Below are 114,511 nucleotides of genomic sequence, written 5' to 3'. Positions count from 1 at the left end.
CAAGGGGATACAGTGCTCCTGCCACCCTGATAAGTCAGCAATGGCCATCATGAGCAATGGCTCATCATTACATCAAATGTGAGTTAATGTTACGCCATCTTCTGGCATAACAGCATTTTAAGAGTTTTGTATAACAAAAGCATTTTAAAATACGAACCTTTGGCATGAAGAAGCATGAAAGGTGACAAAAACATTTCAGGAGAAAGATATGGGAGACATGGGATGATCGCACAGAGCCAATAAGCACCTTACAGAGGGAAGAGAGGGGAAGAGGGACTTGTGAGGCACACAGAAATCTTGCCTTGAGATAGTGAGATAGGGGAGGCATTGAGCATTTGTAAAGTAAAGCACAGCTCACAGTGGAGATGGAGTGGAGATAGAGGAATTCAAGAAATCCTTCACAAGTTCACTGAAGTTGTTTGTAGATGTCAGGAATGGACAGATCAGTATTAGAGCATTTTAGTGCTAAATTTTGGAAGATGGTCAACTTTTGCAAATGTTCACCTGACACCACAAGGTCCTTCTACATTAGCTGTTACGCAGAGAATGTTGTATTCTGCTATGGAATCACATAAAACATTTGACATATCAGCTGTCAAAGATGCAGAATCCTCTTCAAATTAGGCAGTCTTGACATCATTCAGCCTTTTACATAACATATGGGAGATGTTTCTATTTATTAAAAGAGAGCATCTTACTATAAATCAAGGACAACCAAAATGAAAACTGTAATAAAATAAAGAAAAAAATTTGAGACTATTTCAATAATATATACCAGATCTTCCCAATGAAAGAGACAACACAATTTGGCATTCCACAGCCAGAAAGCTGACAGTTAAGAAAAATATAATTTATTTTAATAATTGTGGTGGGAGAATTGATGCAGCAATTTTGTGCTGTTTGTATTCACCTTTTGAAAAGTCACTTGTCTACAAAGGTAGTGAAAGTTAAACTGGCAAGTTTATTACTTTCTTCAGTACTGTTTGGAATTCCTTCAGGAACATTTTGACTTTTAGAGGGCTTTCAGTGTCTGTATTTGCTTGTGGAAAAATAAAAGCAATTTCGTGATCCTTCCTGGAGGAGTCAAAACATTGTGAAATAACTGTAAACATCATAGAGGCCAAGAAATAAACTCTGAGTTACTGTACGTATACACATTTATAAATAGTGAGTGATTTTTCATCTGTAATGAACTGCTGAATGTTTTAGCATATGCATTATTGAGTTTATGGCTACTGTTCCTTTATTTATTCTTCTCAACTTAGGATTTAGAGGGAAAAGCACTGTGGCAGAAATTCTAAGTAGAACAATGCCAAAATGTGAGAATTTCATGCGTGTAGGCAAATTTGTTGATACTTGTATGTGAAACATACAGTTGACATAATTAAAAAATATACCTCCTCCTAGTACAGTAATACAAAAGAGTCCTCACCAAGACTCCAGTTTGCTGGGCAGGGAGAGAAAAAAAAATATCCTGAATCTGGAAAGTTTATAGTTTTATGGTAAGACACAACTATAGAAATCTGAGAAAGAGTAAAACCATTAGACAGCCTCAGCTGTTGTGACAAGCCCTTGTCTCCATGTGGTTTTAAGAGGGGGCAGACATAAACAAGACATTCATAGGTTTATGGGATGCTAAAATAAGATTAGCATTCTTCCATTACCTACTACATTGCTAAATACAGAATTCAGATTATACAAAATTGGATCTATAAACCTCAAAAAGCAAAGTGACAAATTTGTGTCTTTGTAGTATCTGGTAAATAAACTGTCTAATTGAAATAGAAATGAAAGTTGTCGTGATTTCTAACTTAATGGAATAGCCTAACAAGTACAGATGTTTTCAAACTGTAGAACTGCAAATAATATCACAGCCTTGATCCAAGGTACAGAATTGCAGAGAACGGGCATTACAAGGCTGTTTTGGAACCCGGGTCAAATCAGGCTGAGAATTGTCTTGTGAAACAGCTTCAGGGGAGCAATAATAATAATAAAAGTCTGAACTCAGATTACCCAAACTAATTTCAGCATATTTACTTCTCTCTCTAGCAAACAGCAACCTTCATAGAGCAATCAGTGCAGAATCCAGGTAGTGTGACTCTTAGCTGCATTGATTCTTTACAGAGTGATAGGTTCAAAAAGTCGTAATATTTTATTCTGAGCATAAAGAGATGCAGGTCCATGTATGAAGAAGAATCAGCAGTCTCTGCACACTTCCAGCCTACAACTGGATGCCTGGTGAGGGACAGAAGCACCCACCAGTCATGGGGGGGGGCGGGGGGGGGGAGGGGGGGTGAGGCTTCCCTGACCCTATCTCCTTTCTCCTTGAACTCGTACAAAACTTACAGTATTGGTAAAGTCCAGGAGAATTTAGCTTTTTATTTTACCTTGAATGAGTAACCAGTGCTTCTTGTTGCTTTTGAATCTGGCTCCTTGATGTCACCTAGTTCTTTTACTGGATGAGTCACTGAATAATCACAATTTTCTATGCCACTAGGTTTATTTCTAATGTTGAATCATCATTTTACAATCCTTTTTCTAAGCTGACACAGACAACCCACCTGCTGTCACTGGCACAAAAGCCCTTCTCTGCCTTCCTCTGTCCTTATAATCCTTCTCCAAAACTTCTTCAGTTCTACCACATCCTCTTCAAAGAGAAGGGATGAGACCTACGAGACCTACAGATAATATTAATACAGGAGCACCATAGATTTATTCGATCACACAGGGATCCTCTTTCCATCCCCTAAAATTTTATTTTTAAATGCTTTTACCCTAATGTTAAAGTAGAAGACTTTCTGTTTTAACTGGGCAGAGCCTGTGCTTCAGCATGAATGGATGTCATTAAACAACCAAACCATACCAACATTAAACGATAATGGAATTTAAAATGACAGCATGTACAATGGGACATTATCACAGGCATGTGAATCAGAATGGATTGCTTGAGTAGACTGTACAACCTCACCACTTTGGGAAAATGAGAGCACACCACATACCTAAACTGCTCAACAATTTCTGTCATAAGTTCTGCTGTTTTCCCATGTTTTCAAGTCTCTGCTATTTAGGATAGAACCACCCGGAGCCACACACAGACTTTATCTGCTGGAGTTCTAACTAGATATGGCTAATGTTATAAGTGAGTTACAGGAATAACTTACAGGAATAACTTATGACAGCTAGGATAAGGAGAATTTGAATGCTAAGATTTGACACTTCCCATTTCATGTGATTTCCATGAGGAACTTAATTTCCTCAGAAAATTTCTGGTAGTGTGATAAACAAACAAACAAACAAACAAACAAATCCCTGAAATCCAAACCACTGTGTGCTTTGCAAGGCCAAAGTACAAAGGAAAAAACAAACAAAACATGATTTGCCTGCCTACTGAACCCTGGACACACCTTGAGAACTAAGACGATTCAAGGAACCAGTTCAGAAATGCACCACTAAAAAAAAACCAACCAAACAAAATACAAATAAAGATGGCCCTATTTTCCTAAGAAATGAAGTCACATTATTTCTCCATTACAATTATAGCAAATGGTAAAATTAATCCTGCCCAGGCAGGCTAAGTTTATACCCTAGGGCAACTGTAGCAGTTTGTGATTATTCTGTGATTAATTCCAAACAAAAAAAAGTTATAAAAATTTATTCCTTCTGCAGCCTCTCCTGTAAACACTTCTTATTTAATTCCTCTTTCCTTGAAAGGTCTCTGTCACCTTAGCCTAGAAAGGTAATGCTGATAATGTTTTGGCTTAAAATCTGTTTTATGTCACTTTATAGAACCTCTATTAGTTCTAGTGGTTTTTGATCTTTTGCATGAACTACTGAATATTCTTTGGCATACAACACCAATATCTAGTAAAATGGCAAATAAGGATTGTAATTCACTAAGAAATCATGCAGCTATCAAAAGTGGAGCTCTAATTAAATCTTCACTTATAAAGTTGAGACAGCTTTCTTTTCTTGCAAATGACAGACATGCCAGAAAATGAAAGAGGAAAGCAATTAAATAAATAAATATTCTTTCACTGTTGGAGTCTGCTACATGCTATACCAGCTGACCCAAACAAAAGCATGAAAGTTAAACAGAATCAATATAGCAAAAATAAAGATGGCATAAGTAAAACATTAAACATATGAGGTTTCATATGTATAGAGAAAGAACTTCTTCCTAGCAATTACATTTTAATATGTTTTGTTCAGTGTTTTTAACCATGTGAGTATGCTTAGACTATTTCTAATGAGAAAACCCAACAGCAACAATGAAATATAAACATAACTGAGGCTTAAGTAATCTTGGAATGGTTTCTTGAACTAAGTTCTCAACTATGCAAAGCTTGACACTATTAAAGGTGATGCAGTTCAGTTTGCTGTGGATTGTGGGTACTGACAAACCTCTGCCTACATGAGGAGCATCAAATACCAAGCTCCAGGAGGAAAAGGGGGCTGTGGGAGAGCAGCACCGTCGGTTTAGAGGAGGTGGGAGCCAAGGATCCGGAACAGCAGCACTGACCCAGGGAGAAGGGAGTAGCAGCGAGCCCCACCTTACCAGGGATCGGGTTCCTCGGAACAAGCGGATCACAGAGTTGTTTGCTGAACTGGCTGTCATCTAGTGGAGTCACAGCATATTGCAACACACTTCTTAAACATCTCTTAACTTTCCCCCTGAAGAACAATCTGACATCCAAATTTGGTATTGGTCTCAAGGGTGAGAATTTTGTAGATTGTTTTTTCCCCAAAGTCAACTATTTCTGAGGACTTGCGGAAAAAAAGCCTTCCAGCCTCTATCATGTCTCAAGATATTTCTTGATACTTTTTTTACTTTCTAGGATTCAATTTTTATGTACTAGACTATCATAGAGCAGGCTGGCCTTTTTTTTTTTTTTTTTGTTTAAACTAATGATTTTTTTTGAGACTGAGTAATATAAACCAATGAAATAATTTAACCTGAAGGGCTTTACTGGTGAATATGAGTCTTTGTTAAACTTTCCACAGCAAAAATTATAATGGACCAAAAAAAATAGGGCAATCTTCTTTCCTCTTGGGCACTGAGATGTCATTTCAGATTCATAAATAATCAAGGCCAGACAGTGACAGAAATGGAAATAGAGCTAATGAGATGAAAAGTATTTGATGACTAAGTATCATGCTTGCATGGTTATTTATGAAAAAGAAACACATGGAGTACAAAAGGGAGACAGTAATTAAGTAACAGGCCCAGATTTCATTATTTTTTGTGTTGCAATCTTGCTAAGAAAATGCAGCTTTCTGTGCATTTTTCTCCCTCATTATTAGCAGTAAACGACAACTGTTAAAAGAATTCAGCCCCTGACTGTACATCATCTATTGCCCACATGCCCCACCTCATTTTTAAAAATTGTTATACCATGATAATGTGGGCTATAAAGTCTAGAAGAGTCTTTTAAACTGAAGTGGTTCCCTGCTTGTTTGTAAACCCTGTAGGGACAATTGTCTCATGGGGTATTTGTGCAGAACTCAGAAAAACATTTATTTGCTTGGCTTCAAAACTATTAAAAAGCAATACAACACATAACATATTGACCAAATCTTACGGACAGAGAGCACTTCCGGTGCTTTGTGTTTCACTTCAAAAGACCAACAACAAATAACTGGTTTTCCAACACATCTGCAAAATTGCTTCTACACCGGCTGACCGAGGACATTTCAATACGCGCAGGTTCGCCGCAGGTTTAAGAGCAGCGAGGGACAGACTGCCCCTGGGTACCTCGTCTCCTCACGAGTACACGGCACCGCTCTGGGCCCCGCTCGGGGGTCGCACTCCCGCCCCTCAGGGACTCCTCGGACAAGAATGTGGCAGCGCCGCTTGACTTGCTTCCCGCCTCGACGTCGGAGCCGCGGCTCTGCCTCTCTTGGCCCCGGCCCCGACCTCGGCCCCGGTCCCTCGAGCCCCCCCGGCCGCCGCAGAGCCCGGCCCGGCCGAGCGGCGTCCCCGTCGCTATGGCGACCCTCGCACCGCCTTCCGCCCGCCGCAGCCGCCCCCGCTCCTGATTGGCTCCGACGACCAGCCCCGCTGCCCAATAGCAGCAGACTCTCGGCATTGCCCCGCCCTCCCCGCTCTCCGATAGGCCCGTGGGCGCAGCTGTAGCACCTTCCGCGTGCTGCGGAACTACCGTTCCCAGGAGGCTCCGCGGCGGAGCCACCGCCTGTTTACCGCCGTGCCGGTGCCGCTCCCCGCGTGCAGCCGCTCCACGTGATCGCCCGGGGGTCACGGCCGTCCGTCCGTCCGTCCCGGCCGCTCCTGACACGGTTCCCGCGGCTCCCGCCCCGCCGGCGGCAATGAGGGCGCTGCCCCCGCGCTGGGCGGCCCTGGCTGTGCGAGCGGCGGGAGGGCGGTGGGCGCCGCCCGTCCCCCGCCGCGGTCGCAGCGGCCCCGGTCCGCCCCCGCCGCGGGAGTGGGCGCTGTCGGTGAGCCCGCGGGGGCGGCTGCGGGTGCGGCTGCCATGCCAGGTGAGCATCCGCCCGCTGGATCCGCAGCGCTACCCGGGCGCGGACCGGCTCCTGGTGGCCGTGAGCGGCGGGAGCCCCGGGCGCCGCGGGCGGGAGCGGGACCCGGACCCGGTCCCGGTGCGGGTGGAGCACGACGAGGCGCTGGGGCAGGTGGCGATCGTGGCGGACGGCGTGGACAGCAAGGCCGCCGTGGACGTCCGGACGCCGGCGAAGTTCGGTGAGTGCGGGGGAGGCGGACGGGCCGGGGGGATCCCGGCGGGGCTGGGCTGGGCTGGCGCTGCTGCTTCGGGAAGTTGGGAAACCGCATCGCGCCCTCGCTAATTCGGAACGTCCCGTTTTGTTTCCTGTGTTCCTGGGCTACCTGGGTGTTTGGATGCGTGATTTGTTGCTGATTCTTTTGGCAGCAGTAGCTGGTGCTAACCCTTGAGCTGGTGGCACTTGGAGCGCGCTGTCATTTGTGCTTTGGCTGCTGCCGCTGCCCCAAGGACTGGGCTCCGAAACAGCATCCTCGGCATGAGCCGGGCGCGCCTGCTCTCCAGAGGCTGCTCAGGGGGGCTGCGGCATCCACCAGCTCCATTAGCGTTTGTTATGCTGAGTGGCTGTCCCTAGGATCATAAAAAGCCCGGAAGGAAACGGTACAGCTGAAATACCAAGAGGGGCTCTCTTGTGCTGTACAAATGTTGTATTATCTGTTTGGGTGTAGGGCTATAATCTGTGCAGGGCTTCTTGTATGGAACACAGTCTGGGAGAGCAGCTCTAGTGGCTGAAACCAAGAAGGGTTTCTGCTGAGCTCACAGTGAAGTTCTGATAGTGGCCCTAAGTTTAGGGAGTGCAAACTCAGAGATTTGCATTCAGTCATTAATGCGTTTCTGTTTTTTCCCTATGGATTTGGGCAACTTCCCATACAGTGCAGAATGTTTCGCCATGCTGAAAAAACTTTATGATGTATGATGCACCTGGTCTCTTGTTTTGCTTAGTTATTGAAGACTACTGCATTATTTCATTTTATGCCGTGCTGCAGTTGTGATATGAGAAAGGAACAATCCCACCCTCCTTGCTCTTTGTACATCTAATCTATTACATTTGTAGAATATGATGTTACACACAGCAAAGAGATTCTGCACCTTTCATCTTAATTTACCTTTTTTGTCCTACCCTGTGTCTTTGGGAAAAATCTGCAACGTGCTTTCTTTTTTTCTTGTTTTCTTTTAGAAAGACCTGAATTGTATATAATTCAAAATTGAGAAGTCCTATGGGTTTGACATAACATCATTCTCACATTTTCCAGTCTTACTCATCACTATAATTTACTTGGTTTTTTTTTAAACACTGCTTATAATTGAAGGGGTGTTTCTCAAATATGTTTATCACAGTTTAGGGTCTGTTTTGTTTCCTAGCAACTAATATATGCACGGATATCTTGTAAGTAAATACAGAATATTTGTGCACATAATCTCACCCTTCCTTGCCCTCAGTGATTTTTACTGTCAGAATATCTGTACTGATTCCTACTGTGACTTCAGCAGCCTACTGCCCTGTCCCTGGTCATAAACAGATCCCCAGAGAAGAGTAAGAACAGAACAAATATAAATCATATTTTGTCTAAGCATTCTCTTAGGTGTCAACTGTTTTCATCACAGGAATTTCAGAGCCTGAAATCCCTCAGTGGATCTCTGTGCTGAGTGTCCCTTTACACATGGAAGCAGTTTCAGGGTGAAAGCTTCCTGGTAAACTCTTGGCAAGAGTCCCACAGTTTAATTTCCTGCTATTTTATCATTTGAGTATGTGGTATTCCAAGGTCCTCCTGCAATTTTTCAGCGAGCTTTTTAATTAGTCTGAATAATTTGGTGTTGTTGATAAAAGTTTTCTACCTTGCAATTTGTACTGATTTCCAACTTCTTGTACTGCTGAAGGTGGTGCATAACTTATAGCTGAAAGGCAATATGGAACTAAGGATATTGTTAAAGACCTTTGAAAATCCAAGTTTGTTCTCTTAAACAGATCAGCTGTAACCTCTATATTCATTGGCTTTGTCACTGAGCTGTAGCCAGGCTGTCTTCTCCAAGAGTCCTGTAACCTTGACTCTTAACTGAGAATTTTCAGTTGCTGTCTTACAGCTCTTCTTATTTTTTCCCCCTCCCTTGCTTGGCAAGCACAAAGATTACCTTGGCTTGTCTGTAGCACATTCACAGAGTCCATCCCATAATTACTGATAATCAGAGAAATGCAGTGTCCCATTTATTACCCTTCAGTTCTCTGGTACCAGGTGTGTCTGATACTGTAGTCCTTTACTATTTCAGTTTCTCCAGGATCTCTGAGTGACTATGACAAGTCACTCCAGAGCTGGTTATTCTCGAGGTGCAGAATTCATTGTGTTAAGATGTGAAGAATTTCAGCCTTCATAAAGGATTTCAATGTGGAGAACTTGCCTAAAAGTGTTAATGATGAATCCTGATTGATGAAAAACAATCATCTGGCTTTTGTCCTGTCTTTGAGATTCTTACTATATTCTGAATGTCAGCCAACACTGCAGACAGTCTTAGGGGCTTTCTTTTTTCAACAGCTTTTCTTTTTTTCTAGATTTCAAAGCTGTTCCACTTAGGTTTGTGGTAAGTTCGTGCAATTCAGGTTCCCTGGACAATCTGTGGATTATAATGTCCTTCCACAAGTTGCTCTTTGTCACCCCATAATTAGCATGATACTAGTGTTGTTCGTGCTGTTGTCCAGGTACATCTAAAGATATATTTACAAAAATGTAAGGCTGTGGGCTTTGGCTGTTTTAAGTTTTTGCTCAGTGAAATAGAATTTTTGCTTGCCACTGAGGTTCTACTTTTAAGTGTTGTTTCAGCTCTAGTTTGTTTTCTTGATCTTCTGAGTATTAGTTTGTGCTCGAGTTGCACTGTTTATTTATTTAGAAAGGAATTATCCATTAAATATAATTGCGTAAGCAAAAGATCTTACCCCTTGTAAAAACATATCTCAAACCAGAGGAACTGTTGTTGTTCTGCAAACATTTTGGCTTTTCTCTGGCTTTCCTTGGATGCATGAAGAAAATGTTAACTCTGTTCTGATTAGATGGTTTTGCCTGAGCTCTGTCAGTCACTTAGCTGTAAGAAGTTGAGAGGTTGAAGACTCTTTCAGTCTTCTTGGTTTTTTTTTTTTTTTTTTTTTTTTTTTACTTTGGAAGTTAAGGCATGTCATAACAGCTTTCACAATTTAGATTGGAGCTTATCCAGGAAGCTGCAAGTTATCTAAAACTCCTTAGAGCCTGAATGAAGAGCATCTGTGGAAGATGCTGAGCTTAAGTATGCATTTTAAACTAAAGGCAACCTCTAGGCAGCTTAGTAGGGCAAGTACCAAAAGATCTTATGTTTGTCTTAGTATCTAGTTTTGAGCTATGTGTGGATTTCAATATCATACATGATCTGATAATCCTCTCTGATATATTTGACCTTCATCAATGGCAGATGTCAAGGAATTTCTGTTTAATCAAGCTTATTTGTTTTTGCATGTGTTAATTAAACGTGAAACCAGCTCTTTGATTTCTGGTTACTGTACATTGACTGCATGAGTATGCAGAAGTACTTGCATAACCACAATTTGAGATAATTCTAGTAGTCTAGAGCTGCTGAGTCATCTCAAAAAATAAATAATTATCCAGTCTATTTCAAGTGTTATAGCTTAAGGCAGCTTAATAACTGGGGTGCTTAAGTACCCTGTCTACATTCTGATACCATAGTGTTTCTTTTTTTCCTATATACCTTTATTTCTGATACAAGTCTTTTTCACCATGAAGGTCTTTGTGCATTCTTTGTGGTTTATGTGGCTAAAGTTGGCTTCAACACTTGTCTTTGCTAGGGAGGAATCAAACTGGCTATTTTTGGAGTTTTGGCACTGAAAAAGATTCTATCTTGTTCCTCCTTGTTAAAATTTCACTGGCATTATTATTCAGCTTTTAGTCTGCTTCTTTATGGAGTTATTTATCCTCGGTTCAGGAACTTGTAGGGAAAGAGACAGAGGGACTCAATTCCTTGTCCACTAATTTGTTACAGCAAGGATAGCAAAGTAGTGTGACTACAGAGGATGAAGGCACAAAGTGTATTTCCAGAAGTCCTTGGTGTTTCTTAATGACATGTTTATGGATTTCCAGACTTCTGGAAATTTAGCACCCATCTTTGATGGCTAGAATTCCACTACTAACCCACCTTTCAAATGATGGCAAGAATATGTTCTGCAGGATCAGAAGTTTTTTGTTTTTTTTTTAATTAACCTTATTCTTGTAAGAGTCATAGAGTTTGTATCATGGCTGAACTGAGCACTCTCAAGACTTTTCCTTGTCCCTTTTGACACAAGCAATAAGAGCAGGAGCGTTTCAAGCTGGTTGAATTCAAAGATTTTTACAAGCACACTGGCTTTTGGAACTCCCTTCTCAGAAAGCAAAATAGCAAAAGTCTTGGTTGCAGACCTTCCCAAGCACTGTGAAGTTGTCCCGTGAGTAAATTGAGCAGTCTGGGCAAGACAGCTTCTTCAAAAACAACATTGCTTTCCAGTCTACCTCTTGTAGCCTGTTTTTCTTAAGGAACTGTTACCTTTGAACACCCTACATCCTTCACTAAATTATCCTCTTGGCTTACTGCAGCCATAAGGTAGCATGCATGCTGCAAAGATGTTGTGTTTTAGCTCTGTCTCTTGGATTCACCTAGTCTGTCGGATGACAGAACTTTGATTTGTTGTTGTTTGGAGTTTTCAGTCTCACCTCTTCATGGTCTGTGAGCTTACTGTTGTCATGGCTCCAGGAAGCACCTGTTCTAGGCAGCAGGGTGACAGTATTGATCTGCAGGCTCTGCTGGGTCATGGGTCTGACTTGGGAATCTCCTTGGGGCAAAACTTCTTTTGCGCATTCTGATTATTCTTTTCATCTTTCTGATAACCTTAGCAGGCAGCAGCACTGAAGGAAAGACTTTCATATTTGCTTAAATGAGGGTTTCTTTACCAAATAATCTCCTTTCCTTTAGGGAGTAATGGGGCTCACTGTCTCTTAGTCCTTCAGGTGTGTCTTGCAGCAAACACTTCTGATTGCTGTTCAGTTTTTTCTTTTTCTTCTTTTTGCCTTTTATCCTTAGAAGAACAAAATCACTTTTTTTCCTCTCCTGCCTTTACCTTTTGCCAGTCACTATGGTGGCCATTTGTACAAATAATTTATAGAAATTATTATTAATATAGACAGAATCCCCAGACTGTACATTCTCAAACTTTTTCCCATTCCTTAAACCCAAGAGTGAGACAAGTAGCCAAAAAAATACTTTTCATGCCTCTGCATCTTATCTACAAGACCTAGTGATTTTTATTTTGTAGGAGTCTATGGACAGTAGCAAGGGGAGTTGGCTCAGACTAGAGGCAAACATGCTTCTTCATGCCAGGGGAATGTCAGGCTTCCCAGAAAGCTGGGACAATGACACACACCAATGCTTTGGTGCCTGGTTTTGGGTTGTGGTGCTGGCTAGTGGAGCAGCAAGGCCTGTGTAATTGTGCTGGTGAACCTTATTACTCCACATGTGGCCTCAGACACACACCAACCTTCTACCCTAAAATGTGTGCCAGGGTACACAAGTGAACTTCTAATGGAATTGGTGACTAGGGTAGATAGGAGATGGAGGTAGAGTTAAAAAAAAAAAAAAAGAGACTTCACTAAAGGTTCACACCCTGCTGATTCCTTGCCACAGGTTACAGTCATTCTTCTGCTTCTTAATGCTCTCTCTTGGAGCTGGATGGCTCAAACACTGGCTTAATAAACTTTGTGTCCATGTGCCTGGGCATACACAGCAAGCAGGTTCTTAAATAACAAAGAAGCTACTCTTTTTCCTTTCTGCATATGGTTACTGTATAACATGATCAAATACTATGTTAAAGACATTGGACTTGTTTTGTTCTGTTGCTAATAAAACTCTTTTAATTCTAGATTTGGATATCAAAACATCTGGGACTGGCTGCGTGAAGATTCAGAAAATAGAATGTGATAACTGCAAAATAGAAACAGAGAAGGGGACTAGTGTCTTGCAGTCAATAAAGGTACAAAGAACCCTCCCCCAGTGTTTGAAAAGGGACTGTGTTGTGTGATATTGTGTCAGAACTTAAATACCAGCTCTGGAGATGAGAAGCACTCTGGTGGTTCTCTTTGGAACACTCATATTGCTCTGTCTGTAGCACCTCACCTTTAATTGTTGCATACAATTGAGGCACAAAGTCAATAACAGCAAATAATGTGGAGTCAGAAGTCCGTGTATCTGTGGTAGCCAAAGCCAGCAGAAACAGTGGCAGCAGTTAGCCTGATCCCTGTCTTACCTGACCCTCAAAGGAAAAAAAAAAAACAGACTGGGATTTCTTGTCAAGTAGGTTGATAGTTATGCCGGCTCAATCTAGACTTTGTAGCATGCTGCTGATATTTTTTGTTTGTGGGTGCTTTTTTTTTTTTTTTAATTGCTATATCAGAGCTTTTGATGATCCCTTTAAGTTAATTTTCAATCATAAGTTACACATTACCTGTCCAAAATACCTGACTTAAATGTATCTGATATGTATACTGTGTATATCATAGGCATGACCTTGTTCTTTCAGTCTTAATGCTTCAAGTTTGATGACATAAGCTGTTGTAAAATTAATCACAGTTTATCTGAATTAGGCTATATTTGGAATCAAATTCACTTGATTGTTTGGGATTGCACCTGCAGGAATTGCTATAAATTCAAAAAAGGACCACATTTTTGATATAATTAAAAATTTGTCAACATTTGTATTATGGTAAGAGTCATGGGGAAAAGTGAGCTTAGAGAGAGGTATAATGTACAATGGAGGTAGGTTTACTCTACATCTAGGGAGCTATAGACAACTTGAACCTTCCAGATTTTGTCTAATTGACCATTTTACTCTTTAAAAGAAGTTAATAGTACTATGTGATACCCATCTATACTCTTAATTAGAAATTATTCTGTTATGTAATGAGAATAACAGTGCATGAGAAGTTGCATAATATGAGAAAACAAGATGGTTTTGGCCAGCAATGATGACAGTAATCATGGCATGCCATGTCATCAAGAATTTTTTGTGGTGTCATGGAAAAAGATGGTTTTGAGGAAAGACTACTAACTTATCTGCTGGAAATCCTGTTTCAAATACAATCCAGGATGTGAAATACCCTTAATTTTACAAATTAAGAGCTGGGTTTTAGTCTAATCTTTATTTAAAGTACTATAGTTCTAGTAAGGTGACTGAACTAATTTTTTGCTAATAAACCTTCAGGAATTACATTATGTATTATCAGAGAAGCAGAATTATGTGGGAGAAACAGAAGTATTAGCCTTCAGGGTTTTTCCAAAAACTACTAAAAACATTATGGACCAGATGCTATAGTGAAGCATAAGAGCTGATTCCCTTTCAGGGAATTTACTTTACTGAGCAAACTGAAGTGATAGTGCCCTCCCCTGGATGGATTAAAGCTGTTTTAATGTTGGTTTCCTGTTATTAACAAACCTCATTAACTAACAAAGCAAGAAACCCTTTCTTTACAGGAGAGATATAAAGATCATTGATAAGTGACTTCAAGTGAAAAATATCTGGTCATATAGGGATTATTCAAGAGCATCAGCAAACAGTGTCACAACTGCTAATTTTCTTAACTTGCAAGGAGTTTTTTGTACAAATTGTAGTTTTAAAAATATGCTATTTTTTTATATGATCTGTAGTCTTTGTAAAAGACTTAGAGATTTGACATCTACATTGCTTAATCATGCATACTAGTAATTGTACAGAAAGGAGGAGTCTCTGAGGTTTATTCATGGATTTTGTCTGGCAGTTTTGGTGTGGTAGACATTATCCAGCCAGTGACATTTGTTGAGGGTGATTTCATTGTGTTTTTTTTTTTTAATAGGTGGTTGTTTTTTAACTGGCTGAAGTCCAGTTCATCCTATCCCTTCCAAGTCTCTAGGTCAACTAATAGCAACGATAATATCAAAACACAGTTATGGCATTTGGGTCTTCTTCAGAGTATGAATTATTCACAAATTCTTTATTGAGCAAGTAGTGCTTCTTTTTAATTTTTTTCATGCTTTTTTATTATGACAGTGCCACCAGGGAGACCCTTTAATTATGTTTTCATGTTCCTCAATTACTCCTGACTCCTGGACTGAGCTGATAATAACAAGGATTTCCAGGCATTTCACTCACACTGGAGGAAGAGCTGCCATGCATCCTCACCACATCTGAGCCTGATTCATCCTGCACCTGTGCCCTTCTCTTCTCCTGAACTAATTTTTTCTGGTTTTCCTTTGACATCTGTTAAGATCTTGACAACCTTTTGCCTCTTCCTTATTCAAACTTTTCTCCCTTGCTCAGACAAGCCCTATGAAAAGTTAGTGCTTTTCTTCTTTTTTGTTCTTTTGTTTTTTTTTTCTTTCCAGGAATATTTCCTCCTACTGACAAAGCAACTTGACCATTGTAACTTCCTTCTCTCAGCAAGTCTTTCTGTCTGTTAGGTATCTCTAGAGACACCTACCTCTGAAAGCTTGCTTGGTTGGTTTATTTTTTTGGGAAGATATTCTAATAATTTGATATGAGGGGAATTAGTGTGTATGTTGTGGTTTTATTTTACTGAACTCTCAGTGGCCACACTGGTGAGCCCTTGCTATACACTACTTTTTCCAATGATGCAAGTTCCCATATTCTCCTCAGGTTACATATTTGGAGGATTTGCTGTTTAACCATTATTCTGATAACAAGCATGATGTACCTGCCTCAAAGGAACTGCAATGCCACATTGAAACATTTAATTCATCATGTTTCTGTATAAGGAGAGAACATTCTAGTTAATTAAATCTGATTTTTAATTTTTTTTTTTTGCTTTTATAAATGGTTACATTTTGTTCTCAAGACCTGGTGGGGCTTTTTTGGCTTTTTGAGATTGGTCTGTGTATTTTTGTACTTCTTTCTCTTGTTTGTTGTACGCACTAACAGCTGAAAGGTAAAAGGGCTATAGAGCAATTTTTACTTGAAGCCTGGCTTATTTGTTAAAAAACTTGAAATTTGCCTTATGCATAACAATTTTAATTAGAATTTCTGTGCAGTGAAACACTGTAGAATCTGGTTCTGCTTGCAGGACTAAGACTTCTAGTGATTCATGTGGTACAGCTTGAAGAACAAGATAAGCATAACTAGAGAACAAGTTATCCTAACTGTATGAGTTTTGAATTTTTTTCAGAGCCATAAAATTGATATACGAACAAATGGTGGCAAAGTAATTGGTCTTGGAACACTTTATGGAAATACAGACATTTGTGCAACAGAAAAGGGGGTAAGTAGAAAGTAAAACTTCCTCTTCAATGGCTTATTCTCATTTGTTGTAAAAGGACTATATTCAAAGGATGTGCTAAAGAATATGTAAGTAACCCTCATTAGTTGTTTGTAATTTCACTGTTTCATATTATCTTATGCTTGATTTGGATTGATAAACAGGTTCTGCAGAAAGCAGGACTAAGTATGTGATCATTCCATCAGTACAGAGGTTATTCTACTGATACAACCCATCAGCTTTAATTATGTAGACCCCTCATAACATTCTTTAACTCTCTCCTTGGCTAATGTAGGCACTTGGATTCTGCAGAGGGCTCAGGATTTTAATTTAGTGTCTGGTGGAGAGTGGCTTGATATTTGGAGATGCTGTCCACTTCTAGTGTTACATAGTTGTAAGAATGGAAGAGGAGAAGGCTTTGCAGACTTCTTTGCAGCTGAGAAAATGTGATCACTTGTGATCTTGCTATGAGATGCAGTGGGAAAAATCACAAACAGAACAGTTTTGTAGAGAACTAACTTGTTTATTTTCAGTAGATGGCAGTATGAGACTAACCACAAACTACTGTGGTTTGTTTCTTGGCATAAGTAAGCAATTGTCCTTTATTTAAAATAATGTAGAGCTAAACTCCCTAGAGTTTTCACCCCCACACTTGTTTTTAGGTATGGTGATATCCTGGCTGCATTAGGGCTCATTAGAACTGAGGCATTGCTGTATGAACATGTGGAGCCAAGCCAAGGAAGTAGCTTGGATGTGTGCTCTGTCAGAATCCATAGGCACCTTTAAACATCAGCACTGGAACAGTCAGAGAGGGGGGAACTCTCCCTTGCCAAGGATAGATTTGAGACCAAACTATGACGTTCCAGGGATCCAAAGTCACCTCTGTGCTGTTGGGCACTGTTGTGCATCTTGTAGGCTGAGTTCCCAGATCATTTTACTTACCTAGAGTCAGCTGTGAGCTGTTCTTATTGTCCTGCTGTAAACCAAGCAACTTGCCACTGGATTTTCCAAAAACTGTCAGCATTAATTTGTCTGTGCTTCTTTGTAAGTGGATGTGAGACTGCCTTTTATGTAATAAATATAATAACTTCATCTGTATGGAATACTATAGTTCAAAAAATTGTCTTACTTTGAGCCTTTAAATGGTTTCTAGCATTTAAAATTTTTTTCAGAAACATTGTCCTTCTGAAACAATAAAACAAATGTCGTACAGATTAAGTTGAAATGCTTCATTGTGATCATAAATATTTGTATATAGTGTGTAATATTACAAGAAGTCAATCTTAGAGTTGTAAAGCTGTAGTAACTTAAGTGAAGTGAATCATTTTAGGAAGAGTTCACAGCTACAGAACAATATTTTGGCTTATGTTACTGAACTTCTCACTAACAAACTTTTGTAGTGCAGTTAGGAAGGACAGATTTCTTTCCTCAGTTGGTCACTTCTGTTAATAATGAGTCAGACTTATGTCTCCTCTGTGTGTTTGTATGAGATGTTTCTTCCATCAGTTGCAGTCATCATTGTGTAATTATGGCTCTGTCAGCATTTCCAGCCCCCTCCTGGAGGTGGGGAGGGAGGGGATGTGGTAAAAGGCACTAAGCACTTGAGAAATGAAGAATATTTTTTAAGGAGGGAAGCGGGAGAAGACACTACTAAAACATTTGAACAATGATAGGACAGAAAGGAAGGCCAAGAGCAGGAGAAGGAGCTGTATGTGTTTTATTTAAATGTAGCAAGATGTTAGTTTTTATCTGGAAAATGTGTTCAGGTGTCAAGCCTTCTCATCTGACTTATGCAGATGAAACCAATGGAACTTGAGCATGTGCTCAGTTTCAGTAACTGCAATCCCCAAGGTTCTATGCCCAAGAGAAGGAAGTACTTCCGGAAGATCTGGTGGTTTAATGGACAAAAATAATGATTTTTTTTTTTCTGGGGAGTTATTAGCTAATCTATGTCATAGGGACTTTTCTATAACACTTGCTTGGTAGAGCCAGACATCTATGTTCTGCCAGAAATCCACAAGAGCTAAAGAATTTGGGATTTAATTTACTTATTTTCATTGAAAAGCAATCCTGTTTTTCCATGGTTTCCCCATCTGAAATACTTTATCCTTATATTTGAGCAGTCTGACTTCCCCCTCCTCCATGCCCCTACCCTGATTTGGGTTGTCCTGAAACATTCTCTGTATTGTTAGTTTTTGTTTATAATAACTTCTTTTGAGCTGGAGCTGAGACAACTCTTTTTATTACTGTGCAATTTTAAGAAAGGTAGTTGAGGTTGGTAAATGAGTTGCTATGTTAGATTGTTTACAATAAAGCACTTAATTTTTAAATAAAATTAAGAGTTAAAACTTGCATTCCATAGTATAAGAGTAGCTTTTTGAACTTCCCTCTGCCTAGTTAGGAGTGCCACAGGGCAGCCAGTTTCTATCCAAACTACACAGATATTTTTATTTTATTCCTCCTCTTTAAAGTGTGCTTTGCTCTGTTTTTCATTGTGCTGATATCAGTGATGGCCCTGCTCAAACTGGAAATGTTCTTTGCAAGACACTTAACTCTTAGAACAGGTTAGATCATAGATCCAAAAACGAGAGTGGCTTTCCCTTTACTTGTTGCTGTGGCCACATGTCACAGCAGGTTTTGCATTTTACCATGCAGGATGGGGGAGTGGGGGAGACTTTGTGGAAGCATTCCTAGGACAGATGCAATGTAAATTAACATGTAAGATCTCTGGTTATTAGGGTTTTGTTGCAAGCAGTTTTTTTGCAATTGTACCTTTTATTACTGGATTTTGTTTATATCTGCAGCATAGCTCTAAGCAGCAACACCTGCAGTGATTGTAGACATTGACTGTCACGTATTTCTAATTCTACCGTGGATTATGCATAGCATTTTGATTTTCTTAAACTTTTATGTATCCTGCTAAATTATTTGAGATCTAATCTCTATTGTAGCATCATGGGAAAAATTCTCAAGCTAGTAGTCCATTCTGTGATCTTATAATTTAGTAGTTCAGTATGAATGGATGGGTAAGGCCACAGTATAATTTGGATGTCATATAGTCCATACTAAATCAGCCTCTTCAGCTCAGTTTTTGGGGTACAGTGCAGCTCTGAGTTTGTGCAACACCAGTGGCTATTTGTCAGAATACATCTTGCTTCATCCATAGCTTATTCTTTCTGTAGTATTAGACTGGAGGGGTTGACAGAGTTGGTTTTTTATATCAACTATTTTTGCACAAGATGGCAGTGCTAAAATGACAATGAGAATTTAAAAATAATTTGAGTGAGGCACAGTTTGATCTAGAAAGCCACGTATTGTTTCATGTAATGAATAGGGATTTTGTGCAATTCACTGAAAGTCTGCATAAGCAAAATAAAAACAAATTGAGTGGGGTTTCAAGTATGAACTACTGCATGCTTCCATCATAAATCAAATTTAACTGAGAATAGAATTCAGTTTCATATGGTTGTTGCACAAGCATGTGAATTGTTCTGTTTTGTTCAAATAGATTGATGTTACATCACGTGACTCATCACTTTTACAGAAATAATCTCATCTGTCACTTCTACTTCCCAAATCCATCAATTGTAGCCTCTCTGTTTCTGTTGAAAAGTAGAAATGGAGATCTTATTGCTGGTTTTTCAAGGTTTTGTATGTTTTGAAGCTTAAGTCCAAGAATAGAAGCCTGAGTAACCAAGGTAATAGGAAAACTATACTGAGAAAAAGGGCAGCTGGGTGGGGCTTTTTTTGCAAACCTTCACCAAAGATGTATCCACAAAGTAAGCCAGTTAAAAATCTTTAAGTAGCTTGTAACAAAGACAGTGGATGTTTCAGTTTGTGCTGGCAGACAGTTGATCACTAATGCTCCAAGTGTCATAATGCTGTATGAAGATTCAGTCTTCATAATTACAGTTAATCCTTCGTTTGCTTTTGGAAATGAAGTGTTTAATTTTTGAAAATTAAATCAAGGTTTTCTTTCATCTGTTTGTGACTATTTGGGTTCTTCACCTGAATGATGGATGTAATAACTCATAGGAATGTAATAAATGATAATTAGTTCTTAACTCAGAGCTCTTGGATCAATAGTTTTTTGTTTTTTTGTTTTGTCCTGTGTAGCTTTTAAGTAAGAACCCAATTCCATTTCTCCTGCACTAACAACTGCTTTCCATTTGTTTTGTGTCTTAATACTGTTATTTCCCAGTGCTTTTTCAAGCTGTGATGACAAATTTTCAATTATGTTTCTTTCCTAGAGTGTAAATATAGAGAAGCTGCAGGGGACAACCATCAATATATCTACTGAAGATGGGCTGCTGAAAACCAAGTATCTCTATGCAGAATCAGCATCTCTGTCTTCAGAATCTGGTGATATTATGCTGGGAAGTGTTCATGGTAAGAAGGAAGTCTGTCACAAATGAAGCTGTTTTGAAGGTGTTCAGTAGTGCTGACAGTAACAAGTGGACTAATGCAGTAGACTATCACTAAATCAGCTGTGCACAGTATATGAGCAAAGCAGTTCTGTCTCTCTTAGAGACTTCATTGATTTTTTTTGCCACCTAGCAGACTGTATTTTTGAAAACATTAATAAGTGTGCTTATGAAACTAGCAAAAAGTGTGTATTATAGGAAAGAAATGTCACACATCCATCTAAGAATATCAAAATATTCTAAAGTTCAGCAATGAAAATGATACTCAAAGTTGTCAAGAGGCTTCTCTTCTCCTCTCCCCATCTCTTTTCTTTATAGGTGAAGCAAATCTTAGATCATCTAGAAGAACTATTGTAGGAGAGACTCATTAGAATCAAAAGTTTTTATTGGAAATGGCCTGTGTTTGCTGGCACCTTATATTAAGAGTGGTGACAGTTTTTGTTTTTAGAAGTTCTTAGAACTTCTTAGCAGTCTCTAATCCATCCACCCTTTGGTGTCCTTCCCCTAGATCTAAACCTAATAAACTACAGAGTCTTTTATTTAAGCAGCAGTTGAGGTTCAAATCTGGTGTGGTTTTCTAGTTTAACAAAACTCCCACTGAATTCAGACTGTGCTGTAATGCATTTGTGGTGATTTAACATTGAGTAAAACAAGCTGGAGGATGTACAAAGAAAATTACTCAGCTCTGTCAGAGGTCCAGATTTTCAGCTATATCCCTTCAAAAGAATTTGCTATAATTTCTAAGCAATTTTATGTTGTCATGTTGCTTGATAAATGACTTTTCTTCCTTGAAGGAGCAGCTCCTCTGTCCATTTATATTAAATGTGAATGTGGTTTCTAAACCTCTTAGGTAAAGTGAAGTTTAGCATGCACTGACAGAAATAAGCTGCTTATTCTCTTGCTTTTGTATTTTTCTAACATGTAGACTTGTATTATTTCTGGAACTTCTGTCTGATAAGTTGTGCTGGTTTGGCTTTTTCTAACTTTGTACAGTGTAATGATATTGTGGAGTGATCAGTTTGTGAGCAGGTTCGTGTCTTTGTGCACATCCAAGAGTTTGGTTTTATTTTCTCTTTACAAAAATGAAATCATAACTGCTGTAGTTATTAACTTACTTCCTCCAGTAATGCCTGTTGCCATTAAGGTGAAGAACAGTGTGGAAACAAATAGAATTGTATCAAAATTATGCAGACATTTCTTATGTTGCTTCAGGATGATTTTTATGACCTCTTTACTAAATGGGTTTGGAACACTTAATGTTGTTTTAGCTGTTTGTTTAAAAAAAATTGCACATTAACATTTGCTTGGTAATTTTACCCTATTTTTTGAGGAAAAAACTTTTTCTGTAAAATATCATGTTCCCCAATCATGGATTAATAGTAAGAGCAAAGGCTTTTAAAGTACATGTACAAGCATGTATTAACAGACAAGATAACTCCTACTATATATTTCTGCTAGAAAAAAAAATGTTTATTTTCACTTCTGATTTTTGCTCATGAGGTAGCTCAATTGCAAAAGTTTTGTCTGTAAACACCTGGGCAGATTGTGTCTGTCTAAAGTCACCATTTCCCTACAGCTGACACTACAGATGGCATCAAATCAGCACATCCTGCACAAAACTAAGCTAGATTTCATTGGTTTTGCACTGGGAAAATTGAAGTTAGGGCAGCACAGACTCTAAAAACCTGAGACACATTTTGTGGTTGAAACTTAGGCTGTACAGTCACAACACTGGTATGGCTCAAACTTTCACAACTGCTCATTTGCATGCTTCATGCTCCAGTGGCAAATGACTAATGCCTTGTTTTGAAAGGAGTTAGTTTTGGGTAATTTTCATCAGCTTCTGTAACAGGCATTAGAGATATCAGGTGCTATTAAACTTTTGAATTGACGCCTGAAAAAGAAATTTGATCGTGAGAAATTTCTTTATCTAAGAGATCGTAACATTAGAGTGAGCCTTCTCTACCAAGGGGCAGATGGGAAGAGCAGGAAACCCCTCTTTGCAGTGGTCCTAAAGTCTTGGGTTGAGTTGCATTAACTATTAATTTATTTTATAAATGTAGATTATATTTGGGCTAGATATAGAATTCCTTCCCAGCTATGTGTCTAAAAGGAATTAGATTTCTACATGTTGAATATTTTTCAAGGATCTACTTATCAGAACAGCAAAGAAAACCCCCAGCAAAACAAAGAACAGACCCAAGTCATACACTGACAGAGTATATAATCTACCTTCAGCTTCTCCATGGGAGCTGCCAGCTAACAAAACCCTAGGTCTTTTGGTAGGTGGTACCAAACTGTGCCTGTTGTCATAAAATGAGGAAAAGAGTGGGATAATTACAGCATGCCTTTTAAAAAGAGCAAAGAGTCAAGCCAAACATCTTTCAAGGTCATTGAAAAATGCTTTTGTTTCTGCTCTGACTTTCAGAGCTCCAAAGTATTTTGTATAGTATGTGCTTGAAGAGATGAATTTAAGACTGTTGATGATAGGCTCCTTTTCTAGCTTTCAGCCCATAAACCACTAAGAAAAATACAGATTGTATACAGTGGAATGCACTCTGCCTAATGGTTGTTTACTACTGTGTAATTACACAAGATAGGGTAGACCTTAATCCATTTGCAATTTTTAAAACTTCTTCTGAAAGATCTGAAAATTATGATTACTGTGTATTACTAAACTGTTGTCTGTTTCTGTGATCAGCCTTTTTCTTCATTCTGTCTTTCTTGGGAGGATGAGAGAATGGCAGGGATGACATGGTGAGGTTTAGTTTTTAATTTGAAGCATTTTCTGTGACACATTTATACATGGAACTGTGCAAGTTCCTACCATTTAGTTAACTGTTAGAAGTGTAGATGTCTCTTCTGTTATGAGGTACATCTGTCATCCTTCTAGATTCTCTTGATGTTATAGGTGGAAGGGCAGAATAAGTATTCTGAAATATTTTGAAACACCTGTGGCTGTTTAAAGTGATGCAAGTTCAGTAGAAGACCATTCTACATTTTGTGCCTTACCCACTTTTCTTGATTTTCTTCACTTTGCCCAACATACTCTGACTGAAGCCAATGCAAATGTTGACCAGGGGTTGTTGTGCATGTAAGAATTAGTTTGGAGGGAGGAGGAAATGTTCAGTGGGTCCAGGAAGTTGCCTTTGCAGATGATACACAAGATTCCTTCCAGCAGAGATGGGGTATAGGTATAGAAAAGAGGAAAATAGTAATTGTTTGTTATTCATGCAATTGAACTTAAATAATCCCTAGTTGCAGGCATCAGAGCAATTAACAAAAAATTGCCTGAAATAAAATAAGACAGTATTGTGCATTAGCCTTGCACATGCCTCTCTACATTTTTTTTCTCCCTCAAATCCAGGTGGTGTCTTTGACTTTACTCAATGTTCTCCTTGTCTGGAATCACTTAATTGTTACCCACGTGTGTTGAGACTTTTGCTTGTAAAGTAGCAATATAAAAAAAAAAGTTTCAATAATATGTTTCTAATGTTGTTTTCCCTTTTCATTATAGGTAATACCAACCTACAGACCAAAACAGGGAGCATCACAGTAGGTAGGTTCTGCCTTCTCTCTGTCTCTCTTACTCTCTCCTTCTCCTTTCTAAAAGCTAAATATTTACAGGGAAAATAAAAAGGAGGTGAGTTCGCACTGATGTTTTTGCCTCTTTTTCAGGGGTAGCACTTACAAGTGTGCCTGAGTAAGACCTTTTCCAAACTCAGCTTTTGTGACTGGGCAAGGCACACAATCTCACTTGATACCCAGTAGCTGCTGGACTTTGCACAAGTCAGACTGAGTCTAGGTGTCATCTTGGAGATAAAGATGGGATAAAAGGACAAGAGAAAATTCTTAAATCTACATCAACTGCACTTTTGTCCTTAATGTAGCTATCTTACATTTTTTGCTATCAATGATTAGCTATGTTTAATTTTTATACCAGGAAGCTAATAATTGATGTTACTTATTTGGGGAGGTGATGGGAAGGCTTGTGATAATTTCAGTGTTTGCAAACTATTATGCTAATAGTTTTCCCTTCAAAAATGAAAATAGCTCATAAACATTTTTTTAGGAACCTGGGCATTTGTATGACAGGATAACTCAGAGCTAACAGTTGTGGTATACCTCTTATCAGTGCATTTTTTAGCACACAAACCTCAAAGTGAGAAACTCAGATTCTAATTATTGCTATGGGAGAAAATTGAAGTAACAGAATCATAGACAAGGGTCAGTGTATTTTTTTTGAATGTGGAAAGATTTCCTCAGGCCCAAATCTTGAAGACTTCTGCTGATGGTGTTAACTGTAGTCACTCACTAAGCATATTTCAGAATCCCTAAGAATTGTTCAGGGACTGTTAACAGCTCTTCTTATGTTTCTAAGAGCTCTATATTAACTTTCCTGGAAAATAAATGCAAGACACATTCTCATGAGTTAGTCATTAAACCACAGAATTAAATTCAACTTGCTAGGCTGTTTTTCCTTCTCTTAAATAAACTCATAGGATATGAAGAGTGGTTAAATAAAGGTTTTTTTAAGTAGCTTTTTCCATCAACAGATGATGATTATTTTCCTTAATTAACTAGATTCAGCTTAAGCATTAAGACACATCTTAGAGTTGAAGAAACTTTTTTTCTTTTTTCAGATTTCAATTCTGACAGCACTAGTTAGACTTCATCTGACCTACAGTGATCATCCAGTCCAACTGCTGCCTAAGGACTGAAGTGCCTTCTTTAGGGGCTCTTAAACACTGACATGCTTGGGACACAAGAACCTCTCTGGGAACCCTGTTTGACCACTCTCTCTGTAAAAAAAAAAAAAGGCAAAAAAAAAAACTTCCTTAAAAAGAACCATGCCCATATAACCTTTTGCTGGACACCAGGGAGAAAAGCTCAGCACCTCCTGGTGCCCTTCCCCTCCTCAGGAAGCTGCAGAGAGCCATGAGGTCACTCCCAGCTTCCTTTTTGCAAAATACACAAGCCAGGTGGTTTGGTTGTTTGGACTTTTTTGGAGCAAAGTAATTTATTCAAAAGAGCTTTTACAGCCAATGCATACAACTTAAAATTGTGGTGGAAAATAGATCATTAAGAGGTAAAAGGATAGCCTGGATAATTTAGTTAGGAAAGGAATTGTTTTCATGAGAGATGGCTTTGCTTTGTGTGTTGCATCATTTGTTCTGCCAGGTCCCCATGGTCAGGACTGCTAGGGATTTTTCAGTGGTATGTGCAATTTAGTGATTAATAAGTAATAGTGAAGTCTATTTAGTGAATACATTTCAGTTTCTTATGCTTTTCATATGACAGTTTTAGAACAATTAACTAAACCAAGAATATTTGCCAGTTTTCTATCAATAAGAAATACTAGACAGCTAGCTAAGCAAGAATTAAATCTTCATCACACTTCACATATGTTGGAATTTTATTCCTCCAGTCTAAGCAAATAATAATAAATAATTTGTGTTCCTATAGAGATTGATTTTTTTTTTTTTTTTTTTTTTTTTTTTGTCACTGAATTTGCCATGAACAAGGTCAGTCTTTAGGTGCTATTAGGAAAAGTAAGTTTTTGCTTAGATTTAAGGAAAGATCACTTGTGTTTAATCCTTTCTTTAGTGCTTGCCTGATAAAGTGAAGGGAGAAGTGATGCTAAATGTTACCTTTGTAGGCCTTTCACTTATCTTATTCTGCAGTCTTTCTCAAGTTATGTGACTTAGGTTTTATTCTTCAAGTTCTATGTAATTTTCATAAAACTTAAAAAGACTTTTGTCCTTGCCAAGGATATCTTGCTTCACTGTGCTGGTTTTTTTCCATCTTTTTTTTTTCCTCTAGTACCAGTAAATTCTTAAACAGCAAAAGCTGCTCAAGAGTGACCATCTGTTCCATTTCTAGTAAAAGGCTTTGTCCTTGTTCTCCCCCTTGAAAAACCCAGAGAAAAGCTTTTCCTTCTCAGTACTTAGCAAACTGAATTCAAATTATACATTTTTTTCCTTATTTTTACCTTCAGCTATTCACATTCATATCAGCTAGCACTGGGTATGTGTTTGAAAATAAATTGCCTTAGGTTTGATGTGTCATAACTATTTTATTGTCTCCATTACTACTTGTGTATTTTATCCAATCAGCCTATGCTTATTAGCATAGGGTAATTTTTCATAATTGAAATATGTATTTATTTAGATTTAGGCATTTTTTGTTCCTCATCTTTGGGGTTTTTTACATCCATTTTCCTTTTATTCCCCTTTATTTGTTGAGAGTTAGAGATACAAACATAAAACATCTTTATGGACTTTGCAGAAGTGATGAACAATTCCATCTTTCTAGGTACCTTCTTAATTGTATCTTAGTCTCTGTCAAGATTATGTGGAGAGTTGGCAATTGGATGTTACTCAGTTTGATGGGGAATATCTGCAAAAACAGTTGTTGCATGAAAACTTCTGGTGATCACTACTTATAATGTGCATTAAAAAGGTTGATGCATGTCAAATTTTCCAGTTCTAACGACTTCAACTATTATGAGCAACCTTTTAAAAAGTCATTGGTTAAAATCAATGTTTCATTTTCACTTAGACAAGCAAAACTTTTCATTATTAATTTTTTTTCAGATTTCGAACAGATCTTTAATACAAAGTCTTGAGATGGCAGGAGCATTCACATCCAATTCTAGTTATTAATGTTTTCTTTTTGGCCAAAGCCCTTCTCAGATTCTCAACTGACTAAGTATGGATGAGCTGCTTTTTTTTTATATTACTTTTCTCTCCAAAGAAATCAGCTTTAGCTGTGGGATGAAGATCCTTTTCTGTGTTTTTGCTGTTGTAAGCAATGCACTGATCTTTGGCATCTGTGCTTGAAACCTGGGATCAGAAAAGCTCCAGATGAGCTTACTTAGAGCTAAAAGTGTATGGCAAGCATAAAATGTTAATATGAGACATCCTTATTATGATTAATCAAGTTAATACTCTCATTAATGCTTTTACTTTTTAAAATGGAAAGTTAAATTCAGGTTTTATTTTATTTTAGCTACTTCTAACAGTTTGTTGGGTTTTTTCAATGCATATTCAGAAACCAGTCTCTATCAGTATCTCAGGATTTCTTGCCAATACTTTAATTTTTAGCACTGTCTCTAAAAATATCTCTCAGTAACTGCCTTTTGCTCATGTACAAATATAATTTCTTTATGCTTCTCTAGAGTTTCTTTGCAATTTTTATTAGGTGTAAGCCTGTTCAGTAGTTTTAAAGTAAGCTCTTTGGGATTTCACTTGTTACTGTGGAAGTCTATGTATTTAAAATTGGAATACATTGCAAATAAAGACTTCTCAAGTGTACAATTAAAGTTTCTTAAAGACTTTCTATTTGTAAAAGTGCTTCTTCACAAAGCTTTATGATCATAAATTTCTGCTAATAAGGGATAAAAGAAAATTTAGGCCTCCCTATTCTAGAGCGTAGAGCAAATGCTGTTTTCTTGCACATATTAAACATTTGCTGATAATTCCAAAGCCTGTATTCAGTTATTCTGTGCAACATGATGTTGCAGTGAACAGCTGCTTGGTTTTTGCATGGGGTAGCTTTCCTGGGTGAAGTTCTTCCTGCACAGAGTCTGAGCAAGTGAACTCTTTCGGAAACTAAGAGAAATCTTAGTATTCAAGCTTTGTGCTTGATTTTCACAGAAAAATACAGACATTCCTGTAGAAAGATGTGCTCTGCAGTTGGGCCCTTGTAGATGGAGAAGAACTGCAGAGCTACAGCCTGAGGACCTGAGTGTGCCCCAGTTCTGACTGGGGAGATACCTTGGGGTTTTTTTTTTCCAGAAACCTGTTATTCTAAATGAAGGTTGACATTCTGTAAATTACTATGATACTTCTCAAACACAGAAGAATTGATAAAAATCAGTTTGATGTATAAAGAAACATTCTGGCAAATGCTTACTTAAAAAAGAGTGAATGATAGACAAGTTCTTTTGTTTTGCAGATTCATCAGATGGAAGTTTAAAAGCTTCTACGCATCATGGGACAATAGATGTTTATGTCAGTCAATTAAGAAAAGTGGATCTGAAATCCCAGAAAGGTTAGCAAACTAAATCAAATAATTTTTGTGGCAGATTTTGATGAAAAAGAAAAGGAGATTAGGGGGTGTCTTTATTTGTCTGTAAAAAATACTTTGTTATTGTTGGTTATTTACTTTTAATAAAAAGTGTTTGTGGTTTTCCATGTTTTTCTTTTTTTTTCCTGGCAATATACCCAGCAGAATTCTGCAGAGTTTTAGGGTTACAGTGTTCCTTTGCCTTGAGCAGTTTTCTCCATGATCCTGTATATTCAGTAATGACTGACACATACATCTTTTTCTTGTCTTCTGACTGAAATGTCCTCCTATGAAAACTTCAAGGCAGAAAAACAAAGATGGGAAAGCCTTACATTACCATTTTTCTTCTGCTTACTCACTAAAATTTCTGTTAGTTATAAGTTCACACCTAAAGTTGAATTCATAGTTTTGCCATTCTGAAGATATGATACTGTGAAGTACAGAGCCCTGAATACATCTTGTTAATCCTAGCTTGGAAAAAAACCTAAAACATAAAAAAAAATACAAACAAAAACCCCCAAAAAAATCCAAAACAAGCCAAAACACACTACAGCATTCTTGTACTTGACTCTAATGTCATGTTGGGCACTTCAAGTGGTTTAAATGAGCATTTCTGTCTCCTGAGACAATGCCTGTGCCTTGTTAAAACCTAGCAGTTACTCAGAATGGAACTGATGGTATCAATGAATTAAAATAATTTGTGCATCTTTCTGTACAATCTATTCTGTTTTCATTAGTGCAAAGAAATTTATTTTTATATTATTTCTTGTTTACCTTTTGTATCACTTGTTTTGTTAAGTTAATGTCTCTTTGAGCTAGAAGAAAAGAGCAATGTATTTAATAAAAGCTAATTAATGTTATATTCAAAATATTTTCTGACATCTCTTCTGGCAGCACAGTTTAGTAAAGGCAAAGTTGAAGTTCTGTTTGTTTACCCTGTAAATTCAGAATAACTGCCGACAGCTGCAGTGTAGAAAAAAGTCCCTTTTGTGATAAATGAGCTGCATGTGTGTTGGTTTTTATGAGTCATCACTGAGCAACTCTCCAAAGAAGACCCGAAGATGAAGATCTTTTCCCTTTCTTATTCTAAGGCTTTTGTGTATCCAGCAAAATGCAGGCCTAAATTATACTGGAAGTTATTTGTTCATCAGAACTGTCACAGGCAAGTGATTCTGCTGAGTCTAAATTGCTTAGCTAAGGTTGCTTTCTGGTGCTACTTAGCTGTTATTCATACAATGTTCTGCTTAATCTTCTGGGATGTGTGTCAAGAAACTGTTTTGTGTTTTTTCTAGAGTGGTTGTTGAAATTGAGCAAAAACTAAGGAGCACATAAAAAGGAAGCGTATTTTAAATTTTTCAGGTTTTTCATCTAATGTGTAAGAGAGAGCTTTCAAACTTTGACTGAGTTATTCCAGAGATGACTAATGTGGGCAGGTTGGGGGCCCAGTGTCTGATCTGAGGCATAGATGCACATATTGAAGGGAAGCAGAAGTCAGCATTTCTGGTTTTGATGTCAAAGTAGAATTATTCAGGCCACCAATGCTGTGAGTTTACTACTAGTTTACATTTTAGTGATGCATAGTCTAAAGTGGTTAGTCTGTTTTAGGACTGTGTTTGTTGGAGGATGTGAACAGCTGGCCCTAGGCAGTAAAGCAAAGACAATCAGCAGTAAGTGAGCAGAATCTCATCCTGCCAGAGGAGCAGTTCTTTCATCAAGTGCCACACAGTGACTGGGTCATTTGTCAAGTCTGATGCCTTGTCCTTGCTCAGCAATGTCAATATGCAACTAGAAGATGAACTTAAAGTCCTAATACTTGTGAGATCTATTATACTTGCTTCCCTTGATCATTCCTGTAATAAGATTCTCTACCAAAAGACAGGGCTAGAAGTGTGTGTCACTATTTATTTTCATGTCTGTGAGGGAAATACTGTGATTTCATTTTGTGTATGTGACATACTTTGTTTATGATAAAAGAAGATACCTTCATTTATCCTTTCAGTGACCAAAAAAAAGAGCTTACTCTTTCTGAAGCATTTTTTAAAAACCCAACCAAGCACAACCAAATGATGATTTGATTCAAGTTAGTGAAATAATGGACTATTTCATGCTCTGATCTCAGGGTTAAACTAACTAGCTTTCATTTAAATTCATACCAGGTTCAATTACAGTCAAGGTACCTGCATCTCTCCAAGCCTATTTAGAGCTTTCTGGAAGAAAAGTGGATGTGAGCTCAGAGATCCAGTTAAAAGACACACAGAGTGCCTCCAAAGATGATCATGTAACTATAAGAGGTAAGGCTTACTAATCTTGGCTTCCAATAAATGTCTGTCTGGCCTAAGTCAAAGACATCCACATTTCTTCATGGGTTTATTGTCCTTGGCAGCTGCTTGTTTAATCTGCTTCACGTTCAGATGTTTGCTTGTGCTCTTGTACTCCCCATGTTACTGGATGACTTAAAAATTTTATTTGGTAAATGACTTGTGAATGTAATCAACTTCTTCTAACAAAAGGCTTAGAGCCAAATTCCTCCCTAGCCTTAGTCCAGTGAATTTGTGGGAGATAATCCAGAGCTGAATTTGACCCATTGCTTTGTTGGCTTAGAAAGTCATGTAGGCTTTCCTAGGCAATCTATTATATTTAAAATATAATTATAGAAATCTGTTTCTGAGTCAAAGGGGAAAAATAAAAGGGGTATATGGCATATTTATAAGTGTACAGTAGTGCAGGATAGGCTGAGAAATGATGGGTGGGAGGTGAGGAAAGCAGAAGAAGCTGAAGGACTAGAGAGAGAGTACATGGGAAGGTACCTGCAATTACTGGAAGTATCCTTGTAAGGAATTTAAAATTGAACTCAGAATCCCAGGTCTTGCTGTTTCCTGCTTTAGAAAACAGTCATACAATTCACTGTCAGGGTGTGCATGTCTCTCCCCCACTCCAGATGTGGCTATCTAGAAGTTAAGGCTGTTGCTTTTACCAATTAAGCAGTTTGCTCTAGAGAAAACATTAACTTAATGTGTCTGAGGGCTCCAGCTTTGTTTGAACGTGTTATGTCAGTGTGACCTGATGTGATAGCAGATTGGGTAAGGCTTTGAGTTTTGCTCTGGTTTTAAGCCTAAGAAAATATGCACAAAAGCTTTCTTTTTTTCCCCCATGTAAGATGGTAATCTCAAAGGTAGGAAACAGTAGAAGTGTAATTACATCATTTTAGTATGTAGCCTGCTTATATATCTGTTCCATTTAGTAGTGGTTATTAAATATAGTTTCCTTAAAGTCTATAATTAGAAGTTCTCAGGCTAGATAACTGTGGAAGGACCCTAGATTCTAGCAAGACTCTGGAATGAATCACCTCAGCAGTAAAACAAGACTACTTCTCAGTGAATGAGGACCACTGGCCAGTCAATTATTTTGCTACTTTGGCAACATTAAAGATAAGAGTGGTGTTTCAAATATACACAGCTGAATGACCTCTCTGGTTTCACAGCCCAGTCAGTGTTTATATAGGACAGTCATCACTGCAGCAGATGCAATTTTTCAACCCACTGTTCTGTATGGAAATTATCTTGGTACTTGAGGCCAAAAGTGACTCTGATTAGTTAACTCTCAAAGTTAACATGTCCCAAAGGCACAGAAATAATCAAGAATTATGCAAAGGCAACAGCATTAGGCCAATGATTATCAGACGTTAAGGCATTACATAAAAAGGGAGATACTTTTCGCTTCTATTTTTCTTTACCTTATGGGGTATTCTTTCAGTGGGCAAAGCACTTGCCCCCTCACTATCAATAATTGCTTCTTCCAAAAGGTGATATTAGCTAATTTTCTTGTATAATTAGATTCTCAAATAATTGAAAATCATTTAATACAACTTTTGTATCCTGAGAACATTATTCACTGATGAAGTTGCAGGTACAAGGTCTGTAGCTGTCCTGTGACTGAAGAAGTGTAAAATAGAGAGTGAAGAAAGGTTTTGCCAAGTGGTTAAAAACCTGTATCATAAGAGCATGGCAGTTTGGGAGTTTTATGCTTTTGAGTTCAAAGAGAAGTTTAAAACCAGATGACTTTTCAGAAAATCCGGTTCTCATGTGAATAGCACAGGAACTGTGACCTTTTAGGAAGCTTTACTTGCCTCTGGGAATATTTGAAGGCGTTAGAGAGAAGGCTGTGTAGTGGGAAGAGAGGGCAGAGTTCTGTGACTTGGGTAAGCATGCACTTTGTCCTGCACTTTACTGCTCTAGGAAAGCCTTCCCTACTGCTTTGGAGCAGTTGCCATGTTCATCATCACCCCCCACTTCCACACTGAGGGGGGGGTCAGTACACTGCAGTCCCACAGGCACTCACATCCAAGGTTTTTTCAGATAGCTAAGGAATAGAGTGGGATTTAGTGAAAGCAAGATGATGGAAGTGTGGAGTGAGAGCTCTAGACACAGAGGGATGAGGGTGTGAAAATGTGTTTTGCTCTTTTAGGAAAAGAAGGGACTTTCCTACAGAATTGAGAGACTTGCTGAGAAAGGCAGGGAACCAGAGAGTAGTGACAAGGAGTTTTTTTGAAGTAATTTGAAAGGGCAAGGCATCAGTTTCCATTGGCATCAGTAGGTAGTCTTAGAAGTAGTATGTATGGTAAGCTGAAATGTTACAAAAACAGAGTTCATGCTAAGCACTGGTCCAGCTTCCCTCAGTGGAAGTGTTTGGCTGTCTGCCTTTAGAATGCTTGAGTAATTACAGTAATTTCTAATTGCAATTGTGTCAAGGTGTTCTTTCTTTTCCCTGGCAAGAAGGAAGCCTTTACTGCTCAATTTCTCCCTTCTCCCTGTCTCCAGGTCTGCCTGTGTTCTTAAATCTTGTGCCTGTGGGTAATTAGCTATAGGTGCTACATGTGGTAAGAGAAAGAGTAGAAGGCTGAAATATGTTAAATACTTAAGCAGAAAATGTACTTAGGAGACAGTTATGTCAAAGGGGTTGCAAACATGTTGAAGGTTAAAGTTCAAATAATTTTGATTTACTTTTTAGACCATTTTCCAGTAAGTTAAGTTCAAAGTATGGCAGTAGGAACAATTACCTGTGTAGTCCCAAGGCAAGCAATATTTAAGTAATATCAGGAAACAGTAGTGTTGCGCCATTGAAAACAAACAGCATATTAACGTGGTTGTTGTGTAAAACTCAAAATAATCCTTTGGCTTTACATGGAATTAGTAATACTTTGCTGGAATGTATCCAGTTTTGAGTACTGTGCTTCAAAACTGTGGAGTCTCTAAAGGAGAACAAGTGATCAGAGTCCTAAAATGGTTAACAAGAGAAGACTGAAAAGCTCCGGTATTGTCTCAAAGGAGAAGACAAAGGGAAGAGAAGATGCAGTTTTCAAGTACATAAGAAGTTGCTAGAAAGAAATGAAGAAATAAATTGTTCTGCCCCCTGGCAATAGGACTGGAAATTATAACTTGACCTTATGGTAAAGGAAACTGGCCTAAATAGTAAGGTAAACTTCCTTGTAGAACTTGTCTGGGGAGGTAGTAGGACTGTTAGGACTGCAGATCGTGAAGACCAGGTGGTGTGAGCATCTCAGAACAAATTCACTGCTTCCTCAGGAGAGGCTTTCAGCCCTGTTTTCTCTTGTCTCAGGTTGATGTGACCATCTGCTCCCACCCACTCCACACTAACTAAGGAAGGTTATCAGGCATGTGGGTGGATGGGGACTAAATTAATTGCAGCCACTGGACATACTTCAGCCACTTTGGTTGTCAACTTGTGTGTTGACCACTGTAAACTCACTGGAAAAAGTCTTGCAGTCATTCAGAGACTTTGAGTCCTTGTAGCCAATGGTGTCAATTTCCAAACCTAATTGTCTGGGAAAAAAAAAACAAACATGTACATCTCATCTCTGAGTGGTGCCGGGGACTCATCTGATTTTGGATGTTTCTCCATCCCTGTCCCAGTTCTAGTGCCAAGTTTATATCCAGTGGCAACTTTTCTCCTGATGCCATTTGCTTAGTGCTGAGTAGTCTTTTAACTGCAGTCACTTCATCTGGTTTGCAGCAGCTGTGTGAGTTTCCATGGTAAAAGACCCACCATGTCCCAGCTGCTCCTTGGAGGCTGTGGATATTTGTTGTTGTTGTTATTGTGTCTCCCTGTTCTTACCTTCTCAACTGGCAAAGCTCTCTGTATTTTTCTGTCCTTATTAAAAGAGTATATGCTTTGGGAGTTGCTGTTTTCTCCCAAGTCAAGACATACTTGCTCCCAGTTGCTGTCAGCATGACAACAATTGCAGCAGTTAACAGGACTTTGAGGATTTGGTACTCATCCCATCCTGACTACAGCACAAGAGCTTTGCTAAGTCACCTGAGAGCAGTGTTTCTCTGAGTCATGTCTCTGGTGACCATGCAGGTAATAGGACTCTCCCATGTTAATTTAGACTTCCCTCAGATGTGCGTACAGGACTTGGAGAGGAAACCCCCATTGACTTCTCTAACTCCTGTGAAAATTTTCAGGTACACATAGCCTCTGTCTTAAGGGTTTATCAAGTATCCAGTTGTTCTTTTAATACTGCAGAACTTCTTAGCTAGCCACCCTCTTCCTGTGCCTCTGGAGAGTCAGCCCATAATTATCAAATTCCTTTGAAAAAATGGGCATTGACACTACTGTCCTTTCTCTGACTTTTCAGGTTTCTTTTACATGCTTCAGGTCTTATCCTGCCTGGTTCTCCCCATAGATTGTGGTGAGAAGCACCTTTCTCCTTACAACAATCACTCACTCAGGCATGCACTGAAATATTGTAACTTTCACGTCTGCCCGATGTTCCCTGCTGGAGAAAAGGGGATCTAGACAGATGTTTCCTTCCATCAGGAATAATTACTTCTCACTGTTCCCTCAGTGGTCTCTCTACAGTAGTACTGGGAGAGCAGCCTATGGAATGCTGTGGCCTGCCCTTGGGGATTTCTTTAAGGCCAGTGTGCCAGAGGGGCCTGACTGCCTGAGTCTCTTATATCAAGCACAAAGCCCTATGGATGGGTCTGTTTATGAGTCTTCATTATGAGAAATTCTCTATTGTTTACTCCAAGGTAATGTCTGTGTTTTTAGCTGCCTGGAGTTCAAGGGTTGAATGCAAACACAGCTGAAGGGGCAGTGAATAACATGAGACAAGCAACTTGCCTTTAAAAGGGAAATAACTGAAAGCTTGTATTATGTCAGTCTGCTGAAACTTCAGGTTTTATCTGAAGCTTACCAGCTGCTCCAGTGTAGAGTTCCTTCTTCCACTGTGCAGCTGTCTTGGGTTTGTTGCAGTCAGCATTGCAGTTCTGATCCCAGAAGTAACACTATCTGCTGTCATGCCCCCCCTTCTTTTGTCTGTTCTCAAGGCACTTCAGAACTTTCCTTCTTTCTTAGAAGCAGTTTTTATTGACTCTTGGCCACTAGAATTGAGTGGGAAGAGCTTTGTTTTATAATGTCCCTCTACGCACTGCACTCTGTGAAGCCTTCATCCTTAAGCAGTATCTTTAAAAAAATAAGCAAAGACCCAGTTTGTATCTGGAAAAGATTACATTCCTTTGAGTCAAATAGAAAGTTCATCCAACTTTTATTAAACACATTAGATGAGATGGTATCCTACAGGTTTTTATTGCTTGCATTCAACTCGTGCTGTTCACAGCCTTTTGATATATAGCACCGTACTAACACTACCCATGAATGACACTTAAAATATGATCCTCTTCTTGTCTTTTGTGGTATGAAAATAGAGCTCTCAACTTCTCCAAACTCCAGGAAGGCAAATAAATAAACACTCAGTACTGGACTATAAAGTTTTGCAAAGGTGTTACTTTCCTTTAAACACCAGAAGGAGTTTAAAGTGGGGGGGGGAACCCAACCTTTTCCCTGGGCATTAAATTGAAAAGGTGGCCACACAGCATAATGGTGTATCTGTCTTCTCCTGAGCTCATGCTGCTGTCTTAACTGGTGGGTTTTGAAATTAATTTCCCCCTCTCATTCTCAATCCAGGAGGCTGTTTGCTTTTGTGATTTAATCAAGCTAGCAAAGCCTTCCTCAAAATCCACTTATGTTCTCATGGTGTTCACAGTACAAGCAGCAAGTACAGTTAAGACGCAAGCGGTCATCAAAAGGTCTCCAACTAAACCTTGTTGCTGATTAGTGCCTCATACACAGAGCTATTTAAATACTGGAAATAACATTGAACCTCCTACTAGCAATGGGCTTAATAACCTTAATATTTGCCTCACAGGCAAATTTCCAGAAGAAGTATAAGGAACAAAACTTTTTTCTCTGTTCACATAGCAAAAACAAAATGAGAAACAGAGCTCACACAACAATTTAGCTTTAAAATGGCTCTTGGAAATTTTTTTTCCTATGTTCCCTAAACTCTAACTTTTTTGCCAAGGTGTAAGCAGTGCATGAAACCATTTACAGCACTGATTCTGTGCTTCAGTGTTTGTTTCTTGTACAGAAATACAAGCCATAGTCACAAAACCATGAGAGAGAGGAACTGAGACCAAGCATTCCAATATGCATTTTCTGGAAGTATATATCTGCCCTACACTTACTGTGGCCTTTCTCCCTAGGAGAAAAAGCTGTTTTTTTAGTGTTCTACAGCTCTGTTAAAGGATCAGCTGAAATTTTCCTTTATACTTTTGTTGGTTCAATTTCTTGTCACCTGGAGGCTGTTTCCTTTTTAAAAAACAGACTAATTGTTTTAAGGGCTATCTATGCTTGAAAGACAGATTCTGTTTTAATTTTCATTCTGTAATCTCTGATACAATACTGTTGAAAATCTGTGATTCAATTTTAATGGATTCCATAACCAACACACATGTCCAACTTGGTGATTCATCACAGATTTAAGTCTGCAATTAGATGGTGAGTAGGTCTGTGGATTCTGCTCTGTTGTAGGAATGATACTGAGTGTGATTGAGACTGCTGCTGTCTGGAGCAATGAGAAATTGTACTAGGACATCCCCATGGAGACATCTGAAAGCACGTTGTAGTCTGATAACAGGGGACACTGAAGTGACTCTGACATTGTTGGACTCCTCTGAGAACTCTGTACTTCCAAATCATACCTCAGCCTATTGTGAACTGCTGTGGGTTTGGCCCATAAACTGAAATGAATCCCACTTAAAACTGCTAAAGCACTGAAACACTATTGAAAAGTTCTGGCACGTAGGTCTGAGTTGTGGAAACCAATGTAGTGATGTCAGTTGGAGTTTTGCCACTGTTTTTGCTGTGGCCAAAATTTAATTTCAGCTGTGTTACAGGTCAGAGCAGAGCATGTTTGCAAAGCTGGTTCAGAAACTGCCTCCCTGCCATCCCTCTTGCTATTCCAGGCTCAAATTAGTTCTAAACTTAGAATTCACACAGTTAAATGAACACTAGAGTAATAATAAATGATTTTATAAAGATAAACCAAAGTGAAGGTTGATCTTGTGATAAAGGCACTGATTTGGGACTTGAAAGATCCCAGTTTAATTCCCAATATGGACACAAATCTCTTGGATAAATTGGAAGGTCACTTATTCTCTCTTGGCCTCAGTTTCTTAATTGTAAAACAAGACTGAGTTGAACTCTCTTCTTTGTTATACAGTGAGCTTTTCAGAGCATGGCTGTGAATACAAAGTTTATGTGAAACACCTAAGAAGACAGATACCTCAGGGTTATGGTTTTTTTTTTTTAGGCCATTATCATAAGGAAACAGTAATAGTAGCAAAATGTCAGGTCATCTGGACAATCAGGTCTTATTATGTCTCTTTTCAGTCTTTACAACAGCAACTAAACTCTTTGAAATTACTTAGCCAAATTAGTATCCATATAGAGTTGTGGTTTAACCAGAACTGGTTATTGAGTGCCAGGCACTCACTCATTCCCCCCCACCCCCCCCCACCCCTGGGATGTGGGAGAGAACCAGGAAAGTAAAAGTGAGAAAATTCATGGATTGGGATAAAGAGACTTTGAGATTAAGGTAGAGGGGTGGATAAAGCAAAGCTGTGCATGCAAGCCAAGCAAAATAAGGGATCCTTTCACTAGTTCCCAGAGTAGGCAGGTGTTCAGCCATCCACAGGAAAGCAGGGATCTCATGTAACAGGCACTGGGTCAGACAAATGCCATCACTCTGAATGTCCCCTGCTCCTCCTTCTGCCAGCTCTAATACAGACCATGACACCATACAGTTCAGATTGTCCCTATGGTCATGTGGAGTCAGCTGTCCTTCCTCTGTCCCCTCCCAGCTTATTGTGTGTCCCCAGGCTCCTGGCTGGCAGGGCAGTGTTAGAAGCAGAAAAGGCCCTGATGCTGTGAAAGGGCCACTCAGAAATAGCAAATCTTATATATTGTCAATACTGTTTTCAGTAGAAATCTAAAACATCCTAGCTACTATTAAAAAAAACCAAAAAACCAAAAAACAACCTATCCCAGAAAAAAACAGTGCATGTAGGGTTTGTGGGGCAAGGTTTTAGTAGTGGGGGGCTCTGGAGGTGGCTTCTGTGAGAGGCTGCCAGAAGCTTCCTGTGTGTCCTACAGAGCCAGTGTCAGCTTGCTCTGAGGTGGACCCACCACTGGCCAAGGCTGAACCCATCAGTGATGGTGAATAACACAATTAAAGGGGAAAAAGCCCTACTGCACAGCAGCAGCTGGAGAGAGGAGTGGAAATGTGTGATGGAAACAGCCCTGGTGATAGGCAGGCCAGTGCAGAGGCAGGGGCAGGAGGTGCTCCAGACACCAGAGCGGAGATTCCCCTGCGGCCCCTGGAGGGGTGCAGAGATTCCCCTGCAGCGTGTGGAGGACTCCATGTCAGAGCAGGGGAAGAGCATGAGTAGCTCTCCTCCTGCAGAGGAAGGAGTGGCAGAGATAATGGGTGAACTGACTGAAACCCTCGTTCTCCATTCCCCTGTGCCGCTGGTGGGGAGGAAGTAGAGAAATCAGCAGTGAAATTTAAGCCTGGAACAAAGGGAGGGGTGAGTGGGATATGTTTTTAAGATTTGGCTTTATTTCTTATTACCCTTTTCTGATTTAATTAGGAATAATTGAATTTTTTCCCCAAGTTGAGTCTGTTTTCCCTGTGACGGTAACTGGTGGTTGAGTTCTCCCTGTCCTGACCCATGAGCTTCTTGTTATATTTTCTCTGGCCAATTCATTTGAGAAAGTGATGGGGAGAGTGGCTTTGGGTACCTGACACCATAACATATAACCATAACACATTTCTGAGTTTAGAATAAAAAGTGCAGTACTATATAATAAAAACCACTACTGTATTGTAAAGCTGTATTATGGGAAATTAGATTAATGCAAGAAAACTGTATCAAGAAGGAAATATCAGAAGTCTTTGCTAAAAGTACACAGATTCTAACAAATCGAATAAATGCTATAAATGCTTCCAGGGAGCTTGGAAAAAATGACAATGTGAAGATGATATATTTACTGTGTGTCAAATTAAACTAAGACAACTCTCTTTTCCAGGTCACATGAATCAAAGGGATGAAACAGACAAATGGATTAAGGCTGCCACACAAAATGGCAAAGTGTATCTTAAAAGCCAAAGCTGGATCCAGTCTGTCAAGCTGAAGAGTTCTTAAAGGTGAAGGAGGCCAAAGAGATTAGATCAAGAAAGTACAAAGGAACATTTCTGTAAAATTATGAAACTTTTTGGATGAATATTCTTAATATAAAAGAGAAACTATTAAAAATGAGAGCATTTTAACCCAAGATTTGCCTGTGACAGTGCTGGTGCTAAACAGTCTGGTTTACTATTAGTGCCTTTTAGGAACAAGATGATCTTACATATTCAGGATGTATATAACTTGACCCACTTACTATATCAGTTTAAAAGCTGGTGCCTTTCAAACAAAACTTTGGAGTTGTCATTTAAGAAATAAAAACAACAAAAAAAATTCAACACTTCCACGATGACATGCTTTGCAAGCTATTATACTTTTAAATTAAATGTTTCAATACTGTAGGAATTCTGCTGTTTATGCAAAATGAAGAGGATTTTATTCAACCAAATTGTATCATGGACAGGAAAAGATCACTTTTAGTGTAGCTCTTACGTGGTCTTCTTATTTGGTGTCTGAACCCTGAGCAGTTTCTGCCTGGGTGATGGGTGTACTCTCTGTGTAAAAATACTTCTGTGAAATGGCAGAACTTGGGCTGTGTCATCCTGAATCTCTGGTTTGTGGATAGAAATAAGAACTCCAGCTGTGTCTACCACTGCTCAGCTGCAAGGAAAAGCTTTTAAAATAAATAAAAGTGCAATGGATCTGGCTGATTTCAAAGAGGAACATTCCTCCATCTGGACTTGAGGGGAGAGTCCACATGAACATTCATTCCCCAGAAGGAAAAGCTGCCATAGAAAGGAAGTGTTGCCCTAGTACCTGAGAACTGGAATCTCTTTATTTGCAGTGACTTAGAGCCCTGTCCTGCAAAGCTGCCAGGCAGCTCTGGGAGGCAGGAAGGCACAGGGAGGGAGGTGAGGGGAGCAGGTAGACCCTGCGCAAGGACAGGCCCCATTTTTGTGGGGGAGTCTGTATTACTGAAATCCAAGCACACAGTAAAGTAAATTGAGCTTTTTAAAGTCTTTCCATGCCTCTCTGTGGCACCTTATAAAAGCAGTAATGAAATTTGTGTTTTAAGCTGAAATGTAAGAATCCCTGCCATGTGAGGGGATGGTGAGGAGCAGGAGAGAATTAAGACTTTAAGTTTTGTGTGTATATATATATATATATATATGTACTTTAGGTCATAATAGTAAATTATGAAATTAGCTTTTTTGCCACAGGATTCTGCAGGAGGTATAATTGCCCCCAGCTAATGCAATTCAAGAGTCAAGGACAGCATATCTACTGTAATTCAGGGTGGTTGAGAACTCCACTTCCTGTTTACTGTTGTGTGTACTGTTTGTTGGGGTGAGGTGGGCACTGATGCATACGACAAATTATATGTATTTTTAATATAAACACTAATATACAAAACATTTCTAATAGTGTTACTGAAGGCATTACATTATTATTGGATATCAGTTATTATTATTATTATTATTATTATTATTAACTTTTAAAAGTTACACAATTAATAAATTATAATGGTTTTGGATATCCAGAAAACTATTTGAAACTAATGATTTCTATGCCCTGCTACAGCCAAAGTGAAAAAAGCACCTCAGAATTCATACCACATGAAAATATAAAAACAGTCTAATAAGTACTTGACAAGATCAAATCCCTTAAATGGTCCCATTATTCACCTGAAATAAAAAACCCGCCAGCTTCTGAGATGAAGGTTGTGTTAAGGGAGAACATAGTAAGAAAACATGCTATTTGTTCCATATTCAAAAGAAAGCAAACTCAGGCTTTGAATTCATTAATTTTCTAAATCTAGCAAGAATTGAACATCAGTATTGTTAGTTACTTGCTTAAAGTTTAAATCAACCAGCAGAAAAATTGTGCTGTCACTAAAGTTACTGCTTCACTCCAAGTAAATACATGTTGAGACCAGCTAGAATGTTAATATAAAGGTCAAGAATGAGTTGAAGGAGGACAAATCCTTGGGAGTTTCCCAAAGGCATTGGACAGGGTCTTGTTCTGCTATAATGAGGTGAAACTGTTTTTTTCTCTGTACAAGGAAAGATTAGTAGGTTATCAGCAATTAGAATTTGAATGGTGAATCCCTTGTGTGCTCATATATCTTTTTTGTCCATTTGATGAGAAGACATTCTTGTAACTGGAGCAAATTTATACTTTTAACACTTTTTTTTCATCTGTGCTCCCTTTAATTTGGTTCTCCTGTTCTTGCAGCTGCCAGCCAGCCCACAGTTCAGACCTGCAGACATAAACATCAGCTTGTTTAGAGAGCTGGACTCAGCCCGAGAGGCTTTTATGAGCAAAAGGGCTCTGGGAGCACAAGTGACTGTTGAGAAGTGGAGAACATGTGCATAAATGTATGGGTGTAGTTGTTTATTAAAGAATCTGTAGCCAGTACCTACTCACTGCTCTCAATTCCTCAAGAAGGCTGTACTTGGTGAGTACCAGCCACATCAAGTGTGAAGTTCTCTGGGGAGTCAGAGTGTTTATGTCCTGGAGAGGACCTTCATGGCAAACAAGAACCTCAAACACATGCAAATTTATTCATTGCTTACTCTGCACGGGACTACAAAACTTTCATTATTGAAAGATGAAGACAGCTTGAATCAACATCTGAGAGAGACCAGTGCTGTCTGAGTGCAGCTGTCTTGCTTGAAGGCATTCATACTCTGTGAAAAAGATTTGCTAAGCTTCCTTACTAATGCAACAAATGGCCTTTTATTAAAGAGTTTATTAAGAAAGATTAGTTTTAATAAAAAATAACACAGTGGTCTTTTCATGCTTTAGAGAAAACCCCTTGAACTGTGGAGATGTGCACAATTTCTTCATTTTTTCATTTTGAAGAATGTTTTTTCAGGCTCTGATCTGTGTTTTTTGGTGAAGGTGGTTATGTTACCATCCCAGTCATATCCAAGCCAGGAAGGAGGGTCAGCATCAGGATGTTCCTGTTTCTCCAGTTCAGCTGTGGATTTCAAGACAGCTTGTCTACAACAAGAGTTTGAAAATAACAATGATAAATTTTTTCAGAGGATGTTTTTACAAAGAACACTAAAAGCAGTTAAATGAGGAACAGTTCCTTGTTTTAACTAAAGTTATCAATATTATAAGGGTGTTGTGGAAAGTAAGTCTGAGGATAATTGGTTAGGTCATAGGGTCACAGGATGAATTAGGTTGGAAGAGGCCTCTGGAGAGCATTTCAACCTAATGTTGCTTTAAATGTATCCAACTAGACCAGGTGAGTCATGGCTTTGCAAGATGAGTTCTGAATATCTTTAGGGATGTAGGCTGCACACTCTCTGGGATCCTCTTCAAGAGTTTGACCAGCTTCCTGCTTAAAAAATTAGTTTCCTTGTAATCAGAATGTAATCAGCATTTTACATATGCCACTTGTCCTATCAGTGCACGTTTGACAATGGCCTCTCCTCTCCTCTCCTCTCCTCTCGTCTCAGAATTAGATTAGAGACAGCAATGTCTCCTCCATCTCAAGCCTTCTCCTGGGACTTAGCAAAACAATTCTCTAATGGTTCTTCGCATATCACATGGTCCAGCATTTTAATGGTCTTGGTGGGCTTCCTCCACACTTGCTCTAGTGTGTCAGCATCTGCCTGAACACAGATCTGAGTAGGTGATGCCACTGGAATAGCAACATTCTCTTTGGAAGGAAATATTAAACCAAACAAGATCAATAAACCATCTACATCCAAAGGTATTACAGCATCTCCAGGGTCTTTTCTCATGGCTCTGATGGAAGGCTATAATAACTGTGCATGTCCCTCTCTCTGTTTCTCTATTTGAGCCACTGTCTGTGGCATCTCCAAGTATTTTTACCCTTTCCTCATTCACCTTCTGCTCGCTTTTCAGCCAGCCTCTCTACTGTAGTTATCTTCTGTCACCCACCTCTTTAAACGTGTATTGTTTCAGAAATGGAACTGAGTACACAACAGGCAGTGCTACAAGAGCCTTATGATCACTTGCATTTACTGGCACTAGCCCTGGACCTGCCCCAAGGCTGTGTTTTGCAGCTTCTGTGACAGCTAAACCAGAAGACAGTTGTCTGTGATGCCCAAACCCACCCATGACCCCTCAGATCTCCCTCAACATTTTGTGACCACTACCCTTTTGCAGCATTGGAACACAAAACTAATAAAGTAGATCAAAATTTGAGAAAATATGGCCTCCTGAGTGAGACATTCTAAAAAGAAGACTCCTTCAACTCCCTTCTTTTTCAGTAGCATCAATCCAGCAATCTTCGTTACCTTCCCAAGCTGAAGAAACTGAACCCACCACTATCAGTCTTGTGAATGTCTTTTTCTTTCCATGCCTTGTGTGACCTGGCTGCCAGCCTGGTCCTGCTGAGCAGAGCACCCTCCTGTCCATCCTTCCCCAGCCAGCTCTGTGCTCCAGAAACCCCCCTGTGCTGAGCCTATTCCAGTGCTCCTGGGGAAGAGCCAACTCTGCATCTCCCATCCTCTCCAGGAGATTCAACCTGATCTGGTGTGTCACAGCCACAGCAAGGCAGTCTTTCACCTTGCTGGCCAACTCCTAAGCTCTGGTAAAATATAGAGCATCCAGACAATACTAGAAAAAATACAAACTGAAGTGCTCTGTTATCTGTCAGTAATGCTGCCACAGTGTTTTTTGTGTTTGTTTCCCAAAGTGGAAATACTGGAGATGGTTACAAGAGGCAGATGTGCCCAGCTGTAATGCTTGCACCACTACAGCAGGAAAGGGGAAGTGGGCAGGAGTGGAAAAGAGACAGAATTAGTGGAGCAAGAAGGGCTTGTTTTCAACCCCTGCAGGATATTTTTTTAATGAAAAGTCCAACACTGACACACTCTATGAACCACATGAACACAAGGCTGCATCTGTTTTTATATTAGGGAGGCCTGTGCCATTGAGGAATGTGTGCACAATTTATATGAGCTATAAGCTCTGACCTATAAAAATTCAACACATCCAAGTCCAAACTCCTGTTTTTCATGGAAACTACGATGTATAGCGGCTGTCTGAAGCATGTATAAGGGGAGCTGTTACTGTTTTTTTGGAAACTTATGATGTCCCATGCCTGGAGCTACAGTTGAGTGGTTTGCCAGAAGCAGCCATTCATTAATCATCAACACATGGTAAAAAGATTGTTTATTTAAGATATAGTGTGCTATGACAGAGCCTTTTTATTTTATTTATTTATTCATTTACTGTCTTAAATGAGCACATTGATGAATAAAAGTATCTCAGCCAATAATTACAGTTACCTTTGGCAAAACAACTATCACTTGGTATAAGTCAGACAAAAGTACTGGCCCAAACACAGGGCTTGAGCAGCACTGGAATACTTAATTGAATCCTTACCCAAAGTTTGAATCCATTTCACTGAGAGGGTAACTGAGAAATACAGTTCTGCAACATGGTCTGAATCCTGAGCCATTCCAAAATTCTACATTTTTTCAGAATCACAGAACGTGCAGAGTTGGAAGAGACCCACCAGCATCAAGTCCAGCTCCCAACTCTGCATAGCACCATCCCCAAGAGTCACACCATGTGTCTGAGAGCATTGTCCAAACACTTCTTGAACTCTGTCAGGCTGGTGCTGTGACCATTGCCCTGGGGACCCTGTTCCTGTTTGACTGGGTCCATCATAATAAAAAGCAGAGGTTTTAAAAAAAACTTTTTGAGATGAGATTACAGCAACCAATCAACAGTAAAAAGTAATGGAAAACAAAAACTCAAACATGGGAGAAATGTTTATAGTGCAAGTACAGGAGAAATTAAGCAAGTGGAGGCAGGGAGCTAATGGGAAAAGCAGGAAGCATCCTACAGGCATTCTCCAGGTTACAAAATGTGGTAAGACTACATAGGATCTGAATTGTTCTTAGGTGTATGTCAGCTGCAGTAGTTTTATCATTTTATGGTATCCAGTTCCTGTGCACTCCGTGGCTGAAACATGGCACACCAGGAGCCTCTGTGTCACTTCACAAAAGAGATTTACAGCCAGTGAGTAGACAGCACTGTATTTTTGTTGCTTATTAAACAGAAGACTTAGGACTAACTGTTGTTGGTCTTTTATCAAATCATGTGTGGGAGATCTTCATTTCTGATTTCATGTTTATTGGATCTTTCCTGCCTGGAGACCTGAATACTGGGATAACACTTAAGAAATTCTGCTTTTTCTTTTTTTCTTGCAATCTCCTTTCTAACCAACAACATCCATCAGAAAACACAATGACAAAACCAAACAAAAATGAGAGTCTTCTCCAAATGTCAAATGTATTGTAACTATTATGATCTAATATAATTTTTGTTTAAAAGGCAAAAATTGTAAGATAAATTTTTGAGGAGTTACTTGTTAATAATGTAGTCATGAGTTTAGGAGAAATGTAACCAGTTTTATGTTAGTGCACACAAAAAAGAAGGAAGCACCTAATTTTGCTCTCAAAGAATATCTTTTGGGGAAACCAAACTTTTACAGATGAGATGTAGTTTGGGGAAAGCACAAGACTGGCTGGCTTCTCTGTCAAAGACACATTTCCTTTTTCATCTTGCATCTAGAAATGTTAACACAATGTTTTACAGGGATCAGAAGTGTTTCTCTAAAGATGCCAGCATGTTATTTCCTGTAGGTGTAGTCTTAAGCAAATCAAATTGACACAACCTTCTCCTACATTTTAGAAAGCAGTGAGTTAGGCTTCTTTTCCTCTAGCAGAAGAAATCAATTGTACCAGTACTGTGTACTTCCAGATTAGATTATCCATTATTTTTTCTGCCATTTTGAAACTGGATTAACTGAAAGGTCATTAGCCTCTGGATACAGAAATATGCAGCAAGATACCAGGCCACAGACCTTTTCTTTCTTCTAACATTTATTAAACCTGGAAGCAGGCAATATGTTGGCAAATATAATCTCAAAATCTACCTGATACTGGAAAGAATTAACAAGTGAAAGTCCCTAACTCTTTCCTATGAAGCTGCATTGAAACTTGAAGAACTTTGTGGCTCCACATGCTTTCTATTTTAATCTATCAAAACAGTAAAAAATAAAAAAAAATGAAAGATAACATGGCACAATACAAGAGATATGACTCAATACTTGCAAGGTTTAGTCTATTAAGAAATGTCTGCTAGGACTGGTTTGTGTTTAACAGTAAATAATGGGGAATTCCTTTGGAACAATGAGTTAGTATTTTATGCCATAGATATTTTAGGGCAACTTTAAACTAAAAACATTTTTCTTCTATTGCTTATTTAGAACCTAAGCCTCAAGCATATTTAATTCTCCAGATGAATGTGATGTTTGCATAGATTACATCTTCCATCTCCTTAAACAAGGAATGAAATGCCTCTGCAACGTAGCTTTCACACCCGAAGAACATAAATTACATCTTAAATCAGCCTTTACCTTCTATGAAAATCTAAGAACCTAAGTGTGGCTTTAAGAGGTAGTGTGAAAACACAGGATGAGGGCCCATTGTTTGTCTTTCTGACAATCTGTTGCTTGTCATTAATTACTAAAAACAGGTTGTGAAAGAAACACATAGTTTTATAGAAATATGTGACAGCAACAATACTGTCCTTGCTTTTGATGTTGTTGAAAAGCTACTGCTTTTCAAAGAAAACTAACTACAGAGCCATGCCATATTTTACTGTGCTTTTGAGGTAGTTATTGGCAGAAGATAATTTTTATCATCTTTTCCCTATTGGCCTTGAACTGCAATTAAAAAAAAAAAGATTTTCCTTAACTGGGAAACATACTGGATGTGGAACATATCTGCATCTAGCTGTGAACCTTTGTCTTCTGAATATCATTCCATCTGGATGCAGCCAGTATATTCTGTGGCCTGGCAAAGTCTAGGGTGGGGTGTCTTTGGATCTGTTGGAAGGAACAAGCAAAAAATGTTTGGAACTACATTATTCTGCATAATCAATTCACCTAATAGGCGTTGTCCCAAAGTCAGATGGTGCAGGATAGGAGTCTCCTATCACTGAATATATGGTGTAAAGGGTTAGAGATTGAGGCAAGGAAAAGAACCATGCACTGTCCAGAAAATGAGACTCAAGAAAATAAAATTGGCCAAGTTTACCTAGTTTTAATCAGAACAAAAAGGGCAAAGTTAACACTGGGTGGACACATGTGTCTCATGGTTGCTTTTTTGTTTTGCAGAGATTTGTAAATCTCCAGGGTTATCTTTAGAGTAAAAATAACTTATTGGGAAATTCCTTGGCTGAGTTAGAAGAGTTTAATCAAGATCTTTGGAGAACCCCTTGCACATGGGACTCTGAGGCAGAAGCATAATCCTGGGTCATCCCAGGCCACAATAATGCAAATGGGTTTCTGAGAAGTTGTGTCAGCTACCTGATGGTGGCTCACCCAACACAAATTTTAATTTGCACAAATTTCTGTTCCCATTACACCTCACTTCTACAGGAAGATGGATCAGCAAGCAGAATCAGAAAGGTCTGACACACTGTTGCCACTCTAAACAGAGATATGAAGTCACAGAATAAGCAAGTCAACTACAGTAAACTGAGGATAAAAGAAAATCCCTTGAGGCTTAATATGAGAAAAACCATAAATCAGAAAATTATGAAGCGATTAAATGAATCCGTATTCGTTCAATTCTTTTTTTCAATTACTACTGTTGCATACCAATCCTTCAAAGCACTTTCTGTATCTAACAAGTGTTTAATTAGAAGTAGAAATTGTAAGGAGAAAGTTCTGAGATGACATTGAGAAAACTACGTCTGAGAGAAGTGAAGAAAATAAGACCAATGACAGCAGAATTGTTTGTGGTAAGACAGGGAAATAGTAGAGGAGGGTTTGGAAAGTGTGAAGCACACTGGAAATACCTTTTGAGTTATGAAGAATATGTATTGGTCTTGTGGTCTCTAAAGTGACTTTTACACCCTGGAATGGTTTAGCAGGAAGTACTGTACTTACAGAGGACTTCAAGTACAGTTAGACCTCTCCTAGTATAGGCTGTCTATACAGGATGGTATTATATATTTCTTGCTCTCATAAAGTTTTATTATGTTATTTACTCAGATATCTCAACCATGTCTAAACTTCAATTCCTTTCCAGTCTGGCCACTGTGCTGTTCTAGGTGTACAGGCCTGGCCTGTAATACTCTTAACCCTCATAGAAGGGTGAATATCAAACCCACATCTTCTGAGACTCACAGGTGAAAAATAACTCTCAGCTCAGTTCTCCCAGTTTTTAAGAAGGGTAAGAAGGAAGGCTCCGACAATTACAGGCCCTCTAGTCCCACTTCAGTGCCTGGTAAAATTGTAGATTAGGTTATTCTGAGAGTAACTGAAAAACATCTGGGAGACAATGCAGTCACTGGGCACAGCCAGCATAGGTTCACAAAGGGCAAGTCCTGCTCAGCCAACTTTATTTCCTTTTATGACAAGGTCATCCACCCAGCTGATCAAAGGAAGACAGTAGATGTGGTGGGTTTGGATTTTAGCAGAGCTTTTGATACTGTCTCCAAAAGTATCCTGGATAAACTGTCCAGCACTCAGCTGAGCATGTCCATAATACACTGAGTGAAAAACGGCCTCACAGGTTGGACTCAAAGGGTTACAGTAAATGAGGTTATATCAGGTTAGTGGCCAGACACCAGTGCTCAATTTGTAATGTTTTTATAAATGATGTGGATGCAGGAATTAAATGTATGTGCCAACGATATTAAACAAGACTCTGCAGGGTAGAAAGGCACTACAGAGAGATCAGGATAGACTGAAGAGCTGGGCAATTGCCAGCTGCATGAAACTGAACAAGAGCAATTACTCAATTCTCCACCTGGGATGGGTTAAACCTGGTTATACGAATGTGCAGGGGGATGAAGGGCTGGGGAAAAACCCTGCAGACAGAGATCTGGGAGTCTGGGTCGATGGCAAGTTGAACATGGGTCAGCAGTGCCCTGGCAGCCAGGAGGGCCATGCGTGTCCTGGGGGATTCAGGCACAGCATCACCAGCTGGGCAAGGGAGGGCATTGTCCCCTCCCCTCTGCTCTGAACTGGGGCAGCCTCACCTCGAGTGCTGGGGGCAGTTTTGGGCACCACAATATAAAAAAGACATTGAACTATTAGAGACCATTCAGAGAAAGGTGACCACGGGAATTTGAGCACAGGAATTGCAAGGAGTGGTTTATGTCACTTGTCCCTCAGAGAAAGGAAGGCTGAGGGGGAAGTGCTGACCAGTGATAACACACAAGCTGTGTTAGGGGAAGTTCAGAATGAACTTTAAGAAAAGGTTCTTTACTGAGAAGTTGGTCAGTAAAAACCAGCCTGGGAAAGTGGTCACAGCAGCAGAGCTTGACTCGTTCATTGTAACCGTGCTGTGTTTTGATCACAGGCACACATCTGTGCCATATACTGACATTCAGTCTTTGGGAAACAGGCCTCCACAAACCCTTGGCATGAGCTCTAGGACACAGTGCGATGGCTGAGAGCATTAAGCCAAGCTTAGTTTTCTCATTCATGTTCCCATGTGCCCTTGAGGTAGCATCCTTTGCAGAAACTTCCCTAAGAGGACATTGTCTGCCATGAAGAGAGATGGAGTCTGTATTTCTCTTCACTTCTGGCTGACACTAGAACATGTAGATAATCCTGCCAGACCACAGGAATCCTAAGGCACCAGTGTGGACACCCCCTAGATAAAGAAGCTAGACAGCTCAAGACAGACACCTAGCATGGCACCATGATGCCAGTGGAGAAAAGAACCTCATGTTTTGGGGTTTACAACCACCTCTGAATTAAGATTAGGAAATACTTTCTTGGTAATTTTTCTACAGTACAGTGTTGTGAGACTCTGGAGTTGCTCACAGCCTTTCCAAAGATATTTCAGGTATTGTCAGTAAAATTAATACAATCTGAGATGTCCAAGAAGGAGAGATAATGGCAGACTGCAGCCAAGTACTGGATACATGTATCAATCATCTGTAAATGAAGCAACAAGACATGAAGAAGTTGGATTATTAAATAGTTGAAAAAAAAAACCAAACCACAGAGCACAGCATTAGTGCCTGATTAGTAGGAAAATTACATTTTAAAATTGAAGTAAGGTTTCTGGCACAACAGAATTCTGAATCTCTGCAAGAGGCTCCACAGAAACTGTCACTTTCTAATATTAGATATTAGTTAACTGTGATTTCAGTCTAGTTTAAATATTGTGGGGTTTTTTTTCACCTAATGAGAGTGGTTTAACTTTCCCACCCATATATGTGCATACAGCACATAGAAGTCTTTAGTGTTCATGCTATTGCATTGCTCTCTCTAAATTATTAGGATGCACTTGTATCACTTTCTAAACTCACTTCTCTATTACAAACGAGTGTCTCAGACCAAGACTTTGTGAGTATGTGGCTGGTTTTTTTAGCTCTGAAGCACAGCTGCTTAGTTTCACCTAACAAGTCCATTTTTCAGGAACTGATACTCATTGCCATTAATGCTGGAAGCTGCATTTGAGAAAAACATGACACACAGTCTTCAAGGTACATAAGCAGCCATGCAAGCTACTAATTGCTCCACTGATCTCAACAGGAACAGTCAAGAATACATTATGTACATACTTTAATTACCTTGTTCCTTCAGGACCAAAAATCAAGAGGGAACATAGTAAAAACCTGTTAAAGACATTTGATTAAAATCACTGGAGCAGGGTGGTAGAAAAAGAGATGAGGATTTCACTCGTACTAAATAGTCAATCTCATGAGAATCTATAAGGGACAAGGAGACAAGATAAAGCTGGGGCCTGGGGTTGTGGAACAAAAGTTAGCACACTATCTCATTATAGTCCTTTTGGCACATAGAGGAATGTACACGTGCTTTGCATATTCCAGATCAATTTATATGCTCAGTATTTAGATCTGCAATAGATTAATAAATAGATAAAAATATTATTAAATAGATTGTAGATAAATATTCTTAGTTTTAAAAAAGAAGTTGCTGATTCTGAAGTCAGTAACTGGTATCAGATGCATTTAGAAAAACCTACATTTGTCATACACTGGATCCCATTCCCTTTAGAGGACTGAATAACAGAATTCATTGTTCATTCTACTGTATCTCCAGAACTTAGCTATTTTAAGGGTGAATTCATTTAACAAGTGATTTATTTTCAGTTCTTGGTGCATTTTTTTATGTGTAGAATATTTCCCACAGCAACTTAATTTTTTTTTCTGATTAAATAAGAATTAACCCTTGAATCAGGTTCATTCACTGAATAAGGCTCAGAACAGAACTGCTGAATATTTTATACAATCAGCATTTGTAAAATTACTTGAACCTGCCTAAGTATGCAGAACCATGACATGGAGACTCACAGCACCTCCATTTGTGTCACTGTAGTTTGTTGAAAGACAATTGATTTGACTCAGAATATAGGATTAAAGTGGTAAACTCTTCTATTTTTAGAGTAACCTGCATAACACAATGAAAATATTTTTAGTATACATATATTTCTATTTTAACTCAATATTTTAATATTATATATGAATTTTAAAAGTTATTTTTCTTAAAAATAAGATACCTCATGTTGCAGGACACATTAGCATATATCCTTTGGAACAGGTTCGTTCTGACTTTAATCTCCTGACCATTTTAAAACAGTTTCTGAGTGGAAAATATTTCCTTACTTAGCAGCTGGATACCCTCAATTTACACTACAGATTGCCAAAGGATTTGTAAGACCCATTAGCTTTAACATCCACAGGTGTACCCGTCTCATTTTATGGAGCTGCAAGCTGGATTCAAGTCAAAGACTTGTAAACTTATGGGTAGGTTTGTGTGGAAGAGTCTCAATGTTCTTTTCTGAAAATAGTAGGGTATTAGCATTTAAGAGATTGGCTTTATAACTGTTTAAAGAAAAGATACCATCTAGGAACAAAGTGTTGGAAGGGGATTACTAGGTCAGTGAGTTGACTCATTTTTCCCATTTGCAGGAACTGCAAAATACAACCCAGACCATTCCCTTACCAAGGGCCATACTAACACTCCATAACAGTTTGCCCCATGTCCCCTCCCAGAAAGCTGTTTCATAATTCACTGCTGTGATAACCAAAAAACCTCCCAGTTGTGAGCCTAAATGTATTTACAGACATTTTATGGTGCTTGTTTTGTTTTGTTTTCCTGTGTTGGTATGTCATGTGTTGGGAAAGCGTGCAGACAGGACTGATGGCAGCACTACATAAATTCAACTACTTCAGGAAGACCTCTGTGCACAACTCCTACCACCACTGTCATTGTGGAAAAATAGCTGAATATCTATCTAAACCCAAAGGATACAGGAGATTAGGACCCATGTATATAATAATTATTGGTGTACAGTAGGTATCTGTAAGAAATAAACCAATGGCTAGTGTAAGATGGAGAGTGGCCTCCCAGATCTGAAACACAAACAAGTGAGTTTCGGTCTGTAGGCTGAGAAACTTAAATACAATTGGAAGGCAAACAACTTGATCAGAGGATATCTGATAATTTAGGGCTGGCTAATTAGTCAGCCAAATAATCTCAAAGTAGTTGTTCAGGAGGCTGTGTTCAACCACTGCAGTGAACAAGGGGATGTGTGGAGGACTGAAAGAATAGTCAAGGGTTATGGAGATGAGTGTTGGTGAGGAGGAAGGCAGGGACAAGCGATGGCTGCAGACTTATTGTGGAACAAAACAGGACACGGGCATTTATTTCAGTGGGGAAAAAAAAGGAGAAAAACTGGTTCAATGAATGGCAAAATTTTAAAGTGTAGTTCAAGATGAACATTTCCAAAAGTAGCATTGCCATGTTCATTGCCATGTGATAGTGTCAGAAGCAACATCATAACTTTTCCCATGAAATTTAAACAGAAGATGAAATCAGCATTTTAAAAATTGCTTTGCATGCTTATTTTCAAAATGAAGCAAGCATTTTGTTTTGCTGTTAAAAAATTAAAACCACATAAGTAATTAGATGCACAAAAGCCAGAGCTATTAAGTCAGAAAGTATGGAGAAGGGATATAGGCTTTCATAACAGCAATAATTTCAAAAGGGAGCACACATTTAGATACAGCAAAACGTTAACTGACATGCAAGGCTTTAGTCAAAAGAAATTATACAGAAAATACAAGAAGGAAAAATGCTGTAATAGAAGTGTGTGGTGAAGAGAAACTAAGTTTCACTACAGATGAATTTAATCTAAATAACTTAATTTCAACCCTGAGTGCTTCAGCTTTAAGGCAACTCTTTTGTTTCAAAGTAGCCACTGCCTTGCCATGTAAAGACACAGGTATCAAATTCTAATGCCCTAGTTTATGCTTTACTTGGATTCCGAAAAAGCACTGGGAAAAAAAACATGGAAGTATCAAGAGCAATTAAAACAAAGCCACAATCCTTTCAAAGCACCCAAAACACCAGGAGCTGGGAGAGTATTTGCAGGAAGTGGTACATAATGTGAAAGCTCTTCTCTCTTCAGTCTTCTTTAGATATCAACCCCTGGAGAGGAAAACTTTGACCTGATACAGCAAGGAAACCTTTATATACTGTAACTGCAATTGGAAGAATGCCAAATACTCCCAAGAGCCAAGTCTCAAATCTTAAAACTCACGGAAAAGCTGCTGAATGATGCCAGCAGGTCAAATTTCTGGATGAAATAGTAAGTAATTTCTTTGCAATAGCAATCCCAGAACTATCACTCTGTTTCTTATACATACCTTTGGGCAACCACTATGTTGACTGATGGCAGTCTGTGGCAGTGGAATGCCATTGTTGTCACAGCTTCATCTGTCAGCTCAGGGCAATAAGAGACATGGCAGTGCTCCAGGTATTCTGTGCCTTGCAGAACTCCATTACAATACAATACATCAATCCTTTGACCCACGTCAGACACTTCAGTTCTCTAGGTACCCTTCATTAGCAGTGAAGTCATTCTGCTCTTGACTGGGAATGTCACTAGAAAAAGAAGAGATGCATTAAGGGGCTATTTTCAATTGCTTATATATTATACAGTGGGTTCATTAGACTAACATTTATGTAAGTTCCACTATATATATTAAAACATATCGAATTTGGTTTTTTAAATTGAGCACAACCCAGAATGCAAAATGTTGTGCTTAGAGAATCAGGCCCAAATATATTCAGGCTACTGCTCTCTGCAAATGCCTGTTTTTGTGCATAATAACTTTTCTGGTTTTTTCTTTTTCTTTTTCTTTTTCTTTTTCTTTTTCTTTTTCTTTTTCTTTTTCTTTTTCTTTTTCATGAACAGAAAACTGTATCCGTATAAATCACCTTTTTTTTTGGAAGGGAATGGGTAAGAACCTCAGGACTGTCACTTAAGAGTTCTGGGCTTTGATTTCCTCTGTGGAATTCAGGCCAGTTAACTGTGATACAGGTTGACTACAATTTCTATCCTCGTTTTTAGAGTGAAGAAACATTTTCAGAGCCTACTGACTCCAATTTCAACACTTTTAGAACTCAAATACTAGCTTTTTCATATATTCTGTAGAGCAGATAGTCTTGGAAAATAACAATGGAACTCCTGTGAAAGGTCACATGGATTCTTAAAATACACTTTTCTCCTTTGTACTCTGAAACTTTTTTTACCTTTCAGCCTTAATCTTTTTCAAGCCTGAAAACCATCACCTCTAGGCTTACAAAGAGAAGCTGGACTTTCTAGTGAAACCTTCTCTGGCAACCTCTTGAAAAGGGATGCCTAAAATCCCATTTCTTCATCTGACAGCTCCATGACATGAGGATCACAGGACAGCCTGCAGCTCTACCAGAGGTTTAGCTTCAATCAGAATCTCTCCTCTTCTGTCATGCTCAGCCTAAAACCGTGGTGAGATGCCTTAAATGTGTCACTGAGCTAGCTTCCAGGCCTGCTAATCTTGGCCCAAGGCCAGAGTAATTTGTCATTTACTGGAATAGCAATTCTACCTCTACAGGAAAAACAAGGAATTTTACATAGTAGATTGAATAAAAACCACTGGTTGCATGAAGCTTTTCAAAGCTTTCAAGAATTAGTCCTGAAGTCCATAAGCACCACATGGATAAATAAAATAAGTACACAAACACAGACACAAAAATTCACGTATTTATTGTGCACAAATATTATATATTTATTATTCTGAGAAAATCACCTCTGCAGTAATCAGACAACTGCCACTAACACACAGCTAATTTTTCCTTATGTTAAATAAGAACTTGCACAATAACAAAGGGTTGATCACTAGAAAATATTATTTTTGTTATGACAAAATATTATGTGATTTTCACAAGTCTTACCTAAATAGATGCAAAGAAACTTATCAGATCTGAAATTTGTTTCATACACTGTACCTTTAAGATTTTTGTCTGTATCTTCATTCTGGTTTAATTTTCTTTTGTCTATTGGTACAGCTATATCAAGGCAGTTCTTCTGGGGCTTTGGGTCCTTGTTTTATTTTGCAAAATATTAGAGTGTCGATGTTTGAACCTATGATTGGTTAAAGTGGAAAATTCAGAATATATATTAATTGACTTCTCTACCCTTCCTATTTCAATCTTGGATTTGTGGGCTGTTTTTCACCTGTAATACAGAAACATTCTACACCCAGCAACTAAATGTTTTTCATCCACGTGCAAGAGAAACTGCACTCCTTTAAGAATTAGGCCTCAGATGTGATGACTTAATTGCTACATTCTCAACTAGGGTATGTAACACAATCTGAAGCCAAGATTTCAATGCCTGTTAGATATGTTTATCTCATAAGGAAGCATAGCTTCCCTACATACTTATTTTAAATATCCTTCAAAGTTAGAGTCTGAATTTACTCTTAAGTCTACCCCTACATGGTTTTGCAAATAGCACTCAAATTATATTTGAGCAATCAAAAGAGATGGAGCTTTGTTTGCTCTCTTCATCTCTGTACCCCTGGTTCTTTGTCTATAGAGAAAGAAGATATTGTGAAGGGAAATTATATTTGCAAGACATTTAGACACTATGAAAAGTCAAATGCCATATGAAGAGAATGTAATTTTCTAATTTAATTGCACAATTTTAATTCTGTATAAATAAGGCCTGAGGAAACACACAAACATCAATGAAAAGGTCAAATACTAAATTGCTGTTCATTAAGTGAAGTCCCCATTTTCAAAATATGGGGTCTCATAAATGTTTACATACTGTTATAATGCCTGGGAACAGGCAGTGTGATTACAATAAGATTACTCTCTGCAAATTCTCCATAAAATCATATCCTTAGATTAAATATACAGAAAAGGACTTGTCATTTTGTTTTGAGTTACTCTGTACCTCTTCTTTCTCCTGCCTTCCCTACATCCATGAAAACAGGGCTTCTGCAACTCCTACACATGCTCCCTGCTGCTGCTTTCTTCCTCCAAAAGTTCAAATTCTTTTGGCATGCAAGGAAAGCAGAAACACTTCTTTTTAACAGTTTTTTTTTTTTTTTAACTTTGTGTAATGCGATACCTGAAATAGCTTCCTAGCCAGGAGCATGGCACAACACAGAAGTGAATACTCTCTGAGAGCAGCAGCACTGGCACCACATATCTTTCCATGAGGTACACAAGATGTACATACTTGGTCATTATTAAAATCATGGAACTTTTCTGTTTTATACAGACATTCATGAAAGAGGAGTCAGAATTATTGTTAGAGAAGCAAATGGCCTGATGTGTATGTTGGGCAACAAGATTCAATCCAGATGCAGCTCTGGTGATACAATAACTGACTCATTTTTACAATATATGGCTGTAAAATGATGGATGTTGAAGATTTATAATGGAAAAAATGTAGAAGCTGAAGACTGGGATTATGTGATGGCATTGGCTGTACCTGCAGCCTCATGATCTGCAAGTGTTTATGGGCATGAAATCAATACCATTAAAAATACATGATTTAAGCATTTCTGTTAAATATAGTTAGGAACGATTCTCAGTTACAACAACAAAAAACGTGCTCTTATTTGGGTGTTAATTCCTAACAAGATGGATGGTTCTTTCTACTACTGTAAAGTTACCTGCTACTGTTTATTTCTCATACTGTTCTGAAATACAAAGTAAATTTATGCAACCATATTGAGCTTGTCAAATCTCCATAAGGATTTTGGTAAACTTTGAGTAACCTGTGATAAGGACAATTAATTTCACAGTTTAACCATACATTTTGGAAACAGTCATTTCCTCTTCATTTTGAATATTCAAACTGAGTTGATTTTGTGCCCACTAGATTCTTCATGGGAGTAAACAGAAAGAACTGCCCCCTATTCATCCTTTTCAAGCCCCAGTTGAACAGATCTCAGGCATATGGAGCTGTAGGAATGAAAGGGGAGTATTTTTGATGTAGAATGGTGTTATGAAGAATGAAGGATTACATGCAGAACAAAACAAGATCAGTTTTGGATATGGTTAATTTAATGAACTAGAGGGGATTCCAGGGAACACCCAAGAAAAAGGCAAAGTTTTACCTGAATTCCATCATTACAGAAGTTTTTTCATTGTGATATAGAAAGTTCCTATATTTTTCCATGGCAGCCAAGGACTCTCAAGCCCTAAGAAAATACAGAAAAATTAAGAAAGAAAGGGAAAAAGTCTATTTTCCTACCTCTTGAGAAACAAAGAAACTGAAGAAAGATAGTGCAGCGTGAAATACTTCCACCAGCAAAACACATTTACAGATCTCCTCCAAAATTTGGGGTTGAAGAACTCTTCACAGTTTCTTTTTGGGGTGGAGGGTGTTGTTTGTTTGTTTGTTTTTGTTTGGTTGGTAGGCGGTTTTTGTTGGAAAAGCTAAATACTACTTGCTAAGACCAAATGTCTTAAAATTACTGCCTTACCATTAAGGGTTTTATGGCTACAGCTATGGCACAAGACAACATTTGAAACGGTGCTGTCACACTCAAAAGTGTACAAACTTCCACATTCAAGACAATAAGGAGATGAAAACTTTGGTAAATTCCCATGTCAGGACTGCAAAAGAATCTAAAGATGTTTTGTGATTTTTACTGGTTCTACACCAGGAAACTGGGCAATGTTGTGATGCTAAATGCTCTAATTTGAAGGCGAATTAAATGTTGATTTTGTAAAATTCATTTTGATAATCACAGCAGAATATCTCTGTACTTCATATGAATAAATTAAACTTTACTGGGAAAAGAAGTTACCACTTTATTCCATATGGATAATAAGTTATATACAATTAGACAGTGAGAAGCACTGCCTAATTGTAGGCAGAGAGGAAGTATCATCCTGAAAAAATAAGCACGTGTAGATAGTGTCTGGAAGCCAGATGTGGACACTGTAATGATAATGCTGGAACAGTGCGGCTGGAGTTCAAATTTTGCAGATTCCTGAGATCTCACAAGCTGAATAGATACAAAAAATTGAACAATGAAAGAGGTTTCCAATCCTTATGGCTACTTATGAAAACATAAAATTCTTCATTTTTCTCAGCAGACACAGTTATCTGGTGCAAGTCATTTTCAACAGCTTCGTGAAAATCCAGATTTGAAACTTTGTTGGCCAGAGTACTCCTATTCAAGACAATAAAATAGTTACGTCCTTAAACCTAAAATGGGTTTAAGCCAGAACTTGAATTTATTACAGCAAAAACGGATGGTCTGATAGGTGTAATCTCAAGGAAATAATTTCTTTTTGCATTTTTCTTTACTAAAAAGTGGCACCACTTGAATGCACTTGCTAATGAAATACTAAAGAATATAATAAAGGTTTTTTTGCTACATGACAATTAATGCTGCTATCACTTCAAAGTTAACTTATAATCATTTTATATGACTAAAGTGACATTAAATCACAGAAAAACTATTTTTTATAAATGAAAATCAATGTCTACATTGAGGTATTTTGTTAACAATTACAGATTTAAGAAAAAGAATGAAGACTTGAAAGACAAGGAATGACATTGGGACATTATAAAAAGAATGTCATTAGGACATTACATTAAAAAAAAATAATAAATTAAAAGTTCATGTTTCCAAAAAGAAACCTCTTAAAACAATCTCTATAAAGGAAGCTTAATCTATATGAAATTTTAACTATTATTTTTGCATCTAACATACATGGAAAGGAGTCAGTTATCACTAGTTTTATTAGCCCTCCTGATTTATTCCCTGATAAATAATGTCAGGGATTACCATCCAGGATTTTGACCTATTTCTGGAAAATTTCATCTTCTAAACTAAACCTCCTCATATTTATGGAAGATGTGGTTGGAGCTATCACATTGGAACTCCTGGAAATACTGTGCAACACAGAGACTAGGATCACCCACTCTAGGATCACCCACTCTCCAAAAATCTATTTCTCCTTTTGTGTCAATAAATTACTCCTGTATCTTGGATGAATCTTTTGTTGCTGTGGAGAAAGGGAAGACTTTGTCCAGCATCCCTTCTATAGCACATTATCATTTTCATTTTGAAAGCAATTTAAGTAGAAACTTCTTAATCGTCTGTAACAGCTGGTTTTTTTCAAGTAATTTTTTATGTTTTTGAGTTTTTTTCAGTTACTTTATATCATAAGGCCAACAGGCATTTGCAGAATATAACTTATTATTATTTCACCATGATTTCTGTAGGTGAGAAAATGAGTATTGACTGTACCACTTGGTGAGGGTCTTTACTTGCTAGAGATAAAAGCCATCTGAGGCTATGCCATACTCATACAAAGAGTAACTCTTCATTATTTATATTCTCATGATGAAAGTCTCTGCCTTTCTACTACAGACTGCACTGAATATACTGTCTCTCACTAACAATAACTGTGCTAGGGTACTTCCAACTTCTGAGATTTCTGTTCGCATCTCTGCAACCTTCAAGGTCAGCATCTGAAATGTATCATTGTGTTCCAGAGATATACAGATGTTACTTCCTGTTCATACTCCAAACCAAACAGATTGACTCCAAAGTGACTCCAGTCCTTGGACAGCTCTTAAGAGGTGTCTCCCACCATCCATGTCTGAGCCATTTACTATAAAATGACTCAATTCATTCTCTAAAATGCTCAGATTTCTGCACAGATTAGCCACAGTCAGGCGTCAGGGTCATGGATTGAACACCAGAAGAGAAGAATGCAATTCCTACCATGCAGATTCATTTTGCCATTAAAAATATATATGTGTCAGGACAAAGTTCAGATTCACATAGTAAAAACCTCCTGGAAAACAGGTAAGTCCTTATGGAAATGTAGCTGTACTGTTTCTAATACCTGAGCTAATATAAGGTGGCCCAGATCTGTTTTCAGGAACTGTAGGGACATTTTTCTCTTGCAGTGTAGAAATCCCCCTGTATAACACATGCCATAAAATTTAATTTCTATACCTTACATCATTTGTGGTTAGACCAGATCATAGCTTACAAACTATGATTGCCAATGTTTCTTGAGACAGTCCAGATGACAGGGATTCCATTGCAAAAAAATATCCTGTAAAAGTATCAAGCCTGATTTTCAACATTGCTGAGTACTTTTAATTGCAGCTGATTTGCATTGGGACTGCAGGTGCTGGCACATCTGGCATTCATCACAATTACTCTGTTTTAGTATTTCCTATTTCTATGAGCATTAAGTTTCTAAATCTCCAGATTAAATTCTCTCTTTCTCCATTCTCCTAAGCAAACTGGAATTTGGGGCCCATTTTAATATACTTTTACTTTTTCTTTTCCCTGCCTTGGGAATGTGTGGGATTTGCCACATTCTTTCCTTTGGAAATCAAATACAACTAATTAATTTGCAGTCTGTAGCTGGTTATATCTATTAGACACATTGATATCTTTTTCTTAACCATTACAAGGCTATTCCTCAGTTCTACTGGACAAATTTTTTAAACGGACCAAAAAGTGAAGCCAGGCTATGGATTCAAGTCACTGCAGATTCAGAATCCCAAAAAGACTAAAATAATTAGGCTAAAAAATTCCTCAAGATTACTATGGAAAGTCAAAGTGCCATTTTTGTTTGGGCGGGGATTTTTTTCCCTATTTAGAAACTATTACTAAAATATTAGTAATTATTTATGTTGCAACCTGGCCTTCAGGACCAGTCATGACGTGAAGATTATTAACACATAAGAAATGAAAATGGAGCTAACTGTTTATACATTCATATAACCTCTACTTCAGAGGTTATATGAATGAATCACTACATCTAGTGATTAAAAAGCATCCCCAACTTCAAACAGTAACTACACACACAGCAGCAATTCAGCCAGAAGAGAAAATGGGGCCTTAGATAATTGCAAAAATTTAATGTATGGACAGTTATTGCAGAAGAAAGAATATTTCTCTGTGTATTTTGTACATCCTTTTATCTTTGATTTCAGAAGCTTTTCAGAGTTATTCCCATTTTTAAAGTATTATACCTATTTTTTATGTTTCAGGCTATTTTTTTTCCTAATTATTGTACTGCATATAACTCACCCTGATATTAAGCTTGCCTTAGCCTATGTTAGGTCATCTGCTGTTTTTGTTGCTGGATGCTTTTTGTAACTCAGGAGTCAACTAAGATTATTTTATTATTCTGTGCCACATTTTTCTGTCTAAATCCTGCTTGACTAAAGATATTTTCTTCAAATATCCTGACACTTTTATACTGAATTACTTTTCTAATGTCCCAGGAATATGGGTGGTCCAGGCCATATGGAACAGCAGCTTGTGCTGGAATGAGGGAAGTGGGGCAGCTGCAGGCTCTCAGGCTCACCCTTGGAGCAAAGCTGCCAGAGCCTTGTCATGTAGACATTGGGGAGAAATCAAGATATTTTAACAAACATAGGGAGACTGTGAGAATAAAATTTGTGACTAGAACTGCTCCTCTAACTCATGGAAGCAGTTCCAGTGAGTCTGCTTTCATAATACAGATGGATTTTGTGCTATTAATTATATGCTAATGTTACCATCTCTTTAATGGAAGCTCAGACCCCTTGCATATACTGTAAATAATTTTATAATGATAGCTAAAGTATTTGTAATATTATCTCTGCATTAATGGACACGTTCACAATACTCCCAATTCAAAACACTATAGTCCCTATTGCAAGGAGTTTAGACGAGCAAAATGTGAGGCAAACCAATGAGGGATGGAAGGATAGCTAGAAAAAAAGGGAATTTTCTCAAAGATTTTAAACATTTTTTCCAAAAAGAGCTCAACACCTTTGCTTTGTCATTGCATTGTTGCTACATTTTTTTAAAGAAATGTCTCAAACTTGCAAATATTTTAATGTCTAAGATTCTTTTACATTTTCTATAATTTTAAGAAACTAATCTCTAGTACTTCAAGAATGACAAAACCAAATGTCCGTCTACTATCAAAAATATGACTGAGATTTAAAAAGTGTGTGTTGTTTTAAAAAATCTATTTTTAATAAAGAAGGATATATTTTCTGAAATGTAAAGAGATGAATGCTAAAATTAAAGCATGAAAAAAGCAATACTTAAAATGTAATTGTGTGGGTTTATAATGTAATGTTATGTATTTTCCGAGAGTAAGAGTAATATAGCCAAAGCCCTAATGAGAAAAGTACAGAAATTTCATTATGCCACCTGTTCCTCATATGCTTGAAGTTCACTTTCTTTTCACTGCATATATGGTATGTTAATGAGTAGTCTAATTTACCAAGACACTTAAGAACACATGCAACTTAAACATGGCACAAATTAATTCCCATTTTCTAGCCAGTGTTCACAAGTTTCCCTAGCCATGCAAAACATACAACTTTCTGTGCTATATCAAAATCAGGACATATGCAGTGATTACTTTTATTCCATTTCCAATTTTCAGTTGAGAAGTAGGCTCAGGAAAGGTATAATAAACTTCTCCAAACATTAGACTTTTAATGTCTGTGTTTGAAGAAGCAACAGAAGAGAAAGGCACCAACACTGAGGGAAAAAGTTCCATTTTGATTAAGTCAGTTGTACCTGAGACACAAATACATAAGAAAATATGACTCTACTGTATCTTTTTTCCACTATGTTAAGTATGTGTCATCCTTATTGCAAGAAATTCTGCTCTGCTTTGAAGGACAGAATCATTCTACTGTCATTTGAAAAAAAAAAAAACAGAAAGGAAAATTCTCTCGTGTAATGCAAATCTAAGTTGCACCTTCTAAATTTTAAACATTAAACAGCAAGAGAGGAAAAGCAAGAGAGACCCATTGCACAAACTGCTGGAAAGCACATGAACTTTACATTTTTTCTTTAATTAACACAGCATATAGGTATTGATTACTGTACATGAAACACTGTGCTCTCTGTTGCATTTTTAAACCAATACTTAGAAAGCCCAAGTTGAAAGAGATCATAGCATGACTTCCTCTAAATGCTAATAAAATGTATAATATAAAGTCAAAGCATAAAAATAGTAGCTTGTTACAGAACAGACTGATAGATTTCCTTTCATCAAGTAATATTTTAAGACTAGGAAAAATATTTAATATTAAATGTATTTATTTTATATGTGCATGAATTTTACATGCTTAAACACAGCATACAGCTAAAACCACAGGTTTTTTCCTAGTATAGCACTCAGAAATTACAAATATTTAAATGGTCACTTTATCTGTCTTGTGGGAGAAAGAAAACTGCAAGCCTTAGCAACGCAGTGTAAGCAAAAAAAGCTTGGCTTGCTGCCAAGGTCATGGGTTGTGCTATGTGAAAACTAGAATAAGAAGAAACACAGCATTTTAAAAGACTAGTTGTGACAGGCAAAGAGAAAGAAAACATTTTTTTGTAACATTGTGGGACTAAGTTCAAGGCAGCATACATTTCATTCAGATATAATTTTGTGATATCTTAAATGAGAACATTAAGTGAAGTCTTCTTGGATTCCCTAACCTCTTTATTTAGCTTAAGTTTCTGGCCTCCATAAAATATACAGGCATTATATATATTTTTTTCATGTTCAAGGTTTTTTTTTTCACAAACCTTGTGTTACAGTCAAATAATGAGGTTCTTAGTCAGAATTGTGTTTGGACAGTGACTGAGCAAATAGTTTCTATGGAAAGTTTCCTTGACAAGGATTCTCTTAGATTTCTGTGTTCAGTGCAAAGAGTTTGTCCCAAAAGTAAAAGAAACAGTGTTCACAAGGAAGGACCTGCCAATGTTTAACCTGTCACCACTCAGTGCTCCTTTTTTTTTTTTTTTCTCTTTCCAGTTTTAGCAGATTGAAGATATTGAAGATACCTTGCTAGTAATTCTTTCATTGGCAATAGTTTTCTAGACCACAATGGAGAGCAGTGCCTCCGTTAGAGATAACACTCAGCTCTCTTAGCTTAGCTCCCGAAGAACCTTGTACAAATGACCTCACACTGACCACTAACACTCCATCACTGACCCTAAAAGAGAAATGTAGGCAATATTTATAATCACTACTTTTCTTAATCTGTACAAGTAAGTACGTGATTTGCATTCAGAAGCCAACATTGAAGATAACCAAACATTAATGATGGTATTTTTAAACTAGACCTTCAAACCCCAAAATAGACAGAATAATTAATAGCTTAATTAGAAAAATGCTGCTCTGTGGAATGGCTGAAAAACTGAGCTTTCTGGGAAAAAATTCTGTTGGAGATAATGAAAACTTCCATTAGTTCCAGCACTCAGAAATGATCACCACTTCAAAAGACAGAGCTTGGAAAACAAATCTAGAAAGAATAAGAACCGGTTTAAATATTTGTACTAGTATATTTTTTAATTTAAGGGACTTAAATAATTTTAAGGAAAAATTATCTTCTAACACAGCAGCAGCAAAAGTCATTAGCAGCATTTGTGTGCAGTAGCTGTTCTGTACCCTGCATGAAGAGTTAACCTCAGAGTGTTTCACTTAAATCAATTGCATATCTTGCACATGGCTAACTTATACACAGAGGTTACAAAAATAAAGCCAAGTTGAGAGATTTGGAGACTACAGTTTGGGTGTTTCAATACAGTTCAGATCTCTGGTATGTTTAACATTACTGTACAATTAGCTTTACAATGCATTCCCAGTGTTGCTTTTGTGTTCCCTGATGAATAAAAAAATAATCCCAGAATTATGTAGGACACAATCATATTTTGGCTTGTACAGTTTGTTGCAGCACAAAGAATCACTGCAAATCCCAAAGTCCCAGCACTACTAATAAACTGATAACATGAACAGGGTCTCATTGTGTGACCACAAGCTACAGAAGAAGCAAGAATTCATTAAGTCCCCCTGCAATAATTCAGCCACTGTGGCAGTTTGGGTGTTATTTCACAGTGCAGTTGTTTTTCATTCAAGAGGACAAATAAAATTAAGAAATGCGACTTCAGAATAACTAACTTTCGTAAAGTCCATAAGGAATGCTGAACCTGGCAACAAAGTCAACTGAGTTTAAAAAGGCTGAAAATGGCCACATTGTAACTTTTTAAATAATCAAGACATGAATACACAGTTGATCAGCTATGTGACAACACAGGCCATACACTGCTTTATCATACATGAGGACAAGAATGCCATCATTCCTAAACTGCAATAATATGCCAGAGAGATGAGCCACTACATTACCTGTGTCAATTTTTAGACATGTTTTTACTCACATCTCTTAGTTCTAAAAATCATGATCTATTAAGTTTCTTTCTTCAGTTTTCACATGTAGTCAGTTCCTATAATTTAAGAATTCTGATTTGGTAGATTTGAAATCCCATTCCTCATTCCCCTGTGCCACTGAGGGGAGGAGGCAGAGAATTCAAGGGTGGAGCTCAGCTCAGGAAGAAGGAAGGGGTGGGGTGAAGGTGTTGTAAGATTGGTTTTATTTCTCATTACCCTACTCTGATGTGATTGGCAATAAATTAATTTTTTCCTCCAGGTCAAGTCTGGTTTGCCTGTGAAGGTGATCAGCAGGTGACTGATCTCTCCCTGTCCTTATCTTGACCCACAAACTCTTTGCTGTATTTTCTTTGTCCTGTCCACTGAAGTGGTAGAACAGCTTTGGTGGGTACCTGGGGCCCAGTTTAGATGTGCTAAAATCTGTAACTTTGCTAATGCTTAAACACTTGAAAGTGTCTGGCAAAGCAATAAAACAAGGGCAGATTTCTACAATACCTTTACTAGTGCTTAAATTGCTTTGTTAGGCTAATCCAGCCATTCTTCAGCAATAGAAGCAGTAGACATGTGCAAACACATTCACAGCCCGTGATTTGGCTGACAGACTGGAAAACCCAGCCTGCTAAATGTTAAACCAGAAAATGCAGGCAGCTGTCCCACCTGCCCAGCTAAACTACCAGCAGGATTACGTGGTATTGCTCCAGCACTGCTCAGTGCACCTACAGGCAATATTATCAGATTTGTATATGCTAGCAGGCACAAAAAAAACTTTTGTTACACTTTAAAGCAGAATCCCTAAACTTTCTCATCGTGTCAGAAACTTTAGGATCAACAGCAATTTCAAATTCTTTGTATTATTTCCTAGGTGTTTTAATTTTGAAATATTTGTAAGCTTTGCCTTCCCTCTTCTCTCTCACCCTTGACTCTATCATTGTGCCAAAAAACAAACTATAAATACTATACATTACAATGTTTTCTTGATAATTATAAAAATTGGCAATTTTATTTGTCTTAGTATTAGACAGTAATAAAGTATTACGTCCTTATTCACAAAATGATTTAATATCCAAGTTTCAAGAGAATTGTGACAATGGAATTTTCTTTGATTATCATATTCTTTTTCATAGCCACATTTCAGCACTAAAATATGCCATGGCTATTAAGTGACCTTACATCTACAGTTAACTTTTTTTGCTTGAACTGGAGTAGCAATGATTTTTGAAACCATGATAGAGGGACAAAAAACTATAAATTTAAAATATTTTTCAAAATATTAAGATATCTAACTTACATTCTAAGAATTTATTTTTAAAACTGAAAGATGTGTTAACAGGACTTCTTAAAAATAAAATTAACTTCAGTACAATCCCTTTGCAATGGTTACAGAAATCTGATGTGATCTAGTACCTTGTGCAGAATGCCATATTCAGTACAAAAATATGCTTCAACGGTGAAATCATCTTAACACCAATTTATGTAATCTTCTGGCAATCAGCCACATGAATGTGCCTGATGTATGGGCAGCATTTATTCATCAGGCTTGAAACTTAAATCAGTATTTTGGTTATTCCCTGTTGAAATATTTAAGATGCAAGTTACACATCTGACATACATTAAGAGCATAATCCAAATACCCACTGAAATCAGTTGAAAGATTTATTTCAAATTATCTGAGTGAATTGTAAAAATACATAATCCTAATTATTTTGTGATCATTATACTAACTTCCAGTGCTGACCTTCAAAAGTTTACATTCTGCAAGGGCTTTAAAAGTTGTGTGAGAAAGTTTTGGAGAGTCAAGAAAGAAAGCAGACATTACCTGTTTTTCAACTAGAGCCTTTGAAGAAAAAAAGTGAAATAAACATTCATATGCCCATGCTGTCATGTAAGAAAACAAAACAGAAAAAGAGCAAATATTCTCCATATAATACCAAAAAGTAACAATTTCAAACAAATAGTTACAATCCATTTAACAGTAGCTTCCAGAGAGTGAGTGGCACATAAACCATTTAAATTCTCCATATAGTTATTATGGTTGGGAACACAAGGAAAAGAAGCAAGTACCTGGAGACATTAAGTAGAGCAGACACCCGAGACAGTGCTATAGTTAACAATCACTTTTGCAGAAGCCTGGAAGTTCTTTTTTGATGGGCAAAATCAGTAGCAGAATGCTGTTCCCATATATTATAGCTGCTTTACCACTGAAAGAAATGAAATGCTCTCATTTATAAACTGAAAGACCATAATTCAAACATACCAATGAAAAAAGAAGACAGCTGAAGGTTTCTGACAGTGACTGAAAGTGAGCAAGATTTATAAGCATAATTCGACAAGAGTTGTAAAAAATTATTTTGGTTAGAATGTCTCTTGAATTGTTTCTTACTTCTTTGAAGTCATTTGAGAGGATAATTCAGTTCCAACATCATAACATTTCTCAAAAAGTAGTTTCAGTTCCTAACTTAAATACATCTATCTGAAAGAGTTAACATTTTGCTGATTAGCAAATCTTGAATCCAGCTGTAGCCATTGGCAGTATTTCTGAAAACATCAGCTCAAATTTACTCAAGAAATAAAATGTTTATGTCTTAGCAAGCCTGACAAAAACAGTACAGGAGAAGTTTGAGATCTCAATGCTTTAACATCTTACCATAGGCACCTAGATGTTCAATAAAACAAGAAATGCATTAATCTCGCTAAAAGAAAAACAGATTAATGAGGCATATTTATTATTCTGAAATTTGAACAACATAGTGCATAGGATCTGTTAAAAAAATGTGTCCTGTGACCAAGCAAGAGTCAGGTTCAACATTTTCTATAGCTGACACCATTTATGGAAGCAACAGTGAATGTTACTGTCTCATTATTCTACCTTTGTTTTCCCAACCTTATGATTTATTCACCTATGGTAGATGTTGAAATTCAGTTTGAAGCAAGTTCTGAATGTAATAAAATAACTTCATTATTTATTTCCAGATCCACAGTAGAATGTATGTAAGATTCAGAAGGGCTACAAGGAAAGGTCCTCTGCAGTCACAATAATATAAAGCTCTTATACAGAATCCTTCATGCAAGACCACAATAACAGCTCTGTGTACTCTAACAGTGCAATATTCAATGAAATTACAAATGGACTGATGGATCTGTCAATTCAGTTTATTCCTTCTATCTCTCCAGAGAGACAATTCTTTAACTGCTTAAATTCAATAGATGCCAGTTCACTCTTGGGCATACATAGTGTTTCTTTTGACATATTAATGCTGTGTAAATGACAGTTTCTTTTTAGCTTCCACAGAAAACATAGATGTGAACGATTCCTCCCCATGAAGTTGTCCCACTGATGTTTGCATGTAGAGATCTCACTGTTTTCCAGGGTTTGAAGTTGTGTAATATAACAGTTGATGGTTGAACTTGGGCATCTTAGAAGTTTTTTTCCAACTTTAATGAATCTATGATTCTATACTAACCCTGTGTAGCTCAGACTACAGTCCCAGGAATTCATTTGCAAAACACAGAAAAAAAAAGTAGTCTGGCATGTCCTCCTGGGTACCAAATAAGGCCTGTGGAGAGAAGAATCCAAAGAAAGAATCTTGTAATATAAATATACTGAGAGGAATTTTTGCTGTGCCCCACCTCTCCAGCTGCTGCAGAAGCCTGATGTGTTTAGCTACCTTGCCTAAGGGGAGCAGAAGGCACAGTCTTTGCTTAGGGTAGAAATGTTGTTTAACAGTGGACATCACTAGCAGATAGGAGATGGCCAAAGAAAAGCAAGCCAGAAACTGAGCAGCTGATCACCCATCACACCTCAGTATGGAAACAATGCACCAGGAGATGCTCCCAGTTCTTGCACTTCCAGTCTCCAGATTTGTAGCACATGACTGGTCCCCACTAATACTTATCAGTGGAAACTAGAATGAAACCTGCTTTACTTCTATCTTACATTGAGTGAGGAGATTCACACCTTGGGTTTCTAGCTCTTATTTCTGAAAATTTTATGTTTGGATCCTTTTGTACGTGAGATGTTTTTTAATGGAGTAACTGAATTTAAGTTATTATCAAGGCAGACTGTCTTTTATGGCATAATGCCTCATCTTTTAACTTATGCCCAGGTTGGCTTGCTCTTTATTTTCAGGCTGAAATGGCCTTTTAAACAAATTCTTTGTCAATTGTTTTAAATGCCTTGATGTTAAATGTCTTTGCTTAGAGGATTGTGGCACTCTTTGCACGTTTTCCCTTGTGCAGAGGGATGCCAGCTCTAGAGGGAAACTGCCTTGATGTCTGTCAAATGCATTCTTAGACTTAAACTCTTTGTGCAGATCTCACCGACAGACAGACAGACAGACAGACAGACAATACGGTATGACTCATAACACACACTGGCACTTTTAGCCCTGTGGATATAAATAATCTGGTGTGTTTTGAGTTCAGAACAAAAGTAGCATATTTGTTTTTCTACAGTGGGTCTGTAACAGCCTGCAAAATGACAGAATGAAAAGCCTATCATCAAAATAAATAGAGGAAATATTTTACTGGTAATGCATGGAGATATAAATCCCATCAAGTCCCATCCCTCTGACAGCTGGCTGTATTCAAGGTGGAATCTGATATGGTGCAGCTGTGTTACCCTGGATCAGACTTCTCCAGGAGCAGCTATACTCGAATAAGCAGATGAAGAAGGGAAAAGAGAATCTTGTGAAGCTGCAGGGGAGGTGGCAGAGAGGGATTATAAAGGAAGAACCGTCTCGTAACCACAGCCTGGTCAGAGCATGTAGAGTCTGTTGGTGCACTCCAGGCTATCATGCCTCATGCAACTGAGATGTGTCTGTTGGAGAAAAGGACACTGTGGCTTTGGGAATGTGGTTGATGTGGGCAGATAGTATTGCAGACCTCACCATCAGCATGGATAGGTTGGATTTGCCCACCCCAAATGATTGCAAAACAACCAGGTGCTGTGTAGGGCTACTATGGCAAGGGCAATCCTTTTCTCTACTGGTACTGATCATCAGAAGATAAATGTCAGTTGGGAAAGTTGTGTGCTACTTCTCAGGACAGAATATGAAATCCAGTTGTCTAGATTCTAGTTTTGTACTCACTACTGGTATATGCAATGTGACATAATCCTGTCTCATTTCCTCACCCCAAAACCTTCAGTATGCATGGAAGGGAGTAGGTTAATGGTGAATATCACACAAGCTGCTGCCCAAGGGATGTACTGGGAAATCTATACATTCTGCTGGTCAAGAAACACCAATTGCTTTAACATGGCATGACCAAGTCATTCAAGCAAGAGTTTACCTAACTCTGCAACAGGCTTCTTGCTCGTTGGATGTCAAGCAACCAGCAAAAAAATATGAATCCTGGGATCTCTGTATAGCAAAGAGCAACAAAGATCCCAAGACAGGTCTGAATCACCTCTGGAGACCTCTTCCACTCTCTAATTGCGATATATATATATATATATATATATATATATATATATATATATATGAAGTTAATTTTCTGGGCACTATGTTATCTTCGATTCCTAAAATAAAGTGAAATTCCCACTCTCAAAAGGAGAGGTTGTAGGTAGCAGGTAACCAGATCAAACTCAGCAATCAGCAATCCTGGCAGAACTAGCATGCCTTTTTCTGGAATTTAGTAAGGATTGCATAATGTTAAGTGCAGGCTAAAGGACTTTTAATCTCTATCTGGAAAACCACTGTTTGCTTAACATAGGCATTTGATACCACAAATAGCAGAAATCTAGTGTTTTCCTCCATGCAAGCCAAATCAAATTATATGGAAGTAGTTAATAATAATTCTCCTGCAGAGATTGTTTCTAATTTCTTTTTCACTTGAACTCATGTTTAACCTGAAACTGGATAATGTGTTTCAGGCATCAGGTTGAGAAAGTTCCAGTGTGAAATATTCACTCAGATAAGATTAAATAAAATGAATCAACATTTAGATCTCCCATTGTACATATTTATCTTATTTTCCTGTATTTCTAGAACAATAAAATCTTACATTTCTTTTCTAAGGTCCCATGGATTCTCTATGAAACTTTAGGCACTCTCAAAGCTAAGGTATAGAAATATGAAATTTCTTGCGCATTTTAGTAAAAAAATTGCTTTATCAACTCACTTGGAATTTCAATGTTTAATAGATTGCCTCAAGAGTGAGCAGCTTGGCCTGAGAATCGATGCTAGGATATGTATGGAGTTTAATACTGTATTCTTTGCCCCAGATGAGTAAAATCCCACTTAAATCTCATCTTTCAAAGCAACTGGGAGGGTGACTATTTTGAGGGTTATTGAATCTTAGATTCTACAAAATTCTACATTACAGATTTTTCATGCATGACTCAGTAAAATCATTCTGAAAATGTCATATTTTTCTTGCAAATCCAGATCAAAAGTGAATGCAGAAATAAATTATAAATGTAAATAAAATTAGGTAAACAAGTAAAATATACTTCCTTGTCTGTAGGAGTTTTCAGTCTAATATGTAAATGACTGTCTTGGTTTTTTTTCTTGATTGCATAATAGTATACTATGATCTGAAATGAAAGTATAACAAAACAAACATGGAGCAAACCACAGCTAAAGATCTGTCCCCGTAGATTTAGAAATAATTGCAGAGAAATGATGAAATGCTTATCAGAATATCAAAGTTGATTTAATTTAATCTTTCTATAGTTTCATATTCTGAAGAATAGGAATATACAGGTTTTCTATTTAGGTTTGGCTTTTTTGCTACGCATACACTACTTACAATTCTGTCTTTCTCCCAGAACTGATTTGATTTGTGGAATCCAGCTTGCAAGGCAGAACGCTGTCTGCAGCACAGAAGGGATTTTGAAGAAACACTCTTGTGATTCCAGTATTGGCAATACACTGAGGATGAAATCTGAAATTCAACATTCAGAACTGAGGAAGTACTCTCTGGGGCACATGGGACTATCTTTTTTGTATCCTGTGTTTGTCAAGAATCATCAAATGAATTGTGACATCCTTTCAGATGTTTGGCACATTACATTGATGGCTTGACTCCACATGTTATTTTTCTTTTAATTTTCCACTGTCCTTAAAAAAGTGCTTATATTAAGATATTCCTGAATTAGCATTTTTCTAAAATAAATAACAGAGCATTCATAAATTATAGTATTCTTCACTTGCACAAGTTTCTACTCAGGAAATGTAAACAATCATACTCTTCTTCAAAAAGAAAAGAACATAGCTCAAATTTGCTCCCCAAGTGATGGCCCCTTTTTTGTTGCTTGATATGTATAAAGAAGCTAGAATTTGCCAAAATGAGAATTCTCCCAATGAAGCTGGAGCAGGGGGAGCACAGATGGTGGAAACTGGTGGAGTCTACATGTAGGTTTTTCTGACACCCTTGCAAAGCAGATGTCAAGAAATAAAAGGGACAAATTTATTTTTCCCAGTGGCCTGCATTCTCTTATCCAGCTGTTGTAACCTACAGCAAGTGACAGACTGCTGTGACACATTTTGGGCATGACATGCAATTGCTTTATGTTCTCATTCTTTCCAGTTTTGTGTCTAATAGGAGAAAATTTTCCACCAATACTGTTCAGCTTCAGAAGCAGAATAAAGAGATCTTATGCTTTCTAGGTGGGGCTCTGGGAATGTCAATAGGTATAATAGGGTACCTTCTGAACAAGACACAAGAGAATATATCTTTAATATCTATTTCAATATCTTTATGAAAATATGTTGAAACTCATTAACAAAAATATTTACTGCCTGTGCCATACAGATAAAATCTTAATTACCATGACTTTATGCAGAAACCCACGTCAGCAATTTATCCAGTATTATTACCATGTATGAACATAATAGTCAAAGAAAGATTGCCTTGTTTTGTAACAATGGACTAGAAAATGTCTGCTTAATTCTCACTTTTCTGCCTGTGTTTTAATGAGCTAAATAAATGCTTTGGTCCTTAAGTTGCTACTTACACAATCCTTAACATAATCACACATTTTACAGATGGGCTTTCTAAATAAACATTCAAATCCTACAGAAGTAGTGGCTACAGAACAGCTCATACAAAAAGAACTGTAATGTTAAAATAAAAGAAAAAAATAAGAAACATGAAAAAACCCCATGAAAAATACACATTCTATAGAATATTTGAAGCACAATTTCAATGTTAATAGTATAACTCCTCTGAAGTTTTCCAACTATTTCTGAAGTGTTAGCCTTACAAAATTTCCCTTTAGTTTAGTTCACCCAGTGAAGGGGAAAAAAATCTTTTTAAAATCCTCTATCTAACTGTGATGCAATTTGATGTTGTTTTTTTTTAAAAAAAAAAAAAGTTTTAACTGTTTACTTAAGCACTTGGTCAAAATCATTAAGCACTGTTCCAGAATCCAAAAATGGAGAAAGCTGTGGAATTCCTTTCAGGGCTCTCAAAGACACTGGCAAGCAAACCCACTGTCCTCTGGTAGGGAAGGACTGTGGTTTTCCCTGTTTGATGATGATCACTTCTCCCTGAGTACTATTAGATCATGCTTTCTAGAGGCAGATCCCCACAGCTCATGATGACACTCCTGAGCAAGCAGGAATGATGCTTTTGGAAAACAGAACAAATTACTGGCATTTTGAAAAAGTTACTCAGAGGTAGGTAGTTCTTAACTTTCCTCTAACCTCAGCCCTCATTTCAAATTTCACACTGTCACTGCACAACAACCTCAGCATGATTCTCATGAACAAGAAACAGTAAAGAGCAATCAGAACAAGACTTGCCCCATCTGCCACATACTTTGTTCTGAGAAGGTTTTGTTAGCTTGGAAGTTAAACTGTTATATTCCTCAGACTCCACCTCTATCATTTCACATGTATTTTTTTATATGGAGAATATTCTCAGTGTATAAAGAAATTCATGTGTGAGTCTTTACCTAAACATTAGGAGACTTTAATTGTCTTACAATTTGGCATTTCATATGCTTTTGGAATATGTTTCAAGATTCAGTATATATTTGAAAGTTTCTAAAATAGCACTGCATTCTAAAACTTTGGTTTTCTTTACAAGTTTAGTAGGATACCAAAATAATCCAAAATATAACTATTTTTAGATTGCGGTTATAAATATCATTTTAATTTATATAAATCAATCTAAAACTGCACCAAAAGTTCACTTTTTAATTAACTTCCTTCTCAGTAAATCAACTGTAAATTTGTATATTTTTCCAGCACAGAGTGGCTTTTATTTTTTTGATATCTTAGTAAAAACTGCATTTTAAACCCCCAACACACAATTAGTCTATTTGTGGCTACAAAAAGCAAGCCTTGTTCTCATTATGCAGCAAGTACTAGCTGTTTATAGATCTGACAGTTTGCTGGAAGTGATCCAAACCTATAGTGCTATTATTCCTCAGTAAAACTTAAACAGCTGTAGTCATGTAATTCAAAACCCTGGAAGGCTGCTGCAGTGCATGCTCAACCTCAGTATACCATGAATGCAGGATGCTGCCAGTCATATAAAGGATCCTCTGCTTCACATTATGAAAGAAAGACGTGAACCACAAACCTGAATGAAACCTGGAATTTTCAAACAGATGAACTTGTGACAGCCTCTTCAAGAGTCCAGGTATGGTAAACCTTTGTGAGTTTTCTGCAGTGAGCTAAACTCATTTACTGTAGACTGGGGAAGCTTTGCAAAAAAAGCCCACAAAAAACAACAGAGCAATTTGCTACAAGGGCACGATACAGAATCAAAAGAACATAAAATGCCATAGATAAAATTTTCTGAAAATTATTGTAAAGAAAAGATGTTCATTGTGAAATAGAATTATCTACTTGCTGAAGTTTGAAAGTCCCTTTCTTCTGCTGCAGTTTTTGTATTGCAAATTAGTGGGGAAAAGTACTATCATGCAAGATATTTCACCATATGAAACCAGTAACATTGTAATATTATTTTAAGTAACTGCAAAAGCATGCTTTTTTAACTAATTGGAACTTCTCTGTGCATATTTTGCAAGTATGACTTTTCAGTGTAAGTTTGTTGGACTGCTTTTGCCATTGATTTTACAAGCAGTGCCTGTTGGAAATTAAAACCAGATCTCTATCAACAGACATTAAAAGCAGAAATGTGTAGTTTAAATTTCTCAAGTAATATAATTATTTAGAAGACTATTGAATCTGAAAAATTGAAAGAGTTACAAAAGTGAGTCATGTAATTTTAGGTTTTGATCAGTTCTTTTGGAAAACATTCCTTTATACTAAACATTAGTTAAGAGAAAGCAAATTGTGTAAGTGGAAAATGTTAATCAACAGCACTCTGTAAAATCAAGAAGCTATACTCTGAAATTACTTAAATTTTATTCTGCAGGTTTATATCATTCTGAAAACTATTCATTTGAGTGAACTACATTTCTAACTGGAATAAATAATAATTACCACATGCACCACAAATGAAAGCATACAGAAAATCAAAACCTACAATTAGGATGTTCTGCTCTGGTAGACATTTAATTGTAGTCATGCTGTTCTGCAACTCAGCCAAATCAGGCATTTTGAAGAAGATGGGAACTCCCACTGTGTGTGGAGCTGACTGCTTAAGGAGTGGCATACTGACTTTTGGAACTGACTTTATGCTTTCAGTATAGAGTGGGGAAACATGCTGAAGACAAATGCAAAGAGATAGGAATTGTAAAAAGAATGCTGTTGTAAAAAAACAATTCAAAAGTATTAAATATAAGATTACATTTAATGAAAAAAACTACCCATGTGCAGTAGAATCACATATTAGAATATAAATGCATATGTTATTTGTGGTTCTTTTTTTAATGGAAATGTTTAATTTATATTAAGTACAAAAGCAAAAGTATGCTTCTTTGTAGAAACCTGAGCTTCTACATTTTCTAAAATTTTGCATTTTAATGTGATATCCCACAGAAATGAGTGGGGAAAAAATAAAACTTGGAGAAGTATACTTCCAAACATATCAGATAAAACAGATAATAACTCAAGAGTCTGGGGTAAATACTCTGGTAGCTCTGAGTCTTTTTAATGTATATGTTACTGCAAGGCTGCACAATTTAATATACAGGTAAACCTTTTGTACTGGACTTTGAAGACTGTGATGAAAACCTCATAATAATTTTGAAGACATGCTGATTTCCTTTATTGGTCACATGACCAATTTTTAATGATCTGGGAATTTTAACACATGCCTTCTTTTCCCATTTTTAAAGTGATATCATCCTTAAAACTCAAGGAGAACACAGACTACCAAAAATCTTTGGTTTGTGTTACAGCTAAATTCTGCAGGGACACTGTCATACTGATTTTTCAATCAATTTTGACATTTGCAATCTCAGGATCGTTGTTTTAAAGCAATCTGACAAACTCACCTTCTGACATTTATTCCTGATGTTCACAAATAAATGTTCGTGTCTACCATATGCGACAGAAGTTTTTAGAGGGAAATTTTAACTGATTATCTCTGTTGTGCCATATGGAGGCTAAAATGCTTGTACAGAATAGTACGAGAGAATAAAAAATTACTCCTACACTTCACTAACTCCTTGTTCCAATAATGGATGTCTGATACATCACAGCAAACTTCACATGCAGCATTATGAAATGCAATACTGCCACCTTGCACTTTGTGTTAGTCACCATAGTACACAGGACGTGTGCTGAGCTAAGGCTTTTGGGATTGCCATGTGAAATGTTCATGAAATCTGTCTGCTATCATATCCCTCACAGGACAGCAGCTTTTTGTACATCCCCATGATCTCAGAAACAATGAGCTTTACTTTTTGTCTAAAAATTGTCAATACAAAGAGTGTAATCTTATGGTTTTAAATCAGAAGCATCATGTGTGACTGGGAAAATTTCATATTAACAAGATACAAGATAACTCCAAAAGGTCTTTTGTCAGCGGAGAATTTTTCTCTATTTACACATCCAAAAAAATGATGTTCCAAACTTCGGCAAAAATGTATGGAAATCCAAAAAGACAAAATATCAGCCAACATGGAAAAAACACGGATTTATAATAAAAGTACTATTGATGAGTTGAGTGGTAGAATTGGAGACACTAATGCAAAATTTTGACAAAATAAATGTTAGTTATGCGAGGATATGGCATTTCAGACTAAGAAAAACAAAAGCCAAAATGTATTATGCAAATGCCAAAGAAAAACATGTTTCTGAACTTCATGGGGATGTTGCTGAAAGACATACATTTGTTTCCCTCATAGGAAAGAGAAACAGTGTACAGCTACTCTTCAAATCCATACAATCTTTGTGATGGCTGCTGTTGTGAACAGCTCACCTCATTTCTTCCATGGCAGCTTTTAATCCAGCAATTCTACCTGCCAGGCAGACCTTGAGTCTCTAGGGATACCTCTGAAACAGGAATGGAAGACTTTTGTAAGACTGTGAATTCCCTGCCTTCAGCTCACTGATCTTCCAAATATCAGTTTGGAATAAATCTTTCTTTTGTAGTTGTCGCACAAGGCCTTGGCTCACACAGTGCACCTATCCACAATCCTCTCTTTCAAAAATACATTTTTAAAAACATATCTAACTTCAAAACTTCTTGCATCATCATGAGGAACTTGCACAATAAATTTTTGGAGAGTATTTTCTTTTAAAAGTTTCTGTGAAACTCTGCAATATATAAGGGAATCTAGCATATATTTTTAGATATACTAAGAAGATAAAAGAACTGCTATCTAAATGACTTGTATGGGGCATTTATTTCATTTTGTACAGCAGACAGAATCCTACTCAAAAACTAGTATTTCTTTTACACATACCTTTAAATTTCCTGCAAGATTAAGACAAGACACTTTCATATTTCTCTGTAATTTTACCTTTTCAATAGTCATAGAGTTCTATTAGTACTATCTCCATACAACAGGTTTAAATAGCTTTAAACAGTCTGATTAATAAAAAACCCCAGAAGCATATTAAAATTGTATTTGTATGTAATAAGGGAAAAAAAAGCATGAGTAAGTATCTTTAAATCATCATAATAATTTCTGTACATCTCAGCCATTTTCTTTGGAAAAGCCTCAAAGTAGAATATATGAGAGATTTGATGCTACTGTTGCTAACTTGAAGTATAGTAATTTTATCATTTTAAAGGATACCTGCACTATACAGTCCTACAGAGCACAAGGGACTTATCACAGGATTGAAAGTTAGCACATGTTAACACATTTTGCTAAACCAAGATTACTGTTAGCCAGTCCTGGCATCCAAAACCACTGCTGAATTTTCTCCACAAACTCTGGTATATTTCTCTGACCAGTAATATTATTAAACATAGTACAGTTTACACAATGCTTCCTGTTTAGTTCTACCTTCTAGGTGGAACATTAAACTTGAGTAATTATAAGGCTTCTATATTTTATTGACCTGCAGGACAGGTACTACTTATATTGTACCATTCTTATATAATGGGAACAAAATTCCTAGTATGATAAATGTTTCACAATAAATGTCAATATAGTGCAAAGGCAAAAAATCAGTACTTGTACATGAAAATGTAATAGTTGGGCCTGTGTCTTTTTCCACGTTGTGATCACCTTTTCCCTATTTCAGTTATCAGGCAGAAGGATCATCCAGATAATTGGAAATTCAATACCAACCAATCCCAAAGAGGAAAGTTTGTGCTTTTGAAATATATTCTTGCAACGAAGCATTTGAGAGAGGAGCTATATCAGTACAAACAGGTATGTAGATGGAAGATAACTGTAACCTTGAAAGGAGTGAAGGCACAGAATGCGGTGAGAAAGCTGGGGGGAATAGTGATGAGGAAAATCTCTGAAATCTTCCACACAAAAGGGGTCTATCTCAAGTGTCTGAACACAAACACTGGTAGCTTGGGAATCAACCAGCAGAGATGGAAGTCCATGCACAGGTACAGAGCTGTGATTTCACTGGGACTCCAGAGATAGCACACGCAACTGAAGGGTTGCTATGAAAAGTTCCAGAATATTTAGGAATGACAGCCCAGGAAGATGAGGGTGGGCTGCACTTTGTGCAAAATCATGCCTGAAAATCATGCCTGAGTATGGAGCTTTGCACTGAAATGGGTGAGAAGTCAATCAAGAGCTTATTTGTAAAGATTAGGAGCCAGACTGACGAGCATTACATTGTGATAGGGATCTGCTGCAGACTGCTTGATCTGCTTGATCAAGAAGAGATGGTGGATGAAAGCTTTGGGCAGCTGAAGGAAGCCTTACTCTTGCCTATCCTGGTTACTCATGAGAGACTTTAGCCACTCATATCTGCTGTCAGAAAATATGGCTGGGCATGAACAGTCCAGGAGACTTCTAGAGTATGTTGAAGACAATTTCTTGATCCAGCTGACTGACAAGTGGTCTAGAGAATGTGTTCTTCAACAGGTGAAGGAATGTGAAGTTGAGTGAAAGTCAGCCTGAATGAATTTGAATGGCTTTGGTTACTGCAGCCATGAAAACGAGAAAATGAGAAGTTCAAAATTCAGACAGGAGAAACTTGGGCAAACTAAAGAAGAAAAAATCCTGAACTTGTTAGCAGATTTTTGGCTAGTTTAGGGATCTCTTTAACAGAATCTCATGGTAGGCAGCCCTGGAGGGCAAAGGGGCCCAGGAGAACTGGTTAATCTTCAAGGACAAGCTACTCCATTTACTTTTTAGCCTCGGTTTTTACAGCTGAGGGTTTTCTGAAGGCTCCCAGGTGCCTGGCTGGAGCCTGTGAGCAGATTCTGTGAGAGTGAAGAAATATCCATTGTAGAAGTTGTTAATGTCAGGGAGCACCTGAAGAAATGGGATGAGACAGGGTGCATCCAAGAGGAAGAAAGCTGTCTCTTGTCATTGAGAAGCCTCGCTCATTTTTGAAAGGTCATGACAGTCAGAGGAGCTTCCTAATGACTGGAGGATAGGAAATGTCACATCCATTTTCAGAAAATGGAAGAAGGTCTAAGAAACTACAGGCCAGTCAGCTCCACTCGAGTCCCTGGGAAGGTTGTGTAGCAAATCCTCTGTGAAGCCCTGTCCAAGCCTATGAAGGATGAAAAAGTCACAGCAAACAGCCAGCATGAGTTTATCAAGGGCAAAGTATTCCTCACTAATTTGATAGTTTTCTGTGATGAAATTACTGGATCTGTTGATAAGGGGAAAAAAGCAGCCCTTGCATCACTAACTTGACTGTACTAAACCATTTTTGTTTGACGTTCTTAAGCTCTATTTTACCTATGTTAATTTTCAAAAGCTTTTGTGTAAATATTGGTGTTTCTGGGCTAAAACACTGGATATACACTTCACTAAAAAGTGACTACAAATGATACAATTTTTTTTAAAAAAATACTTAACACTAGAAGTAGCCTATAAATGGATGAATACATTAAGAAACATGATTTCTGAACAAAATACTAATGTTATTCTTAGATTGATTTATTATAAGAAAGATTTGCATATAACACTGCCTTTTCTAAGAAATTATTAATTAATGCAAAGTCAAATGTTTTTTCCATCAAGGAAAAGCAATGAAAAAACATTAAGGAAAACTAATGGAAGCAAAATAAAATTAAAAATGCTAAACTGAGAAAAAAATTGACACATACAGAATGGCAATTGCATTCTTAGACACCTTACAAATTAAAGCTCTTAAAACTATGAAGAAATTTAACGAGACATTTTTAGAGCCCACGTGGCTACTGAATGAATAAAGAAATGTAAAAAATACAGGACTAAAATGTATTGTTGATAACTCCAAGCCTTCCTCCCAGACTGGTGAAGTTTTGAAGCCTGTTTATCAAAATTAATTGAGATTGAATATAACATTTTGCCCTGGTACTGTAGAAAACCAATGAGAACTTCACTGATTATCTCTGAATCCTACTAAACTCCATTTTCAAAGTACTTAAGAACACAAGTCTCTACTTTTTATCAGGAAGATTTGTAACCTGAATAGGCACAGCACTTGAAAAAAATCCTTCTTCTTGGTATAAATTAGAATTTGTAGAAAGAGTTTGTAGTTCTTACATTTAATCCCTGGCACTCACAGATATGTAAGTCTTGCAAATTTTTAAATTCACCCAAAAAACCCAAAACCAAACAACCAAAAAACAAACACCAAATCAAAACAAAACAAACAGACAAAACCAACCAGAAAGTCCCCCCCAAAAACACCCCAAAAAACCCAAACAAGCAAGCAAGAAAAACTATTATATTAAAAGTGAACAGTTTAAATTCTCAGTGTATGACATAAATGTAAGAATTCCTCATACAGGCCAATATCCTGAACTATGGTCACAGCAGATATCTGAGATGAAAAAACAAAACCCCCAAAACTGGGGTAAACATTCCTGAGAAAATTACTTGAAAGCAAGCCACCCTTGAGCTCTAACTAAAACTGGGAGTCTGATGGACACTGGGTGGCTTTCCCTGGTCTGGCTCTGTATGTGTTCCAGTTGTTCAGCACTCAGGAAGTCAGGAAAGACCTGCTTCAAACTCCTTGTTTGAGCTCATCTTCCAAGGGTAACTTAAATATACAAAGGTCCAGTCTGATGCTGTTTCCCTGAACACATGAGAATTTCCTAAAAAAGATCACTGAGAAATTGGTCCATATCATTTCCCATGTTTAATCATGATGAAACGTAGCAGACCAGAGTCAGTCAGTAGATCAGAAACAAAAAGAGATAGGACATTAAGTCTTTAAAATATTTTTTAGTTCCAAGTAGTGTGAAGATCGAGTACTTGACTGCATATTATATACAATCCTCCATGGAAATGCCCATTTCATCTGTTCTAATGTTTTACTTTTCTTCCAACACAGGGATCCCACATACCCCAGCTGTGCCTCCTCAGATCTGTACAACACTGATTCGGACTATCCAAAAATTTCAACTGTTCCAGCTGTCACAGAAAAGAACTGGGTTCAGCTGAATGTCAGGATGCAAGTAGTAACTATTATATTACTACTTCTTCTTTGTAATGCATCTGACTGTAGGAGGACAAGAAATAGGAGTTTGAGAAACAATGAAAGGGAAAATATCTTAAGGAGAGCATCAGGCACTGTTAAGCGCAATGCCCGAGGCCTAACATGTGATATTTACACTTATCTTCATGAGAAATACTTAGATTGTCAGGAAAGAAAGTTGGTTTTTCTGGCACCTGATTGGCCAGAGGATATAAAACACATGTTGTTAGCAAGAAACAGGATTCGTAAATTAAAGAACAATATGTTTTCCAAGTATAAAGTACTGAAAAGTCTGGATTTACAACAGAATGACATATCAAAAATTGAGAGTGAGGCCTTTTATGGTTTGGATAAACTTACCACACTTTTACTTCAGCATAACCAAATTAAGATTTTATCTGAGGAGATTTTTATTTATACTCCCAGTCTAAACTACCTACGACTCTATGACAATCCCTGGCACTGCAGCTGTGAACTGGAAACTCTTGTTACAATGCTACAGGTTCCAACAAACAGGAATTTGGGAAATTATGCCAAATGTGTGCACCCAATAGAACTGAAAAATCAAAAGTTAAAGCAGATAAAAGCTGACCAGCTATGTAGTGAAGAGGACAGGCAGGATCCCAAAAACATAAAAAGGGAGAAGCCTGAACCTGTCAAACCAGAATTTGATTCCTCTTTGTGCCACATGTATGTGTTTCCTGTGACAACTCTGAACTGCAAAAGAAAAGGTTTGTATCTGTCACTATATCTGAATTAATGATTTCAATTATTTAATATTTTCTACATTTATTCACATATTATTTACTGCCAATGTACTTAGTCCTAGTACTCGCTTTACTTAAACTGATATTGTTAATTGTTTTTCTCTTGTAACTACCAGCAATAAGTAGGAATTCTTCCTGCATTTTACCTCTGCTCTGCAGCCCAAATTCCACAGATATTCCTTAGTGCAGTAATGTAAGTATCTAACAGAAATCAACAGGAATAAAACTAAGCATACTACTTAAGTTACTAGTCTGATTGTACAACTATAAACATATTAATCAGTCAAATTACAGCTGTACTGAGAATGTTGAACTGATACAGAAAAGCACAGAGTATCATTTCTTCCTTCCATTGTAGAAACATAAAGAGCACAATAATTTTGACAGAAATGAGCTGTGAAGCAGGACTGGAGCAGCCAGCTGCATTGTCAATGCCCAGAAGAACCTGATTGCTAAGCAAAGGCTTTGCATCCTCACATTTGCTGGACAAGATTTCTTCTAGTAAGGGAAGAAATTGTATGTTTGTGTTCATAAAGAAATACCTGCTCTGTGTTCTTCCTCCCAGCACCCAGCAAACAATTCAAAGTTGAAGAGACTTCAAGAAATGTTTTTCAGACACTTGGATCCATTCCATCTCTAAATCTTTCTCAGGCCCCTAAGAGCCACAGTTAAGCCTTAAGGGTAAACCAGATGGGGTATATATCAACATGAAAATGCACATTTATTTATCCTTTGTATTTCCCATATTTTATCCCATGAAAACAAAGCAAACAAAAAAATAAAAACAGTTCAGAGGAGAATCATTCTTTAACATAACAATTCTGAAATAAGAATCATTCCTTGAAGCAGCTGACATTGTGAGACCTTTTTCCCAGTTTTAGCAGAGTTTAGTCTGCGTGTTTTGTTCAGCTGAACTTCCATTTTCTTTAAGAGTAACTTGATTTTATGTAAAAATCTCAGTGTGCTCTTACTCTTGCTCCTTTATGCCAGAGAAAAGGTCAGAATTCAGTATAAGGAGATAATATCTAAGTATCAAGGATTAATTATTTCAGTATTTGATTACATGGTTAATCTACCATGTATGTTATTAAAATGGGCTGTGTTCTCTACTTTTTTTCACCCTGTACATTCCTTTCTTGTCCCTCTGGCTCAATTTTCTCTTTCTTTTACCATGCAGCTACTAAATAATTTTTTAAATTGTTTATGCTGTTTATTTTTTAATATTCACTTATCTTACCTTTCCTTGTAGATAGGATCTTAATTTTTAGATTATAGATTATGATCTTAATTATCCTTCATATGATCTTAATTATATCACTATTACTATTCAGTAAACTGTTATTGAACAAAACCCAGACATTAATTATGATCCTATTATAAGCAAAGACTGATTTGACAGCTCTCTCCACTTAGTGGTATCAAAGAGGTGAGCTGAATACATAAATATACCCAAAACCTTCTTGGGAAAAGAATTTTACTTTTTTCACTAAGTTCATAGAAGCATACAATGTGGTCTGATTTTCATGGGAGTTTCAAAGGGATTTATGGTACTTGAAAACATTATTTATTGTCTTTAATATTAACAATGGAGGAATAAAATTATTTCAACCTCTACACGAGGGTACTAGAGGGTACAGGGACTCCTTCCTTCAGGTCAAGAACTAAGTATATCAATCCAGAATTTCCTGCATGCCTAGCATGGACACATTGATAATGTTTCAATACTTTTTTGGAAGTACTAGATCTACAGTGCATATGCTTGACAGCTGGATGCAGATATCCCATGGATATTTGGTATTTCTGAACATATGGTAATCTTTGATGAAAGCATTGTACTTACTGCCTTTGTATATGAATATTGTACAGCAGATGCACAATTTCACTGGAATTTTCATCAGAAATAGGAGTGTAATGCACACAAAATCCAGGGAAAACACAAGTGTTTCTCTAAATCTGTGTGGATGAGAATTCAGAATAGCAAAAAACGTGCATCCGTTGCCAAATCAGTAAGATGACATGGAAATCTGCAATCCATTATTCCTTTACAGTGGAGGGAGGGAATGGAATGACAAGCACTCCGTCTACCACTACTATGTCTAAAGATGAGGTATGACAACAGGTCAGGAGCTTTCAGTTAATGTCAGAAAGCTCGTGAAATAAGCATCTTTAAAATACATTTATCCCATTTATTTTTGTATGTTCTTTTTTAAAAAAATAATTTACTTATATCTCATCAGACCACCGATATGCCAGACCTTGTGTGGTAGTCCAGAATTAAATACTTTGTGCCCTTGATTCTGTTTTACAAAAAAAAAAAAAAAAAACAACAACAAAAAAAAAGCTGTTTGTTTGCATTTCTGCAAAGAACTTGTATTTTCAAGGACATTTGGAATAAAATCTGCTTTCTAGCACTGCCAAACTCTCCAAGTGTCCAAATTCAAGCATTATTTTCATTCATTTGGTGATAAATAGGCCCTGCAGAAGCAGGAAGTAATAGTTACATCATCTATGTATTTATAATACCAAAGTTCTGCTCATAATCAGATATAAGGCAAAAAGACTCTGGTCTGTTGCTTTACTCTCAGAAATACCTGATTCATTAGATATCTTTAGAACTTCAGAAGTACAGTGACACACATTCCAGCACAGATCCAGAAACTACTTGCTTTAATTGAAAATGGTCAAATTAGAGACTGTACATTTTCTTGTTATGACAGCGCAGGATTAGAGCACTCCTTGAGCAAATATAATAATCCTGGAGATTAGGTTTGTTAACATTACCCTGAGAGGGCTTAAAACCACAGTCTGCTCTTTTCAAGCATGGGCCCTTTCTAGTGGAGTAGGAGCTGTTCTTTCTGGAGCTCTTTTGCAAAGAACACAGAAAAGAAATAGACACTGCTGACTGAGAGCTAGTAGAGCTCAGCTACTTTGGAAATGCCAATGATAGAAGTAGGAGAGAGAAGCAGACAGAATGCACTCTGCTGCCTGGGTGTGTTTTTATATAGTTAACCTGGCTTCTTCAAACAATCAAACCCTTCACACACATTTTTAATATTAATATAGTATCTTCACTACTTATCTTATTGCTATGTGAATGGCCTAATTCTACTAAAATAAAAATATAAACCACAGAGGTTTTACTATAAGCACTAATGAAAAGAACAATATTCACAAGAAATGTCAAGGTACAAGTAAAGAAAGAATGAAATTCAGAAGCTGAACAATATGGTGGCAGTAGAGGGGAAAATGGGGGAAGAAAACAAGAAACAATGTTAGACTGACAATGCTCTGTCTGGCATGCAACTGTGATACCTAACAGTAAGAATAATCTAAAGCTGATACAAGTTATGTCTTTTTCATTTTTTCTTTTAAGATTTAAAGAAAGTTCCAGGAAATATACCTCCAGATATAGCTAAACTTGATTTGTCCAACAACAAAATTAGACAGCTACGAGCCAAGGAGTTTGAAGATGTCAGTGAACTGAAGATATTAAATCTAAACAGTAATGGAATAGCATACATTGATCCTGGTAAGAATAATTTTAAATACTCATTAAAAATTATTTCTCTTTTATTAAATACTATCTCTTTCACATATAAACCAGGGAGGAGGGGAAGGATTTAAATATCTAGAAGTTGGTGAAAATTTTACCTTTTGTACCTTTCAATTCACAGAGTAAAGGTTTGCACTGAAATATATTCATCATGAAAATCAATAGAAAACGACAAATTTCAGTTGCCCTTTCTTAACACTAAACTTATGACGTGCAAAAAGTCATTCTGGAACCTGAAGGCTAACAGTTTTTCAACATGCTAAGTAGTTGAGTGATTTTTTAAATATCTTTGCCACATCTTAGAAAACATGTCACGCAAGCAAGATACTTTTCAATTATATTGTACAATAAAATCTAAAGGATTTAAACTCTTCTTGGTTAAAAATCACTATATATAGTTGCTTTTAAGTTATATTTTATTAGGACTCAAGTGTCCTTATTGGAAATTTGCTTATAGTCATATGTGTATTTGGATTTAATTAGGAAAGTAGACATAAACTGGGTGAGAGAGAGAGAGAAAATGTATCAAGCAAAAAGGGCCTTATCTAGCACTATGTTGGCAGTTAAACAGTGGTAATATCAGTAATATGGTAGTTATGAGGTTTAGCATTACACAGTTTATTTACTTAAATTAAGACCTGATATTAAATGAAACAGTATTGCAAAAAGTAGGAACTGCTCTCTGAAATGTATCTCACAAGCATTATTATGAAGCTCCATGTTTACTCCATTTCAAATCAAACCACTAATTTGAAGGTTCTATACATGCACACAAATACCTATATAGATATAAAAACCTCTGGTCCTGCATATTGTCTACTAATAAGTTTCCATATTCCTGCCTTTGTATTACAACAATTACAGCAGGATTTAACGAGCAAGTCAGGCACTTATCCACCTCCACTGTCTGTTCTACACTCAGCAGACTCATGAAGTGTTTTATAGCTTTACAAGCAGTGCAACTCCCCTAATATTTCTTACTTCTGAAGGCACATCCCATATTTTAACATTTGAGAAATCCTTTGGTAGCCTTTAGCCAAAAGAAAACCCCAACCAGTAACTGTAAAATTATTAAAATATTTTTCCTGTTCTAGATATGCATTTTTTTCCTGTCAAATATATGATTTTTTTTTTCTAGGTTAACTTCATAAGGTAGCAATAACCATTTTTCTATTGATTAGCTGCTTTTTCAGGCCTCAATAACTTAGAGGAGCTGGATCTATCAAACAACAGCTTGCAGAATTTTGAATATGGAGTACTGGAAGATCTTTACTTTCTGAAAATACTGTGGCTGAGAGAGAATCCTTGGAGATGTGATTATAACATACATTATCTTTTCTACTGGCTGAAGCATCACTACAATGTTCACTACAATGGCCTAGAGTGCAAAATGCCTGAGGAATACAAAGGATGGTCTGTTGGAAAATATGTTCGAAGTTATTATGAGGAGTGCCCAAAAGACAAGCTTCCCATTTATCCAGAAACTTTTGATCTGGACAAAGATGACGAGGAATGGGAACGACACAAAGAGCAAACAGTTCAGACAGTAAAGAAGCAAGGTGTAATTGTCACCGTGATAGGCTAATAAGGGAACCCTTTCCCTTAGTAGATTTAAATATTTGATACTTTGAAAAAGAAAAACATGCTGTTTACATTTGTTCTAACTATTCTGTTGGTTTGTAGGACTATCTGCCTACAAAGATGTCTCTTTACTGCAGATAATAACTACAGAATGAAGTTAGTTCAACAGCATCCTTCATCTAGTAATTGTTTTTGAAAGTTTGTTCTGGACACTCTTGTGAAATATTTTGGCAAATATTTGAAACTATACAGATGGACACAAATGTACATAATATGGTGGGGAGGAGCTGTCTTATGTATGAACACAGTTTATGTGTTCACACAGAAATAGCTGCAGGATTGTGACCAAGACACATTTTTCTTGAATGTAATTCTTTGTATCTATCAGTTTCCTGAAATATTCCCAGAAAATATTTCTAAGATTTTTATACTGACTTTCTGTTGTTTTATTTTGGATAAAAACACCAAACTTAAGATTAACCTTAAATACAGTTCTATACAGAAAAAGAGAAATGGCAGTTGTTATACCAATTAGGATTCAAACACAGAAGGTGGGTTCCACTTGTTGATTTACCAGTGTTCCTCCTCAGTCTTGAAGGAATAACTCAGCCTCTGCTTCTTGCATACCTGAGCTGCCTTAAAACGATAAGCAGCCAAAACATGGTTGGTTCCCAAGATCCACCTCCACATGCCCATAATTGCCTTGTTTGGGTTTTGAGGCAGCCAGAGCTGAAATCTTTCTGGAGAGAATTTTAGGTTGTTATATCAGTTTGACACAGATTACATGCCATCACTTCTAGGTGATGAGGATCACATGAAGGATGCTGTGGTCTGCATCCAGCACATCGGTGCCCACCCAAACTAAAGGTAAGTACACTTTTGAGATCTCAAAAGTGTGGGACATTCTCTAAGTTTAGTCTTCTTTCAGCTCATTTGTAAAATGCACGTTACAGCACCTCCTTGTCAAACAACTATGTATGTGAATATGCATTGATTAAAATCTGTGATCATTCCAGTATTACAGTAACAGGGCAGTACAAATGCCTCAACTAAACAGATGATATCTCTAAAGAAAAAATTCCTTGCTACATAATATACTTAGATCACTAAGAAATGTATAAGTGCAGAGTAGAAATTCAGATTTAAATTTAGCAATTTAAATTTCTCTTGACTATCATGGAAGAAGTTCTGGAGACTCCAGGGAGAAAGTTTGCTCCTTTAAAGATATGAAGACAGTTATGGTGTTTGTGCATTCCTCTGGTGCTTTAACAAAGCACCAAAGGTCATGCATTTTGTTTTACAAGACAAAGTACTCAGTGCTTTAGTGCTAGCATGAATTAAAAGAACAACATAAAGGAAAAAATCAGGAGATGTTAAGGGTGGTAAGAATGTCAAAGAATCTCAAAGAAAACACTTCCCATTACTATCTGAATTCCTTTATGTCCGCCATTATTCAGATAGGAATATATTTAATGGTGCTTTGCTGACAAACTGGATAATTTAGCAGTTTCATCCACAATATCCTTCAAAAACTTTATAGCAAAAATACAACAGTATCTGACTCATCCCTGTTCCTGGAAAAATCTTAAGCATTATCTTTACTACTGAAGGTTGATCCTGATAAGATGGAACAGAAAGGAAAATACCATTTGCCGGTAACATTCACTGAACAGGGCATATTCGGGAAAATTAAAAGCTCCAAAAGTATTAAAAATAAAAGTCTGCCACAAATAGTAGCAAATATTAAGTGATGCTGTCCTCCTCCTCACAAATTCTGGAGAGTTGTTTCAATGCAGAACCACTGGGTATGATTGAAAAGGACAGGCAATGAAACCACAGCAGAACATCTGTTATTGGCAGCACAGCCAATGGTGAAAATCTGAGTAGGAAAAAATGCACTTATAGACCATGTTGTTAATTTCTGCAAAGAGTCAGTGCTGGGAAAAATACTAGCTTAAGGTAGACTAAGTCTGGGTAGAAAAGACAATCCTGTAGAAGAATATAAAACAAAATCTTTGTAAGAGGTCTCTGATCTATCTGGTCAGCAAAAAGTACCAGTTGAAAAAGCAGTGGGATAAGATTGAAGACCACAAACAGTGGCCTAGTTGCTCTTGTTCAAAGGCCCTGGGGATTCCCAAACAGATCATGAATGCACCTCTTAGGACCAAGGCTGAAACCTGTGACACACAGTGATAAACAGGATGATTCCTCAGTAGAAGGCAGAGTTAAGGGAAGAGTGTGATCATTCAGTGCTTCAAACAGTGGCACCAGAAAGTGCTGTACCTGCTGAAGGTTCAAGGGGGATAAGGAGCTGAACATCCTGCCTGTGTCTGACAGCACAAGATGTTTGGCCACAGCTATTAAGTGAAATCTGTAAGTGAGGGAGGGATATACTAACAAGGAACATGGTTCAACAACTATCCTCCAAATAAAGGTTTCCATGTGACCTTGTGAAATCACTGTCAGCACAGAAGTTCCATGAAACAAACACTTGTGCAATAAAATCAAATTAAATTCAGTACTTAAGAGCAGGGATGATTAGACATCTGTAATCAACAAATGAAAAGACTTCTAGCAATGAAAAATGGTCTGAAGTTTTGAGTGCTGGAATTGTCTTTGATACTCTTTTCCTTACATGATTTTTGAAGCTTTCAAGGAGTAGCTGGAAATTCTTTTAATTACGATGCATTATAATTTTATTCCTTACTGCTTAAAGTTATTGCACATTTCATTTTTTTTCAATGATACTAGAGAATTGTTTCAAGATAGACAGAAATATTCAAGTGGTGGTTTAGCTTCCTATAATTAAAAAAAAAAGGGTGTGTGCCTGGGGGAAACTTGAAAAACTAGCTTGAAATACATCAGGATTTTTTGTATGTTGGCATTTGCAGACACCCCCACTGAGGATGTAGCAGAATAGACAACAATAATTGCAGTAATTACAGTAATTGCAACTACAAACAATGTAAGAGCACAACAATAGAAGTAGGAGGTTGGGGAAAGGATAATATAGGTTAACATGATGTCCTGACAGTGACTAGTAGCAAATTCTTTGAGAAAAGACTGTATGAACAGAAAAAGCATACAGGAGCTATGAAGGTAGTGCATAAAGGGGCAGCACAAGAAAATACAATAATATACCTGAAAAACATACATATGAGGGAAATTATTAACAATTGATAAAAACTTCAGCATTACAGGGTTAATTGCTATTTCTCTGAGCTTCTCAAAAATGTACTGTAAAGTACAACCTCCATCAAACACCACAGCCACAAAATACAACTTAATGTTGACCCCTCTCTGTTTCTGTATTATTGAATCATTAAGGTCCCAGGAGAGCTTCCATGTCCAAAAGAAAATTATGGGCCTTCCTCTTCTTTTATAAGCTCTTTAAGTCTCTTTCAGTAAATTCTCTCTTATTCCCCTTCTTTCTCTGTCTATAGCCAGGAAATAATTGCATTATACAATTGCATGAAGATAATTGCCTTGTTATCCTGACATGCAGTGCATGTCCTAGGAGTGCTGCCTTAAGGGATGAACTACAGTGCTCTACAGAGGCAGTGCCCCACTGTCTCTACACAGCCACATGAAACACAGAAAATATTATTTTGTGCCATGTTTTCCATGACAGAATACAGGAAAAAATGGATACGTCTGTCAATACTGGAAATAAAACACTTCAAAAGCTTCTGAGGAAATTTTAGCTCCTGCACTATGAATACTAATAGCAGCATTTAAAGGCAGTTTCCAGTCACACATGGAAGACAAATGATTCTCCAAGATCACCGAGTAGGTGGAGGAATACCACAAACAGCTGAGCCATAACCCATGCATCTCATACACTCATATTCTCTGGCACAGTAAGACACTGATTTGCAAGACAGTTGGAGCTGGAATCATACTAATATTCACATGCAGATATTAGACAAAGACTACTATTTTATGAATGCACCACAGGCCAAAGTTAGAGTACACAAATCCAATTTTTTAGAATTGCAGATAATTAACTTTTCAAGAAAACCGCACAAACATGTTTAGTCAGACAAACAGACCTAACCCACAGTTAACATAATTGCTTTTTTAACATTAACAATAAAAGCATGTTGCCAAAATTTGTGTAATCTTGATTTATTTGGAAAGATGAGGTCAGAACTGTAGCTCAGATAAGTTCGAATGGAAAGGTTCACCACATCTGTAGCCTATAATTGAACAGACAGTTCAACTCAGTTTGTTAGATAAAAAAATGTCAAAGGAAAAGAATCTCAATATGATTTGCAGTCTTTAAAAGAAGACAGTTTTGCAGCAACATTAAACTGGAGCTTCAAAAGAATGGCACAAGTAGGCTATATGATAAATATAGCCAGTGAGTTTCAACATAAAAACATATGTAGTTAATCTAAATACCAATAGCATATTGATTTAAATATGTTTCATGCTTAAAAAGAACTATTGTGTATCTTCAAAGCTAGAAGAAACAGCTTTATAAATCAATGTTTTCTAAAAACCCCTGTAGACTCCTATATATGATGATTCATCACAACTAGTTTAAAGTAGCACTCAGGAGATGTAAACAGACCTAATGTTTGCTTTTGAGCCTACAGAAAGTCTTAATTATCAACAAAAGTGGAAAATACAAGGTTTGCAGAGACAATAATTGAATTCAGTGTCTTTGATATGTGAGATAAATGAAAATGGATGGCAAACAACATACTGATACTCAATTAGATATAATCAACACTAGATATGAACCAGTTAAATAACGTGACAGAAAAGGCTGTTTGTATACAAGATGTAATTCTATCACAACTGTTCTTTATTTTTTTAGCTCTAAACAGAAGAAACGTGATGATTTTAGTTTTGTACCTAAATACATAAGGAAAAAATCACAGAAATATTTAATGTTTTTAAGTACAACACCTATAAAGGAGGTGATGTGGCTGTGTATGGTTTATTTTGCCTTGCATTCTTTATTAGCTCCCAAAATTCATTATGATACTGGATTAAATTCTGTCACTAAACAATTTGCATGCTGGTATCATTGAGACTGTTATTTCATTCTGTGATACAGAAGCCAAAACCATGACCAAAATACCTTTTATTCTTAGCCAATTGTTCTTTTTCATCACCAATCTAGAGACCAAATTGTTCTCACCCATAATTACACAGTCATTTCAACAAATAAATCACTCAAATTGCTAGAGGCTGCATCAACATTTCAATCACGCATTATCTGAATAAATAATAAATGCATTACAGCCTCAAACCATAAAAAAAACACTTTTTAAATTTTGAAAATAAAAAAAATCCTTTTATTTTTATGTATTTGAATTTAATTAAAGTGTAGGCTAGAAAAGAGTCAATCAGTAACATTCTCCTGCTTCAGAAATACTGTGCCAGGAATAAAAAACATTCTTCAGGATCTTGCCTAGTTGTAGCAGAGGAGGTTTTTTTCTCATGAAAACACTTCCAAGATGTTTTCAGACTCCTTATGATAAAATAGATGAGTAACAGTTGGGATCCAGGTGATTCCTAATGAAACAAGTACACTTTCACACTAGGACTAATCCTCTCACATTGATCATAAAGGCCACTTCTCTGCTTAGTAGAGCATACAACCACATTAAGAAAAATATTACTGACCTAGAACTATTGAAAATGCTGTCACAAAGGGAATTAACCTCCAAACCCTCAGTTACATGTACTTACATGCCTAGAATCAGGAAGAGCTAAGATGCTTTTTTGTATCTAGAAGGACTTTGATTTGGCAATAGAATCAAGTACAGATTATTTGTGAACACCACATTAATATCTAGGACCACGGTTAGGTTTTGGGGGTTTTTTTACTTCATTTGTTGCTGCTGTTTTTTGGTCTGGTTTTTGTTTATTTTGTTTTGTGTTTTTTTTTTTTGTCAGAGAGCCTCTTGTTGGAGACCAGTAACTAACAGTATAGCCCAGGAGTCAGTATTGGGGCTAGTCCTGTTTAACATCTCCACTAATGACCTGGACAATGAGACAGAGTGTACTTCAGCAAGTGTGCAGATGAACTGGGAGCAGTGTCTGATGGACCAGAGGGTCATGCTGCCATCCAGAGGGACCTTGACAGGCTGGAGAAAGGGGCTGACAGGAACCCCATATAGTTGAAGAAGTGCAAAATCTGGCATCTGGGGAGGGACTGCTCAAGGCACCAGAACACGTTGGAAGAAGCCCAGCTTGAAAACAGGCTGTCAGAAAAGGACTTGGAGGTCCTGCTAAACACCAGGCTGAACCTGAGCCTGTGATGTGCCCTTGCCACAAAGAAGATGGGTGGTAACCTGGGCTGCATTAGGAGTGGTGCTAAGAGATCCAGAGAGGTGATTTTTGCCTTCAGCACTGGTGAGGCCACACCTGAAGTACTGTGTCCAGTTCTGGGCTTCCCAGTACATGAGAGACATAGACACATTGGAGAAAGTCCAACAATGGGCAAAAAAGAGATGGCTAAGGAATTGGAGCATATTCCCTATTAGTAAGGCTGAGACCTGTGACTGTTCATTTGGAGAAGGCTCAGGGGGCTCCTAGAAAGGGAATATTTACTGATACTTTAAAGCTAGGCCAGTAAAAAGAACAGCAGCCTCAATGATCTAAACATAACACACATGGACATCACTTCTGCACAGTATTTTCTACATGTTTACATACTAAAATGTCACATATCCATAACCATTTGCAGTACTGAATTACACCATCACCTGCTGAAATATCTGATACAAAACAATCAAAATCTGCAATTCCAAGCATGAAGAAAGGAACACAGTTAATAACATTCCTCATCATTTCTCCTAAAGCAACTTTTATATAAGAAAAGCTTTATGCTTCTAATGTAATTACTTTTATAACTGCCCAATAATATACTAATGGCAACATATGTATGATATGGGAATGTATGTATGATATGTATTTGATGTGGGAATTGCTGATAGCAAAAATACAAAAACACATTCTAATTTTATACCATATCCTGTCACTCAAGAGAATTTTTTCTTACACATTTCCAAAGAACTTTGAATTTAAGATATGTGAGTTAAAGTAAGATAGTAATATATCAGTGTGAAAACACAGCAAAGATGCCACTGTGGTTTATAGAAGGGTATTTCCATATTAGCTACATATCTTTCTATGGAATATAATTTCATTAGCTAAAAATGGAAAAATCAGTAGGAAAATTACTGATGTGTCTTTTTCCACTAGCATTTTTTTCCACTAGCTTAGGTAAAACATTCAGGTAATTTGCCTGGTCCTCCAAGTATGCTGCTGTTCAACAAGCTGTCTCTGTTCACTTCATGTAAACTTCTTCCAGATTTTCTGGATTTACGTTTTGATCACAGAATTTTTGGAGCTTGCTAAGCCACGCTCACTTTAAAGATATTTATCTGGTTCAGAATGCAGTTGGGGTTTACAAAGATTTTTTAAGGTAAAGAAATGTGTAGCCTCTTTTCGATAGCAAATTCTTCCTGTGCATCTCTTCAAAGACCTGCATCCATGATAAATATAGTTGGATCCATCATGGGCTTCTCTAACCAAAAGTCTGTTTGACTTAGGCATGTGGATCATTTCCTTAACTTCAAAACTCCACGTAGTTTAAAACTCAGTATCAAGACCACAGCAGCCACATTTAAAACACAGCAATCATTTTCTGTTAATAATTCAACATCAGGGTATGTGGTACCACTGACCTTTTTTAGGAAACTCTAATTTACAAAGCAAATAGTTTCCAGCTGGCCCTGAGGACAGATCTTGTCCAGCCACAAGTAAAAAACTCATATAATTTTTTTTTGGCACAGGAGCAGAACAGAAATCTGCAATAAATGATAGTGTGCTAATAATTATATTTACTAAATACCCTGTGATTTTGAAATGATCCATTGTCAGACATCATGTACAGTGCCAGAGACAATAAAGGCCACTAATCATAAGTTCCAGAACTTTGAAAAGTCCAGGCATGCTTTATTTTCCACAGTCTATGAATGCTCAGAGCAAAAACATATTTGGCCTGGAGGAGACCACACCCAGTAAGGATCTCCTGTTGAAGGAGACTGTATCTACATTCTGGATCCACCAAAAAGAGAACATGAGGAATCACACAGGGAGAAAGGAGACAAAGACCTCTGACTTTCTGCAGCAAATGAGGTCAGGCACTCAACTAGAGCAAACCTCTGCTCTGTCTTCTAAACAGAAAAGCTCTTTCAGTATTTCCCACACCGACTAAAACACTGACAGTTCAAGAAAAAGAAACCAGGTGACAACCACACAGATTTGCAATTCTCTCTGAATCAAGGGAGCTGCAACCTTTTAAATACAAAATGGAAGTATTTCAGTAGGCTTCCTGCTTTTCTGTAATATTTTTTGTTTCCACTGCACTTTACACATAAATAAAGCCATTATTTTGTAGCTTGTCCCAAAGTTCCACAGCCCTAGCTCTCAGCACACATCCCAGGGAATGCTGAATTATACCAAAAATGTGTTTTTAGGTGACTTAGTTGACCCAAAATGTTTACAAAGGTGTACACAATATGCACAATTTAAAAATTACTCAGTTATATATATTCTAACCTAATTATGAAAGTAAAACCAACCAGTGCAACTGTTAATAAGAATGGACAGAATTTGAGATTATTATTCCCTGAGAATGCCGTGATACATTGCAGAAACAGGACATCTTTAGCCAGCCCAATCTAGTCAGACTAAATGTGAAGTATTTTAAAATACCAGTTTGTCTTCTGACTTTCTTAGTTTGATTTTCACTCCATCCTCACCTCTCATCATTCATTCCATCTGTCAAAGCTAAGACTCCAAGTCTGTGATCCCTCCCTCCTGTTTTAACCTTATTACTGCACTCTTCACCTCCCAGAAAAGCATGCCAACTCTTTCCACCCTGTAGCTCTGACATACACTTCATTTCCCTAACACCTCCCAGCCAGCATCACTGCTCAGTCTTGAGAGAAGAGCACCAGCACCATCTGTCCTAGCAAAGAACACAGGGACCTGCCTCTCCAGGCACTCATGGCATCAAGTTGTCACAGCCTAACCAGTGGATGGCATCCTGCAAAAAGACAGCTAGGTCTTGTTGGACCAAGAACATGTAATTTATACAGCATAACTTTCAATTATATATTATGTCTTTTTTGGCTTAATGCAGACCAGCTACCTACTCACATGTCTTTTTCTTTCCTTGTCAGTCTGCACCCACATGTTCCACTTCTATAAAATAATTTTTAATAATTGGACATTATAATGCCCATCCTAGAGCCTTCCACTGGATTTTTCTCATTCCTTTTCAGCAAATTATATTTTATCCATTCTCTGAACTGTAAAACAAAATGAGTAATTTAATACAGTTTCTGACCTGAAGTAAAATCCACAAAACCCTGCAATTTGCTGCAGAATTCAAAGCAGTCAAGCTCAACAATATAAACTTATGAACAGAAGTTTATTACTTATAATTTAAATAAATTACATATTGATATTTTTCAGTAGCAATTAATCCACTCATTTTAATAAAATTTCTACTTGTTTTTAATTTTCTGAAGGATCGAGCAATGAAAATTTGCTTGCTTCCACCACCATAAAGTCTTGCTACTGTCATCTGTACTTCACTAAAGTACAGCTCTGTATTTATGGGAGGACATTTGAGTGTTTATAAAAAATAATTTAAAAGTGCTAGATACATGCATTTACTTAAGTGCTATTCATATTTCCACGGCAATACAAAAAACCTCAATGTAACAGAATGCAAAGTAAATTTTTATCTTACCAATTTTAACCTTTGGTAAAAGTCCCATTTTCCTTCCAGGCTAAGCAATAAGAAATAATTAGATTCAGAACAAAAATGTATTTCAAATGAGTCATATATTGCTGATATATTAAAATACACTATTTCTCTGTATCAGACTTGATGAATGAATTTCCATGGCTACATTCATTTGCCAAAACCTCCCTTGTTTCATATTTAAAAAAAAAATCATATACTTGGGAGAAATTATAAATGGAACATGTTCTGTTCCATTCCATGGTCTGTGATAATTAACAAAACTCTTAGCTGAGACAACTTAGAAAGGCTGCACTGAAGGAAAAATGAATACTTTTCCATGTCCCTATTATATAGGATAAGAAGATTTAAAAAAAAAATGGTGGTGGGTTCAAGAATGGCTACTGTATTAGGAAAATATTTGTAGCAGAAAGAATTATGAAGTACTGGAATATACTGCCTGCTAAGATTGGTGTGTCTCCAACACCTGTGATATTTAAAATGACTAAAAACACCCTGGACAAATCTCTACCAAGGTTAACCACAGCACAACTTGAAAACATTCACCTCCCTGCCAATTCTGTCATTCTGTGGTTCTTAGTAAGGATTTACACCAGTGCTCCTAGCATAGTTGGACCTCCTATACAATACATACTGTATGTTTTTCAAAATAAAATAGCCCACCTTATGTAATTCTAAATGGAGGTCATCAAATTTTATATACATAATAAAGAAACCAGTGGACATGTTTATTTATTATGATTATCATATTTTAAAACATATCTAAGTATTATCCCCATTTTTACAGGAAAATTTGTATTACATAAAGTATGATCTTCCTAATCCCAAACACAGAAAACCAAAGAAAGAGCATAATAGAACACAGATTGTTTATTTTCAGACATAAATGGAAATTGTCCTTTTATTTCTGGGTATACCACCACACTTCTCACAAATAGAGCTGATTAAAGTACAGAAATGTCAGGTTTGGAACAGGAGTAAAGTCAGAACTGAGGAGTTTTAAAATGGAGTAACATTAGAGAAAACTAATACCAAATCTAAGTTTGCAACTCTCTTTATTGTTGTTGTGTTAAAACAAAAACTCGCTCCTCACGCAAAGGAACAACATAAATACTGCTTTGGTAAAAGATTTCTCCTATTACGTTCCTGAAGAATGCATAAAATACATATAATTGCCCAAAATAAAGCTTCATTAAGTTTCTACCATAAAAGTCCCATTCTTTTGCACACAATTCTTTAGTCATCTAGAAAATAATTTATGACAGTACACAAAGTAGTGCTGTTTTAGAAATATTTTGAGTCACACAAAAAAATACATCTTTTCTATGTTGATTGTTGCAAATTAAAGGACCTAATTTGATGTGATGAACATTCAAGTATAATTTTCTGTGTATAGCTAGAAGTACTTCACTACCAAATGACACTACTGTTTTTATACAAAGAAGTTAAAGAAAAAGTTTAATTAGCACACAAACCAGAACTAGTTTGTGTCCTCAAAAAAAAAGCTCAATAACTGAAATTCAGGCTTTCATCCCTCATATCCACTCTTTTATTGATCAGTTGTATTCAGGTATCTAACATAGTGAATATTTTAGTTATTCTTTGCAAAAACTCTTTCATGACCCATTGTTATGTCAGCCATTAGTCACATGATTCTAACTGCTATTTTAATAAACCTGTCTGAATTTCTACAGAACCAAAACTGTGTAAGACTGTGGGCTAAAAATATTAGTGTAAAATAAACTATGATCCTTCGAAAGTACAAAAAGCAATGGGACTCAGAAAATACTGGGGTTTATCTGATGTATTGTTCTTACTCCTAAGAAAATCTATGAGAGGATTTGACTGCAACAAGTTTGTATTTGTGTATATGTACTGTATAAACCAAGCATTCCACTTTTGGACTGATCTGAATACTAATTGAATAGTTAGCAAAAGAGGAAACAGCTGAAATGTAAATGCTGTGAGCTCAGGACAGATGTACTAACAGAAGACAAAATTGAGTACAGTTATACAGAGATAATCAAGAGAAAAATCCCGTCACACCACATGCCAATTTACTGACTCAATTGTTGAGTGAGTAGATCCAAAGATTAAGGATTTATTATTCACATCCCATTGAAAACTTAAACCAGAAAATTGCAGAGAATATTAAAGCCAGAAGTATCACATTATTTTCTAAGATTCCAGTATAAACAAAACTAAATCCTTATATTTTTTTATCTCGTGCTGTGCTGTCTTCATTTAAAAGGGTGGAAGAACACACAGAGAACAGAAAAAATGCAAAATACCTCACTTAATGATGCAGTGCTTGAAGGCCACATTCCTGGTTCATATAGATAAATGTACTGTGGACAGCAACGAAGTTAAAACAACTAACATCACCTCAGTTTTGATTACCACAAAACTAAAAGCTTCATATATCAACTAAACAAAGAGAAGCATTAAGTGGAGGCCATATTCATTAAATATTCTGTAGACAAAAAAAACCACAAACAACTAAAAACCCCAACACCCCCAAATCCACAGATATAAAAATAAAATATATTCTACGTTTTTAGAGATATTGTCTTACTGCTTTTGCAATATCATATGCCATCAGTATTTGCAAAAAGCAATATTATAATTTAAATTGCAGTCTACATAGCAGATGCTGTATTATAAACTACATAGCACACACACACACGGACAATAATTGAGTATGTACCATAAGAAAGTATCTAATCCCTTTGCCATTATTTCTCTGAGCTTTTCTTCTAAAAAATGGAGGTGTATCTTCTGGGTGAGAAATAAATGCACCACAAAGCAGCACCTGCAAAAAGAAACTGCAAATTAATTCCTTGTATTTATAGCAAAGTAGCATCTAGTTATGAAACTGCTGAAACAAACAACAGTTTATTTTACCAGAATCAAAGTTTACCACTTTACCAATCTTTTAAAGTACTGCAAAATAGAGACATTTCGTTTTATCAGTCCCCTTTCATTCAATTTTTAAAAGTAATATTGCATGTATCAGCATAATTCCATTGTAAGACTTCTAAATACTGAGTTTAGGATAGTAAAATAAATTGCATTCCTTTAGCAATTCCTACTAAGAAATTAATTGCTTTTAACATGTATTAAAATAAAAGAATATATATAAGATTGGATAATTTTATTTACTTATAAGAAACAGAATCTAAAACAAGTTTAGTACTTGGAGGTAAAAAGTACATTGAATGGAAAGCTGGGCAAAAACCAATACTGAAAACAAAATGCAGCTAAAAAATATTTCCTTTTCAGGATTGTTTTATACAATTTTACATTATCTTTTAGTAACAATGCACAATAACCAATGAACCATTTTTTCTCATTTGTCCTTTAGCTATCTTCAGCTAAAAGACATGGATCATTTACTTTTGGACTTTGAGATCACATACAGCAAGAACATTCAAAGTATATTAAAGTATACGGGCAAATTGCAATTGTTTGAGTGAATATTTATTGGAAATTATAAACAAAAATTTCTTGTGCCTGGTAAAAGTGTCAAAACATGGCATGCAATACTACCTTCCTTTCAAGACGTAGCCTCTTGCTGTTAATAAATTAATGTGGAGCTTGTGCTTGAATCCTTTTCAGGAAGCATGGGGGGAGGACAAAGAAGAAGAGGAAGGCTCTAAATCAAACCTTTGCTGTGGACTAAGAGCAAAAGCCACACACGACATAGAGGTAAAAAAGGCACCCTGTCCAGCTGCCCCTCGCCCTGCAGAGCAGAGAGCAAGGCAGGCACGAGGGGACAGCTCGACAGGACTTCCATGCTCTAATCAGCACACCGTGTAGGAACAGAACCAGACCATAATGCAAATTGGAAGGGATCCCTGAAGGCAGTTGAACAGAAGTTTTTGGGATGCCCCATTATTGGAAGTGTTCAAAGTCAGGCTGGACAGTATTCTGAGATCAAGTGAAAGAAAGGTGTCCCTACTCATGGCAGGGTGGTCGCGCTAAATGCTTTTTGAAGGTTCCTTCCATCACAAACTGTTCAGTATTTCCATTAATCTAAGCCAAGACCAATAAGAAAAGGTGAAGATAAAATTAAAGGCCACTGTCTTCTGTTTACATATCTGAATATTTACAACACTAGCCAACACAATTCCAACCTTAGCATCTTTTCAATCCTCTTGACAGAAATGTAATTTGCAAGGTGTAGCTGACGGCTGACTTTGTTAAAAATACATAAATGCATCACTCTTACCATTATAATTCATGTCATGCAATATTTTAAATAATAAACAGCTAAATTGTTTTTATCACAAATTTTCCTACCGGCAGATTCCCAAAGCCATTCCCATCACTGGTAAGCTGCTCCCTCTGCTGGATAAACCAGTATGTGACTGCCATATTTTATTTCGAGTACTGTTTGCCTTTTCATCCCCCTTTGTCAAAGAAACAGACTTCTTCTCCTCTGTTGTTCTGAAAATTCTCCAAAACAAGAAATCCAATCTAGCCAGTGATACACTGAAATGCAGTGCCTCTGTTTAACATTTGAGAATATTAATTAAGTAAGGAAGGTGTTGTAACACCTGGTCTTGCAACCCTCATTCAAGTACTCTTCAGTAATGTTTGGACTCGGTGTAAGACTGGAAACATTTGTGTCACTTATGCCAAGAAATTAAGTCTGTAAAAGTCTGGCTATTTCTATTACATTTCTACAAGTCTCTCTCAGCAATCTGAAGGAGTCCATCACCAATGTTTCCACACATTCTTCATAATATCACTTTAGCTATTTACCCTTCTTGGCAAAATGAATTTGGGTCCCAGGGCAGAAAAATCTTAGGCCAGGTCTTCATCTATATTTAATTATAACATTGTTAGAATTTTAACATAGCTACTGACTACAGTGAAGCTGTCAAGTTTGCCTGGCTTTTAACTAATACTTTCATTTTAAAAGTAAACCTGGATGAGAACAGACATAAATCAGACAGGAAGGAAATTCTCAGATCCAGCAGAGAGTCCTAAATTATTTGGACAAGATTTGGACTTCAGCTTGTTTGGACCATGTCCAAACCACAACCTCATCATAAAAAGACTCAGGCAAATGGCTATTTTAGAACTCTATATCCTTAACTTTGAGACTATGTGTACCAATGTTCAAAGGTCTCATCTTAGCTTTGATGTTCCTTAATAAAAGGATAAGTATAATCTAATTTATCTTCACACCAAGCATACTGTAACTTCATAAAGAAATTTAAAAATAACAAAATTAAATAAGAAATATGGCCAGATATCAGCGAGGAACAACCTCTAAGAAACAAGAAAAATAAGGAAAAAAATATCTTACATAGCGTAATTAACAGGTCTTTTAAAAAGAGTCTTCCTTTAATCTTATCCTTAATGCTTTCATTTTTAGTTCATTAAATTAATGCCACTGCTGCTATAATGCTGTTATAGCTATAATGCTATAACTTTGGGTTGGAAATGTAGATATGAGCTGGTTTTTAAGTGCTGAATCAAGAAATACACCTCATGCTGATACATCTTGTATTTTGTTCATCCGTGCTTAGAAGGCAAAGAATGATCTAGAGACAGGGTCCCAGGAGAAGTACTCAGTCTACATGGCAGCACTGCTTTGTAATTATTGTAAACGGCTCAAGATTTCTTTATTAGTATTTCCATGGAAATCCTGGCTGTAATAGCTGATTGCAAATGGGGTCTCTTTTGGCAGCTTGAACATATCAGGATATCTCTTAAATTTGTATTTGTGCATTGTGCCTTCTTTTTGTTTAAAGGAAACTGAAAAACAGATGCTGTGATTTTGGTTACAAGCAGAGGTGAACACGACAAACAGGGATGAAATATAGAAACACGGAGAATCACCTTAAAAATTCTGAGGGTGAACCTATCAACCCTGTTTCCCCCCCAGTCCTTCATGCTGTGCCAGTTTTACTCTGACATTTTATGGAAGTCTATTTATTTACTTCCGTGCTAACAAGAATACCTAATCCACCAGTACCTGAAGCGTGATCCAGTGTTATTTTTACGACTGACAGGCCATTAGAAAATACGGATTGCACTCACTGCACTCATGAGGAAGGAATTACACGGCTGGAATCTAGAGGTTCTTCTGCAATTAACACTGAAAGTAGTTAAACGTATCAGGGGAAACGCCAGCGCAGTTCACCGGGCTCGTCTTCATCTCCATCCTCATTTTAACAGATTATAAAGCAGAATTGCTCCGTTCCATCTTGTTTCTGTTCTTAAAAGTTTTCATAAATCGTTTGAAGCAGAACGAGCGGAACAACATCATGCCCCAGGCGAGCAGAGAGCAGTGGGAGCGCTATGAGATGCCCCGGCCCCCGCCGAGGGACACAACGAGCCGGGGCCAGGGCTCTGCTGAGGGGCGAGGGGCACCCTTCGTGAGGGAGGGCGGCGGGTGGCTCCCGGCTTCAGGTGTAACCGGGCACTTTGTGGGACACCCAGCGGCGGGGCGGAGGGCCAGGGCCGGGCACACGGCGCTCCCCCGCTTCGGGGAGGGTGTGCGCCCGCCAGGGGCTGCCATGGCGCAGCTCCGCCCTTCCCGCCAGGGGCCGCCTCCCCGAGCGGGAAGCCTGCTAGGAACGCGCTGCGGCACCGGGCCGGCTCGGGAGCGCGGGTCATTCCTTCCTGTAAAACAGAAACTGTATCGTATCCTCGTCACGCTGCGGCGGGGGCTCTTCCGCGCCCCGCACACGGAGCTTTGTGCTCGGCATCCCTGCCGCACCTGTGGCGTAGCCCCCGCGCCCGGTGCCCAAGGAAAGGGCAGAGCCGCGGCCGAGCCGTGCCGGATGGGGCGGTGGCTTCCGCGGGCGACGCAGCCGCGGCCGGGGCGATGTGGGAGCCGCGGGGCGCGGCGGTGAGGGCGGCGGCGGCGGCGGCGGCCCTGCTGCTCGGGACCGGCGCCTGCTACTGCCTGTGGCGGCGGGCGGCGGGCGGGCGGCGGGAGCGGCGAGCAGCGACCGGGCGGGGCCCGCCGGCAGGTGAGGGACAGGGCAGGGCAGGTGAGGGACAGGACAGGGCGGGCCTCGCCCCTCCGGAGCGCAGCGGGGCCGGGGGAAGCTCCGCGGGGCCCGGGGGTTTCCCAGCCCGCGGCCCTGCAGCGCTGCTCGGGGCCCGGAGGCGGCTCTGCGCCCTGCGAGAGGCGGTGCCACAGTCAAAGACCAGTTTTTTTTAATAGTCCCCCAAAGCGTACATCCGATAAGTGTTTACTTATGTTATTGCAGTTATTTGTGTTCCCCCTATAATTCAAAGCTAAACTGAGTTTAGATGAGGATGAAAAACGATTTTGTTTTTGAATTGAACTCTTGGATCATCGTAATTAACTTTTTTTTTTTTGGAGTACTGCGGTATTTGCATGGTCAGATGTTGCAAGTAAAACTGTGGAATTTAAAGCCTTGGTAGCTTCTCAGAAGTCATCTCGAGTAAACTATGACTAGACCAGCAGTCACAGATCAGGTCTCACGGCTCTTCAGCTGGCTAAGTAGTTCTGCCTCCAAGCTGGCTGAAAATGGCCTTTGGTGGTATTTGTTGCCCTTTTATAAAGGCCAGGTACTCTGTAACATCATCCTGACTCAGGAGCAGCCTTCTGTTGTTTTGAGTGATGCCATCCATGATCAGCAGTGTTCCTAACATTGTGGCTGTTATTTTGTCAAAGCACACTAGCAAAGTGTCATTACTATAATTTCTGGAAGTAGTAGTCTGGAAGTTCTGTTCCCTACCATGCCCAGACAGATTTCTACATTTCATTTCAGGGACACAAAAAAATTCCCCAAACCCCTCAAACCATGTTTCGTAAATATTCCTAATAATTTTGCAGAGAAAATTTGCTGTTGGTTAACCAGGAAGTAACACACCTCAACCTCTAATTGTGTGTTCCTTTTATTGTCCACTTTCAAAAGAGGTAATTAGAGGACTCAGGAAGAGGATGGAAATCTTAGTGTCATAAAACACAGTCTTTTTACCATGACATTATGGCTAGGCACAATGGTTGTTAGAACAGTATGTCCTACAACTGAGAGCTGAATTTCAGCTTTGCAAACATTAAATAGCAACTAAGTGAAATGTATCAAACTTCGTATCAAGTCTTTAACTTCTTAACATTAACAGACAGCAGTCCTCCAGTGTCAAACCCTACCATGGATGTGGATGCTCTACAGAAACTTATTCTTTTACTCCAGGCCACAGATGATCCATTAATTCAAGAGAAAGCTTTAATCACTCTCAGCAACAGTGCTGCCTTCTCTGTAAATCAAGTGAGTATTGTTTTGTAGAAAACAACAATGTCCAATGCCAGCCAGTCTGTCAGAGGAGAGCTGCTGTTTTGCTAAAAGAGTGACACTGGACTGAAAGCTAAGATAGTTTGGGCTCTAAAATCCATTTCATGTCTTGCCTTAGTTTCTGCTGGCCCAAATAATATAATCACCAGCTTCACAGAATTTATCAAATCATGTTTGGACCACTTGAAATCTGTACAGAGTCCTGTACTTCAAAGGTCCTGTATCTTTTGTTGCTTACAATTTCGTAATGTTAATGAAAGGGTTGAATACTAGGTTAAATACTTCCTGGTTCAGTCTAAAATTTAGTGAGATAAACTATATTTTTTTATCCCTCACAAAGTTGTGTGCTGTTTGCACATTAGCAATTTTACAGCTATTGAGGTATCTCCAGATCATTTGGACGTAGAATGTAGAAGACCTTTGAGCTGGATGCTGATTTTTATGCCTTTTTTTTAACCTCCAAGGTCCCACCCTTTTTGCTACTCATGACAGCCATCTATTCTGGCTTCTCAAAACTGCTTAGTATAAATCTAATAGAACAGAATGCAACTGGAATGACCAAAGCCCATTGGTCCATTTAAATTTTTAATAGCTATTTTTTTAAAAGACAGTTACAGTCTAAGTGAGAAAGATTAAAACAGTAATAAAAACAAATGTAATGGAAAAAGTTTCAAAACTTGTACTATAATAAATAATATGAAGCTTCATCCTGAAATTCTGTCCTGTTCAAGCAGGACTTTTAGGTACTGCAATCTGGCTCAGTTCTTCCATCAACTCATGATCCAGTAATTTCCTTTTATTCTTTATAATTTAAATGCTTTAAGCATGCTTTGCAGACCAGATTTTAAAAGCAAAGGTGATGTGTCATTGTCAAATAACAGCAACTAATACTTTTTGTTCCTATGCAGGAGCCTTCTTGGTTTCAGTAGAAGCAATAAAGCAGTATCTTCTAGCACTGTCTTTAAATAGAGCAATCAGTTCTGGAATTCTTTATTCATATACCTCATTTTTGTCAATATGGAGACTTTGAGGGAATGCTTCAGCATTTAAATTGATTTTTTAAAAAATCCTATTAAATATCTTCTATATTTCAGGATATAATCCGAAATTTGGATGGTCTTTCTGTTATTGGAGGCATGCTCTCCAACTGCGTTCCCAAAGTTAAAGAAAAAGCACTAAATGCACTTAGTAATTTGAGTATGAATATTAAAAATCAGGAAGAGATACAGGTAAGATTCTTAATGGGAAAAGCCAAAGTAACCGGGGCAAAGAGATAGTACAGGTCCTTCAGCATATTTGTTAAATACAAGCCAGGATGCCAAAATGCTTTGATGATAGACATACAAGTCAGCAGATCTGGATGATTGATCTGGATGATTTCTATCTGGATGATAGGAATGCATTACTTCCCTAACATTTTATTTATTTAAAATAAAAGACAGGAACCTATGCAGTTTGTGTTCAGCTTTCACAAAATACTGTTAATCAGAGACTGTGCTGCTAAGATTATGGCAAAATTATGTGAGGTAAGGTGATTTCCAAAAGTGCCTAGAACATTACCAGTGGCTGTTTAACAGAATGGATTGAAGATTGAACTTGCCAGGATTCCTTAGGTCAGGGAGAAGAAAAGAGTAATTGAGCCCCTGGGTTTGTATGTGACCAATTTTTCAGGTGATACTTCCATCTTAAAATAAGAGTGTGTATAAATAACAAGTTCCACTGGTAAATACAGTACATGCTATGGATATGAAAGGACTAAACATCAAGAAAAAAGAAATCTGTCTGATTAATCAGTACATCAAGAAGTGTCCAAGTGGTGAGCTGAGGCAGATTTGAAGACTTTTACTAATTTGTTTCAATAGCCTGATAAAGAGGTAGCATGACCGTAGGTGGTAGTTTGCAGCATCTTTAGCAATAGGCAATTTTTATTAAGTAGTGCTTGCCAATATTTGTCTAGGTGTATAACTAGAAAATAACTCCTTTGGTAAGAGTAAATTACTTTTTTTCTCAGTTAGGACTCCAAGATTCATAGTATACTGTCATCCAGAAGAGAAATTGGTAAAAATAATAGTTAATGTCAGTTGTCATCCCTGTTCCTACAGTGTGCTCCAGTAAATGGGCCATATGGTTGGGAGAAAGGATTTCATTTCAAAGCTTGTTCTTAGCTTGTTCTCAATATTTAAGATGTTAGTTACTTGTGATTTTTAAAACAACTCCTTAACACAGCTGTGTCTCTTATGAGATGGAGTCAAAACAATTTAAGTTTACAGAGCAAGTTACGTTTCAGGAAGATTAGTGAGCACAATGCTGTATGGTCTGCTTCTGTCATGGCACTAGAATGTTTGAAATATTCAAAACAAAAAGTTACTTGTTTCCAAGAACCTTCACCATTCAGCCAGCAGTGTTCAGGAAGCATTTGTTACTGTAGCTAGACCATTGGTACTATTTGTGACAGAAGATATGCTTTTATCTAAAACTGTTCTCTCTTTATTTCCTCCCCACTTTCCCCAGGTATTTATTACACAAATTTGTAGGACTGTTGAGTCAGCTCCCCTGAACTCTGATGTGCAGCTAGCTGGACTCAGGCTGTTGACAAATATGTCTGTTACCAATGACTACCACCAAAAGATGATAAAGTCAATTCCATGCTTCCTTCATTTGCTTTCAGAAGGAACTGAAAGGACACAGGTACTGGGTAGTGTTATTTTTACAAGCCATTTATGAGGCTGCTTTACTTACCTTGTTTTTTACTGTTTTTGTGAAATGGTTTAGATTGTGCCAAGAAAACCCAAGTATTTATTAACGACACAGATTTTATGCACTAAAATACAGATCTGTATTACTTTCACACTATAAACTCATAAAGGGGAAAGGGAACAGGATCATGGCAGTGTAACCGTCAGACTACAACTCTACCAAAGCAGTGCAGGGTGCACTGTGATTGCCCTGTGCCTTTGCCATAGCAACTCCAGAATTCTCTTCTGCTCTAAACATTGCTATTGCATCCAAGAGCAAGGAGAACCTGCATGGGAAAGGCTTCACTGACACATAAATCTCTGTAGGGAAACATGCCAAGCAGTGATCCTAGGTTATGGACTTTTGTTCCCTTATGCTTATGACACATCTGGCAACCTTAGTGAATGCAACTGGAAATTGTGCTTATTTGTGAATTATTGCATTACTAAAACGAGCTTCAGTTAGGGACCACACTCCGCTTTTATTAAGATGTTGTGGTACCATCAGTGTACAGGGTTGCTGTTTCAGATCACAACCAGTTTTCCAAAACACACATTTCCATTAAACATAACAGACCTATTGTACTTTAGCACAAGAAGTAATATGGCCTTTTCCTAGTGTTTAAAGACAAGCACAAAGGTGTATTTGTATATTCTTTGGATCATTTTAAATGTAGTACTTAACCATCTTCTTCATATTTTAAAAATATTCTGCATTTGGCCTACTGGGATTTGTTTATGGGTTTTGCATTATTTTCATGTTTAAGACAATCTGAATTTGCTTCTAAAATGTCTATATCCTGATTTTCCCTATATTAAAATACTCAAGATGTTAGTTAACCCATTCTACCTTTTCCTCCCCAAGTCAGCTTTTGACATTATTGATGCCCATTACAGCTGTACTTACTGTTTTGGAGTTTTTAATGAACTTGTACATTCCTCACTTCAGATTCAAGTTTTGAAAGTACTTGTGAACTTATCTGCAAACCCAGCCATGACAAGACATCTTCTCAGACCTCAGGTAAGGTTCTTGCTGCTTCATTTTCTTTTCAGGATATACATATTTGTGTAGCAGTTTAGGTATTGCATGCACTACAAGAATTTGAATGCATTGGAAATACATATGCAATTCCAGAATAAATTCTAGACACTGGTTGGTTAAAATAAGTAGCTAAGTGCACATTCTTTCACAGGCTGGCTTTATTCCAGAGAGCAGTGTATTACAGATACTGTATTTATAGAGGGAGAGGCACGGGGCCTGTACACTCTGAGACCCTTGGCTGTACTTCCTGTGTACCATTCCAAATAATCAATGATAACTTGCAGAAGCCTGTTCTAACCTTCCCTTTCCACCAAAGGGGTAATACCATGAACTTCAGTTTGTATCATGTAAAAGGAGCCCAAAATTTCATTTCCAGACACATGGTCAGTAAATAGGTTGAAAACCATCAAATAGAACCAGTATGTAAGTGATCCTTCTCAACTGCTGTTTCTATAGCCAATGTACTGGACTAAACCCAACAAAATTCTACTGCAATCCCCACCCCTTTATTCAAATGCAGCCATAAAACTGTTGCCTCTAAGTGCTCTAATTGAACTTTCCCTGTGCATATACTTATTTCTTCATGGAGAAATTTGTGTGACATTTGCTGTGCTGGCCTTGGCATGCAGATTTCTTTCAGTTTCATTTCCTCCCACCAAAATAGAGTCAGGGCCTGGAATGGTGCTGCATCCTTGTCCCCCACCCCAAACTAACTTATTTAAAATGTGCAATGGCTTTTACTTTTGAGCTATCTGCCATGGACAGAGCTAGTCTAGATAATGCTATCTTTTCATTATTCAAACAAGGTTAGGGTAGTTAAATATTCAGTTCTCTGTTAACTGCATCATTTTTTTCATTTATCGTATATGCTAACAAAAACATTCAGGGCAAAATCAACGTGGCTGAGAAGGAAAGCAGACCCTCCCTTCCAAATGGAAATTTTCCAGACAGACACATTTTGGAGATTGAAAATACAAAGTATTTATTAGCCTGTTGATACACTGGGCAGTCTTTTCTCGAGAGAAAATGTGCATACTGTGCAAGTTTCTGACAGGAGTTCCCAGCATATGAAGTTCTGGGATTCCCTACCATTTCTGGTTTAGATGCACATTTTTTTTCCATTTTCTGAAGTTTGTTTTAGTTATATATACTTATTGCTGTTGATTAAGTGTGGAATATTTCTTCAATATCCTAGGTGCCATCATTGGTGTTACTTTTTGACAACTGTATAAACAGAGATATTCTGGTTCGAGCCCTGGCATTTGCAGCAAACTTGAAAAAGAACATGAACAATGAAGAAGGCACCATGATTGAGGAATACAGTGAAGACTCAATTTTCTTCACACTCTGCAGGGACTCTTCCCCATTCACTCAGAGACTGGCATCTTTGCTGCATCACCCTGACACAGAAGTGAAAGAGCAAGTTGTGAGAATATTAACACAATAGTGTTGTTTTCTTAAAGCAGACTGACCTGATGAAAATACCTAATCTTGGCAATGCTATGCTAAAAAAGCCCACAAGTAAACAATACAACAACGATGGAGGAAAATAAACCCCCTAAATACTATCACTTTAATAGGCACAGATGAGTTACTACAAAAGAGAATGCATAACTACAAAATGCATTACTACAAAAGAGACCATAACATATTTTTTTACAAACAAGAGACAAAAATAGCTTAATTATTACCCATAAACCACTGCACCATTGCTACATTTACGCAATGGGGGAAAACTGTATAAAACATGAAAACATTCATAATGTAAAATAAACATTTTAAATGAATGGGTGAAGTGAATGAAAATATCTTTTGCAATGTCAAAAACTTTTTTTTTAAGTATTTACAGATGTTGAATAAATACCTCTTTACAGTTACGCATTAAAGATTTAGCAATTGGAGATCAGGCATTTATATTTTATTAATCTATGAAATTGGTACAGCTGAATCTTAAAAAATAATATTAAATAAAACCAATACTAAACTATCATTGGCTTCCTACAGAATTAGGAGCTTCAATGAAAGCTGCATGCTAAAGTCACCAAACCTAGGTTTTTTTCATCTTACCTGCATGGAATTTATTCTAAAACTCCATTCTTGGATGCTTAGTATATCCATTCCATTTAGCCAAACTGCAGTGCAATTGATCACAACTGTGAAAGGTTTCTAAACTTGAACAAAAACTGAAAAGATTTTATAGTGCTTTAAAAATGTAACTTTAGGGAGAGCAGACATACTTTAAAGAATATTTTGTTAGGAGTCAAAGATAATCTCCAACTTCAATTCAACAGTCTCATTTCTTACTTAAAAATTGTCTGACAAGAGCAGTATCATACATGTTTTTCAAAAAACTTCCAATGCTGTAGCAGCCTTTGAGCTTCCTTTCCTTGGGGATCTTTACTCCTTTTGTTTTTCTGCAACTGGAACATCACTGGAATGAGTGCTTCTGCAGAATAAGCCCCCATAAAGTTTTAGTCATCAATCCAGCATTAATTCAAAATGAAGTGGAATCCATACAAACATTGCTGTGAAAGAATCTGAACAGAGCTTCACTGACAGACAGAAAACATATTGGAAAATACTTCTAAAACCAAACTACTGACAAACTTCCACTACAGAGAAACTAAAAAAGGTGTTGGATGTAAAGGCTAGGAAAGTTTTCCACTTTGTTCCATTTTTAAGAGAACTGTATCACCTAAACTGTAACCAAGTGCTTCATCTTTCTGATTAAGTATACTCACTCCGCTCTCAAGAAAACATTACTATCTTCTCTTTCTGTAATGCAATAGATATTTATTTTCAGGTCACTTTGCAAATAGCTAAAACTGCAAGAAAAATATGACCTTGAAACTGTGACAGACCCATGCCCTAATCAATACAGGGGTAAAGCTACACATACCAAATTTATCCACATAGGTATATGCACCTAATGCAGCTGGAATACAGTTAAGGCAGAAATAGAAGTTGGCACAATTCCCAGTCAGAAACTTGACAATTGCTACATTGACAGTGAAATTCCTTTTCTCCTTCTCACTGCTCCTAAAACATGGTACAGTTTGTAATAAGCAAGTTATGCTACAATCACTTAATGTTTTGCAACGTTTTGTAGATTTAATGTTTTCTGCTACTGAATTTGACTAAGAAAAATAAAGACTAGGCCAGACACTTAAGAATTTACCCACTCTCCTAACAAGACATTAGGACCAGTCTGTTCTAGGTATAGCTGATACATGGTGTCTTCAGCTCAACAATGGAGATATCTAGATGTCCCTTTCCGTGTTCTCCGACCTAAAAATAAGTTTTTCAAATATGGTCTTTTTGACAGAGTTGATCTCTTAGCCCTTGCTTTGACAGCTGACAGAAACAAATGGCTTTTTCTAAAAATA

At 37.5% G+C, this 114,511-nt stretch overlaps 4 protein-coding genes across 5 annotated transcripts; 3 read left to right on the top strand and 1 right to left on the bottom strand.

The window, feature by feature from the left end:
• Positions 1-6,324: 6,324 nt before the first annotated feature.
• Positions 6,325-42,142, top strand: FAM185A (family with sequence similarity 185 member A). 2 transcript variants are annotated; one of them, XM_062490823.1, is made up of 9 exons: positions 6,325-6,712; positions 12,455-12,564; positions 15,746-15,838; positions 20,086-20,224; positions 23,777-23,818; positions 28,219-28,314; positions 30,486-30,620; positions 39,781-39,898; positions 42,114-42,142. In XM_062490823.1, exons 1-8 carry the CDS (start codon positions 6,325-6,327, stop codon positions 39,894-39,896), a joined length of 1,119 nt encoding a protein of 372 aa, XP_062346807.1. In that variant the 3' UTR covers positions 39,897-39,898; positions 42,114-42,142. The 2 variants fall into 2 exon arrangements, with proteins under 2 accessions (XP_062346807.1, XP_062346806.1); XM_062490822.1 differs by lacking the exon at positions 42,114-42,142 and having other exon boundaries at positions 39,781-40,214.
• A 590-nt stretch (positions 42,143-42,732) lies between these two features.
• Positions 42,733-103,437, bottom strand: FBXL13 (F-box and leucine rich repeat protein 13). Its single transcript, XM_062491560.1, is given in 23 exon segments — positions 42,733-42,786; positions 42,788-42,884; positions 50,673-50,745; positions 50,748-50,835; positions 54,579-54,592; positions 54,595-54,763; positions 58,332-58,415; positions 65,122-65,200; positions 67,837-67,967; positions 67,969-68,000; positions 68,155-68,266; positions 68,889-68,967; positions 71,722-71,792; positions 75,964-76,040; positions 76,043-76,086; positions 94,351-94,388; positions 95,829-96,016; positions 98,444-98,530; positions 98,533-98,594; positions 100,237-100,304; positions 101,743-101,829; positions 101,831-101,872; positions 103,363-103,437. Coding segments are annotated over 23 exon segments (1,851 nt in total).
• On the top strand, positions 83,132-89,262 carry LRRC17 (leucine rich repeat containing 17). Its single transcript, XM_062490821.1, has 3 exons — positions 83,132-84,088; positions 87,498-87,653; positions 88,859-89,262. Exons 1-3 carry the CDS (start codon positions 83,332-83,334, stop codon positions 89,260-89,262), a joined length of 1,317 nt encoding a protein of 438 aa, XP_062346805.1. The 5' UTR covers positions 83,132-83,331.
• Positions 103,438-105,904: 2,467 nt separating the features above from the next.
• Positions 105,905-112,691, top strand: ARMC10 (armadillo repeat containing 10). The gene is made up of 6 exons (XM_062490820.1): positions 105,905-106,052; positions 107,179-107,324; positions 108,443-108,577; positions 109,860-110,036; positions 111,033-111,104; positions 112,321-112,691. Exons 1-6 carry the CDS (start codon positions 105,905-105,907, stop codon positions 112,570-112,572), a joined length of 930 nt encoding a protein of 309 aa, XP_062346804.1. The 3' UTR covers positions 112,573-112,691.
• Positions 112,692-114,511: the final 1,820 nt, after the last annotated feature.

This window comes from Cinclus cinclus, chromosome 4 (genome assembly GCF_963662255.1).
Source record: "Cinclus cinclus chromosome 4, bCinCin1.1, whole genome shotgun sequence".
NCBI classification, from domain to species: Eukaryota; Metazoa; Chordata; class Aves; order Passeriformes; family Cinclidae; genus Cinclus; species Cinclus cinclus.
Note: the sequence above shows the minus strand (reverse complement) of the source record. Positions and strands in the feature narration are given on the sequence as shown.

Coding starts and splice junctions, on each gene's coding strand:
- LRRC17 (XM_062490821.1), top strand. CDS start 83,332: ATGCAAGTAGTAACTATTATATTACTACTTCTTCTTTGTAATGCATCT. Junction 84,089..87,497: donor TCTGAACTGCAAAAGAAAAG/GTTTGTATCTGT, acceptor TTTTCTTTTAAG/ATTTAAAGAAAGTTCCAGGA. Junction 87,654..88,858: donor AATAGCATACATTGATCCTG/GTAAGAATAATT, acceptor TCTATTGATTAG/CTGCTTTTTCAGGCCTCAAT.
- ARMC10 (XM_062490820.1), top strand. CDS start 105,905: ATGTGGGAGCCGCGGGGCGCGGCGGTGAGGGCGGCGGCGGCGGCGGCG. Junction 108,578..109,859: donor AAAATCAGGAAGAGATACAG/GTAAGATTCTTA, acceptor CACTTTCCCCAG/GTATTTATTACACAAATTTG. Junction 111,105..112,320: donor GACATCTTCTCAGACCTCAG/GTAAGGTTCTTG, acceptor TCAATATCCTAG/GTGCCATCATTGGTGTTACT.
- FAM185A (XM_062490823.1), top strand. CDS start 6,325: ATGAGGGCGCTGCCCCCGCGCTGGGCGGCCCTGGCTGTGCGAGCGGCG. Junction 6,713..12,454: donor CCGGACGCCGGCGAAGTTCG/GTGAGTGCGGGG, acceptor TTTTAATTCTAG/ATTTGGATATCAAAACATCT. Junction 20,225..23,776: donor TATGCTGGGAAGTGTTCATG/GTAAGAAGGAAG, acceptor TTTTCATTATAG/GTAATACCAACCTACAGACC.